This window comes from Nicotiana sylvestris, chromosome 3, assembly GCF_000393655.2.
Source record: "Nicotiana sylvestris chromosome 3, ASM39365v2, whole genome shotgun sequence".
Classification (NCBI taxonomy): domain Eukaryota; kingdom Viridiplantae; phylum Streptophyta; class Magnoliopsida; order Solanales; family Solanaceae; genus Nicotiana; species Nicotiana sylvestris.
In genome coordinates, this window is record NC_091059.1 from 116,507,467 (window position 1) to 116,651,645 (window position 144,179).

Below are 144,179 nucleotides of genomic sequence, written 5' to 3' on the forward strand. Positions count from 1 at the left end.
AAATTAATCCGAAGTTAATGGGCGAGTCTTAGGGTTAGATAATCCCTTAGAAAACATTAAAGAACAAGAATAATTAAAGAAATAATAACTTACTTCATAATAAATAAAAATCATTCAATACATAAGCACAACAAGATATTTAATCCACACTTTAAATATGAATATTTCCATAAACAAGATTCAAGTGTTGGAATAAATACTACACACTTAGATATACAATAAAAAGCAAAAAAAATGAAGAAATGAACATAAATGGGTAAGAAATTCTCAACCAAAAGCTTCAAATCTTTAAGACACAAGTGTGTGTGCAAGAACCCTAGCTCCAAAACTTGTCTTCTCTAGTCTAAGGATGAAAATAAGCCAAAGATGTGTTTCTAATAAGCTAGGTCATGTATTTGTGGGTTTGGAGTTGAGAAGATGTGAATTGTCAATCCTGTCCAGTCTGAAGCCCATTGACTGCACTTGCGGAAGGATCCTCGCATGTGCGGCTCCGCAGATGCGGATAGCCTATCATAGAAGCGATAGTTGAAGGGAAACTCTGACTCCGTAGAAGCAGACTTGCATGCGTAGATGCGCAATTGTAGATGTATATTTTATGCGCAGATGTGCTACCGCAGAAGTGGTTATTCTCTCGCATATGTGGTCCTAGGGAAGAAAGCTTAATTTCGCAGATGCGGCCTTCCATCCCGCATATGCGAACAGTGTTCCACAAATGCGGAATCACTAAAGGATTTTGCACTTTTGTACTCTATTTTGCTCAATTCCACTTCAATTGAATTCAACTCTCTTCATTGCATCATTTACCAAAAAATCTAGTAATACACACCATAAAGAACCTTATATTATAATTAAAGGAAACAAAATCTCAAGAAAAGAGACTAAAATAAGTGGTAAAATCACCACTCATCACCATGTCGGTTTCTCTTTCGTTTATACCTACCCTTTCACTCTAAGGTTCAAACCCCCTACTGATCCGATGATCCTTGAGTTTTGTCGTTATTTCAGTGCGTGTCTTGGCTAGATTGCCCCCATAGTATGGAGGGTTGTTGCATGCCTTCGTTATTTGGCAGAACTGGTTTTCGTGCCTTTTACTTTTCGGCACTTGCTTCAGTTATACTCCCCTAAGTTATTTCGTGAAGGTTTCTTTTCTCTCGTGGCTATAAGTAAGAGAGTTTTGGTTAGCCCCGAAGATGATCGAGATCGTGGCTGGTATGCTCGTTTTTTTGTTTCTCCTACTAGTGGGTGAAGAAAACATGTCTTTCCCAGAGAAATAGAATTTTGCATGTAAGTTTTTTCTCTTTTATTTTTGTAATATCCAAAAGACTTTATTATAATAAAATATCCAACCTTTCAACATCCATGGAAGTTTTTGATAAAATTCCCAACTTCCGTGCTTGGGTAAAAAAGATATTGACTGTTGCACCTATGGAGAAAAGGTCCTGGAAATACCTTTCTCAAAAATTTGGTTATAAAGTGAAGATACACAGTAATTTTTACCTTTACTGTTTCTTCATTTCTCTCTCTTGTTTATTCAAGTTTTCACATCTTTCTCCTTTTTACTAGGGTTTCCCATTCGTGGTATTAGTCCCGCGTCTGTTCCCTCAACTAGGCTTTCCGTGAATCTTGCTCAAGAAAGAATTTTAAGTGCTTATTCTTCTAAAAGGAAAACTGATGGATTCTGTGGATCTGTGAGTGAATAAGAGCCAAAGGAGGGTTCTTTAGTGCGAAGACCTCGAGTCAGGAGACGCATAATTTCTGATGATGAAGCCACTCCTTCTCATGACCCTCCATCAAGCTCAGTCCCCTTTAGACTTTTGGATAAGCCAGAAAGTGCACCTTTAATGGTTTCTGATGATGATGTTGTTGACCTTCTCCCAAGTTTTTTGATATTTTGTTTGCTCATGGCTTCAAGGGTAATGAAGCTCCCGGGCCTGTTTCCAAGGAATTGCCTCTTGCTACTCTTCCAGCTTCGGTTTCCATTACCCCTCCCGTGTCTTTACCTATTGCTCCTCCTACTGCTCCTCCCGTAGTTGCATCCACCTCATCTGCTATTCCCGTGGCTTCTTCTCATGCAGAAACTGGACCCTCTAGCAGCAGGTTGACAATGAAAAGAGTTGTTATGGAAGTCCCTGAAAGTGGGAGTTTACTATAGAAATCGGGTCAAGTTCATGTGTGGTTAAAGCCCTTGATTGGACCCGCAGAGAAGAAGAAGTTAGAAAGTCATAGCTCCTTGACTTGGATGAATTGTATCATTCATTCTTCCTTAAAGGTACAGTCTTAATTATACTTCCTTTCCTTTCTCTTTCTTATTCATGAACCTTTCTGTTTTTTTGCAGATCAACTTGATTGGCACTGAACTTATGAAAAGGATTTCTCAAGCGGAGCAGAAAGAGGTAGACTTTCGCACTGAGGCTGATAATTGGAAAGGTCAATTCGAAGGTATTCAATTGGAGAAAGAGGTTCTTGCGGAAGAAAAGAACGCCTTAGATCAACAAATGAAAATGGTTGTTGCTGAATTAGCAGTTGAAAAAGCTTCTTCTAGCCAAGTTGGAAAAGAAAAGGATATACTTGAGTCCTATTTTGTTGAACAACTTTCCAAGGCGACTGAAGAGATACGGAGTTTAAGGAAACTCCTTAATCAAAAAGAGGTGTACGCGGGAGAATTAGTTCAAACACTTACTCAAGGTCAAGAAAATCTCCGTGCCTCTACTGATAAGATTCAATTCTTGGAAAGTTCTCTTACTCCTTTGAAGACAGCTTGTGATGCCTCTAAAGCAGAAAAACAAGAGCTGAGAGCTGAAATTGATCAATAGAAGAAGGACTATGAGATTCTCGAGGACAAGTTATCATTAGATGTGAGCTGGGCCTTTTAAACACTAGCCTCGAGACTCTAATGGAAGCCAACTAGGAGGGTTTTGACCTTAATGATGAGATTGTTAAAGCTAAAGAAGCAATTGATAAAACTCAGCAACGTCAAAGCTTTTCTTCACCTATAGACGAAGGTCCCGAAGGTGATGGAAATGGAATTATTCCTGTGAAGCTAATGTCCAAGCCTCTTCTTCTCAAACTGATCCTTCTACTCCCGTTAATAATTCTCCCGCGAATGATGCACCTTATAGTTTTTCTTGATTTCATGTTTCTTCAACTTTTGGGAAGTTTATTTTGTTTTTTGGAAGGTTGTTTATTGGTTACCCTTATCTGTTTTTATGGTTTAATGAAAAACAAACACCTTTATTTTTCCCCAAAGTTTAATATATGTGTTTCGATTACTTTCACCGTTATTTTGATATATGAGCTTTTGTTTTGATCTTTGATATTTGAACTTGCATTTAAATACTTTAATAATCTGTGATTTTGATAAACACAAATTTTTATAAAAGAGGGCCCTTTTATATAAGAGGCATGTGATGAAGATGACGTCTCATCTTCATTTTGGTGTAAATATATGAAAGATGAAATAGACAAAAAGGAAACAATTTGAAGAAGTTTCATGCTTTGAACTTTTATTTAAATTTCGTATATGATTTTCTCTATTATTCGTACATTACTTTCACAACTGCTTTCTTTGTAGCAGATTTTCAGATACAAAATCGGGTTTGTTATCCCGTGACTAATAGAAAATCGGGTTTGTTATCCCGTGACTAATTTTTGGCCTTAACCTAAAAACTCATAGGAACTTGGAGCATATCTTGTGTCCTTCTTGAGAGTTCACACCTTCTCAAGGTTTCTTCAAGGTTTTTGATTCAGGCTTGATTTTTGACTTTTAAGCTTGAGTTTTGACTCTTAGCTTCTTTGTCTATATGTATAGTCCCCCCATTGTTAGAGCTTTGAAGTATGAAATCTCGAACACTAGATTGTTCTTTCCTTTTGGTCCATTTCCTAAAAAGGAAAATACACACGGGACTCGGAGGTATATATTTAGATGATGACTGCTTAACCCCTTTTTTCCATCAGAAAGGTTGTAACCTAGACCAGGAATAATTCAGTATTTCGCGTGCCTTTTGGTCTAATATCATCATTTGGTATGTGCTAGCTTTTTGTCTATCATCTAAAATTGTTAGTAAAATTCAAAAGAACGAAATAAAATTATATCTGAGTGATACCTGACCATGGGTACTTCCTTTTCCTAGAAGTAATACTTCTTCAAATGAACAGTGTTCCAATGTGATGGTAGTATGCTGCCATCCATAGTCTCCAACTCATACACCCCTTTTCCAAAACACTATAAGGGCCTTCCTAATTTGGACTTAACTTACGCACATTAGCCGTTTTTGTTGACCGAAACACCTTTTTGAGGACGAAGTCCCCAATCTTGATGTACCTTAGATTCACTTTCATATTGTAGTATCGTTCAATTGTCTGCTTTTGAGTCGTCATCCTTATTAGCTCAGCTTCCCTCCTTTCCTCTAATAAATCCAAACTCGCCTGCATTTCTTCTTCATTTGCTTCCTCAGTAGCATGTGTGTATCTCATACTTGGTTCAACTATTTCAACTAGAATTAGGGCTTCAGTGCCATATACGAGTGATAATGGAGTCTCACATGTACTTGTTTTTGTTGTTGTTTGACTAGCCCATAATACTCCTAGTAACACTTCTGGCCAATTGCCTTTTGACTCCTCTAATCTTTTCTTCAAACTATCAATAATAACTTTGTTTGTTGACTCAGCTTGCCCATTAGCTATGGTATGGTAAGGCGCAAATGTAATCCGTTTAATCTGCAAACTTTGAAAGAACTCTGTGATTTTCGTGCCTATGAATTGTGGGCCGTATCACACACGATTTCCTTTGGATCCAAAATGACAGATAATGTTTTGCCAAATAAAGTCCCAAAATGACAGATAATGTTTGAAAAACAATCTGTTAAAATCGATAGAAAGTGTACCTTTCCTTTGGCTTGAGGTAACTGACCTACGATATCAATGCCCCGCTTCATGAAAGGCTATGGCGAGATAACTGAATTTAAGTATTCTGCGGGGCGATGCATGTTATTGGCATATTGTTGACATTTATCGCTCTTGGCTATAAAGTTTTCTGCTTCTTCTTCCTTTTTTGGCCAATAGTATCCCGCTCTTATTAAAGTATTCACCAATGATCTTCCCCCAGCATGATTGCCACAGTGCCCTTCGTGTACTTCCCTTATTACATATTCTGTTTGTGAAGGACCAAGGCACCGTGCTAAAGGTCCGCCGAATATCTTTCGGTTTAAGTTTCCACAAATTAGGCAATGCCGGTAGCTTTTTGGCGAAGTACATGTGACTGCTTCTTCTCTTCGGGCAAGATTCCGTACTGCAAAAAATTGGCAAACTTGTTCCTCCAATCCCAAGTTAAATTATTAAAATTTACCTCATTTTTGTCTTGATCGAGTGCCAAATGAAACAAATATATTATAATAGCATTTTTTGCATTTGTGTTACATCTCGCATTTCGTATGTTAAAAGTTTCATCTTCAGTTAATTGACATAGACTCAGGGATGAGATTATCTTGAGGTTAACGTATTTATGCTATTTATAACAAGCGATAAATAAGTGTCATGAAGGATAAAGGGTACACAAATTAAAGAAAATGAGTTTCGTTGAAAGTAGCCAATTTGGGATAAAATACGGGTTGAACGATAATACCCGATAATTATGAACTAATACCATGCAAGGTACCATATGAACATGGTAGTATAATGTATAAAGTATATTAAAAATAAGTAGAATTTTAAGTAATTTGAGATAATTTTTAAATTATGCGGGTAATCATCAGTACGCCCCCTAGGCAAGGTCCACAAGCACCAATGAGTCGTGGTAGAGGCAGAGGCAGAGCATCTAGCTCGAGAAATCCTCAGAACCACATTTATGCTTGGCAGAACGACAGGACCAGGAGTCATTTCCTGATATTGTTACATGTATATTATCAGTCTCTTCATATGATGTATATGAACTGATTGACCCAGGTTCCACCTAATCATGCATTACTCCGTTGGTTGCTAGCAAGTTTGAAATAAAACCTGAATTGGTTAAACCTTTTGAGGTGTCTACACCTGTTGGGGACTCAGTTATAGCTAAGCAAGTATATATGGGTTGTATAATAGTAGTTCATGGTCGATCTACCGTAGCAAACTTAATCGAGTTAGATATGGTAGAATTTGATGTTATAATGGGTATGGATTGGTTGGCCTCTTGTCATGCCAACGTTGATTGTAGATCAAAGATAGTCCAATTTCAATTTCCAGGGGAGCATGTTTTGGAGTGGAAAGGTAATACAGCGTCGCTGAGAGGAAGATTCATTTCTTATCTCAAGGAAAGGAAGATGATCAGAAAGGGCTGTATTTATCACTTAGTTCGGGTTCAGGATATGGAAGTGGAGTCACCAACCATTCAATCCATTCATGTGGTTAATGAGTTTCTTGATGAACTTCCAGGTCTTCCACTAGAGCGAGAAATTGAGTTTGCTAGATACTCATCCAATATCTATTCCTCCTTATAGAATGGCCCCTGCAGAGCTGAAAGAGTTGAAAGAACAACTAAAGGACTTACTTGAAAAAGGATTTATCAGACCTAGTACATCATCGTGGGGAGCACCTGTGTTATTTGTAAGGAAAAAGATGATTCCTTACGGATGTGTCTTGATTATAGACAGTTGAATAAGGTAACGATCAAGAATAAGTACCCGCTCCCGAGGATTGATGATTTATTTGATCAGTTGCAAGGTGCAAAGTGTTTTTCAACAATAGACTTGAGGTCCGGGTACCATAAGGTAAGGGTTAAGGATGAAGATATTCCGAAGGCAGCATTCAGGACTAGACATGGGCACTTTGAGTTTTGTGTTATGTCGTTCGGTTTGACCAATGCCCCAGCAGTATCCATGGATTTGATGAACCGTGTGTTCAGGCCCTTTTTAGATCTGTTCGTAACTGTATTTATCGATGATATATTGGTGTATTCTCGTTCAGAGGCTGAACATGCAGATCATTTGCGTACTATGCTCAGAACTCTACAAAAAGGGAAGTTGTATGCAAAATTCTCTAAATGTGAATTTTGGTTGAATTCTGTAGCTTTCCTTGGGCATATCATTTCGGGTGAAGGCATCCGGGTGGATACACAAAAGATTGAAGCAGTAAAGACTTGGCCTAGACCCACAACACCGACGGAGGTTTGTAGCTTTCTTAGTTTGGCAGGTTGTTACAGGAGATTTGTGGAAGGATTTTCTTCCCTTTTGACACCTTTAACAAAGTTGACCCAGAAGGGAGCAAAGATTCAATGTACTGACGCTTGCGAACGGAGTTTCCAGGCCTTAAAGGACATATTAACTTCAGCACCGGTTCTAATGCTCCCAGAACAGACCGATGGCTATGTGATCTATTGTGATGCTTCAGGAGTTGGATTGGGTTGTGTGCTGATGCAGCATGGTAAGGTTGTAGCCTATGCTTCTAGACAACTAAGAAAGCACGAGAAGAACTACCCGACCCACGATATAGAGTTAGCCATGGTGATTCATGCACTAAAGATGTGGAGGAACTACTTGTATGGCATTCATGTTGATATCTATATGGATCATAAGAGCCTTCAGTACATCTTCAAGAAAAAGGAATTGAATCTACGTCAAAGGAGATGGTTGGAGCTACTTAAAGACTATGACGTTGATATTTTATATCATCCGAGGAAGGCGAACGTAGTAGCCGATGCCCTCAGCCATAGATCCATGGGTATCCTGTCATATCTACAGCCAGAAAAGAGGGGAATAGCCCATTAGGTTCATCAGCTAGCTAGTCTTGGAGTTCGGTTACTGGACTTAGGTGATATTGGAATTACTATCCAGGATACGGCAACATCCTCTTTAGTAACTGAAGTAAAGGAACGCCAGTACGAGGATCCTATGTTAGTTCATTATAGGGATACCACCCCTCAGAAGGAGAAAACACCATTTGAAATTACAGAAGATGGGGTTCCAGATATCAAGGACAATTATGTGTCCCTAATGTTGCAGGACTGCATCGGCATGTTATGGGAGAAACTCGCTATTCTCGTTATTCTGTCCATCCAGGAGCGACAAAGATGTATCATGATATAGGGGAAGTGTATTGGTGGGACGGAATGAAAAAGGATATAGCGGAGTTTATTGCTCAGTGTCCTAACTGTCAGCAGGTTAAGATTGAGCATCAGAAACCTGGTGGGTTATTGCAGGCTATGGAGATTCCGACTTGGAAATGGGAAGTAATCAATATGGATTTCATCATAGGCTTACCTCGTACGCAGCATAAGTTCGATTCGATATGGGTGATTATTGATAGGATTACAAAGTTAGCCCATTTTCTGCCCATTAGAACTACATATTCCTCATATGATTATACAAGGCTTTATATTAAGGAGATAGTATGACTGCATGGTATCCCTGTATCTATTATCTCGGATAAAGGAGCTCAATTTACAACTAACTTCTGTAGGTCTTTCCAAAAGGGATTGGGGACTCAAGTAAGTCTTAGTACAACATTTCATCCTCAGACAGACGGACAGGCTGAGCGTACTATTCAGACACTTGAGGATATATTACGAGCTTGTGTGATAGACTTCAAAGGTAGCTGGAATGATTATATGTTGCTTATTGAGTTCGCATATAATAATAGCTACCATTCCAGTATTCAGATAGCTCCATATGAAGCTCTCTACGGATGGAAGTGTAGGTCACCTATATGGTGGTTTGATATTGGAGAATATGGGTTACATAGGCCAGACCTGGTTCAGCAAGCCATAGAAAAAGTGAAGCTTATCCAAGATCGACTATTGACAGCTCAGAGTCGTCAGAAGTCATATTCTGACGTGCGGCGTCAAAATTTAGAGTTTGGGGTTGATGACTGAGTATTCTTAAAGGTGTCACTTATGTAGGAGTGGCAAACGGGCGGGTCGGATCGGATATGGTTCGGGTTAAAAATGAGTAATGAAAAAACGGGTAAATTATCCGACCCGACCCATATTTAATACGGATAAAAAATGGGTTAACCGGCAAATAATATGGATAATCATATTATCCATGACTTCTTACATATGATCACTTTTGGGAGAATTCTTAGTCTCCCTAACTTGAGGAACTTCCAATTTGAGGCTTTATAAATGTAAAAGTTAGACTCATTGGTTATCCATTGGTTATCCATTTTCTAAATGGCTAATATGGTTCTTATCCATATTTGACCCATTTTTAAATAGTTCATTATCCAACCCATTTTTTAATGGATAATATGGGTGGTTAACTATTTTCTTTGATCCATTTTGTCACCCCTACACCTATGAAGGGTGTGATGAGGTTTGGCAAGAAATGCAAACTTATCCCACGATATATTGGGCCTTATAGGATCATTCGGAGAGTAGGCCAAGTAGCTTATGAGTTAGAATTTCCCTCGGAGTTGGAGTCTGTCCATCCGATTTTTCACGTATCTATGTTACAGAAGTGAATTGGAGATCCTACCTGAGTGGTGCCCACGGATGATGTACAGATTATAGAGGACTTGTCATATGAGGAAATTCCGGTTGCCATCCTAGACCGACAAATCCGCAAGCTACGGAATAAGGAGGTAGCCTTCGTGAAAGTACTTTGGAGGAACAACAATATGGAAGAAATGACTTGGGAGGCCGAGGAAGACATGAAGTCTAGATATCCCTACTTATTTCCTCCTCCAGAGAAGGGTAAGAGTGAGACGTCATAACCATAAGGTATGTGTATAAATTCTTATATTGGTTATTGTCGTTGGTCATGTGAGGCCATTGTCGTTATTCATAATTGTGGTCATGTGCGGCGTTGGGTTATTAAGCTTCTACGGGGAGAGTTGGTAGTAGTGTTGTTACAAAAGCGACCCTGCCAAAGTTATATAGATCACGGGGAGTTGAACATTCGAGGACAAATGTTTCTAAGGGGGGAAAGATGTTACATCTTGCATTTTTGTACGTTAAAAGTTTCGTCTTAAATTAATTGACATAGACTCGGGGATGAGATTATCTTGAGGTTAACGTATTAACGCTATTTATAACAAGCTATAAATAAGTGTCATGAAGGATAAAGGGTACACGAATTAAAGAAAATGAGTTTCGTTGAAAGTAGCCAATTTGGGATAAAATACGGGTTGAGCGATAATACCTGATAATTATGAACTAGTACCATGCAAGGTACCATATGACCACGGTAATATAATATATAAAGTATATTAAAATAAGTAGAATTTTAAGTAATTTGAGACAATTTTTAAATTATGCGGGTAATTGATTAATTACCAAGTAACAAACATTACCCAGTTAACTAATAAGTGGATAAAAAAATTAATAAGATCAACCCCCGCAAAACAATAACGTGGCAACAATGCCACCTTCCTAAAGATGACTCTTAAGTCACCTTTAATTAGATGGCAACAAAAAGTGAATTGATAATAAGAAGCTATGTCTTATATACCAATCAAGATAATTAATTAGCCATCATCATCCCCACAAATCTGTCACGTTCAAAAGCTTTTAACAAAGCTTCATAAAAAGAATGTTAGCCATTCTTGACATAAAAGAGAGGTTAGATGTTTCAAGCTTTCAAAAAAAAAGCTTCAGAACGTTAGAAATAAATATTATCACTTTCAGAATATATGTTAGCACTTTTCTTGTCTTGAAAACAAGGAGCAATTTAGAAACGTTACGTTCAAGCCTACAATATGTTAAGCAACAAGACTTTTGCAATCAAATTCTCCTAAAAGAATATTATACGGAGTTTTCCCTGCTCCAGGTATGTTAAGGCCATTCCTTTTTTCTTTTTGGCATGATCCAAGTTATACAGAATAAACGAGCAAACGCACAGTCTTCATAAACGACTCTATTCATAAAAATACTAGGGGTCTCTTTGTTCTTGATTCCCCATGTGACATATTGTTATATCTTCTGTTCATGGGTCTCAAAATAGTACGTAGTTGAAAAAGTTTATCCGGAAAGAATATTGAGATTATTACATATTTTTTTATGCATTTCACCCATTTATGCATGTGCATTGACCCATGACCAGATGGCGTTACATACGTGTATATATATATATAAATATATGTAGATGGGATATGGGAAAAGGTTACGGTGTTATATACGCACCACCACCTGATCAGCTGGTATATGTTGATGATGTTATCCACAGTGGCCGAGACGATATGATGGGATTCCCTCAAAGGCTTGATGATATTATGTACATCTATACCTATGCATGACACGACATTTATATACACGTGCATGACATTATAAATGTTTCAGAATTTATAAAGTTATTCAGATTTAAAGACAGCTTTCTTTATTCTATATTTCATCTATGTCTCTTATTTACTGATTTTCATATCTTACATACTCAGTATATTATTCGTACTGACGCCCTATTTCACGAGGCTTGCGTTTCATGCCAGCAGGTGCAGGTAGGCAAGCTGACGGTTCCCCTTCTTAGGATCCTTGATCAGCGAGAGTTGGCGTGCTCCACTTGATCCGGAGCTGCTTTTGATTTTGGTACGATATGTTTGTATATATATATATATAGGTATGACGTGGCTTAGTCCCATCTTTGTACAGTTATATTTTTATTAGAGGTCTGTAGACAGTATGTCTAGTTGGGTTGTATGTGGCCTTGTCGGCTTTCAGTTTTGGGTGTATAGTTGTTTATAGCAGCTTTGCCGGCTCGCCCACTATATTCTGCATGTATACGTACATATGCCTTTTTGGCAGGTTTCCTTCATGTATGTTATTCTTGTAATTCAGCAGATGTTATTTAGGTTTATATCTTAGACGCATGCTCAGGGGTGTTTGATAAGTAGGACTCGGGCACCCGTTGCGGCCTATCAGTTTGGGTCGTGACAATTTGTTACTTCCGTAACAGATGCAAGATTGGCCAACGCATCTGCCTCTGCGTTCTCCTCCCTGGGTATTTGAACAACCTTCCACGATTGAAATTGTCTGACTAATTCTCGTACCTTTTCCAGGTATTGTTGCATTTGTGCCTCTTTTGCTATGTAATTCCCCTGCATTTGGTCAACTACTAGCTGCGAATCACTTTTGATTACAATCTGTTCTATGCCAAGTTCTCGGGCTAATCTAGACCTGCAATCACAGCTTCGTACTCTGCTTCATTATTAGTGATAGGATAAAATTTTATTGCTTATCTTATGACTTCTTCTGATGGTGGAATTAGGACAAAACATAAGCCCTCTCCTTTAACATTCGAGGAACTGTCAGTAAATAAAGTCCAAGTCCCCGGATTAAATCCAGTAAATACCTGTAATTCTTTTTCTGCTTCTGGAACTAAATTCATGCTAAAACCTGTGATTTTATTACAGTTCTTGGCTAGTATATGATATCATACTCACTGAGTTCTATTGCCCACTTAGCTAACCTACCGAATAGTTCTTGCTTATGCAATATATTCCTCAGGCAGAAAGCAGTTATTACAGAGAAAGGATGACATTGAAAATAAGGTCTCAATTTTCTAGATGCCATAATTAGTGCTCAAGCAAGTTTTTCTTGATGAGGGTATCGTGTCCTAGCATCTAACAAAGATTTACTAACATAATATATTGGAGATTGTTTACCTTTATCCTCTCGTACATGTACCGCACTTACCGCCACTTCTGACACAATAAGGTAGATAAGCAGTCTTTCCCCGTCTTTCGGTTTGGCTAGCAAAGGCGGATTTTGACAGATACGATTTTAAGTCCTTGAGGGTCTTTTGGCATTCATCAGTCCATTCAAATTAATTCTGCTTTTTCAATACTGAAAAGAATTTAAAACTCTTTTTTGATGATTTCCAGTGCTGATATTCTTCTTGTTAATCTCTGCACTTACTTTTTGCTTGTGAGTACATCGGGTATTTCCGCGATTGCTTTGATTTGAGCAGGATTTACTTCAATTCCCCTTTTAGAAACAAGAAAACCTAAAAACTTACCTGAAGATACGCCAAAAGCACATTTTTCTGGATTTAGCTTCATATTGTACTTGCAGAGAATCTGAAAAGTGTCCGATAAATGCTAGAAATGATCTCCCGGCTGTGCCTATTTGACTAGCATATAATCAATTTAGACTTCCATAGTCTTTCCCAGATGTTCTTGAAACATTTTATTTACCAATCTTTGGTATGCGGCTCTAGCATTTTTTAGACCAAAAGGCATGACTTTGCAACAGTAAGTCCCCCTATCTGTGATAAAAGAAGTTTCTTCTTCATCTATAGGGTCCATCTTTATCTGGTTATATCCTAAATATGCATCTAAAAAACTTAACAACTCATGTCCTGCGGTAGAATCAATTAGTTGATCTATGTGCGGCAAAGGGAATGAATCTTTAGGACAAGCTTTATTTAAGTTAGTACAATCTACACAAACTCGCAATTTCCCTTTTTTTGTACTACCACAGTATTAGCTAGCCAATTAGGATATTTTACCTCTCGTATTGACCCAATTTTTTTAAAAAAATTGAACCTCATCTTGGATCACCTGATTATTGAAGGATCCCTGCTTCCTTATCTTCTGCTTGACAGGTAGATATAATGGGTCCTCGTTCAGTTTATGAGTCATCACCTCTGGTAGAATACCTGTCATATCTGAATGCGACCAAGCAAAGCAATATGAGTTAGCTTTTAAAAATTCAATTAACTTACCTTTCATTTATGTGCTCAGGTTTACTCCGATGTAAACTTTTATGTCCGGCCAGTGTTTAAATAGCACCATCGCTTCGAGTTCTTCGGTATTTGTTTTAATATTTTCATTTTCTTTTGGATCTTGAATAACACCAGGTCTCAAATCAATGTCAATTTGTGCTAGAATGCCTTCAGTTGAGGTTTGTATTGCAACATCCTCAACTAAACTATGTAACTACTATTTCTTAACTTCCACCTCATTTACCGTGTTGGTAGCAACTACTAAATCGATACTCCTCGAAGCTTGTTGATCTCTACGGATTTGACAAATCCCCCACTGTGAAGGAAATTTGATAACTTGATGTAATGTGGATGGTACAACATCCATATCGTGAATCAATGGTCTACCCAGGATTATATTATAAGTCATGTCTACATCTATCACTTGAAACTGGGTATGCTTGATAACCCTTTTTGCAAATGTAGTTAGCACTACTTCTCATTTTATGATAACACTTGAATTATCAAACCTAGACAGAGTCCGTGCCATTGGTATCACCTTGTCGTTAGCTTGCATCTCATCCACCATTTTTAGTAAAATGATAATCATGGAGCTATTTGGGTCAATCAAAACTCATTTTACATTAGTATCGTGTACAAGTAAGGATATTACCAGTGCGTCATTGTGAGGAATTATCAAGACGTCCGCATCTTCATCATCAAATATTATAATGTCTCCTTTCAAGGTGTCACGTATTCGCTTCCCATGAGTGACTGTGACTTTTGACGTCTTCTTTGCTGCGATATAAGTCATACCATTGACCTCATCCCCCCCCCCCCCTATTACGTTAATTGTTCTTTTTGGAGATGGGGTTTAGGGGGTTCTTGTCTATTCTTCATATATGATTGCCTACCTTTCTCACTGAACAGGTCGGTTAGATAACCTTGCTTCAACAAATGCTCAACCTCTCCTTGTAGTAACCTACAATTTGTTGTTCTATGGCCGTGATCGTTGTGAAATTCTATCACGCTCCAAACCTGGGACGTGACAAAGTGGTATCATAGCAGTTCATATCCTAGGGAGTCTACAAAGCCGTGCCTAGTAAAGTCTCACTTATGGGTGTGTTGCGCGCCACATTTATAATTGAGAGGCTATAGGGCATTTAGGAAATGTTACCCTTCTTTTGTTTCCAGATCGTGCCATAGAGCTAAGTCGTAAGAAGTCAGTATAATGCTTTCACCGAATTTTGTATGCACCAGAGGTGCTATCACAATAGAACTTTAAGGCGTAGATGTAATTTCTATCTATGTGGAAGGGAGGTTAAGAAAAAATAGAAGATACGATGCAAGATTAAAAGATAAGTTAGATAAAGGTGAAGAAGATACGAGATACTCAACTACAAAAGGTTGTGAATAGTCGAGACTTCAGATATAGTTTGGGTATTAGTCTAATTTACACATGAGACCCTAGTAAAAATTTTGTAAATCTCTAAGAGGTAACATTCGAGGACGAATGTTCTAAAAGGGGGAAGGATGTTACACCCCGTGCTTTAGTACTAGGATAAGTCGTAGTAACCCATATGAGCTTGAAGGGATTAAGACCCTTCATAAGATTTTACGGGATATGTGATTATGTTATTATAAGACCCCGAAAGTTTAACAATCTTTCAAAAATAAGTAAAGAAAAATAACATTTGGCTAGCATTATCCTTATGAACGTTTAAAACATAACTACTAAGTTTATTTATTAGAAATGCAAACTTTCTTAGTTACACTTTTACTGAAAGATAAATTGTCCTTTGCCACCCCATATTTCTTGAAAATTCATATTCACCTATCTTCTCAGGCATGATATTTGTAGTTACATTTTAAGAGTTCTAATATTGGAGTTGGACATAATTTTAAGCAGCATATTAGTGTGCTCCTATCCTTATCACATATATAAAAAAAATCTATGAGACAACGAGCCTAACTCTTCAATTTGCACCCGTGTATGTATTAATTTTATATGATACCGTTATACACATCTGATATGAGATTTTGAGTGAAATATTTTTGTAAAAGTTTAAAAATTATAATTTTATATAGTTATTAATATTATTACTTTCGAAAATGCTTTAAGTTATACACATAAAATAAGAAAGTTTATGAGATTTTCTTCATTGTATAGATAGAAATTATTTTCTCACAAGAAAAAAAAGTTATCTTTTTGCCATTTTAAGAATTAAGTGTATGAGAATTTTTATTCTTTATATGAGATTAGAAAAACTATAAGTTGAGAATATATATATATATATATATATATATATATATATATATATATATATATATATATAATAGAATAATAGTGCATGTATTTTATGTGGTATCATATGACCATGATAGTAGGATGTATAAAGTGTATTAAAAATAAGTAGAATTTTAAGTAATTTGAAATAATTTTTAATTATGCAGGTAATTGATTAATTACCGAATAGCGGGATATTACCTAATTAACTAATTATTAAATAAGATTAAAAAAATATTCCACGTGGCATCCCCTCTCTTTCATTTAGTGACTAAGCCTTTAGATCCTTGAATTAAGAAGACACTTGGACATGACTCTGTTTCAATCTGATTCTTTTACCTCCCACCGACTGTTACAAAGTAACATATATAACAAATGGTTCGGTACCATCACTACATACAAGAGAGGATAGTTGTCATAGAAGTTTGATTGATATTCGACAGAAAATGGACAAGTATAACAAGCAATTATAGATGTAGAATATGGAACATTATTACCTTGAAAAGCAACTGAAAGAACTATTCAGTTCCATGCTTAGGATTCAGATTCAATTGAACTTCTTGGTTATTGTATTTTACAACAGCAACGTGAGTTCTTGGTTAGCAAAGGAACTCCTACGAAATTATACTGTGTAATCATAGCGGAATTTTGTGATTCTAAGAGAGCACGGTATAATTTTTTTCAAGAATATGATACGAATTTTTCCCTTCAGGTATATTAAGGTTATCCCTTCTTTTTTTTTGGCATGATCCAAATAATACAAAAGAAACGAGCAAACGCACAGCTTTCATAAATGATTTTATTCATAAAAATACTTGGGGTCTTTATGTTCTTGATTCCCCATCTGACATATTATAGAGATGTTATCAATGCATACTAGGGGTCTCTATATTTAAATTTTATATATGTATGTTCATTTTGCTGATGATATAAATGGAGCATGTCAAATAATGAATTCACTTACCATGAACCCACCAGATTTGAACTTGAATCACATCATATAACTAGTTCCCTTGTGAGAAAATACCACTACTCCACCTTTTTTTAGTGCTACCTGGCGTTTATTATTATTTTGATGAAATTGGTAATTTTATTGATTTAATGAGAAATCCCCTCATACAAGGTGTATAGGAAAGTGGAGAATCTCACACAAAAACATGATTCTTTACAGGGAGCTATCTAGATTTTATATAAAAAAAAAAAAGATGAAAGACAAATGAAATCCTAGGAAAAAAGAACACGTGACTGCCAAACCAGTCATTCATGTCTTTTCTCTATGCAAAACTATAACTAGCCATTAATGGTATGCAAAGAAGAGGACGAATCAAATTTGCAGTAAAGGTCAATTTGTGAAACCAGAATAGATATCTGAAGAAGATGAATAGGAGGAAGAAAGAAGGCCACCTTCCATCTTCTTTCTAATTTTAATTGATTTACTCGTAAAAGAAAATAAAGAAGAAGACAGATCCTAGTAGTTTTTTTTGGAGGATTCAGTCTCCAACTTTTTGAAATTTTTACTAATCCATCTGAGATCGGGAATGATTCTGTTTTAGAATCTTTATTTGTTATGTGAATACATCTGCCATTCTGCTTTTCTTTCTATCAAGAATAGTTCATGAGCCCCAAGCCATTATTATGCTTTCACGGATGCATTTGTGTTGTTTTGATTTCAAATTAATTTTGGTTACTGATATTGATATGTTTCTAGCATATTTGGTTTCCCTTTGTGTTCTCAGATAGTTATGCATTTCTATTATATTGCAAATTCTTCATATGATTGTGATATTTCCTTTAGTTGTCTGCGTATTGTATCTTGAGATTATTAATATATTTCCATGCATTTCATTCATTTATACATGTACATTGACCTATGACCAGATGGCGTTATATACGCGTATTTATATGTATATATATGTATATGGGATATGGGAAAAGGTTACGGCGTTATATACACACCACCACCTGATCAGCTAGTATACGTTGAATTTTGCCCACAGTGGCCGAGATGATATGATGGGATGCCCTCAGAGGCCTGATGATGTTATGAAATATGTACTTATGCACGACATGATATTCATACGCATATGCATCACACTATAATTATTTTCGAAAGGTATAATAAAATTTTTAATAGTAACAAATAATCCTGTCTTATGTTCATGTTACTAATTTTACTTTTACGATTACCTTAAGGTATCTTTAAGTGATTAATTTATTTTAATGTAAAAGAAAATTCAATTCAAGTTTGACTTTAGAAAAGAGTTTGTTTAGCTGATGAGGTACGTTTTTACTTGATGTGGAAATCACTTTCCATAAAGATGGGGTTGAAAAAAAAAAGTTTTAAATTTTCGTTGGAAAAAAAAATTTTAATTTTCTCATAGCATATGGTTATCTCATTTTTGTTTTAATTATATGGTGAAAGAAATAAAGGGACATAGCTATTAATGTTTGCTGAAATATTGGACTATATACAATGTCATTATTTGGACAGGCTGAGTCATTTATTCTATATTCCTCACATGACTGTTATGTATTTATTTATGTGCCTTATATACTCAGTATATTATTCGTACTGATGTCCTTTTGCTGGGGACGCTGCATTCATGCCTGCAGGTATAGATAATCGGTTTGACGAGCTCTCATAGTTGATGAGATTTGCTTCAACGAAGGATCGGTAAGACTCCACCTCATTCGGAGTGCAGCCGAGTTTATGAGTCATCGCATCAGAATTTTGCTACAGACTTATGGGTGGGCTGGTACCCTGTCCCATTTGATATCAACTAATCTTAGAGGCTTTGTAGACAGAGGTTCATTTTGTATAGTATGTTAGAGGTCATGACGGCCCATATGTATCTATGTTTTAAGAAAAAATGGTTCAGTGATATAGTGTTGCCCAATTACAGTTATGCACTACGAGTTATTTCCATGTTGGTCCACGATGGTCACAGAAAGAATGAGTTACCGAGCGGTTCGCTCGGGCCAGGGCGGCGCCGGGTGCCAACCACGCCTCCCCATGTTGGGGTCGTGACAAATTCATATCGATAATTTGGGTTACTTTTGCTCGGGTCTTACCTCATTTCTTTAGGACACCCTACCTTATCTCCCATACCTCTTAAAATAGCCACCAACTCGGAGGTACTGACATTAAAACTGTAATCTCTGATTCTCGCATGTGTGTTGGAATTGTCTCCTCGCACATCCCGTTTCTTTCTGAATCTAGATGAGTAACCCGCATCTTTTTACCTTGACCTCGGTTCAGATTGTAAGTTTTCTTGTTTGGACCGAGAATCTCAACCTGCAGGACCCATATAAGGCCCGTACCTATTTTTCTCGGTCCTTTTTTTATTCTGAGCTTCTTGACCCTGCTCTTTCATCAACCCTTGGTTGTGCAACCGTGTCTTCATCTATCCGCAGCTTCGTGTTGTATCTAGTATACACGTCATTCCAATTTGTTGCTGGAAATTCTCGCAAGCTTTCCTTCAGTCTCCTCGTGGATTCTGAACTTTTCTCGTTTAGATTGCTTGCAAACGTCATAGCTTCCCAATTGTCAGGTACTCATGGTAACATCATCCTCTCACGCTGGAATCTTTCCACAAACTCTCTAAGCAGTTCTGTGTTTCCTTGTTTTACCTTAAAGATGTCTTCCATCTTTTTTTAAAATTTTTGATCTCCCAAATGTGCTTTTATCAATGAATCTACAAGCTCAACGAAAGAATCAATAGAGTTTTCAGGTAAGAGAAAATATCACATTAATGCTCATATCGTGAGTGTTTCACCAAATTTTTTGACCAAAACTGATTCGATTTCTTGCTTGGTTAAATTGTTGCCTTTTACGCTAGTTGTAAACGCGGTTACGTGGTCTCACGGGTCAGTTCTTCCATCATATTTTGGAATATCAGGCATTTTAAACTTCTTAGAAATCGGCAAAGGTTCTGCACTTGGCTTCTAGGGTTGTTGTGAATAATTATCAGTATCTACTCCTTTAATCACAGGTGGTACGCCAGGTATTTGCTCTATGCGATCATTTTGCTCTTTCAGCTGTTTCTACAAAGTTAGTACCAAACTTTGTAAATCAGAATTATTTGGTGTACCTGACCTTCCATCATAAGATTCACTGGGAGTTCCTCCGCTTCCTAAATTGGCAAGCCCTGAGCATGGATTTTCTATGGTTGCAGTACTGTTTGGAGGAGGAGTTGGCGGTGTAGTTCGCAATCCCCTAACAAAGGGTTGCAGAGCGCCATTCACATGTTCTGCGATCAATTGTTTTAAAGCGTCTTGTTCGACAGTTTACTCGTCCCCTTGATGATCATTCGTATGTGATGTTGTTCTTTCATGTACCCTCTCGGGACTGTTGAGGAGATTCCTATGGTGAAGGGATTGGTAGAGTTCCTCCCTCTTGTGGATTTAGCTGGTTATTTTCATTGACAATAGACATGATTGGTTGTCAGAAAGAGAATTTGAAAAGTGAAATGATTATCAGTTTTTCCGGTAACGGAACCAATTTGTTTAACCAAAAAATAGGTTTCTTGATCAAAATCTAAATTTAGAAGAAAGCGGGTTACTGATAACCAAGTTTTACTTCACTTTCATAATGATATTTAAAGAAAATAATAAGAATGTCAAAGGAACTAATTGATGGTCAAATTGTAAAATCTAAGACAGAGAATTTCGAGAAAGCAAAAAAAATAAAGAGTATATTTCGATAGTACTTGAGATCTATCCTTACAAATAAAATTCTGCATCCTTATATAGGAGTGTAAAATTGTAATGGTTTTCCCACATAATTTGAGTTTATTATGGGTATTAATGGTATTGATTGTACATTACCTCAGATATCTATAACTGACATATTTATTGCTATAAATATCCTATAGCTATTCCGATTCTCCTTCCTTATTTACTTATAGTTCATGTATCTTTCCTTCTTTTTGTTCTTTATTCATTCCGTCTTCGTCTCTTCTTTGTCAACTGTTAGGCCCGGTTCTCTTATCTGTACCGTCTAGTGAGTGTTTCTCCCTGTGCCTTCCTCTCCCAATTAATTCTTTCAATTGAGAATGACACTTGTCGCTATATTACTGTTCCACGTATCATGCTATGTCAGCATTCCAACATCCTACGTGTAACGCCATTTTACCACCAAAAAATTTACCATAACTAAAACTTAAGAGGAAAGCCAACTTTGCCGAAGTATACTTGGTTAATAACAAGTTACCTTGATTTCTTTCTTCAAGCATAAGATATATCCACCGGATTTTGAGCCTGCCATGTATATGTATAAACCTTTTTGCAAGACCATAGCATTATTAAATTTTTTTATTGTTTGTTTGGAATATAATCTACTGTGCATCTCTACCAGGTGAATTCTCATGTAGGCTCTTTAAGCTTCCCTTTATATTTTCTTCTTTTTGCTTCTTGTTTCTTGCTTAAGATATAAATCATGTGGTTTATCATTTGCTTTGCTTTTTTGGGCTGTTTGATCTTTCAAAGGAACATATGCCTTTAGAGTTTTGTTTCAACAAGTTCGCAAGTTGTTTCGTCTGATTATTTTTAAATGAGATTTTTATGTTTTCTCTTGGCAACATGCCAATTATGCTGTGACAAAGAAGTTATAATCCTGTGTTAGAATTTTTTTTTACGTTTTAGAAATGTCTAACATTAGGACTTTGAAGTCAATTAATAATAAAATTTTATTAAATTCATTATTGAATATGAAATTCTTTTATCATACTAATGTTAAACTTCTACAGATATTAACAGAAAAAAGGAAGGAAAATGAGCTTGTCTAAAGGACAAATGGAAGAATTGCCCTTGAACAGCTTATTCGATGCAGAACTCGATTGAGTTCTGGAAACAGAGATGAACTGAGAAAGAAAGAGAGAGATTATTCTATTCCAAAATCAACTGATGAAAAATTACAAATTGAAGAAAATATCAACTATATAGGAAGAGGTGGGAAAGTTAGTTATAACTAACTTTTGGATTCCCCCTTTCCAGTTATTCCTGCGCTCGTGCTAGTCACGTGAGGTTCAACTAACCTAACAACCTAACAACTATTGCAACTGAATTGGACTAGTTGTTTTAGAATTGGAAAGTGCTTTATTAGGATCATATCAAATACTCCCCTCTTCAAATAATCCTTGTCCTCAAGGATTGAAATAAGGAAATCTCTGCTTAAGGTCGTGGTATTCTTCACATGTACTATCCTCAGGTGCGGTGTTGAATCATTTGACTAGAACTTGAGATACATCTCCCCCTGCTTCTGAATCATCCATCTATAAAGTATTGCTTCAAGTTCTAGCAGAACATGACCAGCTTCTGAGAGCACCACAGGCAAGGTGACTACAGCTGAGTGAGACCCTATGTTCGTTTTTAGCTATGAAATGTGGAATGTAGGATGGATCTTGGTACCAGCAGGTAGGTCCAAGGTGTATGCTACTGATCCCACTATAGCAAGGATCTTGAAGGGCCCAAAGTATTTGGATGATAGCTTCTAAAATCATGTTGCTTAAGAAAGAGTTGTCTGTAGGGTTGTAGCTTGACATAGACCCAATCTCATGTTGCATAAGTCATGTCAGTCCTATGTTTATCAGCTTGCACCTTCATTCTATTTTGAGATTACCCCAATTGGAACCTCAATAATCTCATAGTAGTTTCTCTAGCTTGGAGACTTCTATCGACCACATCCAATTGGGAATCAAAACTCATGTAGGGAAGTAAGGGAGGTTGTTTCTGACCATACACTGCCTCATATGGTATCATGTTGGTGCTGGAATAGAAAGTGGTATTGTACCACCACTCAGCCAAGGGAAACCACTGTGGTCATGCCTTAGGTTTCTCAAAGGTCATGCACCTAAGGTAGCATTACAAACATCTGTTAACAACCTCTGTTTGACCATCTGTTTGAGGATGGTATGCAGTGGGAGTCAGAAGTGATACCTTCTGTAATCGGAATAAATCTTTCCAAAAATTGCTTGTAAAGACATCATCTCTATTTGATACTTTGAAATGGGCAACTTTGCTTAAGTGTTAACCACCACAAAGATCACCTCCTTCCCAGTAGCCTTAGGAAGCCCTTCGATAAAGTACATTGAGATGTCTTGCCACACCTTATCAGGTATAGGGAGGGGTTGGAGTAGACCAGGATAGGCTACATTCTCACTTTTGCATTTTTGACAAATGGCACAGGCTCTTATATGAGTATAAACATCCTGCTTCATCTTCTTCTAATAGAAGTCTTGTTAGAGCCTTTTTAAGGTGGTTGTAATGCTAGAGTTGCCACCCATATGACTATCATGGTAAAAGGAGATAAGTTTAGTTTTGACTGTGGCATGAGCTCCTACCATTAGCTTGCCCTTCCCGCTCAAGATCCCATTTTGGAATTTGTAATAAGATTTGTTGACATGCCCATCTTGTATGGACTGAATAAGATGTTAAAATGTAGGGTCTTGACTCCATATGGCTTTAACTGTTTCTAAAAGGTCTGAGTTGACACCAGAGATTGTAAAGCTGAATGGATTCTTCCTTCCTGGACAAGGCACCGGCTACAATGTTCTCTTTCCCCTTCTTGTAGGCTATAAAATAATTATAACCAAGTAATTTGACCAGCCATTTTTGTTGACTTGGAGTGGTAATCCTCTGTTCTAGCAAGTATTTAAGACTGTGGTGGTTAGTTTTGATGATAAATGGCCTCCCTAGTAGATAAGGTCTCCACTTTTGTACAGCAGAAACCAATGCCAACGGCTCTGTTTCATAGACAAACAATGCCTTGTTCTTGTTTGATAATCCCTTGCTAAAGAAGGCAATTGAGTTGTTATTTTGTGCTAGAACGGCTCTAATTTCCCCTCCAGAAACATCAGTTTCTACTATGAATTCTTTTGAAAAATCTGGAAGAGCTAAGACAGGAGATAATGTGATAGCTAGTTTCAGATCTTCAAATGCAACAGTTGCTACAGGATTCCACTGAAAATTGCCCTTTTTTAGTAGATCATTGAGGGGCCTTGCAATGATCATAGCATTTGATAAATCTCCTATAGTAGCCAGTCAACCCTAAGAATTCCCTCAGCCCTTTTATGGTGGTGGGTAGTGGCCAGTCCAGCACACTCTGTATCTTTTGCTTATCCATAACTACACCTTGCTTAGAAATGATGTGGCCTAAGTAGTCAATCTATGTGACTCCAAAAGCACATTTGCTTTGTTTTATGAACAATGATTGGGATCTAAGGACCTTAAAAGCTTCCTCTAAATGCAACAGATGGTCATCCCAGCTTTGGCTATATATTAAGATGTCATCAAAAAAACTAAGATGAATTTTCTGAGATAGTTGTGAAAAATCTGGTTCATTAGGCTTTGGAAGGTAGAAGGGGAATTTGTTAAACCAAACGGCATAACCATGAATTCATAATGTCCATGATGGGTTCTAAATGCAGTTTTAGGTATGTCTGGTTCAAACATCCTAATTTGATGATATCCTGACCTTAAATCCAGCTTAGAGAAGTATTTGGCACCATGAAGCTCATCCAACAATTCTTCAATCACAGGGATGGGGAACTTGTCCTTCACTGTGCAGCTGTTCAACTCCCTGTAATCCACACACAATTGCCATGATCCATACTTCTTTTTTACCATTACAATAGGAGATGAATAGGGGATGGTGTTGTGCCTGATAACTCCAAAAGCTAGCATCTCATTCACCATCATTTCAATCTCATTTTTTTGAACATTAGAATATTTGTAAGGCCTGATGTTGATGGGAGAGACACCTTCTTTCAAGATGATCTTGTGGTCATGTATCTTGAGGGAGGGAGTTGTGTTGTCTCCTCAAACAAATCACTTTACTTCTGCAAGATAGACTGCAGATCCCAGCTCATACTTGGTTCTTTTGGCATGCATTCCAGTGTGAAAAGGCTGACTTTAACTCCTTGCTATTGATTCTCAAGAAATAAACCCACAGATATCATGCACAACTCTGCAGGCTTGGCTAATAGTTTGTCCATGCTGGCCTGTTGAATCATCTTGGTTGCAGGAGGTTGAACTCCTCTCAATGACACCTTATGTCTCATGATACTGAACTTCATTCTAAGTTTCTTAAAGTTCCACGTAATGTCACCCAGTGTGATTAACCACTGAATTCCCAAAACCATACTACAACCTCCAATTGGCAGCACTAGCATATCAAAATCAAAAGAAACACCTTGCATTTTCCAAACCAACCTTTTACTTTTATAGTTTCTCTGCATCTTCCTTCCATCAACAGATATATCAAAAAGGGGGTGTAGCTGTCAAAACACATCCTAACTTATTGGCAGTGTTTAAATCCAAGAAATTGTGAGTGCTCCTAGTGTCAATTAGAACTTGCACAGCATTGCCCTTGACTGACACAGTTACCCTCATAGTTCTAAAATCATGCAGTCCATTCATGGCATGGACTGATATATGAGGTAGAATGGACCCCTCGGCATCAGTCTCCAACCCATGACCTAACATGGTTAACAATTCTTCCGGATCTATCATCATTTCCTCTTCCAACTCAACTTCCTTTATTCCCTCCTCTACCTCCATAGAAAACAATTGTCTCATGTTCTTACATACATGCTCAAAGCTATACGTATCATCACAATTGTAACATAGTCCCTTACTCCTTCTTTCCTCCATTTCAGCTGGAGATAATTTCTTGGCATTCGGGTAGGTTGGCTTTGTGGATATGGTAGGAACAATTAGAGGTCTACTGTAAAGTTGGCTAAATTTGGAGGGCATTGAAGCAGGGTGTTGAGGGAACTGAGAGTTAGCATAAGAGAATTTTGGGGTGTTTTTGGTTGAGTAAAATGGAGTTGGGTGGCCATGAAGACTTGCTTCTGTACTATCAAGGTTTATTCCTGAATATTAGCTAGACTAATTGCATTAGCTAAAGTTCTGGGTGTCAACATTTTGACAGGTAAACAAATTTCTGGTTTCAATCCACTAACAAAACAACTAACAACATACTCCTCTGATAATTCTACTCTAGTAAGCAATTCATCAAACATGTCAACATAGTCTTGCACAAAATTTACCTGCCTCAAATTCTTGAAATCTCCTATGGGGTCGTCAAACAACTCAGATCCAAAATCTGGCATACAAACAAGCTACATACTCACCCCTGCGAGGCCAGTCTCTAGTCACTCGATGTTTCATGTAGGATTGGTGCCATTGTAGTGCCTTTACTTCCAACTTGCACGAAGCCAGTTTCACCTTAGAATCCTCAGGAGTGCCATCTGCAGCGAAGAACTATTTGCATTTATACAACTAGTCCTTCAACCCTAGGCCATCAAAGGCTGGAAACTCCACATGATAATCGCGAGTTGGTAATTGGTAACCTCTAGGTCGAGCAACCACCACCTCTGGACCTTCATTCTCAGCAGGAACCATCATGATGATGGTTCCCAGTAGTAGTCAAATTATTCATCAACAACTTCCCGATTTCCTCCATAGCTTGTGCCACCTTATGATCCACAGAACTTCTCAATTCAGAAACAGAAGTTGTGGATGCACTCATCGAACCCTTGAGATTGTCAACTTCCTTGCGCAGCTCTTGCATACGAGTATTATGATCACCCATTTCCACAGATCCAAGGAGCAAAAAGCTCTGATACCAATGTTACAACTTCTACAGATATTAACAGAAAAAGGAAGGAAGAATGAGCTCGCCTAAAGGACAAATGGAAGAATTGTCCTTGAACAGCTTACTCGATGTAGAATTCGATTGAGTTCTGGAAAGAGAGATGAAGTAAGAGAGAAAGAGAGAGAAGAGAGAGATTCTTTTATTCCAAAATCAACTGATGAAAAATTACAAGTTGAAGAAAATATCAACTATATAGGAAGAGGTAACTAACTTTTGGATTCCCCCTTTCCAGTTATTCCTGCGCTCGTGCTAGTCACGTGAGGTTCAACTAACCTAACAACTACTGCAACTGAATTGGACTGGTTGTTTTAGAATTAGAAATGCTTTATTAGGATCGTATCAACTAATTCTACATGGAAAAAATACCAGGTAACAAAAGTGACACTTATGTAATTTGTTTATACTATTGGGACGTTATATTCAACTAATAATGAAATCTCTTTATATTCATAATTGAATATGAAATTCCAATGTCGTCGTAATATGACAATTACACTGGATAAATAAAGTGAGACACAGATCCTAATTACACAATTACTTGGATAAATAATGAGACTAGAATCCTAATTGGACAATTACACAGGATAAAAAAATGAGACTCAGATTTTTAACACGACGGCAAACGTAAAAAGCATAGAAATTAGAATTCGCTTTATTCAGAAATTAAGAAATACGAAGGAACAGTGAAAAAATAAACAAACATTAAATGCACTCTTTCTCTGTCCATTTGGCATTGTAAAAAAACTCACTCTTGCTAATTTTAATTTTTGAAAGCAATATGACCAACTCATGAATGACTGAATGAGCATCTTTTTCAAATGACGTTCATTATCTATTTTAGGAAAACATTACGTAATAAAACTCAAGAGAAATTTTTTGTAAGGATTTACTGAAAAATAAAGATAGATAAAATATGGCATGAAATAATAGGTAGAGTCAAATTTTGAGTCCACGTTTTGTACTATTAAAAATCTTGCACAACTCTGTTCGTTTAAAGGTAAATAGTCTAGAGTCCTCGAATTTATCTACTTTACACTCTGTTTGGATCATTGTTCCCGTCGTTTTATAATGTATTGTATCGTATCGTATCGTTTTATAAATGCAATGTTTGGATAGATTGTATTGTTCGTTATTGTTAAATAAGATTTTGCTGTTTGATTTGACTGTATCGCACTGTACTGTAACTGATAAGTTTACTAAAATACCCTCAATTATTTAAATATTAAATTTATCAAAAATTATGCATAAAAATAATTTACAAAAACAACAGAAGAAGGCAAAACACCTTAAGAAAACAGAACAAAGGAGCGAGACAAAAAGAAGGCAAAACAAAGGAGCACAACTAATTAGAATTGAGTTAAAAGCAAATTAGGAGAAAAAATAAAACAGAAGGCGGCAAAACACTTTTAACGTTGGCGGCAGAAATTTTGGAAAAAAACAAAGTAGGTTATATGTTGGAGATTTGGAATTAAAATAGAAAAAAAAAAAGGTAAAGGGTAAAATAAAATTGTGGAGTAATATGTTAGGGCATAATTAAAAAGAAAAATAGGAAATAATCCCACCACACCAAATCGGTTGTTTAAAAAAGGGGAACTTTTTATTGTTCTGAAACAATAAATTTAACAATATAATACAATCAATTTTAATAAAACAATTAAAACAAACATTGCTTTAGAATAATAATATAATTCGATACAACGGGAACAATCATCCCAACAAGCTGTTAGTTTTAGATAGTTTGGGTGATGGGAGAACACAGAAACGTGATGTGTTGTTTGTATTTCATTCCAATCGAGTTAGGACTCTAATCTCCCATATATGGAAGGCATGCTAAAACGTAGTCCCGCTCAGATTTTAATTCCCAAGACAATTCATATTTATATGAAGTTTAAATTCAGATGTAACTTTTGGACTCTTAAAAGAATTAATCTAAATAGTTGCCCACTCATTTTTTATAAATTAAAAATCAAAGAATTAATTATAATATATGTATACTATTTGTAATCAATGTATATAATCAACATATATTGGCTAAAAAGGTAAACAATAAATTCGGTTGGTTATGTATAAAACTTTTTATATATTTTAATTTTCATATGAAAACTCAAACAAATGTATTTTCTAATAGGAATGTTTACCTCCTATAGCAAAGGTTAACACCTTATTTATTTTAAATAAATACCATTTAAATAAATTATATTCTATAGATACCTTTTAAGATTTATAGCAAAATATTTAATTTTGGTTACCTCCTAGCCCTAAGCCACTAAATACGCTAATCAGTTACAATATTTTCTTTCTCTCTCTACTTTGAGACATCGCATTCTCTTCCCCCGTCCCATTAAAAGTTCTGATTCTCTTCAGTAAACCAAATTTTTGACAGATGGAATATGGAGAACCCAATGGCGATACACGGAGAACCTCCCCCTGGAGAAAGAAAGTGAGGTTTGTGGGCCCACGGCTTGACTTTGAAGGATCACTATATGATGATTATGACTTAATTGAGCCTCCTACCAACTTTGATTTGGATGATGATGTTGCTAAGAAGACAGAAGAGCTCATACGTGATATGTACGGGAAGACCGTTGCTCTACTTAGGCAGCACGATGCGACAGTGACGGCGGGGATTATAACCCTAAAGAAGATATGCAGATGCTTATCATGAATTTGAAGTATTTGAAACGCAAGACCCATCCCCTCCACCAGATTGTTATCTAAAAAAATTCATTTTTTATTCATCATTTTCTTTCTTCTACTGTTCAAAATCATGCTCTAAGATTTATTTTTTTTCATTGTAATTCAATGTATCTTGTTGTATTCCATGTATTTCATTGTATTCACTGTCTTTTTTCTCATTGTATTTCAATGTATCCCGATGTATTCTATGTATTTCATTGTATTCACTGTCTCGCTATATGCCATAAATGTATTCATAAGTTTTTTTTAATTAATATAATTTATGTATTCAGATGTATTATATAATTTCTCTGAAGATTGCTATATTTTTGGGGTATTTTTTCGGTTGAGAATCTTTTTTATAACTGAAAAAACAAATTTTATGTATTATAATTGAGTTTGTTGAGTTATATTAGGAGTCTATTATAATTGATTCACTTTCCCTTTTAAAAACAATGTAATCCCCTATTTCACGCCGTGAATACAGTCGAATACAATAATTTGTCTAGCTGTAATCTCATGTTTCACTCCATTAATACAGTCGAATACACTCGAATACAACAACTCATTAGATGGACTTCCCTAATTCACGCCTAGTTTTGTTATTGTATTCATGAATATAATAGTTTAAATACATCAAATACATCTTATAACCACATAAAAGGTATTTATAATCCGTAATTTAGCAAATGACATCTATAGATGGCTAATTACTACTAAAAGATAGTGCTAATCGAGGGAAAGAAGAACCTAGATCATTTGATCCTTTAAATCGAGAAAAATAAAATAAAAAAACTTAAGTAATTTATTATTTTAATATAAGTTTTATAATCATTGATAGGGACATACGTGCGTTATAGAAACTAGCGACTTGAAGTTACCATTCCCAAGAAACCCAAATTGCCATCTAAACCATGCTTTTTAAAAAAACGTCATTTTCATAAATAATTATTTTAGAGCCGCAAGTTTCAGCATGTCAGTTTTTGTCGCTGATCACGCCCAACTATGCCTTATAAAAAGGATCTTGCGGACGTTGCAAATATAACTTGAGTATTCTGCCCAGAGTCGAATCCACAGAGAGTTAACCTATTAATCACTATCTTTAGACCCACTAAACTCTTGAGAACCAATTTCCCCAAACGTTTGAATCACAGTTGATGGTGTCTTCAATAACTAAAATTGCAAGTAAATAAACAACTGTAAACTAAGGATGCTAAGGTTGTAAACAATAATGAGAAAACGCTAAGGTAATGACTTCCCCTATTGATGGAATCCCTTCTGTTTATGCTTCATACAAATTGACCAACACCTCTCTATCAATCATGAACGCTCATCTTACCGTAAATCTCTCCCGAGTAATCACAGTAATATACTCAATGCACTCTCCCGAGATACACTAGCTAGCTCTAATTAACACGGTTCACTTTAGATTGCACTCAAGGCTTCGTTATCCCTAATCCCGCCTTTAAACCCGCAGTTATAGATCCCTCTTATACTTTGGGAGTGGTGTTGTTCAACAATAACCTAAATATGCACTCTCTCCCGAGTTATGCACACTAAATAGGCACAGCTAATTGAGGATCCTGTCAATTAACTACAACATGCACAAAGTTGAACAAATAAAGATTGAGACTAGCAATTTGTATTCACATAAACAAGAAGTTCATCCCCCAATAGGTTCCATCAAAACCTTAGACAAAGGATTTAGCTACTCATAACTATGGGTAAACAAACTAAAACAATATTCATCATAAAACTTGCAAGAAAAATCAAAGAAAAGAAGAAAGATGTTTTGGGTGATCTCTCACAATTGTTTTTTTCTTGCCAAAATACTCTCCAAATCAATACATGCCTCTCTTGGGCGAAGTCTAATATTTAAAATAGGGTTTTGGGCTAAAAATCTCATGTTTTGCACTTTAGTCCCTGAAGTTCTCCGCCTCCGCCGCAGTTCTGCCGCGGTCGCGGTCAAACCGCGGCCAAACATGCTCTCTGATTCTCACTTTGTCTGCAGCCATCTTCTACCGCGGTCGCGGTGGAACCGCGCAGTCCTCTTTCAGTTCTGACTTGAGTTGTTTCGCGTGGTTTACTTGACGGAATTTTACGATCGGCCTCTTTTTCTCCATATTTGATCTCAAAAGTACTCTATAGCCTTCTCTGGTCATATATAACCTGCAAAGCATGAAAAACACTAATAAGAGCATTTTGTTATCACTTTTATCATCCAAACTATACAAGAAGGTGGTTATTTAGGGCCTAATTATAGTTAAATTCACCTATTATCAACACCCCACACTTAAACCCTTGCTCGTCCTCGAGCAAGTTAAACCACACTTCTAGGCCTAATCGTTCGATGCATTACCCAATTTTTTTTATGCCACACCTGCCATTATGAAGGAACAACCTAAGCAGTGCAACAGTCACGCCTCAGATGAAGACTCTAACACCATGACACACTCATGCTCACTCTAGTTACTCTAACAGAGGTGAAAACTCACTTTTTCTTCCTGAGTCACATGCCCTCACATCATAATTCTGAGAGAAGTTCCACACACATAAAATTCAAGCAACAAGGAACCAAAGATAGGAAGAATTCACTCACTCTCAGCAAAGAACATTCACATGCCACACAGACACACCATAAGCTTGCCCCTAGTGTAGTACTCTACTAATCGAGTTATTCAGTCAAAGATCAAGAGGTCTTTATTTGGTTGTAATGTAGGCTAAGGGACGGGTAGGATATATTTGGATATAGTGACTAACCTCCCTAAGCACTTTTACTACACACTTCTTTTTATTTCAATTTTCATGCTCAGCCCATTCGTTCTTCCACATTTTAGTTCATAGGTGACCCCCACTTTTCTTTAGGTGCAACTATTTTTTTTTTCTTTTTTTTTTTGAGACTTTTACAAATCCATTGCACCATTCAAGAATTTCTTTCCTGATTCCCCTTTTTCCTACTTCCTTACCACCCCACACTTTGACTTTTGTATGTTCTTTAGTAATTCAAGTGCTTCTAGGAGGTACAGGTTCAAACAGTCAAACTATTCAAACACAGGGATATAGGTCATTATAGGGTTATCAAAGAATAGGCTTCAGGATCAAAGAGGTTAACTATGGCAATATATACAGGTGGATTCACAAATATACAGGCTACACAAAGAAATGTCTCAATCATCTCTAAAACCAAACAGCTTCTATTTCGCTTTGCAAATACACAGGGCAAGTTCTAGGTATCACATGCAAGCACAGAATATAAGTAATAGCTCACACACACTTGGCATGTAACTCATTCCGAATCAGTTTATCAACACACTCATACGAGCGTTCAAGCAAGACAGGATGTGCAAAATTAAGGCATAGATTTACGAGTCTACAAACGAGCCTAGACGTCGCAACCTCATGTTCATTTTTGTTATTCTCAGGTGTGTACATCAAGGGTTGCATTCTAGCATTCACCCATTTTGGTCCTAAAACTACAAACGAAAAATCTACCTAACCCGGTTCAAGAAAAGCCCTTGGAAAAGAACCGTGGTCAAAAGAAAAACCAAGGGAAAATTACTAAACTACATAAAAAAGAAAAAAGAAAATAAAGTAAAGAAACTACATGGACTACTTCCCTCAAGAGTACTGTCCAAGTGCTCCGTCCTTAGGAAGAGTCCTCTACATTTTTTTTTTCATATAATGTGTTACACTTACAACAATTTCGTGGGTTGCCTCCCACGCATCGCCAGATTTAACGTCACGGCATGACGCAGGATGAGCGCATTTAAGGCTCGCTCGACCTCTGTGGTTCAGTCAGGTGCAGCTTAGACACTTCCTTTTTCTCGCTCATGCCCACATATGGCTTCAATCTTTGACCATTGACTCTGAATGTATGAGAGTCATTCTCTGTGGCAATCTCAACAGCTCCTGAAGGGAAAACTTCAACTACTCGAAATGGTCCAGACCATCATGACTTAAGTTTACCTGGGAACAAACGTAGTCTTGAGTTGTATAGCAATACCATGTCCCCGGGTTTGAAATTTCTCTCAACAATGTTCTGGTCGTGCAGCCTCTTCATTCTATCCTTATACAATTTTGTGCTATCAAAAGCAAAATATCTGAACTCCTCGAGCTCATGCAATTCAGTGACTATTGACGTGCCCGCAGCTTCCATGTCTAAGTTCAGCTGTTTCAATGCCCACCACGCTTTATGTTCAAGTTCCACTAGCAGGTCGCAGGCCTTCCCAAACACCAACTTGTATGGTGACATACCAATTGGAGTTTTGAAGGCAGTTCTGTAAGCCCAGAGTGCATCATCTAGCTTCCTCACCCAATTAGTTCTTGTGGCGTTCACAGTTTTGGTTAACACACTCTTGATTTCTCTGTTGGACACTTCAACCTGTCCACTAGTTTGCGGGTGGTAAGGAGTAGCCACCTTGTGGCGCACATCGTACTTAGCAAGCAACTTTTCAAAGGCCCTATTGCAGAAATGAGTGCCTCCATCACTGATAATTGATCGTGGTGTCCCAAAGCGGGTTAATATGTACTTCTTTAGAAATCCCACCACCACTTTTGCATCATTGGTGGGTAACGACGCAGCTTCCACCCATTTGGACACATAGTCTACAGCAACAATAATGTACTTATTGTCATAGGAGCTGACGAAGGGACCCATGAGGTAATTAGCACTGGCCAGGTAATTAGCAAAGTCTGCATACCATGGCGCTTCCTGATGAGTGGTGGCAAGCAGCTGCTCGTCTGGAAAAGTTTGCAGTATTTCCTCAACCTCAACTACATTTTCAGCTCCCTCAAGTCGTGATAGATGATCAGCGACTTGATTCTCAGTGCCCTTACGGTCACGAATCTCAAGATCGAACTCTTGTAATAGCAACACCCAACAAATCAGGCGTGGCTTAGATTCTTTCTTTTCTATAAGTACCTAAGAGCTGCATGGTCAGTATATACAATTACCTTGGACCCTATCAGGTAGGATCGGAACTTGTCATATGCGAACACTACAGCCAACATCTCCTTTTAAGTCACAGTGTAGTTCAACTGGGCTCCACTCAGCGTTCTACTAGCATAGTAGATTGGGTGCATCCGTTTGTCTTTCCGCTGGCCCAGCACTGCTCCCACTGCATAGTCACTGGCATCACACATTAGTTCCAACGGTTACTCCCAGTTGGGGGCAACAATGATGGGTGTTGTGACCAGTCTCTTTTTCAACTCCTCAAATGCTACCCTGCAATCATCAGAAAACAAAAACGGGTGATTTTTTCTAACAACTTACAGAGAGGGTTGGCGATTTTGGAGAAGTCTTTTATGAACCTCTGGTAAAAACCGGCATGTCCAAGGAAGCTTCTGATGGCTTTGACTGAAGTTGGTGGAGGCAGTTTTGCTATTACATCAACTTTCATGCGATCCACCTCTATTCCCTTGCTTGACACCTGGTGCCCCAAGACTATGCCTTCTTGTACCATGAAATGTCACTTCTCCTAGTTCAGAACCAAATTAGTCTCGATGCACCGTTTCAGCACACGCGTCAGATTTATCAGACACTCATCAAATGATTTCCCCACCACTGAGAAGTCATCCATGAACACCTCCATTATGTCCTCAACCATGTCAGTGAATATGGCCATCATGCACCGTTGGAATGTGGCAGGTGCGTTGCATAGGCCAAAGGGCATCCGTCTAAAGGCGTAAATGTCATACGGGCATGTGAAGGAGGTCTTCTCTCTATCCTCCGGTGCAATGGAGATTTGATTGTACCCTGAGTACCCATCTAGAAAACAGAATTATGACCTCCCTGCCAATCTGTCCAACATCTGATCAATGAAGGGAAGTGGGAAGTGGTCTTTCCGGGTGGCTAGATTCAACTTTCGATAGTCCATACAAATTCTCCAGCCTGTGACGGTTCTTGTTGAGATCAATTCATTGTTGTTATTTGTCACAACCATCATGCCACCCTTTTTAGGAACACATTGCACTGGGCTCACCCAGCTGCTGTCATAGATTGGGAAAATAATTCCCGCATCCAACCACTTTATCACCTCCTTCTTCACCACTTCCTTCATGTTGGGGTTTGTGCCCCTCTTCCAGCATAATCTTGTGCATGCACTAGGCGGGGCTGATCCCCCTGATATCTGTCATGGTCCACCCCATGGCAGTTTTGCACCCTTTAGTACCTGTAAAAGTTTTTAAACCTGCATATCTAACAAACTAGATGAGATAATAACAGGTAATGTGGAGTCAGGTCCCAGAAATTCATACCTGAGGTGGGCTGGCAATGGCTTTAACTCCAGCTTTGGTGGTTCTTCAATGGATGGCTTAGCTGGAGGAGTTTCTCTCTTTTCTAAGTCCAAGGGCTCAAACTCTAGATTTCTCTCCCAGAACCCTCTACCTTCCAATGCCAACACCCATTCCGCCAAATCCTCACCATTCACTTCATCTAAGTTCATCAAATATACAGCAAGGTGGTCCTCAATTGTCTACACCTCATCATCAGACTCTACAATTACATCTACGGCATCAATAAGAGAGCAATTGGCGAACTCGCTTGGTCGCCTCATAGACTTCTGCACATTGAATGTTATTTCCTCATCATTGAGTCTCATTTTGAGCTCCCCAGTTTCACAGTCAATCAGAGCTCTCCCCATGGCCAAGAATGGTCTTCCTAAGATTATAGGAATCTCTTCATCCACTTTGCAATCCAAGATCACAAAATCTGCAGGGAACACAAATTTCCCCACCTAAATAAGCACATCATCAAGGATACCGAATGGACGTTTCACAGTCCTGTCGGCCAGCTGCAAGAACATGGAGGTGGGTCTAGCTCTCCCAATGCCCAACCTCTTATAGATAGTCAAGGGCATAAGATTAATGTTGGCCCCTAAATCACAGATCGCCTTAGCAAAGGCGAAATTCCCAATAGTACATGGAATTGTAAAGCTACCTGGATCAGACAGCTTTTCAGCAATAGGTCTCGTCACCACTGCACTACAGATCTGAGTAAGTGTAACTGTAGCCAAGTCTTGAAAATCAAATTTCCAAGACATCAAGTCCTTCATCATTTTTGTGTACCCAGGCATCTCCTTTAAAGCTTCAATCAGTGGAATATTTTCCTGGATTTGTTTGAGCATTTCAAAGAATTTTTTATACTGCTCCTCCTTTTGATGCTTGGCCAGCCTCTGTGGAAAGGGTGCAGGAGGTCTCTTCTTCCCAATCACTTGGGACTTCTCTTTATCAGCTACTATTTCAACTACTGGCTCTTCAACTGGCTCAGCTACTTTCTCGGTCTCCTGCTGAATGTTCTTTTCTTCCTGAGCAGGCTGGACTATCACCTCTGTCAGTATCGTAGACTCATCCAGCTCAATGGGCAATGGAATGAATGTCTCATCCTGTATATTTTCTCAAGCTCTCTCTTGTTCTACATCTAGATCCCTGCCATTACGGAGACTCACCGCCATCAGCTGCTTTGGGCCCTGATCTTTTGGATTAATCTGGGTGTCTGCAGGTAATGTCCCCTGAGGACGATTGTTCAAAGACAATGAAATTTGGCCCAATTGCACTTCAATATTTTTGATTGTTGCGTTATGTGCATATACTCTTTCATTTATTTTTGCATTGGACCCAATAACCTGCTGCATCATTGCTTCAAGTCTAGTGAACCCATCTTCTTGCCTTCCACCATGCTGTTGTTGAGGTGGGGGATACCCTTGCTGCTGATTGTTGTACCCCTGTGGACTTGGATAAGGTGACATATTATTGGGAGGTCTCATACCTCCCATGCTTCTAGCGTTGTACTGTGGCTGAGGTGGTCTGTATGGCTGCTGAGTTTGCTGACCCTAGTTCTGATTGCCCTGTCTCTGGCCTCCATAGTTTGACACATAGTTCATGTCTTCAGGGTGCTGATGATGATGATCATGTTCTGCATTCCAAGGATTACCAACTGGCTGACTAATACAAGATGTGCACAAGCCCCCATTGGTAGTATCTACAATGTGCACTTGTTGTTTCTGCCTTGATTCCTCCACCTTTTTGGTGAGTATGCTCATCTGCGTCAAGATGGTCGCTACATTTTCAGCCATGGAATTTGATGGGTCAAAAGGCACTGAGTGCACCACTGGAGTGATAGCTGCATTCCTCGTCGTCCACCCCGAATTCTGAGCCATTTTGTCAAGCAGACTCTGACCTTCTCTCCAAGTTTTGCTCAAAAATGCCCCACCAGCTGAGGCATCTACAATGTTCTTCATGCTATCTGACAGTCCCATGTAAAACCGTTGTCCCAACATCTGATCTGGAATACCATGGTGTGGACATATAACCAACATTCCTTTAAACCGGCTCCATGTCTCATGCAGTGTCTCCATTGGTTTCTGTTTAAAGCTCACGATCTCATCAATTTGTTGAGCTGTTTTGTTGGGCGGGTGGAACTTGATGTGAAATTGCTTGACTAACTCATCCCAAGTTTCTATAGAGTTTATGGGGAGTGAGTTTAGCCAGACCTGAGCATCTCCTGTCACCGAGAATGGAAATAATAATAGCCTGATTGCTTCCGGAGTTACGTTGGGTTGCCTTTGAGTTTTGCAAATCGATAGGAAGTTCTTCAAGTGTTGCTGAGGATCTTCGGCTGGTGTCCCAGAAAATAGTCCCTTGTTTTGCAGCAAGTGCAGTATGTTGTTCGTGATCTGGAACGATTCAGCTTGTATCGGGGCACAACAATGGCAGTGGCTAGATTATCAGCTGTGGGTTGTGCCCAGTCATATAGTGCAGCCTCAGGCACAGGAGGTGCCATATCTCTGACGTTTCCGTTGACGTTGTCTATGTCACCCATGTCAATTTCGAGTTTGTGTGTTTGATGAGGTTGTTGAAGTCTTTTGTTGGCACGGTTCAATATCCGAAATGTTTTCTCGGGGTTTGAGAGTCCTTCAGGTAGTTCTCCAGTCCTCGTAGAGTTTCTAGGCATGCACCTGTGCAACCACGTCAACAACCATCAAAACTTTCAATCAAAAATTTGGTGTAGAGAAAACTGACTACACTAAGAATTTTTGTATTTCTATCAATGGTAATTGATAATTTCGTTAACTCCCCGGCAACGGCGCCAAAATTTGATCACACCTAACTATGCCTTATAAAAAGGACCCTGCGGACGTTGCAAATATAACCTGAGTATTCTTCCCAGAGTCGAATCCACAGAGAGTTAACCTATCAATCACTATCTTTAGACTCACTAAACTCTTGAGAACCAATTTCCCCAAACATTTGAATCACAGTTGATGGTGTCTTCAATAACTAAAATTGCAAGTAAATAAACAGCTGTAAACTAAGGATGCTAAGGTTGTAAACAATAATGAGAAAACGCTAAGGTAATGACTTCCCCTATTGATGGAATCCCTTCTGTTTATGCTTCATAAAAATTGACCAATACCTCTCTATCAATCATGAATGCTCATCTTACCGTAAATCTCTCCCGAGTAATCACAGTAATATACTCAATGCACTCTCTCGAGATACACTAGCTAGCTCTAATTAACACGGTTCACTTTAGATTGCACTCAAGGCTTTGTTATCCCTAATCCCGCCTTTAAACCCGCAGTTATAGATCCCTCTTATACTTTGGGAGTGGTGTTGTTCAACAATAACCTAAATATGCACTCTCTCCCGAGTTATGCACACTAAATAGGCACAGCTAATTGAGGATCCTGTCAATTAACTACAACATACACAAAGTTGAACAAATAAAGATTGAGACTAGCAATTTGTATTCACATAAACAAGAAGTTCATCCCCCAATAGGTTCCATCAAAACCTTAGACAAAGGATTTAGCTACTCATAACTATGGGTAAACAAACTAAAACAATATTCATCATAAAACTTGCAAGAAAAATCAAAGAAAAGAAGAAATATGTTTTGGGTGATCTCTCACAATTGTTTTTTTCTTGCCAAAATACTCTCCAAATCAATACATGCCTCTCTTGGGCGAAGTCTAATATTTAAAATAGGGTTTTGGGCTAAAAATCTCGTGTTTTGCACTTTAGTCCCTGAAGTTCTCTGCCTCCGCCGCGGTTCTGCCGCGGTCGCGGTCAAACCGCGGCCAAACATGCTCTCTGATTCTCACTTTGTCTGCAGCCATCTTCTACCGCAGTTCTGCCGCGGTTGCGGTGGAACCGCGGCAGTCCTCTTTTAGTTCTGATTTGAGCTGTTTCGCGTGGTTTACTCGACGAAATTTTACGATCGGCCTCTTTTTCTCCATATTTGATCTCAAAAGTACTCCATAGCCTTCTCTGGTCATATATAACCTGCAAAGTATGAAAAACACTAATAAGAGCATTTTGTTATCACTTTTATCATCCAAACTATACAAGAAGGTGGTTATTTAGGGCCTAATTATAGTTAAATTCACCTATTATCAGTCGCTATAATGTACTCCTTCGTTCCGTTTTTACTTTTCTATTGTATACTAAAAATATATTTTTACTTTTATTTATTTATTTTTGTAAGTCAAGCGAAAAATAAATTTTTTTTCTTGTTTTATCTTTATCATTAACTGCTTATTCTCCAAATTATTTTTCAAGATCTTTTGAAATATTATCATTATTATGTGTAAAATTGTAAATACATACTTCAATTATTGTTGTTTCCCTCCTTTTACCTTTCCTGAGTCGAGGTCTACCGGAAGCCGCCTCTCTGCCTTCTTGAAAGTAGTGGTAAGGTCTGGGTACACTTTACCCTTCCCAAACCCACTTGTGAGATTACACTGAGTTTGTTATTGTTGTATACTTCAATTATTTTTTCTTAAAAGGAGTACAAACCCAAGTTGATAACTAGAAGTGGATGGAGGAAGTCCAATCTAAGATCATTTTATCTCTTAGGTATAGAAGGTGTACTTGCGTGTCTAAATATGTATAGCCACTATCATTACGACGATGCGGATAAGTATTTACCCTTATTTGCATAGTGTTGTACGTAATTCTTTTTTCCCCTTCCTCTTCGTCTCCTAATTTTTTACCTCTTTGCTCTCTCTTCTTTGACACATTTACTTTCATTTTGTTGAAGAGCTCAGCCATGGAAGGGAGAGAAGAGAAGAGTTAGTGGAGAAGAAGCTCCATTCGTATATTGAAAAGCAATAATAAAAAAATGAATGTTACTATTTACAAGGCTAACCACCTACACTATTTATAACAGCTAACCAACTAACTAACTCAACTATCTCTACTAATTACAGTTATATTAATTTAACAACTGGATCCCACACTTATTCTTTCTACACTCCCCCTTAAGCTGAAGGATGAAAACAAATTTTTTATTCCCAACTTGCCTACTATGTAATCGTGTTGTGGATTGCACAAGCTCTTAGTGAAGATGTCTGACAGTTTTCCCTTGTGCCAACATGTTGTGTTTTGATCATTCCCTTTTGAATTTTCTCTCTTACAAAGTGGCAATCAATGTTTATATGCTTAGTTCTCTCGTGAAATATAGGGTGAGCTGCAAGCAATTTTACTATCACAATGGAGCTGAATTGGAAGTTCAACTGCAGTTCCCAGCTCCTTAAGCAGACCAACTAACCATTTGATTTCTACAACGGTAGTAGTCATGCTCTTAAATTCTGCCTCAACTGAACTTCTTGATATTGTCGCTTGCCTTTTTGGATTTCCAGAAAATCAATGCATCACCAAATTTAATAGCATAGCCAATAACTAACTTTCTTGTTTCCACACATGCATCCCAGTTTGAGTCACAGAATACAACTAGCTTCTGAGTGCCACCTGCTGGCAAGAACAGTCCAAGTCTAGGATTCCCTATAATGTATTTGATCACTCTCATAGCAGCATCTAGATGTGATTGCTTAGGAGCATGCATGAATTGACTTAGAACATGTATCACAAAGGCAATGTCAGGTCTAGTCATAGTCAAATATAGCAGTCTTCCAACTATTATTTGAAAACCACTTCTATCCTCGAGTAATATGTCATCATCCAATTTATCTTAGTTGAACATCTTTTCAAACTTTACAGAGGTAAGTTTATGATTAAACTCCAGTGGAGTGGATACTGGCTTGACTCATGATAATCCTGTTTCAGATATCATCTCAAGGGCATACTTTCTTTGGCACATATGAACTCCTTTCTATGATCTTGAAAACTTTATGTCTAGAAAGTATTTCAACTCTCTTAAGTCTTTTATCTTAATCCTGGTCTGTAAGTCTTTTCTGTCCTTCTCAATTAGTTTTAGGTTGTTGTTAGTAACCAACAAATCATCTACATACACAAGCACAATCACCAAGTCTTTTCTCTTTCTATGTGTGAATAGAGAATAATCATAGTGTGGTTGTACAAATTCCAGGTCTTTCAATGCCTCTGTTAACTTCAAATTTCACTGCTTGGAAGCTTGTTTGAGTCCATACAAGGACTTATATAGCTTATACTCCTTTTGATACCCCTTGGCTTGAAAAGCCATCGGGGATTTGCATATACACTTCTTCACACATATCACCCTGAAGAAATATATTATGCACATCCATTTGAAAAACATACCAGGGTGATGCAGCAAGTGCTACTACAGACCTTACTGTAATCATTTTGGCTACGGAGAAAAAGTTTCAATATAGTCCAGGCCTTCCTGCTCACTGTAGCCCTTAACTACAATTATAGCTTTGTACCTTTACCCTTCCCCTATAGATTTGTACTTCACCTTGAACACCCATTTACATCCTGTGGGGATCTTATTTGGAGGAAGATCCACAATTTTCCAAAGTGTTGTTACTTTCAAGTGCTGAGATTTCAGAGTTCATAGTAGCCACCCAAAGTGGATTGGTACTAGATTCTGAATAGGTCCTTGGCTCTATAATAGCTAAGTAAGCTGCTAGGGATGCCCTGTATGTAGGAGAAAGATGATCACACACTACATAGTTGGATATTGGATAGGAATAAGAAGATGACTTCTGCTGAACAACATAATCTTCCATCCAGATTGGTAGTCTAGATTCTCTTGAAGATCTTCTGAGTTGTAATGGATAAGGTGGTGGAGTAGGCTCTCTGGTGATGGAATTTGGAGAAGCATGTGAGATGTTGTCTAAGACTGGAGGAAGAGGTGTAGTGACATCAGGAGAATCAGGCTCTAGTAGTTTCAATACTAGTAACAAAGGAGAGGAACCAGTTCTTATATTCTTGAAAGGAAAAATGTCTTCCTGAAACACAGGGTTTCTGCTCATAAAAAAACTCCTTGGAGTTCAAATCATAGAGATGGTAGCCATTTTGAGTAGTTGATATCCAAGATGAACAGCTGGGATTTCCCTTGGACTGAATTTGTCAATTTTCTTCACATTTGTAGCATAACACATATAACCAAACACCTTGAGATTCTGCAATGAGGGAACTCTATGAAACAGCCTTTGAAAGGGTGACTGACCTTTCAACAAGACAATGGACAGCCTGCTAAGAAGGTATGCAGCAGTGGATACACATTCACCCTAAAACCTTAAAGGAACAAATGCCTAAAACCTTAGTACTAGAGCCATGTCCAAGATATATCTATGACTCCTTTCAACTACACCATTCTGTTGTAGTGTATATACACATGAGCTTTGATGCGCAATGTCATGATCTTTTAACAGTTTGTTCACCTTATCATTAAAGAATTCTGAAAACATTGTCTGTTCTAATACACTTCACACCATAGTTAAACTGGTTCTTAACAAACAGAAAATTTCTCATTAATACAATAGAGTCTACCTTGGTATTCATCAAGAAAATCCAAGTGTATCTAGAGTAGTCATCTATTGAAGTCATGAAGTATCTTTTACCATCATAAGTAGGGACTCTGTAGGGACCCCAAACTTCAGCATGAAAAAGATCAAAATGACAAGTAGAACAAGTAGTGCTTAGCGAAAAAGGCAGTCTTGATTGTTTACCGATCGGACATACAGTGCATATGTGATCTTTCAACTGAATCTAACTCAAACCATCCATGCTTCTCAATACTTATAAAGGGGCGTGCCCTAATCTTTTATGTCAACGAGAAGTATCATCAGTCTATTCTTAGAACTACTCTTGTAGTTACCAGTAGAACTAGAAATGGTAACTATAGATGAATGATTAAGAAGTGTATCCTTGTCAGTTGCTTGCCTTGAATTTGTATCACCTCCATATTTTAGAATATAGAGGTCATCCTCTTCTCTACCAATCCATATCACCTTCCCATTTGAGAGTTCCTAAAATAAACAAAAATCAGGAAAAAATATTGCACAACATTGTAACTCCTTAGTGATCTTTGAAAGTTGTATTTGAATTCCGGGACATATAGTACATCTCCAATTTTTTATCCTGAAATATATGATATTCTCTTGTCTTATTTATAGCCACTTGTTCTCCAGTAGGCAAGTGAACTGTATTCTTACTCATTTGTGATAATTCTTTAAACATGTTAAGTAGGCTCAGCTTATGTACCGTATGATTGATTGCTCTTGTGTCTACTATCCAGTTATTGTCAACTAGATTAGATATTAGAGCAGTATTAATGCCTGTTATTCCCATATGTGATGCATTAGTCATAGATTCTATTTCCTTCCCTTTGTTTAACATCTGCAGAATCTGATTATATTGTTCTGGAGTGAAGAACTGAACTGGAATTGGTGGTGTAGAGCTTGATGTTGTATGTTGAGAAGAGTATTGTGCATCTGATAGTTGATTTCCTATGTTAGCCACATTTTTTAGCATACGTGTTAGGTGGTCCTCCTTTCTTTTGTACTTGAAATCTGCTGGATATCCATGTAACTTGTAGCAGTTGTCCTTTGTGTGACCTTTGAGCTTGCAATAGTCACACTGAATCACAGGCCCTCCATTGTTGAAGTTGTTTCTACCTTTGTAGTTGTTATTGCCACCACTGTTGTTACCACCACTATTATTCACCTTACTACTTAGCAGAGCAGTAGTTTCACTGCCATCAATGCCAACACTAGTGTTGGTTCCACAGCCACTCTTCCTTTGACTTTCTACATTCACTATCATAGCATAAGCTTGATTTATATTGGCAATGGGCGTGTCATAAGGATTTGATCCTTCGGATTTTTATAAGATTCATTCAAACCAGTTAAGAACTGTATAGCTTTTGTAACAGGTAGTGTTCAGCATGTCTAGAGGATTCTAGACATCCACAAGAAGGAGGGGGAGCAAGTGTCTCACACGCATCTCATAACTCCCTGAGTTTTGTAAAATACATAGATACAGATGAAATTCCCTGAGTGATGGCAGCAATATCCTTGTGCAGATAGCATGGTCTAGAGGCATTTACTTTATGAAACCTCTCTTTGAGATCTTCCCACACCTTATGAGCATCAGATGCATATATCACAGTACTAATTAGACTTTGAGACACGATGTTCATTATCCAAGCTAAGACAATAGCATTGCATCTGTCCCAGAGTTCATGTAAACTAGGATCATACATGTCTTTTCTACAAGTTCCTAGAACAAATCCTAGTTTGTTTTTACCATGAAGTATAATTTACATCGACTTACTCCAAATTGAGTAATTTTCGGAACCTTGAAGCTAAATTAAAATAAGTATAGAACCTTGTATATATGAAGGATAATGTATAGAGGAAGATTGTGATGTACCAAATCTAGATGTTGAGTATTCAACGCCTAAGTCGCAGTTGGTACTTAAGGAGCTGGAGTAGAGATTTCTTCGTCGTTTAACATCATAATTTGTTGATTTTACACTAAATTATGTCAAATTGCACAATTTAGGTAGATCGAAATCAAAATCACATAAAATAGAAGTGAATTTTCTGAGCTTGTGGACAAATCGCGTCAGAAATTGAACTAGAACAAAAATAATCCCTAATTGTAGGGATTTAGTTGAAATAGCAAAATAGTGGACAAATGGAAAGTTGAATTGTGTAGCCCTTTCTCTTATGATGTTGTTGAGCTAACTGGTCTAGCTTGGGTGCTCTGATATCATGTTAAAGAGCTTAGCCATGGCAGGGAGAGAAGAGAAGAGTTAGTGGAGAAGAAGCTCCATTCGTATAGTTAGTGGAGAAGAAACTTCATTCGTATATTGAGAATATAACAAATAACCAACTAACTAACTCAACTATATCTACTAATTATAATAATTTAACTACTGGACCCCACACTTATTCTTTCTACACATTTCAACAAAGTTTCTTTATTTTGGTTCGAATTAAACGTTGGCCTTCACTTTATTTTTGAGCTATGCTGAGTGTTGCTCTATTATTTTTATTCTTTGAATCTCTTGCTTGGTTTAAAGCCTCTGTATGCGCTGTGGTGATAATGTATATCCTTCTTTCTCTTTTTTCCTATTTATTTTGTGTTATTTCAGGAAAAGTTGTAATCCTTTTTTCTTCTTTAAAACATGGGAAATTTGTTTTAGCGAAGAATATAGAAACTTTTGTTGGTTCATTTACTTTTGTGGAGATTATTATTTGCTCTGTGTTTGCTATAAAAATTTAGAATTTTGATGAGATGTTATGTCTCTCTTTTTTGGGGTTATTCCGAGAAAGGAGAAAGAGTGCTAAAGTTTTTTTCTTCTTGAATTTTTTTATGGTGCATTATAACTCCCCTCTCCTTATTCTGCTAGAACTATTTGGGTGAAAAAGCTATTGGGTTTTTGGGTTTTTGGTGCTTGTATTAGTTTTGTATGGAATTATCAATCAGGATGCTACTCTTTGTCTAAGGGTCTGGTTTTGCGCCATTCTATCTCTCCATATGCATATTTCTACCTATGTTCATCTTAAGATGTATTCTCTACTTAATACATATAGGCAAGCTTTTCCGTTGAAAGTAAAACAGACTCAGTTTTGATCCTAAGGTTCTTTTTATTTCGGCGACTATATATCTCACAGATATAGTTGAACAAACAACTAAAGTTACTTCACTCGATGGGAATTTGTTCATCAAATGGTTGAATCTGATAATAGTTAATAGCCACTACTATCTTCTCAAAATCAGCTTGTATGTTCAAACTAATAAATATCTCTATCATATAATTGTGGACACATGCTTTTTTAGAAGTACTGCATGCACCTCTCCTTCACAATTGTTTATGTCGAAAATAATCTATTTTTGGCATTCCTCAATTCACTTTTATTTAGTTGATTGGTGTTTAATTCAAAACTTCTCCTCATGCTTTGGTTTTTCGAAGGGCAAAGGTTGGCTATTAAACCGATGACTACAATTCCTACAAATGATGAATTCTGCTTTTCCATGTATTTGCATATGCAAATATTTTCTAGATTCTTGGTTGTATGTATTGAGATGAAGGAGCTAATAGCTGGTTACAACTGTGAATTTCACAGCATAGTGGGTGAGCAAGGTGTAGGATAACAATTGTGTATGTTAGCATTAGTTAGTTATGTTAGTTAGTGAGTGATTGGACAATAGACTAAGTTAATTAGCTTAACAATGTGTAGTATATATAGATTAGCACTGTAAATGTTTCTTTTACTTCTTCAATACAATTGTTAGCTTCTCTCCAGAACCGACTTTCATTCTCTCTTCTTTGATGTTCTCTGAGCTCAAATATCACGCATCAATGGCGTGATTTAATATGGTATCAGAGCTTGAGTGAATCGATCAGAGCTCAGTTTGATTGTTACTCCTTGAATCTAGAGAGGCTGTCTTCGTTCAAATTGGAGAAACTTAGCTATTTTTCATAAGCTTTGAAGCTCAACAATGGAAACATTAGACATTGATAATCCTAGGCATCCTTTGTTTCTACAGCCTTCAGACAATCCTAGTAATGTAATCATCTTGATTCAGCTGAAAGGAACTGAGAACTATTCAGTTTGGAGCAAAGCGATGGTGATAGCATTGCGAGCAAAGCGGAAGCTAGGGTTCATTGATGGAACTTGTACGAAATGTCAATTCATTGAGGATCTAGGAGAAGATTGGGAGCGAGTCAATGCAACAGTCCTAACATGGATAATGAACATTGTTTCACCGGATCTAATTACTGGAATTGTCTATGCTGATAATGCTCATGAAGTTTGGCTAGATTTGGAGGATCGTTTCAACAAGGTTAATGGATCTAGAGTCTACAACCTTCAGCAAGAAATAGCCACAATTTCTCAAGGTACTTCAAACATTTTTGTTTATCATTCTAGACTGAAATCTCTATGGGATGAATATGGATCCTTAATTCCCTGTCTCCCTATCACTGCTGGAAAAAGGGACTTTATTGAACATTTAGATCAAAAAAAACTTTTTAAATTTTTAATGGGACTAAACGAGTCGTATTGAGCCATTAGAAGTCAGATTTTGTTGCAATCTCCATCACTCTCAGTAAATCGTGCATTTGCAATGTTGTTCAATGAGGAAAACTAGAGGAAGGTATGTTTGTCTAATTCACAGGTCAATCTAGCAAGTGATATGAATGATTCCACAACATTCATGAGTACTAAGGATAGTCCAGCAAAATTTAGAAAATTTAACAATTTGTATTGTGAATATTGTCGTTTCAAAGGACATACCAAAGATACTTGTTATAAACTTCATGGTTATCCACCGGGCTTTAAGGGAAAAGGAACCAGCAGTACAGACAAGCAAATGCAGTGGTAAATGATGACAATCATGAGCAGGAAAATGCTAAGTACAAGGGAAAAATTGAGGGACATCAAGGAATGGCTAATTTCTTCACTGAAAAGCAATATGGGCAGATAATGAGGTTGTTAAACAAGGAAAAGTCAGATGATCACATGACTAACATGGCAGGTAATGATGCTTCACATTTATTTAAAAATTGCAAAGATCCTTTGATTATAGATACTGGAGCAACTAATCACATGACTTCAAACCATAACTTGCTGCATAATGTGACTAATTTACAAGAACATATGAGAGATAGTGTGCATCTTCCAAATGGTAAGTCTGTCCCTATTACATATGTAGTTACAATCTCACAAGAAATGATACCGTCCATGATGTATTGTGTGTGCCTGAGTTTAAGTATAACTTGTTATCAGTTTCTAAATTAACAAGGGAGTTGCAGTGCTCAGTGAATTTTTTTCCAACATTCTGTGTGTTCCAGGACCTGTAAACTAGGAGGGTGAAGGGGATTGGTAAGGAGAAAGGTGGCCTTTTTCTCTTGATCCCAAGGAAGAATGACAGGAATAAGGAAGCACAAAGAATTAAGAGTTGTCTTGCTGCAGAAATGAAGACTGATATATTCACATGGCACAGAAGGCTTGGACACATACCTGTGGTCATAAAGAAGCTAGATTTCTTGAAAAGTAAGGAGATTTCAAGTTGTAGTTTTGAAAGATGTACTATCTGTCCATTAGCTAAACAAACAAGAAAGCATTTTGCTCTTAGTAACAGTAGAGCTGCAGAGATTTTTCATTTAGTATATGTAGACATTTGGGGACCATATAGAGTTCCTATATATGATGGAAATAGATATTTTCTAACACTTGTAGATGATCACTCAAAGATGATTTGGGTATTTCTGATGAAATTGAAGAGTGACACCATTGTACTATTGAAATCATTCTTTAGACTAGTGCATGTGCAATTTGGTGCAATTTGGGAAGGATGTTAAGATGTTGAGAACAGATAATGGTGCAGAATTTTTTAGCACAGAATATAAAGATTTCTTGGCAGGTTGTGGTGTTGTTTATCAAAGCAGCTGTCCACACACTCCACAACAAAATGGAGTGGTGGATAGGAGACATAGACATATCTTAGAAGTTGCAAGGGCCTTAAGGTTTCAGGGGAGTATTCCATTGCATTTGTGGAGAGATTATGTACTCATAGCAGTCTATCTCATCAACAAAGCATCCTCCTCAGTCTTAGGGGGAAAATCTCCATATGAAGTTTTCCATAAGGCCAAGCCAAGTTTGTTGCATCTAAGAACAATGGGTTGCATGTGTTATGCTACAATCACAGATAAGGTTGACAAATTTTCACCAAGAGCAATAGCTGCAGTTTATATGTGATACTCAGAATCACATAAGGTTTATAAGCTCTATGATCTCAAGGGAAAGAAGTTCTTTGTGAACAGAGATGTGACCTTCAGGGAAGACATCTTCCCTTTTCAATCTATGAAAAGAACTACATATTCTCCTTTGTTTCTAGAATTGCAGGATGATCAGCCATTCCATCAGACTAGTCTTACTCATATGGAGAATCAGTATGCAGAGGAGTTGACATGTACATCCAACACACCTGCAGTACTTCATGAAAGCCATGTGCCACAGGTTGAGCAACCTAATAAGAATGAGGCAGTACCATATACTGATCAGGCCCCTGAAGTCCAACAACTCACTGCAGAGTCTGAATTGCAGCCCAGAAGGTCTTAAGAGATTCCAAACCTTCAATGTGGTTGAAAGATTACATTAGCCCAGGAACAAGAAACTCTTCCTCAAACTGTGCATATCCCTTAACCAACTACCTGAATTACATTTCTCTTTCACAAGGGTACAAATCATTCCTAGTTGCCATATCAGATAAAGAACTTTCATCCTATGCGGAGGCTATAAAGGATCCTAGATGGGTTGAGGCTATGAAGGCAGAGGTTGATGCACTTTTTCTGAACAATACCTGGGAGGTAATTGACATACCTAGAGGGAAGGTTCCCATTGGGTGTAGATGGGTGTACAAGATAAAGTACAAGTCAAATGGGGAGGTTGAAAGGTTTAAAACTAGGCTAGTTGCCAAAGGCTATAGTCAACAGGAAGGTTTAGATTATCAGGAAACCTTTTTCCCAGTGGTCAAAATGGTTACAGTGAGGGCAATCATCGCATTAACTGCCATTCATCAGTGGAATCTTTACCAAATGGATGTCTACAATGTATTTCTTTAGGGTGACTTAGAAGAAGAAGTCCACATGCAACTTCTACCTGGTTTTGGTAGTTAAGGGGGGAACAAGGGTTGTAGACTACTCAAATCCCTTTATGGGCTTAAACAAGCATCAAGACATTGGAACTTGAAGCTTACAGAAGCTCTTTCACAGGCAGGATTTTTTCAAAGCAGACATGATCATTCTCTTTTCACCCTAAGAAAAAACAATAGACTTGTTATCATCCTTGTTTATGTTGATGATCTTTTGATCACAGGAGATGATGAGACTCTAATACAAGAAGTAAAAACCATATTGCACAAAGCTTTTAAGATCAAAAACTTAGGGTCATTGAAGTATTTTTTGGGAATAGAAGTAAGCAGGTTTCAAAAGGGGATATTACTGTGCCAGAGGAAATATGCAGTTGAGCTCATAGCAGAACTAGGACTAATAGGTTCTAAGCCAGCTATGACACCAATGGAGCAAAACAGGAAATTAACAACTGTGGAATATGATGCACATTGTGATCTAAGTGATGATCCACAACTTACAGATGTGAAGGGGTACCAAAGGCTCATAGGAAAACTCATTTACCTAACATTGACAAGACCTAATATTGCATATACAGTGCAAACTTTGAGTCAATTCATGTAGGCACCTAAAAGATCTTATCTAGAAGCAGCACACAGATTGGTGAGGTACATTAAGAATGAACCAGGCTGGGCATTCTAATGAGTGTAAAAGGTGACATGACCTTGAAGGCATGTAGTGATGCAGACTGGGCCAGCTGTCCAAACTCAAGGAAGTCTGTCACAGGGTATTTGGTGAAATTTGGTGATTCTTTGATATTCTGGAAATCAAAGAAACAGAATACAGTTGCAAGAACTCAGCAGAGTCAGAGTATAGAAGTATGGCATTGACAGTTTCTGAACTGATTTGGTTGTTAGGAGTGTTCAAAGAATTGGGAGTTGTAGTTGTTACTCCCATTCAGCTACTTACGGATAGCATGGCAGCAATGCAAATAGCCAACAATCCAGTATTTCACTAGCGCACCAAGCATATAGAGATAGACTATCATTTTATAAGGGAGAAGGTGCAGGAAGGACTAATCCATCTTGTTTATGTTCCAACAGAAGATCAAGAAGCAGATATATTGACCAAAGGACTTGGCAGCGTGCAACACTATCATCTACTGTCCAAGATAGGTGTTTTGAACATCTTTACAACACCTAGCTTGAAGGGGGTGTTGAGATGAAGGAGCTAATAGCCGGTTACAGCTGTGAATGTCACAGCATAGTAGGTGAGCAAGGTGTAGGAAAACAGTTGTGTATGTTAGCATTAGTTATGTTAGTTAGTGAGTGATTGGACAATAGGCTAAGTTAATTAGCTTACCAATGTGTAGTATATATGGATTAGCACTGTAAATATTTCTTTTACTTCTTCAATACAATTGTTAGCTTCTCTCCAGAACCAACTTTCATTCTCTCTTCTTCGATGTTCTCTGAGCTCAAATATTGCGCATCAATGGCGTGATTTAATAGTATGTTTCTAAGTTAGAATATGTTCTATGAGACAATGTAGTATGTACCACGTCATTAATTTTGCACAATTTGTAGATGAAAGTATCTTAAATTGTCAAGTATCTCATGTTTTATTTTAATTAATGTTTTAATCTTTTCTTTGTACATTTTGGTGTCAAATATACATAAATGTATTCCAACGTTGGGCCGGTGCTGTGTGCGGGCCATCACTTATCTAGTAAAAAAAATTATTTATATTAGCATCACTTATAAAATGTTACTAAATTTAGTCCTAAATCCTATTTTACTATAAATTGGCGTGTGCTTAGCTGCTTCTAAGTGCACGTATAAGATTACAGCTTCTCTGGAATCTTAATCGTGAGTATTGAAGTGAGTGTCTAGCTTAATCGTGATTGATATATTCTTAGCCTCATATTCGCTGAAGACATAATCAATTTTTTATCATATAGAATTCTTCTGCATCTGACACATATGTAAAATTAGATCAGCTTTGCAAATTTGATGTATACTATAGGGAACATATCTAATATGTTTCCTAAATTTAAAAGCTCCCCTGCGTGGCTGCTTTTATTTGGGGTCTTATCACTTTTAGCTCTCGCCATAAACTATTTACATTCAGTAGTTAAAAAGTATATAAAATTTGTATAATTTTTGTATATAATACAGAATATATATATACCAAAAAATATATATATTTTCGACTATTATTTTGAGAACAGCTATACAGTGTCATTTTCCCGAATTTTGACTTCAAACCAGTTGAATTCACTTCCAATCTTCCTCAATTTTTGTATATTGCCCCGTGTGAGCATGTGATTTTTGTATTATTAGAAATACTCATACAAAATTAAAAAAATAGATTTTGTCCAAATTATTTTAAATTTTATAGGACTTTTGTAGGATTTTTTATTAATTGTCTGCATTTTTGTACACGTTCAATTTTGTTAAAATCATTAAAAATGCCCCAAAAATGTCAAAGTTTCATGCATTGCATATTAGGTTTTTTAATCATATTTTAGGATTAATTAGTTAATTAATTATTTTATTAAAATAAAAATTACAAAAAATATTGTTCATTTTTACCTTTTAGCTTTTAATATTAGATTAGCAATTTCCTCCTCATTAATTTAGGATTAAATAATTTTGTAAATATTATAAATAGATAATTAGTCTAATTGTATAGGTTAGATCAAATTAGGATTTAATTTAGGACTTAAATAATTTAATTAGGTTTTTAATTAAAGAAAAGAAAAAGAAAGAAAAAGAAAGAAAAAGAACAAAAGAAAATGGGCAGGTCTTGTTCTAATTTGGAAATTGGGCCAAATTTGATTTCAGAAGCCCAATTTCCCTTCCCAATCCGCCAAGCCCAAGTACCCTCACACGGTCCAGTCCCCACCTAAAACCCCAAATGACGTCGTTTCGTTCAACCTAAATCTGAGCCTTTGATTTCGTTTAATTGGACGGCTCAGAACTAAACCGCACCTCCCTTATATTTGTCCGAAGGACACCCCCCCCCCCAAACCCTAGAAGACTCTCACATAACTCACCTCCGTCGTCTCTCTCTCTCACCCCAGTCGTTGCCGCCACCGGAAATCGCCCCACGGCAGCGGCCCGTCTCCAGACGTTCCCAATTTTCACCCTACACTCCTCATACCCCCCTAAGCACCAATCTTCCATTAGTTTTCCCAAAATCCCCACCTATTCTCTTTAATCTCAAATCTGAAATTCAAAAAAAAACCTAAGCCGCTCATAATTCCGATTTTATGCTTCTAAGGCTCGATTTGACTCAAGACTTGCGTTAAGCAATTGTTCTTGTTAAGAATAATTGATTAACGCTAGTCTTGGTTCATTTCAAAAGTCGCCGGCTTCTGACCAAACTACTGATGTCCGGCCAAGTTCGTCGCCTTCATCGTTCGTTGAGTCGATTCATTCCGGCCAAAACCAATACCCTTCCTCTTTCTTTTTCTTTCTTCGTTTCTGTTTTTCTGATTTTGTTTTATTATTTATTTGTTTGAATTAGTTTTTAGTTTGTTTAAAGTTAGTGATTCTAATTGGTCAGTTGCGTAGGTTTTAGGTTAATCGAGCCAAATTAACTAGTTATTAACTGAATTGTATATCTCTTAGGTTTATTGCTGATAATTGGATTCAATTGTTAATCACGTATTAATTAGTTTCAGATGCTTAAGATGAATTGTTTAACAGTAATTTATCCCATTTGTTAATCTGGATGCTTGGTTTTGGGTTGGACAGTGAAAGCCCAATTAGTCAGGGCCTGAGTTATTTGAAATTATGGGACATGGGCCTTTTTTGGGCCATTTGGCCATGACATTTGGCCCAGATCCAAGAAGAAGGTTCTAGAAAACACCAGCTTTGATTGTAAAAAATATGTGAAAATATCTGGAATAGTCAGCTGTCCAACAACTGTCCATATTCAGTTTTGAAAGATGCTTTTTTTCCTGAAATTTAGGGTTGGCTGCAGAGATTTTATTCCAAAATATTCCTTAGCAACACATGGCAGAGTGAGAACCTATATATAGGACCCCTTCTCTCTTGAATTTTTCTGGATTTGGATACTTGAAAAAACCCTGATAATTTAGAAACTTGCTGGACCCTTAGTCTTTTTCCTGATTTCTTTTCTCCTTTAGGCTTAAAGTTAGAAAGAAAATTCTGACTCTCTTCGAAAGAAAGGAATCAGCTCTCCTATCTTCTGTTTTCACTTGAAGTTTGGAGCAGTGTTCATTGGATTTTTGGGTTTAAAGCTGAAGTTTATTTTGAATCACTCTTGATGTTTCTGTTTGGCTGTTGCACCTTCTCATTCTTAGAAGTTTATTTCTATTTTTGGTTGATTTTGCTGTAAACAGGTATGTAGCAGAACATTTGCTTTGCTCATGAATCATATACATGAAGTTGAACTATCTGCTACCTCACTTTCGATGTTGTGTGACCATGAGTTCCAAACACTTATTGTCTGTCTTCTAATAATTAAAGTTGTTGTCTATCCAATGAACATGTTAAATTTGCTTGAAATGAGATCTATGCTTAGAGTTTGGTGTTATAGTTCAATAAAAAAGAAGATTTAAACCATTTAACTTCATGGCAATTTTATTTGTTTGTTTGGGTCTCTGAAATAAAAAGGAGAAAAGAACTCCTTGCTTTAGGTTTTGCTCTTCTGAATTCGTTGATTGTGGTGTAGTGTATCTACTGCTCATACGTCTTTGAACTTGGACGGTGTTAGAGTATTATTGAAATGTTAATAGGCACGGAGATATGAGTTTGATTTCGCTTTTGAAATTTGTAAATCTTTGATAATCGTTGGCTTTGCAATGCTCCTTTAATTCTTTCCATTTAGTGGTCAAATGTGTATAATACATTTGCTGTCCAGAAATTTATAAACATTGAAGTTAAAGGTGAAGCTCTAGACTATTTGTGGTTTATTGTTAAATGATTGTGTATGGATATAAAGCTTATACAGTTGCTTGTAAATTGCAGTGAGCGTAGCTTTCTTTTTAATTCACTGTGGCTCATTCCTTATATAAGAATGCAAGTTTGACTAGTGTTGTAGATGTTGGTTTTTTTTACTTGATAAAACTTTTAGTTGTTCATGACATCAAATATTTGTTTTATTTTATAAAGCTTGTAAGTATAAAATGACCTTGAGATTGATAACATCTTTAAGATGAAATGCCAAAATGAAGTAATCACGTCTTTCTGTTAGCAAAATATGTTCAGAAATTTGGTTTGAATAATTCGCACCTCACGCTCCTTTAATGTTGTATTCCATAGCCTTTTGATCCTTTACAATAATCTCCAATTTAGGAATTTAGTAATTCAAGAACATCATAGTTTGTTTTAGGCACGATTTATATTAAATCATCATGACTATGGGTACGGTTCCCGTGGCATAGTCGTGATACCTAATTCCCAAATTCGGGTGTGCATTTTATGTGACCGATCATAACAACTTCGAACAATAATAAAATAAACACGTCGCGAATCGCGGGTGCATTTCATGTAGCATGGTTTGCGGTGTGTTCCAAAACGGTAAGTGTACGACAATCGTAACTTGTTCAAAAAATAATTCCATAAAACCTAAAAAGGGTTTAAAATAATTAAAAGCGGTAATAAAGTTAAAAATGCACAATAGGTTTAAAACAAGTAATGAATCAAATAATTAGGCCAATTATTAATAGTTAAGCGACCATGCTAGAACCAAAAAACCCGGGAATGCCTAACACCTTCTCCCGGGTTAACAGAATTCCTTACCTAGTTTTTCAGGTTTCGCAGACTTTTAAATAAAGTCGATTTTCCTCAATTTGGGATTTAAAATAAACCGGTAACTTGGGACACCATAATAAATATCTCAAGTGGCGACTCTAACTAAATAAAATAATCTCATTTCGATTTATGTCACTTTAATTGAAAAAACTACCTTATATCCCCCTGCGGGTAAAAACGAAGGTGTGACAGCTCTGGCGACTCTGCTGGGGATAAAACTCAGAACTTTTGGTTCAGGGTTCAAGAATTCGAGCTTAGAATAACTGTTATACTTGGCTTTTGTTTAATATCTGATTTTTACGCATTTGAACCTAATGTGCTAAATGCCGCTTTTTACTACTTTGATATTGTTTGAACTATATATAAACTATTACGAAACCCTTCTTCCTTCTGAGTCTTCTAAATCTTCTGGGAAGTGCACGCTGGCGTGACATCTTTTCTGTTAGAGTCACACCCTAATTTAGAAGGAGGATCGGATCAGTTACAAAGCCGGATGGCCTTTTGGTTACCGGTACGTTGCCCCTCCTCCCCCTCACCCGGCTTGAGTTGTCCGCTCGGGTAAGCCAGGTCTAGAACAATACACTCAGGTTTAACCCTAGAATAACATAGCCTCAGGTCGGATCCCTAGTAGGAACGCTTGTTTGCATCACGTGCATTTGACTTTGGGGACTCAACACAAGGGTTGGGTTCGTCTAGGACACGTGTACCCAAAAATTAAAAGACTGTCCTGATGCATTTTTACGTGCTACTTGTACAATTATTTGCTTCGGTTTGCATGTTGACCGGTTTCTAGAATAAGTGAAGGAAAATCAAGAAAAACCAAAATTGAGGTGAGAGAGGAAATCATCTGTTTCTGAAAAACATGGTGTTCAAAATATCACGAAACTCTGCCGAAATCTTTTTTAAAGAAGAGGAAAAGCCATTTCGAAATGAGTCATATTTTTCAATTATGTAAAAAAGTGATCGAACTACGCGGGTTTGATTTTCATCGGATGTGGGATACGTAGGCAACCCTCATCGGGTTCAGCCCCACTTTTGCAAAAAACAACCAAAATATTGAAATGTCGTCATTTTTGTCATAAATAAAGTGGGTGATGCCGTTTTTATCTAAAATAGCAACAAATGTCCCCACAGGACGCCGGAAGGCCGTTTTTGCGGGAATAGCCACCGACGGTCTCTTTGTTAATTTTTGGCCACCTAGCAAGCACAACCCTAAAATCTTCCTTTCTTAAATGCTGAAGGACTGTATTTGCAAAAGTAGCCATGATTTATCCGAATTTTGCAAAGATAAACCTTTTTTTATTTTATTAGCTTTTAAATAAAACTCATTTTTGTTTTAAACTAATCACCCTAATCTAAATGTGCAGAATGAGCACGATTGAAAATTTGCCGGTGAAGGTTATGACGCAGATTCTGTCGGACCTCCACATGTGGTGGGAGGATTTGGGAAAACAGGGGCGAGACAAGGTCAACCACTACCTGGGGGCGCTCACTGGATTATTGAAGATTAAGCCTAGGAGTGATGTAATAGGAGCATTAGTAACATTCTGGAACCCCGCTCAGAACATTCTGCATTTCTCGGATTTTGAGCTTACACCTACCTTGGAGGAAATGGCGAGTTATATTGGGAGTACACAGGGTTTAAGACACAAATACTTGATAGCTCCAAAGGCCGTTACTCCCCACAAATTTTTGGACTTATTGCAAATAACCACGCAAGTCCAGAATGCAGATCTGACAGAGGGATTTTCCACTTTACACTTTCTGTACCAGCGGTATGGGCATTTAAGAGGATTGGATGACCTCAAAAGGTGGACTTTGCAGTAACGGAAACAGATCAAAGTGGGAAATACATAGATGCTTTGCTTTCATGGTGGCATTTCTAGGCCTCTTAGTATTTCCAAGGGAGGATGGGAATATTGATTTGCGAGTAGCTGGAGTCGTCAAATTTTTGATCACCAATGCCAAGAGCACCCTCGCGCCCATGATCGTAGCGGAAATATTTCGAGCTCTTATAGCTTGTAAGGCCGAAATAGAGTTTTTTGAGGAGTGCAATCTGTTATTACAAATGTGGATGATTGAACACCTCTGCCACAGCCCCCGATAAATGAACTACGGGAAAAAGCTGCATTGAAGAGTTTGGTACTCGGATAACTGGATTTGAAATACCAGAAGGAGTCAACGATTAGATATCTCACCTCCGTTCCATAACCGTGGATCAGATAGAGTAGACACTGGGTTGGCTTCCCGTTGATGAGATTGTATACATGCTTGCTACCTGTCCTTACGTCCTACTAATGGATCTCTGAAGCATCCAACCATATGCCCCATGTCAGGTTCTGAGACAACTTGGAAGATGCCAGATAGTCCCAAAAGACGAAGATCTTAGTATTCATGTGGTTGAAATATACTCCGTAGCTCAATTTCCTAAAGAAGTGGTTCGCCAGATTTGGAGCGAATGCCAGTATCTGGGGATAAAAACCCGAGTGCGTGATTTATCCAGGGGTGAGGTTTCACCAGGTTATCTTGCTTGGTATGGGAAGAGAATCGCGGCCAATGATGAATATGAAAGGCCAACCAAAAGGCCCCACATCCAAGAGTTTGTTGACGAGTCACAAGAACACTAGGCTTGTTTGACCAAAGAGAATGACTATAGGGCTACCATAAGCAAGCTAGAAGGGCAAATCAGAGACATTAAATTTGATAGTAGTTTGCAGGTCGTTGCTGATGAAGGAGAGAAGAAAAAGTTGGCCCGAGAAAACGAAGCCCTCCGAGCCCAAATTCATAGGATGAAGATAGTTGCTGAAACCCTGGGAAGGAGCGGAATAGATGAAAAACTTATAAACGGTCTTAGGTGGAAAGTGTGAGATTATGAGGCTGATTTGGAAAAAGCCGAAGATGAATTAGCAAAAGCCCGGGCAAAGTTGTTAAAGAACGCAGAAGGACGGGCGGGGTTTGTTCAATAGCTAAAAGGGAAATATGACAAAGAAGTCACAATTTTAAAGAGGAAACTAACTACCCTTGAGAATGAAATGGCTCAACAAACAAAGAACTTCAAAGCAGAAAGAGAGCATTGTTATGCATTGATGTCTCGACTAGAAGAGGACATGCAACAGTTGCAGGAGAAAAGCCATACGGACACCCAAGTTGTGGAAGCTAGATCTCAACAAATTGGACGCCTACTCTAAGAGAAGGGCATCATTAGAGAAAGGATTAGAGGAATTGCTGATTTTATCGTCATGAAATGCCATGAGTGCGAGGATATGACTAGATCTACTTTCTTCGCCGCTGTGATAACCTTTGTTCTCCAGATAATGGACGACCTAGATCTCCTCCAATAAGACATTGCACGTAGGCTCGCGTCGAGACCGACTGATGTCCCGCAGGCCCTTGGAGTAGTATTGGAGGCACTTATGTATTCCTGATTTTTTTTTCGAGTCTGTATTTCAGTTTTCTTTTAGAGTTTGTTAGTCTACTTTGAGTCTGTTTTTTGTTTTTTAGTTCTAAAGTCTGTATGATGGAGTCTTTGTAATAGAGCAAAAGCGGAAGTTTTTATTTAATGAAAGTTTGAATATAAAAAAAACAAAAAATTTCTTCCTTTTATTTCGCGTTTATCCCCTAAACTACGTAATGATCTGATTCACGCGGCGTCGTGATACGTAGGAAATCCTCATCAAATTCGGTCATAGCTTTAGATAACTCAAATAAGAGAGAAAATGATGAAAAGAGGGCACAAGAAAAAGAGAGAAAACAATGCAAAAGAGAGAGCGCAAAGAAAAGAGAGAAAATAATGAAAATGTGTAAAGAAAAGGTATTGCAATTAGTTAAGAGGAGCGGGGCGGAAAAGAAGAACTCTTGATGGCTTACTTCGGGGAGAGTTTAGCCGGAATTGCATCCAAATGGTATATGGATCAAGACATCTCCCACTGGCACATATGGGATGACTTGGCCCGAGACTTTGTTAGACAGTTCCAGTACAATGTGGACATAGCTCCAGACAGAAACTCTTTGTCTAATCTCAAAAAGAAATCTTCAGAAAGCTTCCGAGAATACGCTATCAAATGGTGTGAATAAGCGGCCAAGGTAAAAACCCCAATGGATGAGGCCGAGATGGTTAGTGTCTTCTTACAATCCCAAGAGGCCGATTTTTTTCCAAAACATGATGTCTGCCATAGGCAAGCCATTTGCAGAAGCCATAAAGATTGGAGAAATGGTGGAAAATGGTTTAAAAACGGGTCGCATCATGAGTCAATCGGCTATAATATCCACTTCTCAAGCAATCCAGAATGGGTCAGGGGGTGAATCAAACCAGAAAAAGAAAGAAGAGGTAGCAATGATGGCTTCAAGTTTGAGAAATCCTCGTCAACCCCAAGGTTACTTTGGTTCCCCTTCCAGCACCCCGCAACATTACTACCCCTACCAAGATATGGCATATTCCATGACTCCTCATCCTTATGCAGTAATGAACGCCCAGTCATATGCTCGGCCGCAACAACATTATAATCAGAACCAAGCTCCACCCCCAAGAAACAACCCTCATCACCAAGTCCTGTATAATCCACGTCCACCACGGAACAATTATCCATGTAATGCCCATCCCCGTGAACCACCCAGAAAAACTAACTTCACACCCATTGGTGAATCATATTCTAGCCTCTTCCCAAAGTTGGTCCAAATGGGCCTGTTGCAGCTCGTACCTCCAAACAGACAAAACCTAGAGTCACCGTCCTACCGGCCAAGTACCATATGTGCTTACCACTTAGGGGCAGAAGGGCACGACACTGAAGATTGTTGGACCCTTAAAAACGCAGTTGAGAATCTAATTGAGCAGAAGCGGGTGGTGTTGAGGAATGAAGAAGTCCAAAATGTAACTAATAACCCATTACTGGCTCACAACAACGGGCTAGTCATGGGGATGATATGTGAGGACAAAGAATTTGACCCGGTCTTGAAGGTTATCGTTGCTATTGTCGTCGTAGAAAAAAAACCCAAAGCAGTAGTAAAGCAAGCCAAGGATGAGAAGAAGATCAACTCCAATCCCCAAAGCACAGAAAAGGCTGTGGAAACCAAGGCATGGGCAGCACCCCCAAAAGAGGCCATTCTCTATATTCCCAGGTCCCCAAGAAAAGAACAGTTTGTGTTGAGTCCTCCCAAAAGGTTTGAGCAAAACAAGGTTACGCTTAAGGTACCAGCGATGTACGTACCAAAGGGAACTTATGTGGCGCGGGGGCCTATAATTTCACCCAAGTTGACTGAACCCGTGGTTATCAGTCGTGCACCACAGAATCCCATGAAAGACCCCACTACCATCCCCTAGAACTACAATAAAGCAAGTGGTGACGTACAAAGGAAAATAAATCATGGGGGAAGTGAATGAGATGAACCGGTCTGGGAAGTACCTCAACTTGGAAGAATTGAACAAGACCAAGCATAAGCATTTTTGGTTAAAAACCCAGTCAGTGCTGAGGAGGCAGAGGAATTCTTCCGAAAGATGAAAACCTCGGACTACACTGTAATTGATCAACTCAGGAAGCCCCCCTCTCAGGTTTCGCTTTTGTCCCTGTTGATAAGTTCGAATGAGCATCAGAAAGTGTTGCTAAAGACGCTTAATGAGGTATATGTTCTGGTCGAGACCACGGTTGAACAATTGGAAAGAATGGCGGAACGATTTTTTGAAGTTAACCGAATCTCATTCAGCCAAAATGACTTGCCTCCAGAAGGGGCTTCCCTTAACAAAGCTCTTCATTTGACCGTCAAGTGTGAAGGATACTACGTGAAAAGAGTTATGTTGGATGGAGGATCTGGGGTTAACATCTACCCTCTCTCAGCCTCACAGAGGATGGAAACTGGGACTGAAAGGATTAGACCTAACAATGTTTATGTGCGTGCTTTCGATGGCATCAAGAAGGATATGATAGGGGAGATTGATTTGGTCCTAACCATCGACCTTGTGGTTTTTGAAGTGACATTTCAGGTTTTGGACATGGACACCTCCTACAACTTTCTCTTAAGAAGGCCTTGATCCATGCTGCAGGAGACGTACCCTCTACTCTCCACAAAATGGTTAAATTCGAACATGAAAACCAAGAAATAGTGATCCACAGAGAAGATGAACAATCAATCTACAGGGACCCATCAGTCCTATGTCTGGAGGTTAAAGAGGGTAGTGAACACATTGTCTACCAAGATTTTGAGGTCGTGGTCGCAGACCAGTGTGAGGAAGAAACCCCATGTCCTCAACCCTTCTTATCAAACGCATCAATCATAGTCGCCAGTGAAATGATCAAACACGGGTACAAGCCCGGGAAAGGGCTTGGGGTATTTTTGCAAGGCATTACAGAGCCCATCACTTTGACTGCCAGCGAGAAGTTCTTTGGCGTAGGCTTACAAGCTATAGAAGCCGACGTAAAATGGTCTAATAAACGTAAAAACAATGGGTGGGTCCTGCCTCAGCCGGTCCTGAATCTTGCCAGAACGTTTGTTAAGCCAAGGTACATAGAAGAAGAAGAGGCCTTCACGGCCGAAGAAATTGAGGACATTTGTGGGGCAATGAGGCAAATGTTATATGAGGTTCACATGGTCCAGTCGGGTGAAGGCTCAAGCACTGCTGAGGTACAATATATGGGGCCAAATGCCAAACTTCAAAATAGGAAGGCTACTCCGTTCCCAGTCAGGCGGGAATCCCGATAGTTTAGTCTTGCCATCTTTTTTGCATTCCGAGTTATTTCGGGGTGTAACTCCAATGTTTTTAGTTTATTGTCTTCTAAATTCCGATGTAAACCCTTGTATCTTCAAATTCAATGAAATGAAATCAATATTTCATCGTCTATGAATCTTTTTCTTTATTCTTTCTGATTTTTGTTATTTTTTCTTATCTCTCTTTCGGTTCTAATAATGCGGACTTAAATAACATGACATGCTTGTGGACTTCATGCCCAGAACTTAATACGCTGTCTAACTATGAAATAATGAGTCAAGAACCGGAATATGATGAAGATGAGGTTTTTAGGGAAATAAACCGAGAACTGGAACAATTTGAGAATAAGCCTAAGCCAAACTTAAATGAAACTGAACTAGTTAATTTGGGTAGTTCGAAAGAGGTCTAGGAAACCATGATAAGCATTCACGCTGATGAAAGAACTAGAGATGTATTGATCCAACTTTTGTTCGAATTCAAAGACGTGTTTGCTTGGTCCTATGATGATATGCCAGGAATAAGTGTTGATTTAGTGGTGCACAAATTGCCAACTTACCCCGGTTATCCCCCTATCCAACCAAAATAGAGAAAGTTTAAAACAGACAACAATGACAAGATCAAAGAAGAAGCCACCAAATAGTTGAAAGCAGGTGTGATCCAAGTGGTCCGATACACCACATGGTTGGCTAATGTGGTCCTAGTGCCAAAGAAAGATGGGAAAACCCGAGTGTGTGTTGATTATCGGGATTTGAACAAAGCAAGCCCCAAGGACAACTTTTCATTACCAAACATCCACATCCTTGTTGACAACTGTACCAAACATGAGATACAGTCTTTTGTGGATTGTTATGCTGGGTATCATCAGGTTCTGATGGATGAAGAAGACGCAGAAAAGATGGCTTTCACCACACCTTGGGGTACTTACTGTTACAGGGTCATGCCATTTGGTTTAAAGAACGCCGGGGCAACTTACATGAGAGCTATGACTGTCATCTTTCACGACATGATGCACTAGGAAATTGAGGTGTATGTGGATGATGTGATCATTAAATCCAGAACGCAGGACGACCATGTACGGGATCTGAGAAAGTTCTTTGAGCGTTTGTGTAAGTATGACTTGAAGTTAAATCCAGCTAAATGTGCATTCGGAGTTCCATATGGGAAACCTTTGGGGTTTATCATCAGTCGAAGGGGCATCGAGCTAGATCCAACAAAGATAAAGTTTATTTGGGAATTGCCCCCTCCGAGAACCAAGAAAGAGGTTATGAGTCTGTTGGGCATGTTGAATTACATCAGTAGGTTCATTGCTTAGTTGACTTCCACGTGTGAGTCCATATTTAATCTATTAAAGAAAGATGTGGCGATTAGATGGACGGAGGAGTGTCAAGAAGCTTTCGACAAAATCAAAGAATATCTGTCGAATGCGCCAGTATTGGTCCCAACCGAACCTGGAAGGCCTTTGTTTATTTGATAGTGTTGGAGAATTCTTTTGGATGTGTTCTCGGGCAACATGATGTGATCGGGAAGAAAGAACAAGCCATATACTATTTGAGCAAGAAGTTCACTAGTTATGAAGCCAAGTACACTTTGGTGGAAAGAACTTGTTGCGCCCTAACTTGGGTCGCTCAGAAGCTTAGGCATTACTTATTGACTTATACCACCTATATCATAACCAGATTGGATCCTTTGAAGTACATATTCCAAAACCGATGCCCACAGAAAGGTTAGCAAAATGGAAAATCTTGCTCACTGAGTTTGACATTGTCTATGTCACCCGCACGGCAATGAAAGCTCAAGCTTTGGCGGATCACCTAGCTGAGAATCCTGTTGATGATGAATATCAGCCTTTGAGTACTTACTTTTCGGACGAGGAAGTAAATTCAGTTGAGGTAATTCCAGAAGATACCAATGCTTTAAAAATGTTCTTCAACGGAGTTGTGAATGCAAAAGGTGTCGGGATTGGGGCAATTTTGATTTCGCCCACTGGTCAGCACTATCCAGCCACAGCTCGGCTTTGGTTTTTCTGTATGAACAACATTGCCGAGTATGAAGCCTGCATTATGGGCATGAACATGGCAGTCGATTAGGACGTGGAAGAATTGTTAATCATGGGAGATTTTGACCTGATTATTCGACAAGCTTAAGGTGAATGGGAAACCCGAGATATCAAGCTTATCCCATACAGGCAATATGTAGAAGATCTTATCAAGCGGTTCAAATCCATCGAGTTCAGGTACATTCCTCAGTTTCACAATGAGTTAGCCGATGACTAGCTATTTTGGCCTCGATGCGGCTGTCCAGGCAATGTCCACATTGACCCGCTGGATATCTAAATTCGAGAAAGACATGGTTATTGCAATACAGGTGAGATGGAACTAGATGTTCAGCCATGGTATCATGATATCAAAAGATTCTTGAAACTAAAGGAATATCCCGAGCAAGCCAGTGGAGACCAAAAGAGAACCATTAGAAGGCTCGCCAGTAGTTTCTTCTTGAGCGGAGAAGTCTTGTATAAAAGAATTCCAGACTTGAAACTTTTAAGATGCGTGGATGCCCAAGAGGCTTGAAAATCATGAGTGAAGTGCATGCGGGGGTGTGTGGACCCCATATGAACGGATACGTCCATGCAAAGAAAATCCTTCGGGCAGGTTATTACTGGATAACCATGGAAAAGGATTGCTTCAATTTCGTTTGAAAGTGTCATCAGTGTTAGGTACACGGTGACCTGATTCATGCATCGCCTTCAGAATTGCATCCTATGGCAGCACCGTGGTCGTTAGTTGCTTGGGGTATGGATGTCATTGGGCCAATCGAGCCGAAAGCTTCAAATGGGTAAAGATTCTCTTAGTTGCCATTGACTATTTCACAAAGTGGGTTGAAGCAGTCACTCTCAAAGTCGTCACCAAGAAAGCGGTGGTAGACTTCATGCATTCCAATATTATCTGTCGTTTTGGTATTCCTAAGACTATCATTATGGACAATGCTGCAAATTTGAACAGTCATTTGATAAGGGAGGTAAGCGAACAATTTAAGATCACACATTGGAATTCCACCCCTTATCGGCCCAAAGCTAATGGTGTTGTTGAAGCAGCGAACAAAAATGTCAAGAAGATCCTTAGGAAAATGATTCAGAGTTCTAGACAATGGCATGAAAAGTTGCCTTTTGCATAGTTGGGATATCGTACAACCGTGCGCACATCAGTTGGGGCAACACCCTATCTATTGGTTTATGGCACCGAAGCCATAATACCTGCAGGAGTTGAAATTTCGTCTCTTCGAATCATCGTTGAAGCTGAGATTGAGGATAATGAATGGGTCAAGACCCGTCTAGAACAATTAACCATGATTGATGAAAAGCGGATGGCTGCAATTTGCCACAGGCAGTTGTATCAACAAAGAATGGCCCGCGCCTACAACAAGAAAGTGCGGCCCAGAAACTTTGAAGTGGGGCAACTCGTCTAGAGGCGTATTCTCCCGCATCATAAGGAAGCAAAAGGAAAATTCGCTCCAAATTGGAAGGGTCCGTACATTATAAGGAAATTGTTGTCGAAAAGGACATTGTACTTGGGAGATATTGAAGGAAATGACCCCGAAACGGCTATCAATAAGGACCCGGTCAAAAGGTATTATGTTTAACCCCCTTTGCGGTACAAATATTCTCCGATTGGGATGACGAAGGATTTTATTCTCACTATCCAAACACATTCAACCCTTTGCAAACCCTTTGAGCCAGTCACTTTTCTTTGATTACCCTCTTTGGAACCCGAAAATATTGTTAAAAAAAATAAAAAATCAAAAGAAAAGAAAATCAAAAACAAAGTTCTATGAAGTACGTTCGACTTGATTCTGAAAGGATACATAGGCAGCCTCTCTCAGGGGTTCAGTCACACCAAAACAAAAATCCACATTTCCCCAAAAGTTGAAACTGGGGCAGAAGTTATAATGGTTCGCCTGAAAGATTCCAAAGTTATAATTCAATCCAAACTCTTTTTACCCCAAAATCCCGTTCAAGTCCTCCCGATCAATCGGTAAAGATGTTCAAAATTGGAGGATGTGGTTACTTGGATCTGATACAATCAAATGAGAGAAATAAAATGAGAGAGTCTTATTGGTGAAAACCCACACGGGCACCATAGGGCGATGGTAAGCAGAGAAATTGAAAATGAGAGAGTCTTGTTAGTGAAAACTCGCAAAGAGCACTATAAGACGACGGTGAGAAGAGAAATGAGAGAGGTCAGTTGGTGAAAACCCGCAAAGGGCGCCACTGATCGGAAAAGGGATCCCTTACAACCATCGGTACTGATAGAGTCCTGGCAAGATTTCTCGGTTTTGAGGTATGGGTTATGATGGGTTTATGAGAGTTGGATAGTTTGCACAGATCGGGTATCCAGTCCAAGAAGCATGTCATGTCTATTGAAGTTTGCATGCACTTCAGATAAGTCCTTCTTTCCTTTCCCTGAAAGGGACAATTCTCGTTTAAATTCATTATCATGTCCGTTGTTTACTTTTCTTTGAATCCCTTTCGATCTAATTCTCTTCCAAAACTAATACAAAGAAAAGATGACAAGATTGATTTTACAGGATTTTGTTTGACAAAAAGTTAATATTCAAGAAAGCACCCAGCCTTAGCAGGTGCATCAAGTCGGCCTCGACTGGCCATAATGGCCGATGCTCAAGAGTCAAAAATTCTTGAAAAGAAAGGAAATCAAAGTCAAGTGCCAATAAAGGCAAAATAAGATGGAAAAAGGCCAAGCTCCACACGGGTTAATCATCATGTGGAATTTGGGAAAGTCAAGATCCCCGGGTTTAGAAATGAAACCAATTTCCAGAGAGCCAGCGAGCAATGGCGATTTTTATTGAAAGAGTTGGCCAAGATCAAGTGATTGAAACAATCAAGGCCACAAAACCAACCACCGTTTCAAACTGATAAATTATTCTTTGATTTGAAAACAGAAAAATAGATGCAATCCAAAACAACCTCACAAGAAGTAGGTGCGATAAAAGCAAAGTACACAGAGACCAAAATGGTTCTACAGCAAAAGTTAACCCAAAAAAGGGAAGTCCCCTCCAAACTCTTTATTCATTCTCCTAAATAAAATGAAAAGTGAAATGAAAAGAAAAAAGAAGAAAAATTCAAAATCATGGTAGTATAGGGCCTCCAATCCCTAGCTGCATCTTTTCCAACATAGGGTCCCACTCTCTAGTTGATGCTGGCATAACTTGATGACTTTTCCAACCTAGGGTCCCACTCCCTAGTTGATGCCGGTATAACCCGATGACTTTTCCAACATAGGGTCTCATTCCCTAGTTGATGTCGGCATAGCCCGATGACTTTTCTAATATAGGGTCCCACTCCTTAGTTGATGTCAGCATAACCCGATGACTTTTCCAACATAGGGTCCCACTCCCTAGTTGATGCCGGCATAACCCGTTGACTTTTCTAACATAGGGTCCCCCTCCCTAGTTGATGTCGGCATAACCCGATGACTTTTCTAACATAGGGTCTCACTCCCTAGTTGATGCCGGCATAACCCGATGACTTTTCCAACATAGGGTCTCACCCCCTAATTGATGCCGGCATAACCCGATGACTTTTCAACAAAGGGTCTCACTCCCTAGTTGATGCCGTCATAACCTGATAACTTTTTCAACATAGGGTCTCAATCCCTAGTTGATGCCGGCATAACCTGATGACTTTTCCAACATAGGGTCTCACTCCCTAGTTGATGCCGGCATAACCTGATGCCAACATAGGGTCACCATCTCCCTAGTTGATGATTTTCCAACAATAGGGTCTTCAATCCCTAGTTGAATTCATTTTAGATATAGGGTCTCCACTCCCTAATCTCTTTTTTCCAAGGATACACAATCCTAATTTTATTGCTTTCAATAGTGAAGTAGTCTAGAATTTTGTTACAATAACTCACGAAATTTTCCTAGTGAAAATTGGGGCAGAAAAATTTTGTTCGTTTGTTTGTTTTGGTGTCTGAGAAGGTTAATCCTCGAGACACAGGGTTCGAGACGACAAAAATAAGAAGTCTCAATCCAAAATAAAAGGAAAGAAGAACAAGAAAAGAAGTGAACTCTAAGTGTAGAAGTGGAGAAAAGATGTGGACTGCTCAAGATATGATTGAAGTCACAAGCTTTGCATGTCCCGCCTTGATCTGAAAAGCTGAAGAAAAAATGAACCAGCGTTTTTAGCTAACGAGCATAAAGATTCAGATCAGAGTTCGCATGAAGAACCAGCCAAGACTCAAGATCAAGCTTTAGAAGGTTTATAGATAGGAATCTTGTAACTCGTAGTTGATAGACTTAGTTAGTTTAGTTTTTCATTTTTCATTTTGGTGTAATAAGGAGCTCAGCAAGCAGAAACAGTAGCAACAACAGTGAAATCACATTTTCTCGGTAATCCTAGCTACCAAAACTTCCAGAACTACACTAACCCGATTCCTTTATAGCCAAGGATATGTAGGCAACCTCCGAAGCAAGATTCGGTCAGACTTTTCCCAAAAAATGCTTCCCAAAGAGTATCCAGACGGGCAGAAATCGCTCGTAATTGCTCATTTTATCTTTTTCCGAAAACTCTTCATGTTTCCGAGCAAAGAGGGGCAGCTGTGAGCATGTGATTTTTGCCTTATTATACATACTCCTACAAAATTAAAGAAATAGATTTTGTCGAAATTTTTTCTAATTTTATAGGATTTTTTATTAATTGTTTGTGTTTTTGTGCACATTTAATTTTGTTAAAATCATGAAAAATGCTCCAAAAATGTCAAAGTTTCATGCATTGCATATTAGGTTTTGTGTTCATATTTTAGGATTAATTAGTTAATTAATTGCTTTATTATAATGAAAATTACAAAAAATATGGTCCATTTTTACATTTTAGCTTTTAATATTAGATTAGTAATTTCCTCCTCATTAATTTAGAATTAACTAATTTTGTAAATATTATAAATAGATAATTAGTCTAATTATATAGGTTAGATCAACTTAGGACTTAATTAATTTAATTGGGTTTTTAATTAAAGAAAAGAAAAAGAAAGAAAGAGAACAAAAGAAAATGGGCAGGTCTTGTTCTAATTTGGAAATTGGGCCAAATTTGGTCTAAGAAGCCCAATTTCCCTTCCCAAATCCGCCAAAGCCCAAGTACCCACACTCGGTCCAGTCCCCACCTAAAACCCTAAATGATGTCGTTTCGTTCAACCTAAATCTGAGCCTTTGATTTCGTTTAATCGGACGTCTTAGAACTAAACCCCACCTCCCTTATATCTGTCCGAAGGACCCCCCCCCCCCAAACCCTAGAAGACTCTCCCATAACTCACCTCCCTCATCTCTCTCACACCCCAGCCGTCGCCGCTACCAAAAATCGTCCCACGGCGGTGGCCCGTCCCCAAACGTTCCTAAATTTTCACCCTACACTCCTCATATCCCCCCCCCCCCCCCACTAATCTTCCATTAGCTTCCCCAAAATCCCCACCTATTATCTTTAATCTCAAATCTGAAATTCAAAAAAAAAACTAAGCTGCTCCTAATTTCGATTTTTATGTTTCCAAGGCTCGATTTGACTCGAAACTTGCGTTAAGAAATTGTTCTTGTAAAGAATAATTGATTAATGCTAGTCTTGGTTCATTTCGAGAGTCACCGGCTTCTGACCAGGCCACTGATGCCCGGCCAAGTTCGTTGCCTTCATCGTTCGTTGAGTCACTTCATTCGTCGATTCATTCCGGCCAAAACCAATACCCTTCCTCTTTCTTTTTCTTTCTTCGTTTCTGTTTTTCTTATTTTGTTTTATTATTTATTTGTTTGAATTAGTTTTTAGTTTATTTAAGGTCAGTGATTCTAATTGGTTAGTTGCGTAGGTTTTAGGTTAATCGAGCCAAATTAACTAGTTATTAATTGATTTGCACATCTCTTAGGTTTATTGCTGATAATTGGATTTAATTGTTAATCGCGTATTAATTAGTTTCAGATGCTTAAGATGAATTGTTTAATAGCATTTTATCCCATTTGTTATTTTGGATGCTTGGTTTTGGGTTAGACAGTAAAGGCCCAATTAGTCAGGGCCTGAGTTATTTGAAATTACGGGACTTGGGCCTTTTTTGGGCCATCTGGCCATGACATTTGGCCCAGACCCAAGAAGAAGGTTCTAGAAAACACCAGCTGTCCAGATTTGATTGTAAAAAACATGTGAAAATATCTGGAATAGACAGTTGTCCATGTTCAGTTTTGAAATATGCTTTTTTCCCTGAAATTTAGGGTTGGCTGTAGAGATTTTATTCCAAAAAATTCCTTAGCAGCACATGGCAGAGTGAGCACCTATATATAGGACCCCTTCTCTCTTGAATTTTTCTGGATTTAGACACTTGAAAAAACCCTGATAATTTAGAAACTTGTTGGACCCTTAGTCTTTTTCCTGATTTCTTTTCTCCTTTAGGTTTAAAGTTAGAAAGAAAAATCTGACTCTCTTCGAAAGAAAGGAATCAGCTCTTCTATCTTCTGTTTTCACTTGAAGTTTGGAGCAGTGTTCTTTGGATTTCTGGGTTTAAAGCTAAAGTTTATTTTTAATCACTCTTGTTGTTTCTGTTTGGCTGCTGCACCTTTTCATTCTCATAAGTTTATTTCTATTTTTGGTTGATTTTGCTGTAAACAGGTATGTAGCTGAACATTTGCTTGGCCCATGAATCATATACATGAAGTTGAACTATCTGTTGCCTCACTTTCGATGTTCTGTGACCATGAGTTCCAAATGCTGATTGTCTGTCTTCTGTTGATTAAAGCTGTTGTTTATCCAATGAACATGTTAAATTTGCTTGAAATGAGATCTATGCTTGGAGTTTGGTGTTATAGTTCAAAAAAAAAAGATTTAAACCATTTAACTTCATGGCAATTTTTTTTGTTTGTTTGGGTCTCTGAAATAAAAAAGAGTAAAGAATTCCTTGCTTTAGGTTTTGCTCTTCTGAATTCGTTGATTGTGTAGTGTATCTACTGCTCATACGTCTCTGAACTTGGACGGTGTTAGAGTATTATTGAAATGTTAATAGGCACGGAGATATGAGTTTGATTTCGTTTTTAAAATTTGTAAATCTTTGATAATCGTTGGCTCTGCAGTGCTTCTTTAATTCTTTCCATTTAGTGGTCAAATATGTATAATACATTTGTTGTCCAGAAATTTATAAACATTGAAGTTAAAGGTGAAGATCTAGACTATTTGTGGTTTATTGTTAAATGATTGTGTATGGATATAAAGCTTATACAGTTGCTTGTAAATTGCAGTGAGCGTAGCTTTCTTTTTAATTCACTGTGGCCCATTCCATATATAAGAATGCAAATCTGACTAGTGGTGTAGATGTTGGGGTTTTTTTTACTTGATAAAACTTTTAGTTGTTCATGGCATCAAATATTTGTTTTATTTTACAAAGCTTGTAAGTATAAAATGACCTTGAGATTGATAACATCTTTAAGATGAGATGCCAAGATGAAGTAATCACGTCTTTCTGTTAGCAAAATGCGTTCAGAAATTTGGTTTGAATAATTCGCACCTCACGCTCCTTTAATGTTGTATTTCATAGCCTTTTGATCCTTTACAATAATCTCCAATTTAGGAATTTAGTAATTCAAGAACATCGTAGTTTGCTTTATGCGTGATTAATATTAAATCATCATGACTATGGGTATGGTTTCCGTGGCATAGTCGTGATACCTAATTTCCAAATTCGGGTGTACATTTCACGTGACCCGATCATAACAACTTCGAACAATAATAAAATAAACATGTCGCGAATCGCGGGTGCATTTCATGTAGCGTGGTTTGCTATGTGTTCAAAAACGGCAAGTGTACGACAATCGTAACTTGTTCAAGAAATAATTTCATAAAACCTAAAAAGTGGGTTAAAATAATTAGAAGCGGTAATAAAGTTAAAAATACACAATAGGTTTAAAACAAGTAATGAATCAGATAATAAGGTCAATTATTAATAGTTAAGCGACCGTTCTAGAATCACGGAACCCGGGAATGCCTAACACCTTCTCCCGGGTTAACAGAATTTCTTACCTAGTTTTCCTGGTTTCGCAGATTTTTAAATAAAGTCGATTTTCCTCGATTTGGGATTTAAAATAAACCGGTGACTTGAGATACCATAATAAATTTCCCAAGTGGCGACTAACTAAATAAAATAATCCCATTTCGATTTATGTCACTTTAATTAAAAAAAAACTCCCTTATATCTCCCTGCGGGTAAAAAAGGATGTGTGACACCCGTATATGTGTTTTTAACAAATTTTAATCATACTCGTTGACAATAATTTTTTTCCAATGGTTTCTTGAATGTCGTATATCATTGATAACTTTTGTAGCTTAAAATGATTAAAATGACTAAAAGACAGTAAACTTTTTTTTTTTTTTTTGGTATATTTCAGTAGTTAGACCTTAGAGATTTACTTATTAAATTTTTTCTTATTTTGAATTATGTATGAATTTCTAATATTAAGGAGTTCAAATTCAGAATTTTACCTATATAAATTTTTTTCCTATTTGAACGATGTAACACAGTTATAATTCTTTTCACGTGAAGTTAAGGGGAAGGCAAAAGTTTTTTTTTCAACCAAAACAAAAATGCTTATTTTGAAAAATTGGAGTGTTTGGTCGGGGTTTTAGGAGAAAAAAGAGCTTTTGAAAAGAAGCATAAGTTATTTTTTTCCAAAGTTAACATGTTTGGCTCAGCTTTTAGAAGAAGAAAAAAAAGCTTCTGAATAGAAATAGAAAGCAGTTTTTGAGAAGTAGAAAAAATAATTTATCCCAAAAAGTATTTTTTTTGAAAAATATTCTTGAAAACAATACACTTATAGTTTTTAAAAGTTTGGTCAAATACTAATCGTTGCTCAAAAGTGCTTTTCAAATTAAGTAGTCAAACACAAACTACTTATCACCAAAGGTACTTTTTGCAAAATAATTTTGAGAAAAATACGTCTCAAAATAAGCTTATTTTAGAAGCTTGGACAAGCTTCAGAGGGAGATTTGTATCTATACCCGCTTTTTGGGTCACGTTTTAATTTGTGTCCGCTTTGCAAAAAAAATTGCAAGTGTACCCGCTTTTTCGCGTAACTTTAGCATACGGGGCTGAAGTAGCAAAGGCAATCACGCAAAACTTCAGCATTCTAGTAGACGGACCTGAAGTAGCAAGTGTGCTGAACCAAGTGTGCTGAAGATTTTGTTTGTAATTGCTGAACTTAAGCATAGTAGCTGAAGTTTTGTTCTCTATTTGCTGAAGTTTTTGTTTGTAATTGCACTAAATAAGCTGAAGTTTTTTTTGTCCTGGATTCATTAGTTTTGTCATTAAGCTTTTTCAAAAACTTCAGCAGAAGATGCTGAAGTTATTTAGTACATTTATAAAAACTTCAGCACTAAATAAGCTGAAATTTTTGTGTCCTGGATAAGCTTTTTCAAAAACTTAAGCAGAGATGCTGAAGTTATTTAGTTCATTTGTAAAAACTTCAGTACTAAATAAGCTGAAATTTTTTTGTCCTGGATTCATTAGTTTTGTCATAAAGCTTGAAGCCAAACAACAAGAAGATGGTTAATGGTAACTACACTGCATTTATACGACAAAAATGCACTAAAAATGGGAACTCCGATAAAGAACTGTGACTATACATTTGATAGGTGAGCTCTCGGATTGCTGGGTATAAAGTCATCACAGTACCAACCATTTCGACGAAACTGACAAGAAAGAAAGAGGACAGATGATAAAATTCTTCAACCGGTTCTTTTTCTTCATTAATGTGGGATCACTTGGTGCAGTTACAGTACTAGTGTATATTCAAGATAATTTGGGACGAGAATATAGTTATGGAATATGTGCTTGTGCTATTATTTAACGATACAAAAACTTCAGCTTATTTGTGCAATGTTGGATTCTAATCAGAAAACTGCAGGGGTCCCTAATTTCTATCTCTCTACTTGGGCTCATTTAAACCTTCTTAGAGGAAACACAAAACGGAGGAGGAAGAGAAGGAGGAGGAGGAGGAGGAGAAAGGGGTTGAAATTGTTTAAAAAGTGGGTACAAGTTAAAACTTTTTAAAAAAATGGGTATAGGTTAAATAGGGGCGACCAGATAGGATGCCCCGTGCAATTTCTACGGCTTCAGATGTTTTATAAGTTGAAAAACAAATGTATTTAATGGGCTAAGATCTGGACCGTTCATATTCAAATCCTCATTAAGTCCAAATAAATGAAGCATTCCACTAAAGGGGGGAAAAGGAAACTACCAACTATCTGCCGATAATCAACTTATTACAAAAATTGGTCAATTCATAAAATATTACTAATATTAGCCAAATGCTTACCAATACTAACCAATTAGCTATCTGTAGCCGAAAAAAGGTTAAATTTTTGCTTTCTTTTGAGTAGGTGCTGTTGGAATAGATTAGATACATCTTAAGGAGTTTGAATTTCAATTTTGGCATGATTTGGTGGAGTTTTAAGGTGGTTTGAATTGAAAATTCGAAGTAGGAGATGAACATGAAAAAAGAAGATATGTGTATCACATATGTATCATTTGTGTATCAAATATGTATCACATGTATATCCATGGATATCTGTGTGTGAGATACATGCGTGATACATGCATGATACATGTGTCACAGAAGAATTTTTTTAAACTCGATTTTAACTACAAATTTTGATACCAAATCACCTCCAGCTTGCTCAAATTTTGTATCTTGCCTCATCTATATGTTTTCAACCATGCCCGTTGAAAAAAAGAAATCCTTTTGCCTAATTTATTAAATATTGTATATCATTGGTAATGAATTTTGACTCCAAACTAGTCTAATTCACCTTCAAACTTCGTCAAAGTTTGTATATTGCCCCATCTATGTGATCTCAATGAATCGCAACAATACTCATTGGAAAAAAAATTGCCTATATTTTTTTTAACCTTGTATATCATTGGTAAATTTTGTGGCTATCTTTGGTAGCATGATTAAAATAGTTAGTTGTTGGTAAATAGTGTCTTTTTGATACATTTTCGTAAGATTCCTCACACACACACACCCCAAACAAAAGGGATATTCTTGTACAGCAAATTCTTGCGATGTTCGAGATCCGGGATTGAATCAGATCACATCAACTCTATTATTATTCACATATAAATTTGTAAAAATGATAAACTTGTAGATTTTCATTACTTGAGAAAAAAAAAATCACTGCGAAAAAATTATCGGATCTTTACGCAAATACCGGCCGAATTTACTATTTACTATTCCTAGTTGGTATGCATAGATTATACATGGATTATGCATATATTATAGGAATTTTTACCTTTTATAGCAAAGGTTAAGACCTTATTTATTTTAAATAAATACCATTTAAAAAAATTATATTCTATAGATACCTTTTAAGGTTTATAGAAAATTATTTAATTTTGGTTACCTCCTAGCCCTAAGCCACTAAATACGCTAATCAGTTACATTATTTTCTTTCTCTCTCTACTTTGATACATCTCATTCTCTTCCCCCATCTCATTAAAATTTCCGATCTCCTCCTCCTTCCATCAAATTTGTGCAAAACCCACCTCAAATATTGCTCCGACTTCCACATCCGACGACTGCAACGGCATATTCCTAATGGTTAATCAATTATTCTTAGTGAAAGAATAATTACTTTCTGCACACGATAGATTGGTAATTTGGTATTTGAACTTAAAGGACAACTCCACAAACAGGGAATAGATTTTTGTTTTTTCTTGCTTCAATAGCATAGTTTGGGGTTGCAGTCGTTTTTTTCTTCTACAGGAGACGACTCCAACGGATTTGGATCTTTCTCGTTGTCTTCTTTTTTTTCTTCTTTCTCTCAACACTGCTTATGGAATCATGGTCGGAATTCGATGGGTCGTCGGAAATTGTCGACTAAAATTGATCGTCTGAAGTTTGGGGTTGAGCAATTTGAAGATTCTGTTACCTTTTTTTTAAAGAGCATTTCAATGTATCTCGCTGTATTTCTATGTATTTCATTGTATTCAATATCTTTTTTTCTTTGTAAATCAATGTATCTCGTTGTATTCCATATATTTCATTGTATTCAGTGTCTTTTTTTCTTATTGTATTTCAATGTATCCCTCTGTATTCTGTCTATTTTATTGTATTCATTGCCTCGCTATATGTATGAATGTATTCGATTGTATTTTTTAAATTAATATAATTTATGTATTCAGATGTATTATATAATTTCTCTGAAGATTGCTATATTTTTGGGGTATTTTGCGGTTGAGAATCTTTTTTATAAGTGAAAAATACAAAATTTGTGTGTTATAATTGAGTTTGAGTTATATTAGGAGTCCATTATGTTAATTGGTTCACTTTCTGTTTTAAAAATAGTGTAATCCCCTATTTCACGCAGTGAATACAGTCAAATACAGTCGAATAATTTATCCAGCTGTAATCCCATATTTCACTCCATGAATATAGTCGAATACACTCGAATACAACAACTGATTAGCTGAACTTCCCTAATTCACGCCTATTTTTGCTACTGTATTCATGAATACAATAGCTTAAATACATCAAATACATCTTATAACCACAGAAAAAGTATCTATATTCCGTAATATAGCAAATGGTATCTATAAATGGCTAATTACTACTAAAAGATAGTGTTTTATGAAAATTTCTCTATATTATACATCCACCAATTATTTTTAGTTTAAGTGATTACGTGGACAACTATTTAAGTTACTTCTTAAAATAAAAAAAATAAAAATAAAAAAATAAAAAAATAAAAAAAAGTTCTCCACCAGTCTTAAAGCCCAATTCAAGTAGCTGGGTAAAATCAGAAAGGCAATAATAGAAGTCTAATAAGATATTCTCAGACGCTCTTAGAACTCGCTGTACCAATCTAGACATTTATTGGTTTGATAATAAGTGTTCATAAACATAACATGGAAGTGATTATCTCTTTAACATATCCACAAGAAAGTACTCATATGGCACTATGGAAAATAAAGAAATCTATATCTATATATCTAAATAATTCTGGGAATGAGAAAGTTGATGTAGCTTGCCTCAAATGCCAGCATCTCTATTTATCTTTTTCCTTGATTTTTTGGTTTTTTTCCCTTATTTAAATACAATTACTCAATTATTAGAATTCTTCCCCTATATATCATTATGAGTCTTAAATAAGGGAAGAGAAATATAATTATGTGTTAATATTAAGCATGATTTGTTTCACTTCTCCAACCGTTAAAAGTAATTACTATACAATTATGAGTATTAAATTGTATCTAATTTATTATTTTACTGTTTGGCCTTTCAATTCCTTACCTGACATACAGCTAATTTCCAATCAATCTCTCTTTCTCTATATATATCGTGGCCATTGGTTTCATCCCAACTACATTGTAGTAAGTTTCTAAATTATTTTTTTGTTACTATATATGTTGTTGAAATACCAAATAGCTTCAACAAATGTTCATGTAAGCACACGTATACTAAGACGATAATGATAATATCATAAATATCTCTATCAAATTTCAAGAGTAGGTGGGCAAGTTTGGCAAGCTTTTGTTTGATGGAGTTGATCCAATATTTTAGCTTTTGTTTGATGGAGTTGATCCAATATTTTACTGTGTTGTATACAACTTTTACTTCAAGGTAATGTTTCTTGCTTTCTTTTTTGAGCGGTTGTCTATGGATTATGGTATTGCAATGGTGATAGTGGTGACACAAGTATTTTTCTAATCTCTATTATTATTATTATTATTATTATTATTATTATTATTATTATTATTATTATTATTATTATTATTATTATTATATTTACAAAGTAGAAAATATGTTCTAAAGTTATTTTATTTTGCTGAGTTTTACTAGAAGATTCCTTGGTCATCGTGTGAAAAATACGACTTGTATCAGATTTATAGAAAAATCACGTTACACTACTCTAAAACCAAATAGATGTTACTATGTCATTTTTTATGTTTCCTCTCATTTTACCCAATTAAAAGGTGTGTGGCATCTCTTATTGGCCAACATTTATATTTAGAGGTGTATACAATGTGACTACGAAAAATAGATCAAATGATGTAAGAATATTTTTTCCTCTTTAATAATTTTTTTATAGAGCAATTGCATGTTACAATACATAAAGGCCATCTGATAGTATAACTTTTTTTAGGTTGCCGATTCATGTAACTTAAACGCAAGAAAGAAATTTATAAAGGAAGTAAGGTAGGAATAAGTAGAAAAAGGGATGAAAGTAACTAAAGAGATCAAGGAATTGAAGGGAAAAAAAAAAAGATAAAACAGTAAAAGAAAAAAACTGAGGAAAAATAATAGGCAAAAAGTTACATGATTGTTGTAACTCAATAGTAATGATTGTTGTTGTAGTATTCTTACTTTTCATTCCATGTTCTTTTAATTTAAAATGTTTAGAAAATCAAATACTACTATTAAAGAAAGGACGAAGACAAATATCTCATACATTCGTGTATTATGTATTAAACTAAGAATTATGTATTAAAAGCACATCACCAAGTACAAATTCCCTTGAACTTCTTTTTTTTCTTTTACAAAAAAATTCTGCCAATGAAAAATGCAATTCACTAAGCTCAAATTCTAATAAGAATTAGTATATATTTGTGGCTTGATCAATATATAGAAATATTTCATTTATGTTTATTAATAAATAAAAATTATTATTCTATTTGGATTGAATTTATAAATAAGATTATTAAATCCAATAGAATTTTGGGCGGGCAAATTCTCTAGTTACTACAATAGAAGCGGTATGCTAAAGAAGTCACCAATGGCAGTCACAGTTTCAGGGGTGAACAGTAAATACCTCCGCGTCTTTCATCCCAGGATTTCTGACAGAGTACTGAAAAGTCCAACCATGGGATGCACCTGCATGAATACCACTTTTGTTGACTGCAAATAGAGCCCCAATGAAGCCGGGATATTTCCTTGCAATTCGCGATATAGCATCTTTTGCAGCTAATTTGGGTTCCATTCCTAATCTCATACTCTCCACAACCTGATAACTGGCATCAGGCAAACAACATAGAAAGATGTTTATCTCCATATGAATGAATGATGCTGACCTCTAAAAATTGGAAATAAGCTTAGAAAAATGTATGACGTCCAGCTAGAAACTTCTCTAATGCCCTATACTTGTGTAAGAGGAAAAAAATAGAGTATTTCCAGACATTAACTAATCAGGGAAGTAAAATCTAAAGCTTTATCATAAGTTCTGTCCCAGCAAGAGAGATCTGGAGAGCAAGCAAAATCAACTACAACCTAAGTACTGCCCATAACTCAGACACTTCTAGCACATATTTGCTATTCCTATCTCTTATAGGAAGAGAAGTTGGGTGGTTGATGCAACTCATGAGTTAATCCTGATAAGCAAATTTTCAAAGAGCTTAGCTTCTTACCTTCAGGACTCAGGATAACTAATCAGAAATTAAACAAGAACCTTAAAACGTTTGTTTGATGCATGCTCGATCTTTTCTATATGCCATAAGACAATATGCTACTAATCAATATAAGCTAAACTCTTTTAATTTGTAGGAGTACCATCTGTGTGCGTGTGTGTGTGCGCGCGTGAAAGAACGAGGAACCAAGCTTCACTACTTTATTCTCCTGAAAAAGAGTTCTTAATCAAAATTCCCAACCTTCATACTGGATTTTCACCTGGTCAGCTATTATAAACATTCTGTTCATCTTACGTATTTAATTCAAAAGCAAAATTTACTTGGTTTCTAGACATATATAATTCTGCTGTACATGATGGCACAGAAAAATTAAAGGAAGTTCCTTTGAAGTACCATGGAAGGAAGCGCATCATAATATCACCATCCCCAGTGGCTCCACAGGCACCAACTTCAGAATCTGCATACGCTGAAGACCCTGCTATAGGTCCATCACCAACCCTAGTGTTGCGTTTAAAAGGGGTAAAGGAGAAATAAAAGGAAATTGTTAAAGATAGAAAACCAAAAGCAAAGCTAAAAACCAGTTTGATATAATGTTGCGGTTGAATTACTACAGTAATGACTTTATTCTGTTAGAGAAGTAAATTTCTACTACGGAGGCAAGCATACTAAATGTAATATCTTACAAAGATCAGATACTAATGCAAGTTGACATTCTACAAATTGATTTTCGAGAAATGAGATTCAGAAAATCTAATCTAAGCATAACAAATTGCTCCTTCCTTTAATTAAATTTCCACTTTCCCTTCACTTAACACAAAAAACATGTCCATGCTTCCCTTTAGTGAGAACTTAAAGCTCTATTGTATTTATGAGCCACTTTTAACTTCCTGATTCTATTATAAGAAATGTCACCACCTGTCAACCTTGCGTAGTGGAAAGGGGAAAAGAGGAGAGAAGTCAAACATAGACATTCAGCTCAGGACTAAAGAGATGACTATTATGAATCCATATTTTTGTGAATTAGCATCATCTCTCTAGAATACATTCACGCATTAACAAAGTTCTAAATATACAAATGTAGACAGATAGGACTTGAGAAGCCGACAATGTGTAAATGTTAATCTTCTGATACCTCCGTGACCACCTCTAAAGATTACTTTTTTCTTTTCCACTCCAGAATAGATAAATCAAGCAGTAAACTTTTCGTTGAGATTTATGAAACATTTATAAACTGTTTCACCTTATATTGAGCACCCTAAAGGGCATGTCCCTCCAAACATAACATGTCTTTTCTTCTTCCCTTTAAGACGAGCATGGTCCCTTTAGGCAAGGGACAGTAAGCTTGATAACCACATAAATAAATGTGTGTGGCCTGTGGCCTGAGCACAACAACTCTAAAAAGGTCATTGACTCTTTTCTATCAGCCTCATGGTAAAGTGTTGAAAGGACACATAAATTGTTCTCATAACACAAACAAGTGAAGAATCACCTTCCGGGAATCTTAAATGTGGCTCCGTTAGTTGACGTACCAACAGCAATCCGTCCAACCTAAAAAGGAGGAATAAAGAATTCTGGTGAAAGAAGCTAACAAGCCAGAAATAAAGGAAGGCTGACACACCAACAACTTACCTGGTCAATGACAGCCATGGATATTGTATCATGGCTATGTAAACCAACATTAACTGATCCAAATTCGTTAGGCTGGAGCTCGTTCGCCATCAGACATCTTCCTATTGAAGGACCATTTGGATGGTATGGACCACAATTATCCCCGGGGGTGACATTTTTCCAAAAATTAGGTTGGCAATAATTTTCTTTCCATTTCATCCACTTCTCTGTTGACTCGACTGAGCTTAGGTTTATAGGCCCTGGAAGGCCCATTGAAATGGCAAAAGCTGAGGCTTGATCCCCAACAAGCATAGTATGTTTGGTATACTCCAGCACTAGCTTCGCAGCTTTAATGCCCTCTGGCACATACCTCATAGCAGCAACAGCGCCGACCTCCATTGTTACCTATGCATGTCTTAGCAAGTCCAAAATAAATTGCAAATTACATTTGCCTTGGTCAAAGGGATCATGAAGCAATATACAAGAACAAATAGCAACACTTATTACCCCCATCCATCACCATGGCATCAATACACAAGAATAAACAGAAATGCTATTACCCCATTCATCACCATGGCATCAATAGTAGTTTCTCCATTTTCATCTGGACTTCCACCTGGCCCAACTGCCATGAAAATAATACTTATGAACTGAATATCTAGCAATGCAAGTATAATATTGCATAAACCATCAGATAGACGCTCAACTGCGTCATTTCTTACCTTACAACTTGCTGCCTTTTCTGTCAAGAACATTCTTCGTTTGCACAAACATTTGTATCAATTTCTCATATGTATTTCTTGATATATAATTTTTACTTTCAACAACAGACTATCAATGGACTGAGGACTTATCTTGTCAACTGAATCAACCCTCTTACATTGATGAGGTAGATGTAGTGATATGACTGAAATTCCAGAGAATCTTTAGTTATATTGTACACAATATGCTTAATGATTATGTTATTGTTGAAAGTCAAGAGAATACTCAAATGATTATGTCATTTGGAATCCCAGAAATTAGGTAGATTTCCCTATTTCGCGTAACTAAAAATCCTATATGAGAAACCCTTCTTGTATCTTGCTAAACCAACTCTTTCAAGAAGAATTTGTTTATCATTTCTAATGGTATTAGTATTTCAATGATATCGGCGAAGACTTCAAGTAGTTTCTACTAATCGGCAGCCTTACACTATTTTACTAATCTTTCTTCTTTCTGGTAACCGTTCTGGCAGCAGAATCTTTTACTAATGATCATTCTGGTGACACCATTTTTTGGTGACCCTTTTCGTGGTAGCTTTCCTCTTTCGGTGACCGCTCCAGCAGCATTGCGTCTCTTCTGGTGATTGCTCTTACTTCAGTCAACATCTGGCCATTCTTCAAGCATTAACTCTGGTGATCCTTTTAATGGTACTATGCCTCTTTTAGGTTTGTTCGGGCACCACATCTCTTTCTGGTGTCATTTTGTGAGCACTCAGCAGTCAGCACTGCCCCATCCTGCTGCACACCAGCCATTCTTCCAACTACTATTCAGGCCATTCTTCCAGCGACATGTCTAGCAACTTCTTTGTTAGCTGTTCAGCTTACTCAATCTACATCAGTGATGTGTTGGAGATTTCATCACGATACCTCTTTTCAACAACTGAGAGCAGACGTTTCTGTGTTTGTTGTAAGAAGCACTTCCTTTCAATTAACAATTACCAACCATGTATGTTAACAGAAAAGAGTTCCATCATTGCTTTCCTTTGCAGTAACTATTCACCACTTTCGCGACAATATTCAGGCGACTGTTTACTATTCCATAGACTTTTTAGTATTTCTTCTTTTTAAAATAAACAAACTCAAATTAGTTCCCTTTGAGTTTGACGGGTGTAACACTCCTCAAATTTATAAAAGTTTCGGGACACGCAAATTATAGAATTGAATTATTATTTTTTTTTTCTTGCCTATAGTGTAAATATATATATATATATATATACACATAGTTAAATAATTGGATATACAAGTAGTGAAATATTTATAATTTTAATATTATTAATTATTAAAAATGGGTATCATTAATTATTAGTTAAATGAAAACAAAACAAACAAACAAAAAAATAAAAGAAAAAAATAAAAGCAAAAAAACAAAAAAAAGAAACAGGGGGGCAAACTAAAGCCCATAAAGGGATTTTAGAACCAAAAGGATTGAAATCCTTTATACGAGAAAACAGAGAAACATTCTGTTCCTTCGCACGAACAGAACCAGAGAAACAGAGGCTTTTTATCACGCAAGCAACGAAAATCTAGGGTTCTTTACAAATCACTAATTCGTGAACTCAGGTATATAAAATTCCCTATTGTCAATTACCCTAAAGTAGTAGTAGGTAAGAATTGGATAGTTAATTCCCTTCTTCCTCTATATCAATAATAAATTTCATGTTTAGGTGTGAAACTTTAAAATTGATTAAAACGCACTGGTTATTGTAGAATCGATTGTTTGACTGGTGTCAATTGGACTGGGGCCTACGTATTGGCTCGAAAAGTTTTGAGGTGAGTTGATATAATCATTTACTAAAGTGGTTTAACTCACAAAAACACGCATACAAGGTGTTTGATGAATTGCTTAAAAGAGTTTATATTTACTTAATCAGAGCGAGTGAATACCTATTAACTTAGAATTGTTCTAGCAAAAGTTTAGATGATTTATTATGATATAAGTGCCTAAATTTTCAGATCTTTGTGTTATTCTTATATGTTATTTTCATGTTGAAAATTTATGAAGAAGCAAGAATCTTAGAAATACTTTTTCATATTTATTTCATTCTTATGTCATGCTTTACATTTAAGGATACCAGCATAAGCATGTACATGAGGTTCTGTAAAGAAAAGATTTAGACAAGAAAAGTCACAAGAAGAAGTTGTAGAAAGAAAAGATTTTTGGGAGTATCCCTTATTCTGAGAAGGGGTCATCGTCCAGGCCGAGGGTCCTGACCAAGGCGTTGACTTTCTGAAACTACTTATGCCAAAGTAGGGAGCACACGAGCCGAGGGTCTCGTTGCTGAGAATTTACTTAGTCATGCTAAGGTATGATACATGAGCGCTGAGAACCATGAAGTGAGTGGCACCTCGTGGATTGGGCCTATTCGATCAGGTTGGGATCGAACCCGTGCCGATCACACGGTGACTGAAACAGAATTAAGTCAGGATAGTTGGAACTCTCAAAGTATAAAGTGAAGTATTTTTTTTATAAGAAAGAAAAAGAAAAGAATTTCTTTTAGAATATTCATAAATTGCTATTATGTAATTATTTTAGAATTATTCTTATAAGCTTTATGTTTTACATGCATTTAGAACTTTTGCTCGTAATGTATATGTTATTAAAGTTTCGCCCCCTGTTGTTGAGACTCACTGAGTATAATGGATGGTACTGACGTTCTCTTTTGGGAACCTACGTTGGTGTGCGGTACAACGTAGGAATCGGTTTTGCAGGCGAGCAGGCTACTAGTTAGGACTTTCTTCTCTTCCAGTGCTATTGGTGAGCTCCGCTTTTGTTCATTGAGTTTTCCTTAGAGTTATCTTTATTTAGTTATTTCTTTGTTTTCTTAGAGAACTGGCCAGGAAATCTCATGTCCTGAGCAGTGCGTCAGTTTATTAGTAGAGGCTTCATAGACATAGTCGTTGGGTTAAGATTCAGATGTTTTTGATAATAACTTAGCAATAATTCAGTAGTTACTACAATTAAAGTTTTGGAGTTGATTTATTTAAATATTTAAATTAATCAAAAGTATTTGGTTAGAGTATTGCCTTGTTGCATATAAAGTTTGGAGTTATAATAGATTTGATAAGCAGAGATGGTTCGCTCGGTCATTTTTAGTGATCGAGTGCCGGTCCCGGCTTGTTCAGAAAATGGGTCGTGAATAACTTGGTATCAGAGCCTCAGGTTTATGGAGTCCTAGGGGTCTATGAAGTCGTGTTAGTAGAGTCTTGTTTATGGGTATGAAGCGCGTCATACTTATAAACAGGAGGCTACAAGCATTTAGGAAAAAAAATCTCATTTTTTCATACTTTAGATCGTGCAGTAGATCCTACCTCTAAGAAATTATCTAATGTATTCGTTTCTCCAAAACTCACAGAAATGGCTCGTACTCGCAACTCTGACACCGACACTCAGGATGTTGCTCAAGAAACTATTGCTACTATTGTGGCTCAAGGCAGAACTAAGAAGGCTTTAACTCAGAATAGGAAGGGTAGATCCACAAAAGGGGTCCAAGTACCCCGAGTTGAACGTGAAAAAGGGGTGTATAATGATGAGCAAGTACCTCAGGATCCAGTGCCGCCCCCAACAGCAGCTCCGGCTCAGACAGCTATATCCCCATAGGTGGGTCAGATGTTTAATGCAGTCAACAGCGCTATGGAGATGTTTAAAACCTTCATGGCCAACGAGAACGAGAGAAGAGATGAAATTCCACCTCAATCAAATAGACAGAACAATTCTGAGTCTTCAACAGTGAATGAATTTTTAAAGTTGAATCCTCCGGTGTTCCATGGTTCTATAGTTGATGAAGATCCAATGTTGTGGCTGGAGGGTGTCAAGAAAGCCCTCCGAGTGATGAAAGCATTTGATGATGAAGCTGTGGAGCTGGCTGCTTACCAGCTTAAAGATGTGGTTGGTGCTTGGTTTGAGACGTGGGAAAAGGAAAGAGATGAAGATGATGGTCCGCCTACTTGGGAAGAATTTGAAGAGGCCTTTTTATCCCAGAAGAGGATAGAGAAGCTAAGGCTACAGAGTTCGAACAGCTCAAGCAAGGGAATAAAAGTGTGCAAAAGTACTACATGGAATTCATAAGGCCACTTAAGCATGCTCCTCACATGGTTAAGACATAAAAAGCAAAGATTCGCAGGTTTGTTGGCGGTTTGGCTTACCACATTAAGGATATGACATCAGCTGCAACGGTAGGAATAATAGCTTTCTCCTCTGTTGTGGGGTTCGCCAAACACTTAGAAAAAGACAGACAACAAAGGAGAGAAGAAAAAGAGCATAACAAGAAAGCCCGGACAGCAGGCAGGTTAATGGTACATCCATCGGAGGTGGAAGGGATTCCTCTAATAAGGAGTCATTAGCACCAGCTCAGTCCAGTCATCAGTCACGTGGTGGGTCTTCCTTCAGACGTACTCAGAGTTATGAAAATTAGTCTCGCCAGAATCAGAATTTTAGGACATCATCCTCACATAGCCAGAGTCAGGCTGAGCAACATTCACACCAACAAGGTCTTTGTGGAACATGTAAGAGGCAACATTCAGGTCAGTGCAAGCGTGGGTTTCGTGGTTGCTATCATTGTGGAGACATTGGTTATATAAAGGCCAACTGCACAAAGTTGCGACATAATTTTAGTGTAGGATCAACTCGTCCTTCTAGTTCCTCAGCTACTGCAGTTGCACCACCCAGGCTTGTGGTTCTCATAATCAGGCCGGGCATGGGGCAAGCAGGGGTGCGGATCGAGTTACTCAAGGAGGGGGGCAACCCCGTTTGTTTGCTACACTTGATCGTTAGAGTGCAGAGGCATCTACAGAAGTTATTACAAGTATACTTTTAGTCTGCTCACATAATGCTTATGCCATAATGGATCCAGGTTCAACGTTTTCATATGTGACTCCATACTTTGCAATTAACCTCGGACTAGAACCTGAACAACTTAGTGAGCCATTCCTAGTATCTACTCCAGTTGGCGAGTCAGTGAAAGTCACCAAGAGTCTATAGAGGTTGTATAGTTTCAGTCTATGGTCGCAACACCAAAGCCGATCTCATAGAGTTAGAAATGGTGGATTTCGATATGATCATGGGTATGAATTGGTTATCTTCCTGCTATGCCATGTTAGATTATCATGCCAAGATAGTCAGGTTCCCATTTTCAAATGAAGAAGTCTTAGAGTGGAAGGGTAGTTCAACATCGCTTGTAGGTAAGTTTATTTCTTACCTTAAGGCACAACGAATGATCGGTAAGGGGTGTCTCGTCTATTTGGCTCACATCATTAATCCAGAATTAGAACCACCAGCTCTTCAGTCTGTGCCAGTTGTTAGAGTATTTTCAGAAGTTTTCCCAGATGACCTTCCCGGACTTCCTCCCGAAAGAATCATAGACTTTGGCATTGATCTCATGCCAGGCACTCAGTCCATATCTATACCTCCTTATAGGATGGCTCCAGTAGAACTTAATGAGTTGAGAGAGTAGTTGAAAGACCTTCTTGACAAGGGCTTCATCAGGCCGAGTGTTTCACCGTGGGGTGCCCCAGTCCTGTTTGTCAAAAAGAAAGATGGGCCTCTCAAAATGTGCGTCGACTATCGGTAGTTGAATAAAGTTACCATTAAGAACAAGTACTCACTGCCAAGAATTGATGATTTATTTGATCAACTTCAGGGTGCCAAGTACTTTTCAAAATAGACTTGAGGTCGGGGTACCATCAGTTGAGAATCAGAGAAGAGGATATATCTAAAATAGCCTTTAGAACTCACTACAGGCACTATGAATTTCTAGTGATGTCCTTCGGGTTGACAAATGCTCCAGCTGCATTCATGGACCTTATGAACAGAGTTTTCAAGTCATTCCTTGATACCTTTATTATTGCGTTTATAGACGATATTTTGGTGTACTCTAAGAGCAAGGAAGATCATGCAGAACACCTCAGAATAGCGTTGCAGACCTTGAAGGAGAATGAGCTTTATGCCAAGTTTTAAAAATGTGAGTTCTGGTTGCAGTCAGTGGCATTCTTAGGCCATGTGGTATCTAGTGAAGGAATAAAAGTAGACCCTCAGAAGACAGAAGCAGTCAAGAACTGGCATAGGCCGACAACGCCAACCAAAATCAGGAGTTTCTTGGGGTTAGCTGGCTACTATAGAAGGTTTGTAGAGGGGTTTTCTTCACTTGCAGCTCCATTAACTAAGTTGACCCAGAAAGCAGTTAAGTTCCAGTGGTTAGACGCTTGTGAGCAGAGTTTTCAAGAGTTAAATAAGAGGTTGACCACTGCACCTGTATTAACCTTGCCGACAGGTTCAGGTGGTTTCACGGTGTATTGTGATGCCTCCAGAGTTGGTCTCGCTTGTGTTCTTATGCAAAATACAAAAGTTATTGCTTAGGCAGTTAAAGAATCATGAAAAGAACTACCCTACACACGACTTAGAGCTTGCAGCAGTGGTGTTTGCATTAAAGATATGGCGACATTACCTTTATGGCGAGCATTCTGAAGTGTTTACAGATCACAAAAGCCTCCAGTACATTTTCAAACAAAAAGAATTAAATTTGAGACAGAGAAGGTGGCTCGAGCTATTGAAAGATTATGACATCAATATCTTTTATCACCCGGGCAAAGCTAATGTGGTAGCAGATGCACTTAGTAGGAAGTCAATGAGTGTCTTGGCCCATCTTGCAGTACAAAGGCGATCTTTGGGTCGAGAAATTCCAAAACTAGCAAATGATGGAATTAGATTGGATGAGACCGAAGAAGGAGGTATAACTGCTTATGCCTTAGCACAATCCTCCCTTGTTGCGCATGTTAAGGCTAAGCAAAACGAAGATCCGTACTTAGTGAAATTAAAAGAAGGAGTCAGAAACAAAGAAATCACTGCTTTCACTCTAGGAAGTGACGGGGTTTTGAAGTTGAATGATCGGTTATGTGTGCCTGATGTAGATGGTCTTAGGAAGGCCATAATGGAGGAAGCTCACATTTCGAGGTACTCTATCCACCCAATTGCTACCAAAATGTATCTAGATTTTTAAGAGTTGTATTGGTGGAAAGGCATGAAGAAACAAGTAACAGATCATGTGGCTAAATATTTAAATTGCCAGCAAGTCAAAGCCGAGCATCAGAGGCCTAGTGGCCTAGCTCAAGATATAGAGATACCACAGTGCAAGTGGGAGATGATTAATATGGATTTCGTAGTAGGTCTACCTCGCACGTACCGTAAACATGATTCAATTTGGGTTATTGTAGACCGACTGATAAAGTCCGCGCAACCAATAAAGACGACAGATTCCGCAGAGTAGTATGCGCAGTTGTACATCAAAGAAATAGTCTGATTGCATGGTACTCCAGTTTCAATCATATCCGACAGAGGCCCTCAGTTCACAGCGCATTTTTGGCAGGCATTTCAGAAAAGATTAGGTACCAAGGTCAATTTAAACACCGTTTTCCATCCACAGACCGATGGCCAGGCAGAAAGGACCATTCAGACTCTCGAAGATATGTTGCGTGCGTGTGTTATAGATTTTGGAGGTAATTGGGATGATCACTTGCCACTTATAGAATTTGCTTACAATAACAGCTATCAGGCCAGCATTGGTATGGCTCTTTATGAAGCGTTGTATAGGCGGAGATGTAGGTCTCCAGTGGGTTGGTTTGAACCAGCAGAAGTGTCGTTGATTGGTCCAGAGTTTGTTTGTGAGACCTTGGAGAAAGTTCAGCTAATTAGAGAAAGATTTAAAGCGGCTCAGAGTCGTCAAAAATCTTATTCTGATAAGAAGCATCGTGAGTTAGAGTTCATGGTTGGTGATAAGGTGTTTTTGAAAGTTTCACCAATGAAAGGAGTTATGAGGTTTGGTAAGAAAGGGAAACTTAGCCCTAGATTTATCGGACCTTATGAAATTCTAGAAAAGAAAGGAAACGTGGCTTATAAGCTAGCGCTACCCGTTGAGTTGTCCTCTGTTCATCCTGTCTTTCATGTGTCTATGCTTAGAAAGTACATTCATGATGAGTCGCATATAATACCTACCGATACCATAGAAATTAAAGAAGGCTTGACTTATGAAGAGGTACCTATAGAAATTCTCGATAGGCAAGTAAGAAAGTTGAGAACAAAGGATATAGCATCGGTAAAAGTTTTGTGGAGTAATCATGATTCAAAAGAGGCTACGTGGGAGGTCGAGGAAGATATGAGGAAGAAATATTCATATTTATTTGAGTAACAAGGTATGTGAACCTAGGTTTGGCTTGACATTTATATTTCATTTATTAAATACAAGTTAGCAAGTGCTTATGTCCTTCCTAAATTATACTTAGTTGTTGTAGTAATTTAGTTTATGCCAGAGTATATTTAATTCATTAAAGTGATTTACTTTTGCTAAAGTGTTGTACTTTAGATTCTTGTTAGTTATTGTGTTACCTCCTTGCCGGAGTGTGAGTAATTAGTTTATGAGCTGTGTACAGTGCCTATGAATGGCCTGTTATGGTATATTTGGTTGTTGTTGGTGTAGTTGTGGTATTTGAGACAGGGATATTTTTTTGGATAGTCCAAGTTACAAGGGAAACTCTGCCAAAATTTTTCAAAATTTAGGGAGTTAGCCAAAATTTTGAGTCCCTTGGAAGAGTGACTAGTGCTAAGAAAACTTAATAGGTTCAAGGGCCTAAGGAATGATTGATAGCTTAAGAATAAGGCCCTAGCAACATTCGAGGACGAATGTTTTTAAAGAAGGAAGATTGTAACACTCCTCAAATTTATAAAAGTTTCGGGACACGCAAATTATAGAATTGAATTATTATTATTTATTTTTTCTTGCCTATAGTGTAAATATATATATATATACACACACACACTTAAATAATTGGATATACAAGTAGTAAAATATTAATAATTTTAATATTATTAATTATTAAAAGTGGGTATCATTAATTATTAGTTAAATGAAAACAAAACAAACAAACAAAAAAATAAAAGCAATAAAACAAAAAAAGAAACAGGGGGGCAAACTAAAGCCCATAAAGGGATTTTAGAACCAAAAGGATTGAAATCCTTTATACGAGAAAACAGAGAAACATTCTGTTCTTTCGCACGAACAGAACCAGCGAAACAGAGGCTTTTTATCACGCAAGCAACGGAAAATCTAGGGTTCTTTACAAATCACTAATTCGTGAACTCAGGTATATAAAATTCCCTATTGTCAATTACCCTAAAGTAGTAGTAGGTAAGAATTGGATAGTTAATTCCCTTCTTCCTCTATATCAATAATAAATTTCATGTTTAGGTGTGAAACTTTAAAATTGATTAAAACGCACTGGTTGTTGTATAATCGATTGTTTGACTGGTGTCAATTGGACTGGGGCCTACGTATTGGCTCGAAAAGTTTTGAGGTGAGTTGATATAACCCTTTACTAAAGTGGTTTGACTCACAAAAGCACGCATACAAGGTGTTTGATGAATTGCTTAAAAGAGTTTATATTTACTTAATCGGAGCGAGTGAATACCTATTAACTTAGAATTGTTCTAGCAAAAGTTTAGATGATTTATTATGATATATGTGCATAAATTTTCAGATCTTTGTGTTATTCTTATATGCTATTTTCATGTTGAAAATTTATGAAGAAGCAAGAATCTTAGAAATACTTTTACATATTTATTTCATTCTTATGTCATGCTTTACATTTAAGGATACCAGCATGAGCATGTACATGAGGTTCTGTAAAGAAAAGATTTAGACTTGAAAAATCACAAGAAGTTGTAGAAAGAAAAGATTTTTGGGAGTATCATTTATTCTGAGAAGGGATCATCGTCCAGGCCGAGGGTCCTAACCAAGGCGTTGACTTCCTGAAACTACTTGTGCCAAAGTAGGGAGCACAGGAGCCGAGGGTCTCGTTGCTGAGAATTTACTTAGTCATGCTAAGGTATGATACATGAGCGCTGAGAACCATGAAGCGAGTGGCACCTCGTGGATTGGGCCTATTCGATCAGGTTGGGATCGAACCCGTGCCGATCACACGGTGACTGAAACAGAATTAAGTCAAGATAGTTGGAACTCCCAAAGTATAAAGTGAAGTATTTTTTTATAAGAAAGAAAAAGAAAAGAATTTCTTTTAGAATATTCATAAACTGCTATTATGTAATTATTTTAGAATTATTCTTATAAGCTTTATGTTTTACATGCATTCAGAACCTTTGCTCGTAATGTATATGTTATTAAAGTTTCGGCCCCTGTTGTTGAGACTCGCTGAGTACAATGGATGGTACTGACGTTCTCTTTTAAGAACCTACGTTGGTCTGCGGTACAACGTAGGAACCGGTTTTGCAGGCGAGCAGGCTACTAGTTAGGACTTTCTTCTCTTTCAGTGCTATTGGTGAGCTCCGCTTTTGTTCATGGAGTATTCCTTAGAGTTATCTTTATTTAGTTATTTTTTTTGTTTACTTAGAGAACTGGCCAAGAAATCTCATGTCCTGAGCAGTGCGTCAGTTTATTAGTAGAGGCTTCATAGACATAGTCGGGTTAAGATTCAGATGTTTTTGATGATAACTTAGCAATAATTCAATAGTTACTACGATTAAAGTTTTGGAGTTGATTTATTTAAATATTTAAATTAATCAAAAGTATTTGGTTAGAGTATTGCCTTGTTGCATATAAAGTTTGGAGTTATAATAGATTTGATAAGCAGAGATGGTTCGCTCGGTCATGTTTAGTGATCGAATGCCGGTCCAGGCTTGTTCAGAAAATGGGTCGTGACACGGGGCATGTGTAAAGTCAAGGGAAATATTAAGAATATTGTATAAAATATTCTCAGTATTTTTATGAATGACAAAAGTCAAGAGAATGATTATATTATGCATGATAATCTTAATGTTTATGGCCACATTAATTCACAATCACAAGAACTAGAAACTTTCCCTATCATTGTAGCTTGTGGTGTAGACATTGCATAGATCATTGTTGGACATTGTATTCACTTGGAGATTTCACTGAGTTTTCTAATTTAGCTGCTATTTCAAAACTTAGTATGAGAGGTGGCATTGCAATTTCCACGAAGAAGACTTGACTTTGAAATTGTCCAAGTCAAGACACAAGTCAGTCCGAACTATATGCTTGGATACTATCAATTCAAGGACTAAGGATGACCACTATGATTATTGCCGTCAAATCCTTGGTATGGGAACCACATTAGTTGCAGAAATTCAACCATTTTAAGAATTACCAAAAATCTTTTTGTTCATTACATTGGCTTTAAATTTGCATTCTTCATAGCAACCAATTCGATGTAAGTGAAGATCTTCTCAGGAGAGTTTTTATTAGGATAATTTTGCAAGAGTAATTCAATTTTCAAAGCTATAAACACTCAAATGGAGGAGAGTTGCTTGGTTCTAACTCAACTCTACTAGCTGCAGTTGCCAAGGCATCTGGTACTAATTACTGGACTTAGATGGTATGACCTCGTATACACCTGTTGAAAAAATTCAAAAAATTATACCAACAAAAATCTCAGAGATATTTTTGTCACTTTTTCTAAAGCGACCAGAATCCTAGGGTTTAAGTGGATAATGGGAATGCCCCTCTACCTTTTTTCCACTTAAATACCAGGTTTTTGACATCAAAAGTGTATTTAACGTATTTAATTTCAACATCCAATATAATAAGACACATTTTTATTTCGTTTTTCAATTAATCATTCGTGTATACCTGTACCATCACATCTTAGTTTCTCACAAGCAGAACAACCTTCCACAACCGCATCTACTGCAGAAAACCCACTGTCCACAGCCCTCCACGCAGCTCTAACAGCTTCCAAGAAGGGCCACGTGCTTATTACCACAGGATATTCCAAAGTGCTCCCAATTTCACTCGCCAGTACCTATACACATCAAATTTATCAATATTCAATAATATAAAATTGTAAAAAATCCGACAAGATTAGGAACAAGGGGAACGTTGGGTATACCATGGAGAAGAGCAAAAGATGAGGGACTTGTAGTTGCTTCTTCATGCTAGACGCCTCTCTGCCTTCTTTTTCACTCTGCAACACTCAACACTCTACGCTTTAGACTATACTTTCTTATTTTGTTAATAAAAATAAATAATTCACCCAATCCAGAAAAAAATAATTCATCCCACGCAACCTTCAACAACCAACATTATATTTTTCTTCATATTTCATTTTAGTTTCTAGTGAATTCATTTATTTATAAGCTAGCGTTAGATTTGGTTGAAACTTAACAAAAAGAGTTTTTGAAGTTAATATTGTGTTTGAACATGCATTTTACTTAAAAAAATGCTGAAGCTTTTTGAGGGGAAGAAAAAATTTCACCCAAAAACTAGCTCAAACCTTTTTTTTGGAACTTGAAATTTTTTCTTCAAATTATTATCAAAAACTGATTAAATTCCATGAATAAGAAAGTTTTCCAAATTTATATCCAAACAGGAGCTTAGTTTTCACAATGAGAATAAGGCCAAAGACATTAAAGATAAAGGAATTTTTACATACATATACACTATTGGAAACTGTATTACCCTCCCTACTCAAGTTTCAATTTAATTACATCCTATATACAAATTTACCAATTATATACACTTTAGGAATTAAATGAGTATCCATTTATATTAAGAATAAATTATTTCTCATCATTATTCTCTCTCCCTCATGCGCTCTCTCTCTCCGTCTCTCTCTCTGTGCGTCTCTCTCTATCTCTCAATCCTTAATTTCAGTAATGTAGAGCAAAGAAAAAGATAGCAGCAATTCCACCATTGACAACAATTAAAAAGCTTTGAAGCTTTGAATTCGTATTTGAATTTTTAAAAAACATTATTTGTTTGAATTGAGTGTTGTTACAAACAATTGGGAATTCTCTCTACGTCTCTCTCTATCTCTCAATCCCTAATTCTTGTCATGTAAAGCAAAGGAAAAGAGAGTAGCAATTCCACTATTGACAACCATTAAAAAGTTTTAAAGCTTTGAATTCGAATTTGGGTTTTCAAATACCATTATTTGTTTGGGTTGGGTGTTGTTGCAAACAATTGGGAATATGGTTTGGAGTTCATATCTCAATTTTGAGGGTGTTTTGGTGAAGATTAGACTTGATTTTGGCTGAATTTCATATTGAAACTCGAAAGAAGACATGACATATATTATACTTACGAAATTGTAGTAAAATTGTAGAAAAATTGTATTATGTTGTTTATATATATATATATATATATTATTTTATTTTTATTTAACTATTTTATGAAAGTTGAACAATATTGTTTAAAAATTGTATTTAAGTTGTATGATATTGTAATTGTATATAACTGAGTAGAAATAATGTATAAAAATTGTAGATAAGTTGTAGATAGGTTGTATAATATATAATAAGTTGTATGAAATTTATTTTTACTATGTATAAATCAGATACAAAATATACAAAAGACATATTGTATAAAAATTGTATTTATGTGGTATGATATTATAGTTGTATATAACTGGGTAGAAAAAATATATGAAAGTTGTAGATAAGTTGTATAATATATAATTAGTTGTATGAAATTTATTTTTACTATGTATAAATTGGATAAAATATACAAAAGACATATTGTATAAAATTTGTATCTAAGTTGTATGATATTGTAATTAAATTTAATTGGGTAGAAATAATGTATGAAAGTTGTAGATAAGTTATAGTGTCACAGGCAATTCAAAGCACCACCCATGGCTTTCTGCTAGCAACTTGAATCACTTCCATTTGAAGAGATTTTACTGGCTAATGTGCATACTCAGTGCATTGAATTTCATACGCTATCTGTATCGAAAATATTTAGGGAGGAAGAGCCACTTTTTATTTGTAGAGTTGTTAGTAATAGATATTATAATAAGAAGCAAGAGGTATAAAGTGGACCTGAGAAGTTGGAATATATACGGAGAAAGATAGGATGAGGTGAGTGGAATAATTAAAGTTTTGATTTTTTGATAGTATTTGGTTTGGTTGATAAAGGGAAGCCTCCAAATTTGTGAGGTAACGTGGCTGACTGGCTAAGCCCATCCCTTTGCTCCTTTCCAAAATTTCAGATTTCGATCACCACTGAAATATTAGGAAATAAAATACTGAATACACGTAGGAAAAAAAATCTAAATTGCATTTGTTTGGAGAGAAGAGGGGTGAGAGGAGAGAAAAAAGGAAAAGGGTGTAACTAAATCCTTTGATTGAAGGCACAAATAATGGATTGAGAGCCTTTTAAGGTAGATTGTATATATTTTATAACTAAAATGTGTTTAGGTCGATAAATACCAAAATATAGACATTTTTCATAATAAGGTTTCAAATAGTGTATAGGAATGAAAAAATCTCAAAGATAAATATAGTGATGAAGTTCAATTAGGAGAGAAACTTTATGGCTTTTTACGATGTTGAAATTAAGAAAGTGTCTTTTTTAAAAAATTTATGTGTAAAAGATAGATGTTTTATGTGTAAAAGCAAATCTCTCAATGTGTAAAAAAGAGATAGAGTCATCAAATTAAAAACAAGTTTTGTAATGACCTACAAAACCACTTGACACGTTCAAGTAGCGATTGTCCTATCCTCTGCAAATATTTTTTATAAGCATTTTCCATGTTATTATTTTCCAAATATAGAAAAAATGACAGATGCCATGTTGCTATTTTTTCATTCTTTTTTCTTTTTCTTTCTTTTTCCATTTTTGTGTTTTGTGTCCTACATCCATAAGTTCACATGAAGTAACATAACCCGAGGTTGAAGGCTGACTCACTTGGTTAACTCTCTATCTTTCACAAACATATCCCCTAATGTAATAAAAAAACAAAAGTAACATAGCGCAAGGAAAACCAAATTCGCCAAAACACGGCATGATAGTTGGCTCTTCAAATTCATCAAACCTGTCATAGCCCATGTTCTTTTAATAACCTACCTTTCAATGTCATAGACCAAGTTGAAACAACTTTTGCCAGTTCCTGAAGAACAGAAAATCGTTAATCCTCAAGAAAAAGACATGAAGATATTCAGAAAACGACGAGCATTTTAGAACTTTTGCAACCTAGAGGATGAAGCAAACATAATATTTTTGCTTTAAAACACTGTAAACAAACCGAAAATAAATGCAATAACTGTAAAGATCTATGTTTATTATTTGATACTTGCAATGCTCCAGTACAAATACAAACCCTTCAATAGAACATAAGATCATTTATGCTTTATACCGTCACTAACAACCCAACAACCATCCCATAACAAAAAAGCGATCTATAAACACAAGTTCTGAACCTATGCCTATCCCAATCAAAATTTACAAAGCCACGGATACAAACTCCTAAACGTTAAGAGAAAATCAAATATGATGAAAGAGTTCCACATTTTGTGTGATGTTCAGCATGGATAAAATCATTATACATGTGCAATATATCCACCAATCTGAGAGTCCAATTGCTTACTCAGCGCCAAACAGTCTCATTTGCATCGGTAAATATGGTATTGTGATGCTCGATTAAGCACTGAATGGCATCAATGGCACCCAAGTCAATTGGTAGCCCATCATCCAAGGGGATGGGAGAAGATGCATCAACATTTTCACCTTCATCTGGATGCAAAACAATCACAAGTGAAAAATAATAAGTTTCATAGCAGTTGTTTTAAGTTGCAAATAGCAATCTCAAAATGCAATGTTTTTCCACTAAGTAACTAATATAAAATAAAACTTACTCCCAGATATTAGCGGCAAGAGAAAAATATGTCTTAATAACATAACAAAATGATTAGATTGAAAATGTACTGATTTTTCCAATCTGCACAACGACCTTCCACTCAAAAAACTAGTTCAAGCTGTTAGCATTTCTGGCTTAAATTTGTTCCGAAAAAACTTAGGGATTAAAAATCTATTCTTTACCTACGCTTAATGTAAAATAAGGAATTGTAAGTGGAGCCTCCCCCAGCCCAAAATCCGTCCAAAAGAGAAATAAGAAAGGAACATAAATCTACGTATTCTGCCCTGGGTTTCTTCAGAAATCAAAAACCTTTGGAAAAAAAGGCCGTTCAAAGGGCTACACATATTTCAATAGGGAATGTATGTAAAAATCATAGCTCTCCGTTGCAGTTGCAGAAGTAGTTCTCTGAAACAAGCTAAATAGCACACAGCTTAAGTCAATCTCTTTGCATAGCAACAACAACGGTTGTGTAATCCCTCAAGTGGGGTCTGGGGAGGGTACTATGTACGCAGTCTTACCCCTACCCTAGACGGGCAGAGAGACTCAATCTCTTTGCATAGCCTCTTCCACAATTCATTTTAGCAGGCAGTTTATGATACTCCTGATATAAATCTAATGATACACATGTTCCGATATTAACTTTCCTAACTTTTAGAAATTTCTTCCATTTATTTCTTCAAAATTCTGAGCAATATATAGCCTATTTGAAGTACCTAATGTATATCTACAGTAGTAAATATCTATTTTGCAACTGGTCCCCTTATATAACTCATTACTGATAGGACGGAAATTGTTTTCCATCACTAGCAATCTTCAGGTGCGGAAGTAGATGCATGCAGTTCCGCTTTTGGACTTCATACATGGTACTTTAATTGCCAACTGGTTTCTTGCCAAAGTAAACTGGGTCACTAGTCACGAGACATCATTATTAAAAAGTCTAAGCCTGTCCGTAACATAAAGAAATTCAACTCGCTAATGTTCAGCATGTTGTTTGGATGCGTGGTTTCAACCCCTCATTTAATATGACAAACTGTAATAAAGTATAAAGATGAATGAAATATTAAACTACATCACTAAGAGAACAGAATGGAATAAAACAAAAACAAAAACAAACCTGCAAGCATCTCCCATGCACTAGAGTTCGAGTTGGAGTCAATATATTTCTTTGAAGAAGGTTTTGCTGAATGGTTCCAGAACTGGTTATAATGGTCTGGCCTCTGGCCTCTTTGCCAAATAAGAATTGGAGCCATTTCCGTTGCAAGGCTTCTAGCATCCATCTGCCAGGAAGAAAGTATGAGAAGCAGATAAACAGCAGTCAAGAGAACTCACAAATTGTACAAGATAAAGGCTCATCAGGAACAAGATTTTGGATCTCAATCATCTGGAAAAAAAAAAGGGGGGGGGGGGGGAACTTGACACATTTGTACAGATGAAGGCTCATTCATAACAAGTTTGTTGGATCTCAATCATGTGGGCAAAAAGCAATAAAATAAAATTCAAAATATACAGGCTTATCCTAGCAACTAGGCTCCTCAATTAGCAAGTTCAAAACCCAAAGGGTTAAAAATTGTATCACATTTTACAATCCTCTACCACACAATTCTTCATCTTAAAAGGAATAGAGGTGTGAATATCACCGAAAACCATGAGGAAGACAAGGGCACTAAGACAAATTCAAATCCACAGATCTGCACATATCCAGATCGACACAGGGAGAGGTGGACGTTATTTTTGTTCATTCAGGAAGGGAATAAACTTGCCTTGTTAACCAGAGATTTCTGGCTTATGCGGAGTAGCAGCGCAGTGATCAATTCCAGTGTCATGTAGTTGACAGTTGGAAGCTTCTTTAAGATATTCTTCATTGTGTGTATGCTTGAGCGTGCACCTCTTATTTCATTATAAAGCTCGAAGGTTGTCAATGGCTCAGGTAGACTTGCAAGGTAGCACTTCATCAGAGCTGCAATGACTACCGGATTTACCCCTTCAGGTATTGGTGCATCTTGATCTGTGACACAAAGTTGCAAACTAAAGAGTACATAGATTGATCCCTTGACAAATAATATCTGTATGAGATTAAAAATCAATACCTTGATTGTATAAAGAAACCAATTGATGTATAACCTTTTTATCTCCTTCAGCCTTGAACAACTCAGGTGAATTCAGCCCTAGACCAAAAGTAGACTCCCATAACATCGGCATTCAGATGTGTCTTTGAAAAATTACATGACAGTAATGACAATTTGTTGTATGGATTATTACATCTCTCACCTGATAAGACAAGATAATCTGCACATTTCACCATGATATAAGGAACAGGTCTAGTTGATTGTTGCCTCTGCACCAGGATATCAATGGGGACGCCAAACACTGGATAAACCAAGATATGTCACTATGTCCAGAAAAAACATCTCCTGAGAACTTTATGGAAGCAAATAATCATAATAGAACTAGAAATGAAGTTATTCGGGACAAGGTGGGTGTGGCCCCTGTGGAGGACAAGATGCGGGAGGCAAAACTTAGATGGTTCGGGCATGTGAAGAGGAGATGTACGGATGCACCGGTGAGGAGGTGTGAGAGGTTGGCCCTGGAGGGCCTAAGGAGAGGTAGAAGTAGGCCGAAGAAGTATAGGCAAGATATAGCGTTGCTCCAGCTCACTGAGGACATGACTATGAATAGGAAGGTGTGGAGGTTGAGAATAAAGATAAAGGGTTAGGTAGGTAGCCTAGCGTTGTCCTTGTCTGTAACAGTAAATTTAGTACATGAGTTAGCATTATTTTGTGTATTTTCGTATTCCTTGACTTCTGTGATTACTTGTCGTTGCCTTCGTTCCGGCCTTCTGATTGCAATACTCAGTTTAGTTTTGTATCTTTATATTTTTGCCTCCTTTTATCTTTCCTAAGCCAAGGGTCTTTCGAAAACAGTCTCTCTGTCTTCTTGAAGGTAGGGGTAAGGTCAATGTACATACTACCCTTCCCCGACCCCACTTGTGGGATTACACTGGGTCTTTTGTTGTTGTAAATAATCATATGGCTCATTCCCGCATTCATAACTGTTTAACTGATTTCTACATCTCAAGGATAACTTCCAAGGTATAAAAGTGCTAAAAAGTGTGACCAAGTATAACAGGCATCTCCTGTTGCAGCGCTCTTTAACTCTTGAATGAATCCAAAAAAATTTAGTAATAGAGTGGCAAAGACAAATTAAGCAGAAGAAGTTTATGAGTAGATGGGTACCAATGCAAGCCATCCCACTCCCCATCCGCACCCGCAAAAAAAGAGGATCATTAAAATCCTTATAAACATGTTATACAAAGATCAAGAGAGTAGAAACCTTACCATCAGTGCTCGCAACTCCCTGCAATTTCAAATAGAAAAGTTAAGATTCTTTTAACTCCAATTCACTGAGGAACTTTGAGAGACAAAAAGAAAAAATTAGCACAAATTGCTATTCACCTTCTGCCACCGCTCAATATCAGTCAGCAAAGTCTTGCTTTTCTGTGCAGTTTTCTTTGCCACCTGAAAAATAAAAATGATTGCATGTGTCAAGTTCAGAAATTATAACTCCTTTGCATATAAGATTCAAAGATATCGTATCATGTGTAGTTTAGGTTTTTAAGTAGAGCAAAATATCATAAGATCTACATCCCTCATCCATTTCTCCTTCACATCCCTCAGAGATATACAAGACTAAATTCCATAGAAGTGCCAAACATGGCATCTATGCCTGTATAATTTTGACACCAAAATTGTTATCTGAATAAAATATTTGATGGTGTGGTTTCATATAAGTCTGTGTGCATTGGAGAACATTGCCATCCCTTAATGATCACTGTAAAAACTGTAGCTGCATGACTTCTTCATTAAAACAAAGGAGCACACCAATGAAAGATACCTAACTTCTACAAACACACAAACTTGACCTGCCATCAAACGATCCAAACCTACATTTAAAACCAAGGTTAATACCTTTCACAACCTAAATAGAAGTTATTGCCCAATAAAACAAAAGCAGATACTTCCCTACATCCCAATTTCCAGCTCCAACAAAATAAATTGTATATAAGATTTTATTGGTATATAATAGGTTTTACTTTGCACTCCTACAAGGACAGAATTACTAGAGAGCTTTGCATAAAGCATCAAGGAGTTACTTCCCTTGGCTTAATTACTAACCTCTAATTTCAAAATCCACAATCCCATGCTCTCCTAAGCGCAAATCTCTCCAGTTCTTTTTTGGTGGGGGTGGGGCGGGCGGGGTCAATAGTACTCGTTAAAACGTAAATCTCGTAGCATCAAAATCTGCTAGTAAATGGATGAGCTTTGAGTGGAAGTCACATAGTAAAAGCTTCATCATTCTGTGTCTAATAAGAAGGGTTAAAGACAATTTTCTTTTGTGCTTTGAGACAGAAAACCTTCTGCTATTTAAAGGATAAGCTCATGAACCCCATCAGTATCTAACTAAAGTACATCAGTCAATTCTGTACCCAAGAAAATTAAAAGATTCCAGATGGTCCAGAACCTCGTGACTCACAACTCTAGTGGTCATAGCGAGTGATAATAGTACATTGGCATCACCTTGGGTTCTATAAAAAGGTAATGGCTTCAAAAACCACAATGGTCTTTTAATGGGCATGGCTCTATCGGGAAAAGAAGGAACAAACAATGAGAGCATCACACATTGATCCTCTGTTGATTATTCACAATTGGAAAACATTCCACAGAATTGTTTATGCTTGTAGTACCTCTTCAACTTTTATCTTTCCAACAGCAACCTTATCTTTTGTCTCCAAAAACCCTTTCCTCAAGAAGAAGCTGGTTGTAGCAGCTGCAGTAATAAAGCGCTCCTGCATAGCATGTCTTGTTGATGGCTGCTGTAGGAGCGACCATCGACTTTTGACTGCTGATCCAACTTTCTCAGCAACCTCGCCCACATTTCCCTTTGCATCTTTGGCAACCTCACCAACAAATGATCCTGCAGACTGCCTGGCTTCTTTCAACTTCACCCCTGCATCAAGACTCAATTATTAAACATTCAAAAGCAAAATAAAAGTAGAAACCTGAAGTTTCCAAATGAATTACCCGAAGATTGAAAGAATCCATTAGCTTTCTCTTGCCACTGAGGCGAAATTACTGAAGGCATTGACGTTGAGCCAATTACCTGTTATCGACTGTGACAGTATCAAATCACCTAAAAGTTAAGACAATTAGTGGTGTTGATGAAGTTTGTATATCACCAAATGCTTTAGCTCCACTTTTACAACTATACAAATTTTCTAACAATTCTAGCCAACAATTTTGTTGCCAAAAACAACAAATTGACCAGAAAAAACCAGTGAAAGCCCCAAAATCAAAATATTTTCTAACCAAAGAGGAGTTAGATTTACAAAATAGAACTATCATAAGAATCAATGAGAAAAATAAGCAATTAATTCTAAAATCCAGTTATAAAAAGAAGAAGAAGAATGAGTGCAGTCTCAATTCTCAGAAATCAGAACATGATAGCTCCAATAAATTGCCAAATCATAAAGATAACAAAGTTTCAGAATAGAAAAGAAATAAATGCAGTTTTCAATAAAGCAAAGTTCAAGTTGACCTTCGTTCATCAGTTTCAATTACAAGACCCACACCTGAACTTAACGATAATTAACTCAATTCCAATAATTAACAGGCGATAACATAAAAACCAACCAAAAGAACTTATAAGTTATAATCAATGATCAAAAAATCCAAAACCCTGATTTGAAGATAATAAGCGTTAGGGTTTTACCTTTTATGAAATTCTTCGACGAATTGAGAACTTTGGAAAGGAACGTTGAAGGAGAAAATTAGAAAAAAAGAACGGCAGAAGGAGAAAATATAGTAATGCCAATAATAAATTTATTTTGAAGACTTTTTAGAGGATGTGATGATTAATGAGGTAAAAGACTGGCGGGTCAACTTTTCTATGCTTTCGATACAACCAATAAACTTACGTGGAATTTTTTCGAAAAAGAGAAGAAAAACGACGGTAGATAAGTATAACTCCTGCTTCTTCTGGACGCTTCCAACGGACATAACGGCTATGCGCCTCTTCAGCTGATTTCAAATACGATTCACCTTAAAAGCTCACTCCTATTATTAAGGAAATATTTTTAAAATATTATACAAATACTATTCAATATTTTATAATTTTGTATTTACGTTTAAAAATCAAAATTTATTTTCCTAAAGATAATGAATGTTCATCTTTATAAAGCTAAGTCAATAAAGGAAAAAGTTGCCCATATACGTTCTCACTGGTTAGTCAATATATTCACAACTTAAAATTTGTTCTAGCATTATAATTTCATCACTTCAATCTAAGTTATCATGGTTTCTTTTCAATTTCAGCAAAAACGCATAACTGTTGAAGGTTTTAGAGTTCTTAAACTTTTTTCCCATAAAGTTATTCTCTAGCTCATTTTAGAAAGCACAAACAAGATCGGTGAGCAAACAAAAGACAATCAAAGTCTAAAATCTCATTGAATTTTAGTACTGTTTACCTCGAAAAATGTGAGTAACAATTAAAGTGATTTGTGGTTTTAAAAATATGTGATTTATTTCAATACTAGTAAATATGCAAGTAATATTAGGTTTAAGTAAGAAGAATTGATAAACCAAACCAGTGTTGTTAGAGCAACGGGGACCTCGAGCTCAATTATCTCGGGGGCCTTGAGGTGAGTTAAGAGCAAATAAAGTAAGAACAATAAAGTAAAACAATAAAGCTGAAGAACAATTGTGGAGCACGAGAAAAGCAAAGTAGAATGTTCTATTGCCGTGAATAATGTATTTTTTACAAATGATTGGAGTCCCCTTTATATAGGAAGAAAAAACCCCAATATAGTACATTCCTTATTGTGGTAAAGAATTCTATTGGTACAGGTGTATAACAACCTAATACGGACCTGTACCGACTCGTACAAATCTTATCCTTTAATTTATGCCTTGATCCACGTATCCTTGAGAAATTTTCGCTCTTTCTTAAGTATCATCGAAATTATACTGCACTCGATGTAGGTCGTGTCAGGCCTTCGATTTGCTCCCTCGAGGTGTGTGCTTCATAGTCTGACCCGACCCCCACTTCGAATCGCCCGGACATTTATAGCCCAATTTAGGACTTTGAATTTGGGCTCCTTAATTTTGACCGTATACAAAGTAAAAATTGCACGGGCCGCCCTATTTGGTCGCCCCCATTTAACCTATACCCATTTTTTTTTTAAACTTTTAACTTGTACCCACTTTTTAAATAACTCCAACCCCCTTTCTCCTCCTCCTTGCTTTGCAACTCTCTCGAATCATATACAGGAGAATCTCAACTAAGCAGAAAATATATTGGATCCATTGCAACTGGATATCCTTCTAAATGGAACAGCATTGTCCGTTTCTCTATTAAAGTAGTATAACATGAACTTAAACTCTTTGTTGATACTTGTCAAGTACGGAGGATTATTTAAAACTAGCATACTTGGACAACCAGTGGTGATATCAACTGACCCATAAATCAATTACTATGTCTTCCAACAAGAAAATAATCTCTTCCAATGCTGGTACACAAAGAGTGCTTCTGCTCTCCTTGAAAAGAAAGGCTTGAATGTCCACGGCGGAGCTGAAGACAGTAATCATCAACACGAAGGTTAATCAAAGGAGTTATTAGTATCTAGGTTAACTAAATAACTTCAGCTCTAGAGTTGAAGTTTGCTAGTTACAAAACAAAAACTTCAGCTCTAGAGCTAAAGTTCGCCAGTTACAAAAACAAAAACTTACAAACAAAAACTTCAGCTCTAGAGCTGAAGTTCGCCAGTTACAAAACAAAAATTTCAGCTCTAGAGCTGAACTTCAGGCCCGGCTACTAGAATGCTTAAGTTTTGCGTGATTGTCTTTGCTACTTCAGTCCCGTATGCTGAAGTTTACGAAAAAGCGGGTACGCTTGCAAAAATTTTTGCAAAGCGGGCACAAATAAAACGTAACACAAAAAGCGAGTATAGATACAAATGTCTCGTATACAAGTACCTTCCATGTTGCTTAGGTCTAACGTCCATTCAATTTTAAATTCTTTTAAGTATAAATCATATTGATGTATTCTAATTTCATTAGTGGAACTTGTCAGTATAATTCTATTCAACCTAAGTAATTTACAAAAACTAAAGGAATATCAAACTAATGTAAAATTTTCATATCAAATCTTAAAAGTCCTAAATTTAGTTCTACCAAAAATAAGTTATTCATTATAATCATAATTGTATATGGCCAGTAACAATTTTATATTCAAAAGAGTCATCAAAAGAACTTTTAATATTCATGTTCTTTGTTCGATCCTTCATTTATTTCATATAGAAATTTTAATTTTAAACTAATTTATTCTTAATCGCTCCTTTAGATAGCCATTGAGAGGCATAATCTATTCATTCTTCAAAAAGAGGAAGGAATCGATTTGTGTTCCTAAATAAGTAAATAGCGGAAAGGAAAAAAGAAAAGAAATAGAAAGAAAACCTAATCTTTCAAGAAGTAAACTCTAATGTTGAAGAATCCTAGTTTAATTTAGAGAAATTTTCAGAAATGACTATTGTTTAGTGGCTATTAACTTCATATAGCTGTCATATACATAATTACTTTCCGTAGCTATCTTTTAGTTGTTATGGTAATGTATTCTATGTATTCGAGCTACTGTATTCATGAATACAGTAGCAAAAATCGGCTAAAAAATAGGGAAGTCTAGCTGCCAACTGTTGTATTCACATGTATTCATAACATGTATTCATGAATACAACGTAATAATAGGTCTCTCCAGTTGTTTAATAATGAAAAGCTGCTAATTACTGGGACACACTCCTAATATAACTCACATAAATCAATTATAACACACAACATTATCAATCCAATTAATGAGAAGATTTATCAGACGCTAAACACCAAAAAACATAGTTCAGAGTTTCGGTCCCTCTCTTTTTTTCTGATACAGTTCGAGTTTTTTTTCTTCTGATATTGTTCGAGGTTCATAATAAACCTAGTATTTGTATTCAATTTTCTTTATATGAATACTTCATGTATTTATGCCAGATACAACCCGTAATAGTAACCTACTGCCTACATATTTCATAATAAACCTAGTGCTTGTATTCTGTTGTATCTAACAGTTGTGATCGATGTATTCAAGTTTATTTTTGTATTCACAATATTTTATTTATTCCTAATACATAATATTACTGCTTTGTTGAGTATATTTCATTGGTTGTATTCATTGATTTTCTATTTGTATTAAGAGTATTTTACTGTATTTCACTGTATTGTTGTTTTAAATATAGATGGATACAGTTAGGTTGAAAATACAAATGAATACAGTTAGATTGAATGCATAACTAATTGATGAATAACATCAAAATGATAGAACTAGCAATGTATTTAAAAATGTTGTTGTATGAACTCAAATACATATATATATATCTAAATACAACAGTCAAAAATCACCGTACAAAATAAAAATCAGTGTATGCCTTATTGAATACATATAAATACATCTAAATATAAGAAGAGAAAACCACTATACAAACTAAAAATCAATGTATTCAGACTCGATTACATATAAATACATCTATAATTAGGGTCATTGTGTATTTTTGTTCTCCTTTCGACTTCAATAGTTGCTGATGAACTTGCAAATACAGGTCCCTCTCGACTGATTTGCAAATCGAAAGATGGCCCTTTGAAATTGAGTGCTTTAGTGGGTATTCTGCAGAAAACCTAACAAAGCTTTTATAGTATCGAAGATGGCCCTTCGAAATTAAGTGCTTTAGTGGGTATTCTGCAGAAAACCTAATAATGGTAAATATTTTTAAAAAAATTGTTGAAGAGAAAAAGAAGAAGCTTTAATCGGTCAAAAACCCAAAAACTTTAACACTTACCATAACTTCTTGGAGCAAAAAATATTAAAAATTGAGGGAGACAATGGCACTGATAAAGGAGAGAGTCGGGCAGAGAAATTTGGAGCAAAAAATATTGAAAACGGCCATGGCAGCTGCTAGGTTTCCATTTCGCCTAGAGAGAGGAGAGAGGAGAGAGAAATAAGATACTATGCGGTAATTTTGGGAGAGAATAAACTGAAATAATGAGAGAGAGAAATATTAGACAGCGTATTTGATGGCTTAATGGTAGGAAGTGACCATGAATACATATTTTGCCATAAAATCTAAAAGGTAGCTATAAAAAATAATAATTTAAAAAGGTTTTTATTTATAATAAATAGGGTATAAAGCTTTGTTATAGAAGGTAAAATTTCCTTTAATTTAAAATAATAGTAGTTATTATGATGTCCTACGTAGCTAGTTGAAATAGGAAAGGATTTACATGAAATTTATAGAAAGAAAAGATTAAATTCCTAAATATTAGGAATTTCTACATAAATGGCTATTCCTAAATATTAAGAAATATGCTCAAATGACAATTTTGTCTAGTGTGAATTTTATATTTAAAAGGGTAAAAAAGACAAACGATATTTGGCAAAGGGCCTTCGTACTTTTAATATAATATATAGATATAGATAGATAGATATAGATATTGGTACCAAAAAATCTATATTTATATCAATTCAAAATTTCAAATAACTACATCATTTGAATCTTTTAAATAAATTAATGAGTATAATTTTTGGTTTGTTCAAACACTTTTATCATGTTTACCTTAAATTGTATTTTGACTTGTACGATCATTAACTTAATACTAGTTCTAGCGGGTTGTTCCGGCGCAATTGCTTATATCATACTTTTATTCAGTAAAAAAATTCTTGTTATGATTTTAATACTTTTTAAAATTTTAATTATAAATTAGTAATTTATATAGCTTTTAAAAATGTTATTTCAAAAATATCAATCAATGTCCGAGTTTTTAACGAGGAAATGGGGCATCATGCCTTTACAACAACAATAACCACCCAGTAAAATCTCACAAAGTGGGGCTTGGGGAGAATAGTGTGTACGCAGACCTTACCCCTACCCCGATGGGACAGAGAGGCTGTTTCCGATATATCATCATGCTCCTTTACAATTTTAAAATTAAGAAAATGACCTTTTTAGATCTCTTATGTATAAAGAACAGATCTCTTACGTGTAAAAGTAAAGGGATTTTTACCTAGTTATACTATATTAGAAACTTATTAACCACTTTTCTTTAGGTTCCTTAAAAATTACATTTTGTGTCTATGCTTACTATTTATGTACAAAATCATGATAAAAGAAGGATCCCTTAAATATAGGAATTAATTTGTAACTGTATCTCCCATCCCCATCTATCAGCTTAATTAGCTTCCTACAATCACGATTTTCTTTCCAATTTCAAATTTTTTAAAGTCATTCTCTCTTTCATACAAATCAACCAATCTCTCTCTCTCTCCCCCCCCCCCCCCCTCTTTCTCTCTCTCATACAAATCAAACTATTATCTCTCATAAATTGTAGCATCATATATCAATTTATTAGTATTGTATCAGGTATTATTTTGAATATTAATGTATCATCTACAAGTTAGATACAAGTATGATACAATTATATTTTACGCATTAATGTATCTGATACAATTCAAATACAATTATGTTACAGTTATCATACAATTCCTGAATATTTCTTCATTTTCAGTGTTGTTTTGTCTCCCGACAAAAGAACGATGCAATTGATGATTTAATAATATAAAGTTATCGGCAATGGTGGGAAGAGAGAAGATGGAGATTCTGATCGTAGATTAAGGGATTTTGATGTGAAAAAACGGAGAGAGAAGAGGAGATGGGAAAAAAAGGAAAGGATATAATTGAATCCCTTAATTGAAGGCACTGATAATAGGGTGAGAGCCTTTTAAGAAGCAATCTACACAATTTGTAAGAAAAACCTAGATTATTATTAAAAACTACAAAACATAGAGAATATTGGTAAATAAGTTTCTAATATAGTATAGCTAGATAAAAAACCCAAAAGTAAATCTCATAAAACTAAAAATAAGTTTGTAAAGACCCACAAAACCATTTGACCCGTTTTAAACTCTTATACTTCCAGATAGATATTTATTGTGAATATGGTTGATCATTTTTTTTAATTTTTTTTGCAAGATAGAGAAAAAACCTTAAGAAAAGTAACAGTAAGTTATACATGACTTTTTTAGGACAAGTATAAAATGTCAACATATTCTTTGATAAAAAGGGAGCCTTAATTATGAGGAAAACAAAAAGAATAACCAGTCATTTTTGTTTGGGGTACAGTGAGAATTAAAAAAACGGCTCGTGACGCAAACAAAAAAGTACTTAAACTTGTTTTATCTAATGTAGTAATGTTATGTTACATCAGAAGTTCTTTTATAATGCTCCTAAAGGCTATCAGACTTACTTTTAATAGTGAGGTGTGGATAATCAAAGATACACATAATAATGCCACAAAATTACTTACTAATTTTTAAAAAAAAGTACAATTCAAAACTTTATGACTGCAGCGAGTAGGACATAGGAAAGATTGGTATTCTTACATCCAAGGGTAAACTAGTAAAATAAATTAGGAGGAGAAGTGTGAGGTCTCAAGTTTAAATTTCAGTTGAGGCAAAACATATTAGGTGATTTCTATGCAATATTTGATGGGCAGAATTACCTGATACATATGCTGGTGGGCGGTAGCATGTAGGAGTGTCAATGGATCTTTGAAAACCGGCTAAACTAATAGAATCGAATCGTACTGAACTGATTATTATATTTTTTTTAATAAAATCGTCGTAGGTTCTTATATAAATCTATAAATGTGTCGGTCAATAGATTTTAAATTTTATAAAAACACAACCTCTACTAAATAAATTTATATAAAAAAATTTATTATATATATGAAGTTTTAAAAAAGCATTAAACTTTTTCTTTGCGCATTAGGATTATGAAAACGGTTACAAGCCAACAAATAATTAAAATAAAAAATCTTAACTCCCAAATCTATTATGCTACTTATTAGTTTCAGTATCTTGAGTAGCAAGCGACAAATTATTCCAGTGATCTTGAGTAACAAGCCACAAGGTACTGGATATCTTCTCTTGATTTAAATTTCTCTTATAGAATACTTAATCTTCTAATAGACTCTATTCTTGAGTCTTAGTTTGATTGATATCTTTCCACTCGTATGATTTATATTTTCTTTTTAATTACATAAGGTAAGAGGGAAGGGAGGGGATAACAAGGTGGGGAATCAAATTCTCACCAATAACGTGAAAGTTAAGGTAGCCAAGCAACTAAACTACTAAGATTTCCCTTATATTTCTCTTGTTTTTGCTTAATTTCTTTTATGCTGTTGTATAGTGGAACAGATTTCTATTATGGATATCTTTCATATTACCTTGATTTATCGTCTTTAAACAGCAAAAAAAAGTCTACAAAGTTTTCTTGAAGTCCTAAGTATGTATCATATTGCGCTCTAACTTCTATTAGTGACTTATATAATATTTTAAGAAAAATATCAAAAATTAATCGAACACGATATCAAAGAGAAACCGAGATAATTGAAACGGTTTTGAAAAGTCTAATAATGGTTATATAAAATAGAATAATTAAAAAATTGGTATGATACAAGTTTTATAACATAATCGGCTGAACCAAACCATTGATACCCTTAGTAGCAGACACCCATTGGAATAGTCGAGTTGCGAATAAACTATCTCGGACACCACCCTCGTTAAAAAAGAAAGATTGATATTCTTAATTAGGTTCTAATAGCATGTTTGGCCAAGCTTTCGGGAGGTTAAAATTTTTTTACTTTATTTTTTTTAAAAGTGCTTATTGTTGAGGTTTGACCAAGTTTTTAAGGAAAAAATAATTATTTTTGAGTAGAAGCAAAAATATTTTTTCAAAAACTAAAAAAAGTAACTTTTTTCATAAGTAGAATTTTTTTTAAAAATTTTCTCTTGACAAAAATACCATTAACAAAGAAATTTATATACCAAAATAACTTTACTTAATTTTACCGAATATTTATGTTATTCTAAGCATTTATCCTCTGAGTTCGAGACCTGAGTATGGAAAACTCCTTGGTAAGGAGCGTTTTCCCCCTCCCTCTCCCCCTCCACGTTACGTGCCGCAAATCCGAATATAGTCGGGCTCCAATACGGATATCGAACACTGGATAGGAAACAAAAAAAAAGAAGCATTTCTCCTCTGGAGAGTTTTATTCGATGGCTCCATCACAATTCAACAACAAGCCAATAACGTTGATCAAAGTCAAAAAAATTCGAATCAAATTACAGTTTTTCATATTTTACTTGACTGGAATTGAAAAGGCTAATTATAGTCTTTCGTAACAAATATTTAAAATCATTTATATACTTACATAAAATTAAGTATAAAATTTCATATTCTTATTCATAATTTGACACGCATAAGTATTTTTTAAAATCTTAGTCAAAAATACTTTTCAAATTAATTAATCAAATACAAACCGTTTCTTTCTGAAATTACATTTCAAAATAAGCAAAATTTAAAAGTTTAGCAAAACCGACTATACCTCATAATTTGACTAAACCACAATTGTTCCTTGTATTTATTAATTATAATTTTTTTTTTAAAAGGTGAATACACTGTACAAGACACAACTCAACAAGCAATAACCAATTTCTCAACAATGAAAACACAAAACAAACTTAAGATGCCGTAGATGTATTAAATCAGTACTAGGGATAAAGTGGATCTTAGGGTAATCATGGGAACATGTTTTATTTTGCTTTTGACCAATAATTCCGCAGATGCTCATTGATGATGTGTGCTAGTATCTTTAACAAAGTACTAAAAGATTTTATATGTGCCAGCACCTATTTATTAAGTATTTCTTTTTATCCGTATGCTCTATTGAAGTTGAAGGAAAGAGTAAAAGAGAACTTTGGAATTGGATTAACAACTATTCATCACATTTTTCATTTGCAGGTAAATTGTTCAGAAAGTGTTGAAACAGTTGTAGCTAAAGAAAAATTACTGCCGACTCTTCAAATAATGTGTTAAATAATTGGAACTAAGGGTATCTAACGGGCCGGGTTAGCCCGTTTCTGGACCGGCCCAGACCAGTTGAAACCGGAACCGGCCCGGACCGGTACAAGGGGGCCGGGTAGGGCTGGGTTAAAGGGGTAGGGGGTTTGGTTCGTTCATGTTTTGACAACCGGTTAACCGGACCGGTCAAACCTGGTCAACGCAAATCACTGTTAATCCGGTTAACCGGCCCGGACCGAACCGGCCCAGACCGGTATAACGGTAATAGTAATTTTATTATTATTTTTTAATTTTTTTTACTTGTGGGCCTAAATCTGACCGTGGCAACGGTCCATTTCCCATTATGGCCGTTGCCCAACGACTGAATTGCACAAATAGCTTTTTTTTTAAAAAAATTAACACCCCTTTGAAAAACTATAAATACATCCCCCCTTCTTCATTTCTTCACTCATCTCTCATTTCTCAATCTCAAATTCTCAATTCAAGTTAAATCATGCCTCATACTTCTAAAGTGCGCTCATATGTTTGGGAACACTTTGAGGTGGTAGAAGAAAATGAAGAAGTTCAGAAAGTAAAGTGCAAGAACTGTGGTCGAGTCTTAAATCTTCGTCCAAAGTGTGGCACATGCAGTTTAAGGAGGCATATGAAGAGTTGTCTTGAGCGTCCTCCGGAAATTCGTATTTAAGTTGATTTGAGACAATTTGTGTTATTTTAAAATTATTAGACGTATTTATGCTTAATGTTTTAGTTTGTTAGATTAATTTGAAGTATTATTAATTTATATGCATGAAAATTTAGTTTTACTAATTTTTTTTGTTAATTTACTTGTTAAATGTAAACTTCAATTTTGTAATTTTAAAATAAATGTAACACTTGCAATTTATAAGTGCAATTTTTTCCCATATTCATTGTATTATTTATATTTTTACTTTATATTAATATAACTTACAATATACAAAATACAAAAAAAAAAATTACACTAACCCGGCCTGACCCGGCCCCTTGTACCCGTAACCCTTATGGTTTATTTTTTATCCGGATGAATCCGAACCCGTTAAACCCGGTAAGCCCCAACCCGTAACCGGCCCGGACAACAATCCGTACGGTTCCTAAATTTCCCTGCTCGGCCCGGCCCACCCGTTAGACACCCATAATTGGAACAGAGACAATCTGTTATAGTTGTGTCACGACCCAATTCCACTACAGATCATGATGGCGCCCAACACCCTTGTGAGGCAAGCCAACGCGGAAGTATTAATAAGTTCTCATTTTCACTTTACTAAAACAAATACAGAAATTTCTAAATTTGAAGTTGAAAACATATGATAATTAGTAATGTACGAAAATAGTTATACAATTCCCAAAAGAATAGTCTACTAATGTGTGTATCAAAACCTAGTGTCACAAGTTTACGGGCAACTAGTAGAATATACAAAAGAATAAATCTATCCTACTGTCTGAAATAGAATAGACAGCCAAAATAAAGAGAGACTCCATCATGCTGCTGAGCGGTACAGGAAGGGAGCAGCTCACCGTGGAAGTCTCGGACACTGATCAAGAATGCGCACCAGACTGGTAACCAGATATACCTGCCTCAAATCCTCGCTCCAAAGCGCACTTCCAACACCAAGAACGTGCCCAAACCCTCAATTTGAAGCCGAAAGATCCGGAACTCACAATGCTAGGTTGAAATCCTCTCTTTGAAAGCTCCTAAATCGCCAAGTGTAGAAGTGAAATAAAATAAATGGCCTAAGTCCCATTTTTAAAAACTGTGTCTAGGCCTCTGATGTTGCATTTGAGACATCAGGCTCGCAAATATGAAGTCGCAATTGCGACAATATGTTCGAAAATGCAAACTGGGCCTCCATATGCCTTAAACAAAACAACCTCCTCGAACTCCCAGGTCGCCTCCTCGACTGGTTGGGCCTTCCACTGGACCTTCACCGCTGAAATCCTCTTGGATCTTAACTGGCGATCCTATCTATCAATAATGGCAACTGGTTCCTCCTCATAACTCAGACTCTCATCCAGCTGAATAGTACTGAAGTCTAACATATGGGACAAGTCGACATGATATCTCCGAAGCATAGACACATGAAAAACTGGGTGAACTCCCGATAAACTGGGGGTAAGGCATGCTCGTAAGCGACCTCCCCAACTCGCCCTTAACACCTCAAATGGGCCAATAAACCTTGGGCTCAGCTTGCCCTTCTTCCCGAACCTCATAATACCCTTTATTGGCGAGACTTTCAAGAGGACCTTCTCGCCAACCATGAATGATACATCACGCGCCTTCTGATCCGCGTAACTCTTCTGTTTGGACTGAGCTGTGCGAAGCCTCTCATCAATTAACTTTACCTTGTCCAAGGCATCTTGTACCAAATCTATACCGTATAACTTAACCTCACCAGGCTTAAACCACCCGATAGGAGAACGACACCGCCGACCGTATAAAGCCTCAAATAGAGCCATCTCGATGCTGAACTGATAACTGCTATTGTAAGCAAACTCCTCCAAAGGCAAGAACTGATCCCACTACACATATGCTCTAAGCATGTCCTCCAAAATCTGAACTGTCCGCTCTGACTGCCCGTCGGTCTGAGGATGGAATGTTGTGCTAAGCTCGACACGGGTCCCCAACTCACTCTGAACGGCTCTCTAGAAATGGTAAGTGAACTGAGGGCCTCTATCTGATACGATGGAAACAGGCACACCGTGCAACCTGACTATCTCCCGAATGTAAATCTGAGCCAATCTCTCTGAAGTGTAAGTAGTCACAACCGGAATAAAGTGCGCCGACTTGGTCAACCTGTCAACAATGACCCATACTACATCAAACTTCCGCAAAGTCCGGGGCAACCCAACTACGAAGTCCATAGTAATGCGCCCCCACTTCCACTCTGGTATAGGCATCTGCTGAAGTAGGCCACCCGGCCTCTGGTGCTCATACTTAACTTGCTGGCAATTCAAACGCTTAGCCACATACTCCACTATGTCCTTCTTTATTCTCTGCTACCAATAATGTTATCTCAAGTCACGATACATTTTTGTCGCACCCGGATGAATGAAGTACCGCGAACTGTGTGCCTCCTCTAGTATCCTCTCCCTCAGACCATCAACATTAGGAACACATAGGCAACCCTAGAGTCGCAAAATACCATCTTCGCCAATAGAAACCTCCCTAGCACTACCCTAAATCACTATCTCTCTGAGAATCGCCAAATATGGATCATCGAACTTTCGGGCCTTGATCTGCCCCAATAATAAAGACTGAGCAACAACGCACGCAAGAAATTGGCTGGGCTCTGAAATATCCAACCTCACAAGTTTGTTAGCCAAGTACTGAATGTCCAAAGCTAGTGGCCTCTCCTCTACTAGAATGAATGCCAAGCTACCCATACTCTCTGTTTTCTTGCTTAAGGCATCCGCGACCTCATTTGCCTTGCCCGGATGATAAAGAATGGTGATGTCATAATCCTTCAGTAACTCAAGCCATCTACGCTGCCTCAAATTGAGATCTCTCTGCTTGAACAAATGTTGTAAGCTGCAATGATCAGTATAAACCTCACATGACACTCCATACAGATAATGCCTCCATATCTTAAGAGCATGAACAATCGCAGCCGACTCCAAATCGCGCACATGATAATTCTTCTCATGGATCTTCAGCTGACGTGAAGCATATGCAATAACTCGCCCCTCCTACATCAATACACACCCCAATCCAACGCACGAAGCGTCGCAATATGTAGTATACAACCCTGAACCGGAAGGCAATACAAGAACATGTGCTGTAGTCAAAGCTGTCTTAAGCTTCTAAAATCTCGCCTCACAATCATCGGACCAATGGAAGGGAGCACCCTTCTGGGTCAATCTAGTTAGAGGTGATGCAATAGATGAAAAACCCTGCACAAATCATCTATAATAGCTTGTTAACCCCAGGAAACTCCTGATCTCGGTCACTGAAGTAGGACGTGGCCAACTCTGAACTGCCTCAATCTTCTTGGGATCCACCTTAGTACCCTCTCCTAACACCACATGCCCCAAGAATGCCACCAACTCTAGCCAAAACTCACACTTGGAGAACTTAGCATATAGCTTTTGCTCTCGTAAGGTCTGAAGCACTACTCTCAAATGCTGCTCGTGCTCCCCATGCTACGTGAGTATATCAAGATGTCGTCAATGAAAACGATGACAAAGGAATCAATATAAGGCCTGAACACCCGGTTCATCAAGTCCATAAATGCTGCTAGGGCATTAGTCAAACCAAAGGACATCACTAGAAATGCATAATGGCCATATCTAGTCCGGAATGTAGTCTTCAGAACATCCGAGTCCCGAATCTTCAACTGATGGTACCCTAACCTCAAGTTGATCTTATAGAACACCCTAGCACCCTGCAACTGGTCAAAAAATCATCGATATGAGGCAGCGGATACTTGTTCTTGATGGTGAAGTTGTTCAACTGACGGTAATCAATGCACATCCGCATAGTCCCGTCTTTCTTCTTCACAAATAACACTGGTGCACCCCAAGGCGATACACTGGGTCTAACAAACCCCTTTGCTAACAACTCCTCAAGCTTCTCCTTCAACTCCTTCGGAGCCATATGGTACGGTGGAATAGATATAGGCTGGGTGCTTGGAGCCAAATCAATACAAAAATCAATATCATGATCCGGGCATGCCAGGAAGATCAGAAGGAAACACATAGGCGAACTCCCGAACTACTGGAACTGAATCAATCATCGGAGACTCTGCGCTGGTGTCCCAAACATAAGCTAGATAAGCCACACACCCCTTCTCGACCATATACCGAGCCTTCAGGAAAGAGATAACCCGACTAGATGTATCAACTGTTGAATCCTTCCACTCCAACCTTGGCAACCCTAGCATTACTAATGTAACAGTCTTGGCATGGCAATCTAGGATGGCGTGATATGGAGATAACCAATCCATGCCCAGAATGATCTCAAAGTCGATCATATCAAGCAACAGGAGATCCTCTCTCATCTCGAAACCACAGAATGTGACCATACAGGACCGGTAGATCCGATCCACAACCACAAAATCACCTACAGGAATGGACACATGAATAGGAGTGTCCAAAGGCGCAGGAGGAATAACCGGGAAACGAGCAAACAGAGATGATACATACGAATAGGTAGACCTTGGATCATATAATACCGAAGCATCTCTACCGTAGATGGAAATAATACCTTTGATGATGACATCTGAGGCCAATGCATCTGGCCTAGCCGGAAGGGCATAGAATCTGGTTGGGGCGCCAGTTGGCTGTCTTCCACCTAACTGAGCAGTAGCTGGCTGAACTCTCCCTACTTGGCCTCCACCTCTGGGACGACCTCTACCTGTCTGTCCCCGCCTTTGAGAGGCTGAGCAACCAGTGCTGAAATCATAGGCTGTTGACCCTGCTGTACTACCTTGCCCCGAAGTCTGGGGCAGGTCCTCTTCATGTGACCCGGATCTCCACACTCATAGCAACCCCTCAGCACTATTGCCTGCTGCCCTGAAGTCTAAGCCTGTTGACCCGAATATCCACTAGAAGAACCCTGAATGGCTGGTGGGCGATATGAACTCTCTGGCATGACACTAAAGTAAGCATTAGAAGAACCCTGATGACCAGAATACCCACCGGAGGAACCCTGAATAGCTGGTGGACGGTAAGAACTCTCCGGCATCGCGCTGAAATAAGGTCTCACTAGAGCACCTCGGGGAGGTAGTGGTGGTGCTGAATACGGGGGCATGTTGGGCTGACCCCTCCCGGTGTTCCCCCTACCCCTAGTTGGGGCACCTATGAACCCTCCAGAATACCGAGCCCTCTTGTCCTGTTGAAACTGCTCTCTACCCCTCTGGCGATAACCGTCAATCCTGCGAGTAATCTCCACCACTAGCTGATACTCAGTACCCATCTCCACCTCTCGGGCCATGCTAGCTCGAATATCGGGGTGCAACCCCGCAACAAATCTCCGCACTCTCTCTACATCCATGGAAAGTATCATGAGTGCATGGCGAGACAACTCAGAAAATCCCGCCTCATAATCGGTCACAGACATCTGACCCTGCTCAAGATGCTCAAACTGATACCGCATCTCTTCCCTCTCAGAGAGTGGAATATACCTATCTAAGAATAACTATGTGAATTGACCCCAAGTGAGGGGAGAAGAACCTGTTGGCCTGCCAAGAACATAAAACTGCCACCATCTACGGGCCTTGCCCTCCAGCTGAAAAGTAGTGAAGTCAACCACATGCGACTCCAATATCCTCATGTTGTGCAGTCTGTCCCTACACCTATCTATGAAGTCCTAGGCATCCACATGACGCTCACCCCTGAAGACAGGAGGGTGAAGTCAGTCCATCTGTCCAATAACTTGTGTGGGTCACCATCCGTAGCTGGTCTGGGCTAAGGCACCACTGCAGCAACTGGCTGAGCCCCATCTGCGGGTAGTGCACCCGAAGACTGATACACTGCAGCTGCATGACCAGGAGCCTGAGCATTAGGGGTCTATACTCCCCCTCCTGCCTGTGATGTAGCTGGATCTGCTGGAAATAAACCAGCCCAAGTCATGGTATCCATGAACCGCAACATACAACCTATGATCTCCTAGAAACCTGGTGCTGTCATAAAGTCTGTCGGGGTAGGCTCGGCTACGGGCAACTCGCCCTTCTCTTCAACGATAGGATCTCCCATAGGATCTGCTCGTAGTGCTAATAGGATAGCTCTGGGACGCCCTCATCCCCTACCTCAGGCCGATGCCCTTTCCCGGCCTCTGCCCTTGGCCTTTAGCAATGGGGGGAGCAGCTCCTCCCGGGTCGGGAACATCAATCGTGCGTGTCCTCACCATCTGTGAGAGAATAAAAGAGGGGAATTTAGTATACCAACCACTACACGATAGGAAATGAATAAAGAGTAGTTTTCCTAACACCCTATAGCATGTCGAAGATAAATACAAACGTCTCTGTACCGATCCGCAAGACTCTATTAGGTTTGCCCATGACTTGTGAGACCTACGTGAACCTAGTGCTCTGATACCATGTTGTCACAACCCAATTCCACTATAGGTCATGATGGCGCCCAACACCCTTGTCAGACAAGCCAACACGAAAGTATTAATAAGTGTCACGACCCAAAATCTAACCATGGTCGTGATGGTGCCTATCGTGTTACAAGGCAAGCCTATTCCCAAAATATTACTACTTATTTGATTATAAGAATTTAATAAAACATTTCCAATAATTTAATTCCTGATAAACTAAACCAACTCTAAATACAATTAATATAAAATACGAAAACGAGTCCCAAACATTGGGGTGTCACTAAGTCATGAGTGTCTAAAACTATGAACTAAGAAATATAACTGTCTAACTGTCCAAAATAAGAAATAACAAAAGGAGTAACAAGGTCTTGCGGATGCTGGCAGCTACCATGCAATCTCCACAGATAGCCGGCCTAAAATCAACGATCGCCGCTCTCTAACTCACCTGGATATGCACATAAAGTGGAGGGTGTAGTATGAGTACAACCAACTCAGTAGTAACAGAAATAACTAAGAGCAATAGTGACGAGCTAAGCAAAATAGTCCAATTATTTATTTTCACAATTTTTTAAAAAATAAACATGGATAAACAGGTAAATTCCATAACTTAGTAAATACCACAAAGAAATTTAATAGAAAAATGCAGCAACAACAAAAGTAAATGCAACTTCACAACAATGTCACTCTATCACTCAGCACTCAACACTCAATACACTCAACACTCTGTGATCACTGGGGGTGTATACAGACTCCAGAGGGGCTCCCAAAGCCCAAGCGCTAAGCACGGACAACTCACGTGCTACCATATCAATACCTGGATTCACACGGTCAACTCACATGCTACGCGGACAACTCACGCGCTATGGTATAAATACCTGGACCCGCACGGTCAACTCACGCGCTATGGTATTAATATCCTCACACCCAGGCCATCATATCGATACCTGAATCTGTATGGTCAACTCACGTGCTATGCGGACAACTCACGTGCTATGGTATTAATATCCTCACAACCAGGCCCTCGGCCTCACTCAGTAATGTACCTCACTAGCCTCACCATCGTCAACAAATAAGGGAACACAACCCACATCAAGTATCACATCATATTAACAAATAATAGAGACTGAGGTAAACATGTACAATAATTTCTATGACTGAGTACAAATAATGTGAGCAAGAATAAAGCCTAAGCATGATCTCTAACATGAAGGCAAACAAGTTCAACAACAAGTAAACACATAACCACAAATAATAGCTATTAGGCCTTGCAGTCTCACGGGACGGACCGAGTCTCAATCCCTCGAGGTATACACTCACACGCTCGTCACCTAGTATGGGTATCACCTCCAAACAATCACATGATATCAAATTCTCCGGATTTATACCCTCAAAGTCAGAGTTAAAACTGTTACTTACCTCAACCGCATAAAATCCTACTTCGGGATGCCCTCGTCTCTGGAATCGATCTCCAAAAGCTCCAAATCTAACCATAATCAGATTAATACCATCACCATGTGCTAAAAAATTGAATTCCACAATACAAACTACAAAATATGCCAGAAATCGGCCAAAATTCGGCCCCGAGCCCACATCTCGGAATCAATAAAAAATGGTAGAATAATAAACCTCGTTCTTTCGCGAGTCTAATCATATAAAATTTATCAAAATTGGACTCCGTTTGGTCCCTCAAATCCTCACTTAAAACTCTCCAAAACTCAAACCCAACTCCCTTAATTTCGCTTTGAAATCATCAATCAAATCCCAAAAATGATGATGAATTCATGAAATATAACCAAAACCGAGTAGAGAACACTTACCCCAATCTATATGGTGAAAATCGCCTCCAAAATCGTCCAAATCCGAGCTCCCCAACTCAAAATATGATCGAATGAACAAACCCTTATTTTATATATTTTTCTGCCAGTTATTCTGCCTCGTTTCTCATGCCAAATGATCTCAAAACTCACTTTTTATGCCTCTAATGGATTCTTTGTGAAATTCTAGTTAAGTTAGACTTTTGAATCACACCATTTGACCTTATAATGAATGAGATATGTTGGCTTCAATATTTGCAAATAGTGTAGATTTTTAAATACGCCGTCAGTGACAATTTCGTAATTACTCTGAAAAATCTGGCAACCTAATTCTTAGTAAAATGACCATAAAATTCTCATACGATGTCCAAATTCGACGATTCTTTTTGCTACGAGTCCGTAATTACGATACAGATCTAATGCTTCAATAAAAAAAAAGAAATCGGAGCTCATTTATTCAATATGATATCATTTATGCTTGAAGAAACGACATCGAAACATAAGAAAAACGAGCGCAACACAACCCAAACCTATCCGAAACTCACTCGTGACCCACGGGACCTCAACCAATAATTCCAACAAGTCATATATCACTACCTGAACTTAGTCGAACCTCCGTAACACCCAAAATAACACCAAATCAACCTCGAATTCAAGCCTAAGAATTTCTAAATTTTCAACTTTCGCCAATTCAAGCCTAATTCTACCACGGACCTCCAAATTTTATTCCAGACACACTCCTAAGTCTAAAATCACCCAAAGAACCTAACCGAATCATAAAAATCCAAATTCGAATTCAATTACTCATAAGTCAACTTCCGATTGACTTTTCTAACTTAACTTTCTAACTAAGAGACTAAGTGATCAATTCACTCCACTTCTCCGAATCCAAACCTACCAACTCGATACAACTTAACATAGCTGAACAACACATAAATAAGCATATGGGGAAAATGGGGCTATAACTCTCAGAACGAATGACAGGGTCGTTACAATAAGTTCTCATTTTAAATTTACTAAAACAAATACAGAAATTTTTAAATTTGAAGTTGAAAACATATGATAATTAGCAATGTACGAAAATAGTTATACAATTCCCAAAAGAATAGTCTACTAATGTGTGTGCCAGGACCTGGTGTCACAAGTTTACGGGCAACTAGTAGAATATACAAAAGAATAAATCTATCCTACTGTCTGAAATAGAATAGACAGCCAAAATAAAGAGAGACTCCATCATGTTGCTGAACGACACAGGAAGGGAGCATCTCACCATGGAAGTCTAGGACACTGCTCAAGAATGCACACCAGACTGGTAACCAGATGTACATGCCTCAGATCCTCGCTCCAAAGTGCACTTCCAACACCAAGAACGTACCCAAACCCTCAATTTGAAACCGAAAGATCCGGAACTCACAATGCTAGGTTGAAATCCTCTCTTTAAAAACTCCCAAATCGCCCAAGTGTAGAAGTGAAATGAAATAAATGGCCTAAGTCCCGTTTTTAAAAGCTGTGTCCAGGCCTCTAATGTCGCATTTGCAACATCAGGCTCGCAAATGCGAAGTCACAATTGCGACAATATGTTCGCAAATGTGAACTGGGCCTCCCTCTGCCTTGATCGCAATTGCGATAGAGGGGTCGCAAATGCGGACCCTGCTGGGTTCGCAAATGCGACCACTACTCCCAGCCGACCTCATCGAAAATGCGATGTTCACCTCATAATTGCGAGTTCACAATTGCGACCAATATCTCGCAATTGCAAGATCTGCAGCAGCAACAAAAACACCAGAAAACTGGTGTGCTTTTCTACTCCCAACCTATGCCCGAAACCTATCCGAGCCCTCGGGACTCCACTCCGAACACTCACACAAGTCCAACAACATTGTACAAATTTTCTCAAGCGATCAAATCGCCGAAATAACACCTAAAACCATGGATTCAACACCAAAACACATGAAATCCTTAAGAACATTCAAATTCCTATCTTTACAACCGGACTTCTGAATCATGTCAAATCAGTCTCGTTTCTCACTAAATTTTACAGACAAGACTAAAATATTATATTGGACCTGTATCGGGCTCCGAAACTAATATACGGGCCCGATACCAACATGATCAAGCATTATTTCTTTTCATTAAATCCTTAGAATATCAGTTTAACAATTTCTAACAAAAATTCACTACTCGGGCTAGGGACCTCGGAATTTGATTCCGGGCATACGCCTAGGTCCCATATTTTTCTACGGACTCTCCGGGACCGTTAAAATACCAATCCGGATCTGTTTGCTAAAAATGTTGACCAAAGTCAAACTTAGCTTTTTAAGAAAATCTTAAGGAATCAAGTGAGCCTATTTCAACCCAAACTCTTCAAAATCCCGAACCAACAATCCTCGCAGGTCATAAATTAGTTAAAGCAAGCGCGAAAAATTTTATTTAGGGGAACGGAGTTCTAAAAAGCAAAACGACCAGTCGGGTCGTTACAAACTGATTTTATTTTCTTTATTACTTATGCTTCTACTTGTTTTGAGCAGCTTTTGTCCAAGGTCAACCCAAATAATAATAGAAGGACTTTCCTCGTTCATTTTATTTGTGACTAGTCAATTGTAAGCGCATGATCTTGCCTAAATGAGTAAAACAAAATTCAAAACTAATTATATAAATAGTTTATTTATAATTATATTTGAGTTATAAAATAAAAATGTGAGTCTTGAAGATGAAGAACATTCATTCTATATAGCTAATACAATAAGGGGGAAAACTGCCACATAGAAGTCCTCAAGCATGGTCAATATATTAAAACAAACATCAGTCAATATACAAAGACTTTTATTAGGGGTGTCAATGGTTCGGTTCGGCCGGTTATTTCATAAAATTTGTACCATATCAATTTTTTGGTTATTCTATTATATATAACCAAAATTAGACTTCTCGAAACCGTCCCAATCATGTCGGTTTCTCTTCGGTACCGATACGGTTCGGTTAATTTTCAATCTTTTTAATATTATGTAAAATTCACCAGTAGAAGTAGAATGCAATAACATACGTTCTTTTATAGGACTTAGCAAAACTCTCTAGACATTTTTATTGTTTAAAGGGTGATGAATTAAAAAAAAAGAAAAAAAGAAAGAAAGATGGCTATAGTATAGATCCATCAACTATTCTACAACAATGTAAAAGAAATCAAACAAAGTCAAAGAAAATATAAATCACACGAGTTGAAGATATACCAAGTTGGGACTCAAGAATGAAGTCTATAGAAGATTAAATATTCAAAAAGATAAATCTAAATTTTATGAAAGGAAACATATTCAATACATTGTAGTTTGCTACTCATAATCGCTATAATACTTTGTGTCTTGCTAATAAAGATACTTGAAATAACTTAGTTTAAGTAGAAGTAACATAATAGGTTTTAAGAATTATTATTTTGAGTTTAATTACTTATTGACTTGTAATAGTTTTCATAATTCCAAGGCCCAAAGAAAATTTAATGCATTATTATTTTTAAACTTACTAAATAAATATATTTTTCACATTTAAAATTTATTCGGTACGGTTCGGTATTTTTCGGTTTATTTTTATAAAATAAAAAACCTACCCTAATTATCGGTGCGGTTATAAATTTATATAAAAACCTACGGTTTCCTAAAAAGAAACCTAAAAATCGGTTCGGTGCGTTACGGTTCGGTCGGTTTAGTCGGTTTTAGAGTATCCATTGACACCCCTAACTTTTACTATACTAATTCTTAATTAAATGATAAATTAAAGTAAAAATATATATATTAATTAACTATAATATGGTAATAATCTATATATATTCTATATATATATATTAAAGCAAGAAAGCTACCATATATAATTGTATTGTGGTTAAGCCAAGTGGCAAGCTAATAAATGCAAATAGTATATGGTAACTTTTTTCTATATTTCATATTTGACTATATATATATATATATGTGATGACTCGGCCAGTCGTCTCATGAGTTACCGCTTTGTTTTCCCCATTTCTGCTTCTTTATGCTTTGTTTATCCGTATTATGTGGTATCGGGTTAGTCGAATCGAGTTCGGAAAGGATTTGGTAAAGTTTGAGACACTTAGTCTCTTTAGAGTGAGTTTAAGTTGGAAAAGTCAATCGGATATTGACTTATGTGTTAGAGGGCTCGGATGTGAGTTCCGATGGTTTGGTTAGCTTTGGGAGGTGATTAGGGACTTAGGAGCGCGATCGGAATGAGTTTTGGAGGTTCGGAGTAGATTTAGGCTTGAATTGGCGAAGTTGATATTTTGGCAATTTCCGGTTGATAGGCGAGATTTTGATATAGAGGTCAGAATGGAATTCCGAGAGTTACAGTAGTTCTGTTGTGTCATTTGGGACGTGTGTGCAAAATTTTAGGTCATTCGGACGTGGTTTGGTCGGGTTTTTTATCAAAAGCGGAATTTAGAAGTTGTTGGAAGCTTAGGCTTGAATCCGATGTGTTTTGGTCGATTTGATGTTGTTTGAGGTGTTTTGAAAATTGTAATAAGTTTGAATAAGGTTTTAGGATATGTTGGTACTTTTGGTTGAGGTCCCGGGGGGCCTCGGGGTAATTTCGGATGGTTGACGAAAAGTTTGAGAAATTGTTGCAGCTGCAGATTTTTGCTGCTTCTGATATGTCAGAACCTGCGGATTGGGGACCACAAGTGCGGCACCGCATATGCGGAAGAGGAGTCGCAGAAGCGGAAGGAACCACAGAAGCGGTTGTGGGACCACATCTGCGAAGGCGCAGGTGCGGTATAGTTCATCGCATATGCAAAACCTAGGGACTTAAGTGATTTCCATAGAAGCGGTTCGAGGACCGCAAATGCGGTACCGCAGAAGCGGTAGAAAGGGCCATAGATGCGAAAATGCCTAGGTAGAAGGTATAAATTGTGTCCTTCGCGATTTTGAGCTATTTTCACTATTTCTAATTCGACTTGGGAGCTTTTTGGACGATTTTGAAGAGGGATTTCAAGGGAACTTCATTGAGGTAAGGAATTTGAACCTAAGACTCGTTCCTATGCTATTATTTCACGGATTAGAGCTATGATTAATGGAATTTAAGGGATAAAATTGGGGAAACTAGGGCTTGAAAACTTAGACCTTTGTTTGAGGAGTGGAAGGACCATTTGAGGTCGGATTTCAGAACTTTTGATATGTATGAACTCGTGGGGAGATAAGGAATCTATTGATGTAAAAATTATCGAATTCTGAGACGTGGACACAGGGCTCGGGTTTTGGTAATTTCGGGATTTATGTCATATATTGATTATTTTCGCTTGGCTTCGTTCCCTTAGCATATTTTGACGCCGTGATTCTGATTTTTGGATAGATTCGACACGAGTGGAGGCCGATTCGAGGGGCAAAGGCGTCGCGGAGTAGTATTTCCACCGGTTTGAGGTAAGTAACCATTGTAAATCTAGAACTGAGGGTACAAACCCCGGTATTTGACTTGTTTTGATAAAGGCGGTGACGCACATGCTAGGTGACGAGCGTGTGGGCATGCACCGATAGGGATTGTGACTTGGTCCATCCTGTAGCGACTATTGAGCCACGTATTTGATTTGAAACCTTATGATATTCCGTACTCTAGTCATTTGTACTGTATGATGGGCTGTATGCCATGTCTAGGGCCTTGTGCCGACCTGTTGAGATCCTTAGGGGCATTTTTACTGTTTTTCCTCACTTTACTTGTTGAAAGCATATCCTCAGTCATGTTTTACCTGTTTAAATATTTAAAACTGATTTTATCACTCCACTTCTAATCGTGAGGACTGTTTGGGCTGAGTTCCCTATTTTCTATTGTTGTGCCCGAGAGGCTGTGAGGTTAATGACTGAGAGAGGTTGAGAACCTAATAGTGAGAGTATTATATGTATATATTATGGATCGGACTGCACGCCGCAGCGATACTTATATGGATCGGGCTGCACGCCGCAACGATACTTATATGGATCGGGATGCACGCCGCAGCGATATATATTGGATCGGATTGCACACCGCAGCGATATATATATATATTAGATCGGGCTGCGCGCCGCAACGATACGATGTTTGGGTTGTAGGAGCCCCTCTAGAGTCTGTACACCCCTAGTGAGCGTAGTCGACTATAAATTATGGATCGGGCTGCACGCCACAGCGGTTACTATGATTTATATTATTATGAGATATTAATGAGCCTAAGTGCTGAGAGTGAGTACTGAGTGATGAGAGCGAGTCACGAGTGACTGAGAGGCTGCCCGAGAGGCCATATTCTGAGTGATACCTTGCCCGAAGGGCCGAGTTATAATATTTTTATTGATTTCACTCTTCTTTTTAAATAAGCCTCTGTTGAAAAATTGCTAAGTATATGATTTCAAGTGTTTAAACTGAAATTGATGATTTTACAACGAAACTGGTTTTAAACTGTGAAGTTGACCTGTTATCCTGTTGTTTATTCAGTTATATGATTTTTAACTGCTCGTCACTGCTTTCAGACCTTATTTACTTTAGTTACTTACTGAGTTGGCGTACTCACGTTACTCCCTGCACCTTGTGTGCCGATCCAGGTGCCCGAGAGGTAGAGTGAGGGTCTTCAGCTGATCCAGAGGTTGCTGGAGATTTCAAAGTAGCTGCATGGCGTCCGCAACCCTGTTTTCTCCTTCTTATCTTGTTCTTTTCCGCATTTTTCTAGACTTATGTTGTATCAGACAGTCAGTTATGTAGTAGAGGCTCTAGACTCGTGATACCAAATATTTGGGGTTGTGTAGTTCATCATTATTTGACTTCCGCTTATATTTTATTTTTAAACACTTATTATGGAAATTTGGTATTTAAACCTGTGTTATAAAAATGGTTTTACAAATGGAATTTGTTGTGGTTAACGGTTTGGGTTGGCTTGCCTAGTAATGTGATAGGCGCCATCACGATCGGGTATTTAGGGTCGTGACAATATATATATATATATATATATATATATATACTGAATTTGAATTAAAGAATAATTTTGAATTTATAGATAAAAATTTTAAATTTGAATTAAAATAAAAAAGAAATTTATCTTTTTTTGGGTCAAGTTATCATACTTAATTCAGTTAATGATCATATGCAATCATACTAGGAACTTTTGTTATCTCTTCTGATTATTTAATTACTATTGTGCCTGTGGAACAAAAAAACTATTCCATATAACTATAAAACTTTTTCACATTTAAAACCCTATAATTATAGTTCTTTAAAACAATATAGCTAGATCTGAATAAATTGAATATCTTTTAAAATAAATGTAACATATAGGGTACACATCTATGGTTATCCGAATAACAAAAAAGAGTTTGAAAATGGAATAAAAATTTACTTACATATATAATGAAGTAAACCTACATGCTGGAGAAAGAAACATCATAAAAATCAGTTATTCAAAAAAATTATTTTTTTCCTTTTTGAAAAACGTTTGTGTAACGATCCGACCACTCGTTTTGAGCTCTAGTGCGTCATTCAGCAGTTTGTGGCCATGAGCAGCTTCACTTCAGGTATTATGACTTGTGCGCATGGTCGGAATTGAATTCCAGGAAGTTCGGAGTTAATTTGGAAAGAGAATTCTCATTTCGGAAGCTTTAAGTTGAAATAATTAGCTAAGATTGGATTTCTAAGTAAATGATCTCGGAATCGGGATTCGAAGGTTCCAGCAGGTTTGTATGATGATTTCGGACTTGGGCGTATGTCCGGATCGGATTTTGGAAGACCTAGAAACGTTTTGGCGCCTATTGTGGAAGTTAGCATTTTGGAGGAATTTCATAAGTTTGGGTTGAAGTGCATTTCAGGGTTATCAATGTCCGTTTGGGATTTCGATTCTGGGAATAGCTCCGTATGGTGATTCTGGAGTTGGGAGCGCGATGGGAAGTGAGTTCAGAGGTCCGTAGGTCATTTTGGAGTCATTTGGCTAAAGATAGAAATTTGCAGGTTTTTGAGAAAATTGACTGGAAGTGGTCTTTTTGATATCGGGGTCAGAATCCAATTCCGGAAGTTGGAGTAGATCTGTAATGTCAAATATGACTTGTGTGCAAAATTTGAGGTCAATCAGACATGAATTGATAGATTTTGACATTGAATGTAGAAGTTTGAAGCTCTAAAGTTCATTAAGCTTGAATTGGGGTGCGTTTCATGATTTCGATGTTGTTTGATGTGATTTGAGGCCTCGAGCAAGTGTGTGTTAAGTTATGGGACTGGTTTGTGCGATTGGACGGGGTCCTGGGGGCCTCAGGTGTGTTTCGAGGTGGTTTTGGATCGAATTTGGATAAAAAGCTGTTGCTGATTGCCGGTATCTGGTTTCCTTCTTTGCGAACGCGAAGGGAGTCCCGCGTTCGCTTAGAGGAAAGTGGGAGGCTGCTGGATTTGGCCTTCGCGAACGCGAAGGGGTGGGCTGAGTTGACTACGCGAACGCGTATGGGAGATCGTGAACGCGTAGAAGGAAAGGGGGAGAGGGACCTGAGGCCGTCGGGCTACGAGAACGCGAGGCCTGGAATGCGAACATGTAGGGTCCGGGGAGCTGGCCTTCGTGAACGCGAGCGTCGGGTGGCGAACACGATGAAGCAATTTTGGGGCTGAAGCAGGTTGTGCTTCGCGAACTCAAGGGCATTTCTGCGTTCGCGAATAAGGGCAGTGCTGGGCAGTGACTTATTTTAAGACGGGATTTGGCCCATTTCTTTCATTTTTCTCTTGGCTTGGGCGATTCTTGGAGGATTTCAAGAGGGGATTTCATCATTCAATGGCAAGGTAAGTTATCCCCACTTACTAGGAGTTAAATACATTGATTATGTATGGATTTTAACATGGAAATTAGTGGAATTTTGGGGTTTTTGAGGAAGACCTAGAAAATTGATATCTTTGGATTTTGACCACGATTTTGGATATGAAATTAAGAGAAAATCATATATTTGAGTCAGTGCGCAGCTACTATCATGTGTAAGTCCGGTCTAGGACCCAAAAGCATGCTATACCTAGAATATCTGTAATCTTGTTGGTAGTTGAATTGCTTAAATCTTATTGAATTGGTAAATGAATTTTTAAAAGGTATTAAACTTCATTTTCTTAAATCGCTAAAAGAGAATTGGCTTTTATTTGGATAGACGTTCCCCAATAAATTCTTAATTTGCTGTTTGAGCATGTATTTTTTATGTGTACCTGCATCACATGTATGATTCGCGAGCAGGGTGTTTGTTTATTTATGTTGACCGCGTCGCATGTATGATTCGCGAGCGGGGTAATAAATATATCTATGGTTAGCGCTGTTTGACCCTCGGTAGTGCACATTGTATATTTATGTTGCATCGGGTCGTACGACCTCGGCATGATATGTGCATGCTTGTATTGCTTTCCTGAGAATTTTAAATGTTGATAATTGCCCTTCCTGGCCAGAGATAAATTGATAAAGATAATGAAAAGTAAATCTTTGGAAATCCTTTATTATTTGAGAAGTTGTTTACCTTCTTTCCGGCTTTATGAGTTAAATTTTGGCTTTATGAAATCCTTGAATTTCTCACACTCTTACTATATTATCATTGGACCATTAGTAAGTGTCGAAGTCAACCTCTCGTCTCTACTTCTTCGAGATTAGATGGGATACTCATTGGGTACACATTTTCGTACTCATACTACACTTGATGTGCATTTTTGTTGCACATGTTCATATGTGGCTAGTAGCTTAGTGGCATGGTTGATACGGAGACTTAGGTGAGCTGCATTTATCGAGACGACCCGCAACCAGCAGAGTCCCCTTTAGAGTATTTTACTGTGCTTTTCATTTCTATCCACTTTGTATTCCGGACAGTTACTGTATTTTATTTCATTCCCTAATAAATGTTATTGCACTTATGACACTCGGTTCTGGGATGATTATGGGGTATCTTATATTAACTTCTTAACATTCATATTTGATTTGAAACGATTATCTTTTACTAGTAAAATTGAAGGAAAATCATAGTTTTCAAAATTATTAAAACGAGAATTTAATTAAGTATTTTGGTTGGCTTGCCTGACAGCAGTGTCCGGCGCCATCACGACCCTTAGTGGATTTTGGGTCGTGACAACATGGTATCAGAGCACTAGGTTCCCTTAGGACTCACAAGTCATGAGCGAGTCTAGTAGAGTCTTGCAGATCGGTACGGAAACGTCTATACTTATCTTCTAGAGGCTACATGACTGTTAGGAGTACTTCCCTTCTTGATTCCTCATCGTGCGATTTGATTCCTTGGGGCTTATGCCCTTGTTTCCTTCCTACTCAACCTTACGCAACGCGAATCACTTGTTATAAATCGAGAATTGAGGAATTGTAATGGTACTACGGACGTGGTACGGGATGTTTCTCCCGGTATAGTTGATTGGGCTATTGTCGTCGCCTTGCGGAAGGATTTTTCTATCGTTTCGGCTTGGTAGTTGTGCTTCTAAGAGCTTCGAGGCTATGCACAGGTTGCTATGATGCTCACGATTGGTTATCGCCCAATAATGACTTGATAGCAGGATACTTGCCTATGTGTTGGGGCAGTGAATGATTTGAAAGGAAGCCTACTCAGTACATGATTCAGAGATCTGATATTTCATTTCCTGCAGAGGAAAATCAATTGGCCTAGGGACGTCCAGATTTGGAGTGATGGAGTAACAAGACTTGGTGATTTCAAGCGTGATGGGATTTTCATCTGCGATGTGGTGTCGTCGTCCGCGATTGAATGTGTTAAGTTCGCTAGTGTTATGGTCTTCTGCAATTCGCCTTTGTTGTAAGATATTGTGAAATAATATTGGAGAAACTACTGTTAGATATCGCGGGGTGCGGTGGTTCTGGATTGAATCGGTGTTTCTAATGCTGATGGCTCGAGAAAAATGATATTCAGAGAGATTTAAAGTTAGTAGCGATTTGTGGGTTCAAGTTTTACGAAGATAGATTTTATTTAAGGCAGCAACTGAGCGGCAAAAGATGAGGAAGGACATGTGGGGAGTGTCAGGCGGTGGTTAAAATTTCTAGAAGGCCAAGTATAAGAAGCAAAGGTCGAGTAGTCGATTAAAGGAGTGAGTTCCGCCAAAGTGGAAGAGTGGCGGAGTTGCATAGGGGTTTGGTGGTAGGATAACCGCGCACCTTGAGGAGAGTTTGGAATGATTTGGGAATTTTAGAGATTGGTGATTGGGGCCTACGGATTTAATTTGGAGAGTGGCCTATTATGCAGCAGGAGATTTGATATAACGAAAAGGAGCTGCTTGAAATGAAGAAGGATACAACATAACTTTGAATTGGAAGGATGTTGCCGCACATCTAATTGATGTCCACGAGGGGTGAATGTACTTGTGCAACTAGAGAGTGAGCTCGAACTCATGATGGGTTATTGATGTCGTAGTGATTGTACACCGTGCAGCAGCGTTGGAAGATGTTGGAAAGTGATTTCCACAGGTGGATTATTCCCTGTGAGCAGGCTAGCGGTCGCGTGGTTGGCGAAGCTTTTGCGGAGGATTTTACTAGCCATTCCGGTAAGAGGTCGAATATGTGAATGTTGATGGAAATTCAGGGTGTTTATGAAGTGCTAATGGAAGGATTTCGAGGAATCTGGCAGTATAATTTCATAAGGTCATGTCAGTAAGAAATAAAGAATCTTGGTGGGTTTCAGAGATGTGTAATAGTGGCTTCAAGCTAAGTGGGAGAGTCCCACCGCCAACGGTTGGATTGCATGGTCATTTATTTGTAAAATTTAGGATTACCAGCATATTGGTGAGTTATTTCAGCTAAGGGAAAGAACATAAGTAGTAATATAAGTGAAGGAATTGTTAAAGGTGTGCTATAGTTGGCCTTATTGGCTCATGTTCGGGCTTTGGGAAGATTCGGGATTTATGCTTCATACAGAGGTGATTTACAAGGGAAGCGATTCAGTCAGGTGCTTCGTAGAGATGGGTGTTCATGTGAATAACGGTCCTAGTGGATTCAAAGGTTAAAGTGTGGTGCTTAAGGATTTCGAGTCCATAAGTATGGATAAGAATCGAGTTTTTGTAGAAGATTATGATAAGAGGTTTGGAATGTTCGATGATATTTTCAACTTGCAGTGTAGCATTGGGAGGAAAATGAGAAAAAGACTTCGAATTCATAGAGGAATTATCAGAATGGGTGTATCAGTTGAAGATGCGAATGTGCGTGCAAGGAGGGTGTGAAACAGTTCATGGGTTTGGAGACAATATGGTCTCGTGGAATGGGGTTACTCAAGATGAGTGCGGATTTAGGTTGGTGATGTAAGGAATGGAGCTATTATTATCTCTAAGGCAAGGTAAGGATGAATTAGAAGAAGTTAGATTGATTAGCCATGGTTGAATTGGCATAATGGTGGCGATGATCAGTTCCTTCAGCGTGATTAAGTTATGCATGTGATTTGTGGCGGTACATGCGAAGCTTGACGGTCGCTGTAATTTATTTTATTTGGAAGTATTCAAGTATTATGGCCTTGTTATGTGTAGGAAGATCTTGGAAAGTCATGGTGGTTTAGACCACTACTTGAGAATTTGAATGTTCTATGGTTATGAGAATTCACTCGCGTGTAGCTATGGTTCTCTTGTAATGAGTTAAGTAAAAAGTTTCTATGTGATGAAGTGTTTACCCTAATAGTGGTTCAGGAGTTATGATGAAATTCTTGTACTATCGCATATTGGCTTGTTAGGTGCAGTGAGCGGTATGAAATTTGAAAGTGAGGATCAAGGTTGCGGTTCGGTGTTTGACGAGGATGTCACGAGCTCGGATGAGCAAGAATGGGATTTGGATATTTGGAGTAAGCTGTTATTGTCTTCATCTTCACCAAAGATCGGCATTTTGTGTCAGAGGCTTTGCATCTTGGTTACGGATTCTTGATATGCTTTACAACATTAGTATGACCGGTGGTATAGATGTGCATACTCGTTATCTAGTGCAGAAGGTCGTGGGAGCGTATCTCATGGGAAGATTGTATAAGTGTGACATGTAGTCATTTGATTGATTAAAGATTTAAACCAATTATGAAGATCGTGGTAATATCACTAATTTGAGAATTTATGCCCGGAGGGCACTCGACTTATTGGGTTGTGGACCGTGGAGGATTGCCCCGGTTATGATGGTAGTTCTCGTGTGTTATGAGAAAAAAGGAGTTATTATGAACCTTTGAAAGGTTATTAGCCTAGTTCAGTGTGATCAGAATCAGCTTGAGGTCTGTGGATGGATCTAAATGTGAATATGGGCTCTATATCAAGCCAGATGTGTTTATTTTAGCAATGCGCTCCTTATGGAAGTGTAGTCGAGGTACTATTTCATCGTCAGCTATTTCATGTAATGATATATCGCGCCATATGGGTTGTGAGATGGCTTGGTGAATTTCTTATGTGTTGAGGTCCCGTGTAGAGATGATGTTATATGAGCAGAATGGCTCTTGAGATTCAGATCGTATATTGCGCCCCAGTTGTGCTTGAGTTTGTAGCTTATAGCGCTATATGTCTCCCCAGGGAATGATATTATGCACCCAGCATGCTTGTGACTGATATTTAACATTTTGTTGTAATGAGCAATCTAGCTCGGTGTGTATCTCCTTATGTGAATTTTATGTGTGGATCGGGTGGTACGCCGCCATGGGTATGTTGTTTGGATCGGGTTGCGCGCCGCAACAGTGTGATATTGAGTACAGTTCCCTATATCTGTTTTAGGTGTTTTGTTTCCCATTTTCCTAAGGAAAACTCCTATTTACTGTGTGCCCGCATTGCATGTATGATTCGCGAGCGGGGTGTCTGTTTAATCATGTTGACCGCGTCACATGTATGATTCGTGAGCGGGGTAATTGGATTTCCTTTTCAAGGTTTGTTTTCCTTTTGTATCGCATTCGAATAGGTAGCCTATTGACACATTGTGGCTTATTGCATGAGCAGTTCGTACTGGGTGAGACGAGATCATTGGATTTAGGATCATTGCAATCTGATTATATGAAGTATATTAAGGAGCAAATACCACTATTTGGTTCAGAATGAGGTGATGGTTCTTGTCAGGAGTATAGACCTAATGATTTGATGATTCGGCAGTTGGTTATGAAATTCTACACATCTCTTCTGCCGTGGCGGTATTGTAAGAGTTAGAGTAAGACCTATGTATGTCATGAGGTGCAGTGAGAGCATCAGATTCGTGGAATTTCGATTATTATGCTCAGAGAATATTATTGTGGTTCTATGAATAAAGCAGTGCAAGGTGTGAATTCAGCAAGGGTATGCAGTCATGTTCTGGTACATCGTGTGGTGATTGATACGGTCTTCGTATGTTGGAAACAGGCCTGGCAGAGAATTCCGGATGTTGGAATTGGGCTCTAAGGCTTATTTGCCTAAGTGAAAAAGAGTATCTTCAGATTGATCGAGCTAGGGTGCCCAGCTGAGTTGTGGTAGCACGGGTAGGTGCTCGAGGTGTTAAACAGTAATTTCGGGCAACCCCAGCGTAGTTCTTAGCACGTTCGAGGATGAACGTATGTTTAAGTGGGAGAGAATGTAATGACCCGACCGGTCGTTTTGAGCTCTAGCGCGTCGTTCAGCAGTTTGAGGCCATGAGCAACTTCACATCAGGTATTATGACTTATGCGCACGGTTGGAATTGAATTCCGGGAAGTTCGGAGTTGATTTGGAAAGAGAATTCTCATTTCGGAAGCTTTAAGTTGAAAGAATTAGCTAAGATTTGATTTCTGAGTAAACGACCTCGGAATCAGGATTCGAAGGTTCTAGCAGGTTCATATAATGATTTCGGACTTAGGCGTATGTCCGTATCGGGTTTTGGAAGACCCGGGAACGTTTTGGCGCCTATTGTGGAAGTTAGCATTTTGGAGGAATTTCATAAGTTTGGGTTGAAGTACATTTCAGGGTTATCAATGTTCGTTTGGGATTTCAAGTCTGGGAATAGCTCCGTATGGTGACTTTAGAGTTGGGAGCGCGATCGGAAGTGAGTTCGTAGGTCTGTAGGTCATTTTGGTGTCATTTGGCTAAAGATAGAAATTTGAAGGTTTTTGAGAAGTTTGACTGTAAATGGACTTTTTGATATCGAGGTCGGAATCCAATTCCGGAAGTTGGAGTAGGTCCGTAATGTCAAATATGACTTATGTGCAAAATTTGAGTTCAATCAGACGTGAATTGATAGATTTTGACATCGAATGTAGAATTTTAAAGTTCTAAAGTTCATTAAGCTTGAATTGGGGTGCGATTCATGATTTCGATGTTGTTTGATGTGAATTGAGGCCTCAAGCAGGTGCGTGTTAATTTATGGGACTGGTTTGTGTGATTGGACGGGGTCTCGGGGGCCTCAGATGTTTTTCGGGGTGGTTTCGGATCGAATTTGGATAAAATGCTGCTACTGATTGCTGGTATCTGATTTCCTTCTTCGCGAACGCGAAGGGAGTCCTGCGTTCGTGAAGAGGAAAGTGGGAGGCTGCTGGATTTGGCCTTCGCGAACACGAAGTGGAAATCACAAACGCGAAGGGGTGGGCTGAGTTGACTACGCGAACGCGTATGGGAGATCGCGAACGCGTAGAAGGAAATGGGGGAGAGGGGCCTGAGGCGTTGGCCTACGCGAACGCGAGGCCTGGAACGCGAACGCGTAGGGTCCGGGGAGCTGGCCTTCGCGAACACGATGAAGAAATTTTGGGGCTGAAGCAGGTTGTGCTTCGCGAACGCGAGGGCATTTCCGCGTTCGCGAAGAAGGGCAGTGACTTGTTTTAAGACGAGATTTGGCCCATTTCTTTCATTTTTCTCTTGGCTTGGGCGATTCTTGGAGGATTTCAAGAGGGGGTTTCATCATTCAATAGCAAGGTAAGTTATCCCCACTTACTAGGAGTTAAATACATTGATTATGTGTGGATTTTAACATGGAAATTAGTGGAATTTTGGGGTTTTTGAGGAAGACCTAGAAAATTGATATCTTTGGATTTTGACCACGATTTTGGATATGAAATTAAGAGAAAATCATATATTTGAGTCAGTGCATAGCTACTATTATGTGTAAGTCCGGTCTAGGTCCCAAAAGCATGCTATACCTGGAATATCTGTAATCTTGTTGGTAGTTGAATTGCTTAAATCTTATCAAATTGGTAAATGAATTTCTAAAAGGGATTAAACTTCATTTTCTTAAATCGCTAAAAGAGAATTGGCTTTTATTTGGATAGACGTTCCCTGATAAATTCTTAATTTGTTGTTTGAGCATGTGTTTCTATGTGTACCTACGTCGTATGTATGATTCGCGAACAGGGTGTTTGTTTATTTATGTTGACTGCGTCGCATGTATGATTCGTGAGCGGGGTAATAAATGCATCTATGGTTTGCGCTGTTCGACCCTCGGCAGTGCACATTTTATATTTATGTTGGATCGGGCCGTACGACCTCGGCATGATATGCGCATGCTTGTATTGCTTGCCTGAGAATTTTAAATGTTGATAATTGCCCTTCCTGGCTAGAGATAAATTGATAAAGATAATGAAAAGTAAATCTTTGAAAATCCTTTATTATTTGAGAAGTTGTTTACCTGTTTTCCGACTTTATGAGTTAAATTTTGGCTTTATGAAATCCATGAATTTCTCACACTCTTACTATATTATCATTGGACCATTAGGAAGTATCGAAGTCGACCTCTCGTCTCTACTTTTTCGAGAGTAGACAGGATACTCATTGGGTACACGTTGTTTTCGTACTCATTCTACACATGCTGTGCATTTTTGTTGCACAAGTTCATATGTGGCTAGTGGCTTATTGGCATAGCGGAATGGTTGATACAGAGACTTAGGTGAGTTGCATTTATCGAGACGACCCGCAGCCAGCAGAGTCCCCTTCAGAGTATTTTACTATGCTTTTCATTTCTCTTCACTTTGTATTCCGGACAGTTACTGTATTTTATATTATTCCCTAGTAAATGCTCATGCACTTGTGACACACGGTTCTGGGATGATTATGGGGTATCTTGTATTAACTTCTTAACATTCATATTTGATTTGAAACGTTTATCTTTTACTGGTAAAATTGAAGGAAAATCATAATTTTCAAAATTATTAAAACGAGAATTTAATTAAGTATTTTGGTTGGCTTGCCTGACAGCCAGTGTCCGGCGCCATCACAACCCTTAGTGGATTTTGGGTCATGACAGTCTGTTTGAAGAGCCAATTTGTATAAATGGACATCAAACAAATAACAAAATTTTGGCTATACATTTTCTATTATTAATTTTAATTTAGCACATATTAGGAATTGAAGGGTATAAGCTAAAACCTCTTCATTTAGCTGCAGTCAAGCCAATATTGCAAGGGTTTAATATTTTTTTTGTTGAAGAATATCAATTTTGAATCACTAGATTATGTGAAAAGTTATTCTTCTCAAATTCAACAAGAGGGACATTGACTTCTAATTGATAGTTTCTATAGCAATTTTCAAGTGTAACAAAAAGTATATTTAAAAAAAATGGTATGACATGAAATATTTTTTTTAAAGTGTAAACAAATTATTTCAAAATTGGATTATTTTTAAAAATATAATATAATTTTAAAAATAAAAGGATAAGATATTTTTGAATTTTAGTAGAGTTTTAAAATTATTATAATAGAAGTCATATCATGGATAAAATCAAGAAACTAAAATCTTATGGAATATTTACATAAATATCTTTCCAGATTTATTGTTCACTTTTTATAGCTAATATTCATAGATGATATACTGGAAATACACGATTATACACATATTATATATGGATTATATATAAATTAAATATTCTTCAATTTTTTTTAATTTAAGTGGTAAGGCGAGCACTTATTTAGGTTGATTAGATAAAGCCAAAAGAAAAATATGGAAGAATTTCAACTAAAGACTAAAAATATAGATAAAGTTCTTATGTAGACAATTTATATTTAAACTCATCTTTTATAGAAAAATAAATTAATTTTTTGTAATAAAAAAGGAAAAACATAAAAAATAAGATAAAAGAAATAAATATAGAAAAATTGTATGAAAAATCTAGAAACCAGAAATAAGAGATGACTACGAATTTCTTCTTCTGTTTCATCTATGTTAAGTATAAAAATTTTGGAAGTTGATATCATCGATTTTAAATATTTTTTATAACTCAAATGCATAGATTACAAGACAATGATATCTTAGAATATTTTTTTTAATTTACATTGTGTGTCGTTTGTAAAAAATCACTATTACTAACAAACTAATATGATACATGAATTTGAATATAAATGCAATTTGAGTAGTTTGCATTGAGGTTAAGCCAAGTATGATGTCGAGAAAAAAACTATTTGGCAATTTCAAGATAATATATGCAATGTTATATAATAACAGTCAACTAATCTAACATTTAATGATTCAAAGAACAAAAAATTTGTATATATATATATATATATATAGGCAGAGGAAGATGTAGAGTATTGACAACAGGTTCAATTGAACCCATAATTTTTCACGCTGAGCAAAAATTTATATGTAAAAAATTAAAAATAGTAGATATTAACCCATAACTCTAAAAATATAATGAGTTCAATGCTAAAACCTTAAAAATTAAATCCATAAAGTATAAATCCTAGATCCACCTCTATATATAGGGTATTCCAAATTCAAAATTTGTGGCTAGAGATATCGATAAACTCAAAATGACGTCATATTGAAATAAAATTTTACTGGCTAAAGAATCATTTAAATTCTTTGATAGCCGACTAAAGTGAATTTTAAATTAAGGATAATATCTTCACTTGCATCATTATATATATATATATATATATATATATATATATATATATATATATATAAAGTTTTAGAAATTGGAATGTCAAAATAGAAATATTTTTGGAAAGATAACAACATACCAAATAAGAGTTCAAGTAGCAGTAAAAGAGTCATATCGTAACCAAATAATCGTTCATATTGTGTCAACCTTTGTTCTTTGACATAAATACGAGTTATTATTTTACTTTTTGGCTATTTTTAGGTTCCAATGACACCAATGAGACTGGTGCAAAAATAAAATTATCACTACGAAATTTGAGAAAATGTTAGTCTTTTTTCATGTACTGTTTCGTTATTGATATCTAGCGATTATCTAGAAGGTTTAAATTTTAAGGTTATTTACATATCATTCAAATAACTCGAATATTTAATATGGTTAATGTCAAATATCAAAATGGAGTCATACTGGAAATAAAAATTACTCGCTAAATAATTTTTTAAATTTTTAGATAACAGACTAAAATGAGTTTTGAATTAAGGAAAATATTTTTACTTACATTATTATAAAATAAATTATTATTTAAAAATAATGTTTTAGAAATTAAAATTTTAAAATAGAAATAAATTTTGAAAGATATCAACACACAAAATAAGAGTTCAAGTAGTAGTGTGATGACCCAAAAGGTTATCACTTGATTTACGAGTAAATTCTATGTTCCGAGGCCTTAGAAGCCTTTTTTTTCCTCAGCTCGACTTGCGTGCGTGGTCCAGACATATATCCGAAATGTTTTTATGTGAAAATGTGATGAAAATGTTAATTTAGCCTTTAAAATTAAATTTAAGTGGACTTCGGTCAATATTTTAGGTAAATGGACCCGGACCTGTGATTTAACGGTCCCGGAGGCTCCGTAGGAAAATATGAGACTTGGGCGTATGCCCGCAATCGAATTCCGAGGTCCCAAGCCCGAGAAATGAATTTTTGAAAGAAATTGTTTTATTGAAAATATAAGAGTTTTTGGAAATTTGATTATATTTGAAATTTATGGTATCGGGGCCGTATTTTGTTTCCGGAGCCCGGTACAGGTTGAATATGACATTTCAGATGCATCTGTAAAATTTAGTAAGAAACGGAAGTCGTTTGATCACTTCTGGTTACTTAATTTATTCCGCTGTTAAATCACTTATTATTTTAAATTATTGAACATGTTTAATAAAAAGGGTAATAATTTTATAATATTCGGCTTGCCTAGCTTCCACGAATAGGTGTCATTACGACTCCCGAGGGTAAATATCCGGGTCGTGACAAGTCGTAAAAGAGTCAAGTCGTATCCAAAGAGTCCTTCATAGTCTCAACCTTTGATTGTTTTGTCATAAATATGAGTTATTATTTTGCTTCCCGACTAATTTTAGGATCCAATAACACCGGTGAGAATGGTATAAAAAAAGAAAAATAGAATTATATCTAGGAAATTTAAGAAATGGTTTATCTTTTTCATGTAGTGTTTCTTAATTAATATCCAATGATCATCTATATTTAATAGAGAAAGTTTAAGTTTTAAGATTATTTACATATAATCCAAATAACTCAAATATATTACATGGTTAGTGTCCGCGCGGGCGATAATACTAGTATTGAATATAAAGGCACGTGTCATAAATATGATATGTGTCGTATGATTGTTATGCTGTATTACCACAAGTATGTAGGTAGTTACGAAAAGGTATTATATCTTTTAGAGTTCTAGAATAATATGAAATAGTACCGTTTTAAAAAAGGGGATAAAATCTCAATTGAATTTAAACTCCTAAATCTTAGGACCTAATTCAATAAGGAAAGATTTAATAACCAAAATTCAGTTAATGTTAAAGTCCTAAATTTTAGAAAAATAACTTAAGTTACAATTTTATTCAATGTAAAATTTATTTTTAAAGGGTAAAAAAGATGACCGACATTTCGCTAAAGGCTTTCATACTATTAATATAATATATACTTTGATTACTTATTTATTTATTAATTTTTGAAGCACCTTAGTCTTTAAAATAAATAGTTTCTTATGCGAAAGCAAAACAAAATAATAATTTCACTCTAACACCCTCAAAGTAAACTCTTTGATTATGACACTCTAAGCGATCCCATAATGACAAAACACAAAAAAGATGCTAGATATAAGTAAATAAGTCTTAAATACTAGTGACGCATCTTAAAGGGAAAAATTACAACGGTACCCTATTTGGTCGTCCCCATTTAACCTGTACCTATTTTTAATTTTTTTTAAAGACCCACTGTTTAAACAACTTCAGGCCTTTTTTTCCTTTCTTCTTCTTCTTTTTTGGGTAACAATGATTTTATATGGTGTTTGTGAACATATTTTAAGGTAGTTTATGATATTTTACAGTGGTGAGCTGTTGTGGCGCTTTATTTTTTACTATTGTTTAGGGTTTCTTCTTTTTCTTTTTCTTAATTACAAAATGGGTTCGTTAGATTTATTGTTGTTTTGACAAATTGATGATTGAAGTTTGTTCTTGATGATGTTTGGAGGTTATGTTTCAAATTTGAGCTCATTTGGAGTAGATTTAGGTATCAAATCATATATTGGATTGTTAAAATTCAAAAAACAAATTTCTGTTTCTAGACAATTGGCACTTCAGGACTATTTGGCCTTAAGTGCATGAAAATGTTGGTTACACTTTAGACCTTTTGGCCTTATGTGCATCTGAAGTGCAATTTTTCACTTCACACTTATTAGCCTTAAGTGTAGGAAACATTTGTTGCACTTCAGATCTTTTGGCCTTAAGTGCATCTGAAGTACAATTCTTCACTTCTGACTTATTAGCCTTAGTGCATGAAACCATTGGGCACTTCAGGCCTATCTGGCCTTAAGTGCATATGAAATGTAATTCTTCACTTCAGACTTATTGGCCTTAAGTGTAGGAAAACGTTTGTTGCACTTCAAACCTTTTGGACTTAAGTGTATCTAGAGTGTGTTTGGTAATGTTTTCCAATTTTTCCATGTTTGGTTGGCTTAAATATTTTCCTTATGAACTCATTTTCCTCCAATTGGAGGAAAATATTTTTGTTATCAAGAGAAGGGAAAATATTTTTCAAAACTCGTCTTCAACCTTCCCACCCTATTCCCCACCCTCACCAACACAATTCCTTCTCAACCTTCCCCACCCTCACCAACCCACCCCACCTCCTCTCCAAAAAAGGCTTTTTTTTTTTTTAAATTTCAGTTTTTCCGTTACCACCCCACCCCCCACCGCAAAAAAAAGTTATTTTTTTTACCTTATTTTTTTTTTGTAATTTCAAATTTCTGTTTTTTCGTTTTTCTGCACCACTCACTCCAACCCCCCTGCAAAAAAAATTACTTTTTTTACCTTAATTTGTTTTTTACAATTTTAAATTTCTATTTTTTTGTTTTTCTGCACCACTCATCCCAACCTCCCCCACACTCCCCCTTTTTTTTACTTTATTTTTTTGTAATTTAAAATTTCTATTTTTTAGTTTTTCTGCAACCCCTCCCCCCCCCCCCCCCCCCCCCGAATTTTTTTTCCATATATTTTCAGTTTTAGTTTTTTCATCTTCCGGTTAATATGTTTTAAATTTTTACAAGTTCCAAAGTTGTGA

The 144,179-nt window shown here is 37.2% G+C and overlaps 6 protein-coding genes and 1 long non-coding RNA gene across 16 annotated transcripts; 2 read left to right on the forward strand and 5 right to left on the reverse strand.

The window, feature by feature from the left end:
• Nucleotides 1–35,700: 35,700 nt before the first annotated feature.
• Nucleotides 35,701–36,972, reverse strand: LOC138887892 (uncharacterized). Its single transcript, XM_070169682.1, has 3 exons — nucleotides 36,673–36,972; nucleotides 35,988–36,609; nucleotides 35,701–35,936 (listed from the first exon to the last, which is right to left on the reverse strand). The coding sequence occupies exons 1-3, from the start codon at nucleotides 36,970–36,972 to the stop codon at nucleotides 35,701–35,703; spliced, it is 1,158 nt and encodes a 385-aa protein (XP_070025783.1).
• A 4,962-nt stretch (nucleotides 36,973–41,934) lies between these two features.
• LOC138887893 (uncharacterized) lies at nucleotides 41,935–44,218 on the reverse strand. Its single transcript, XM_070169683.1, has 6 exons — nucleotides 43,658–44,218; nucleotides 43,272–43,422; nucleotides 42,944–43,047; nucleotides 42,713–42,834; nucleotides 42,493–42,643; nucleotides 41,935–42,399 (listed from the first exon to the last, which is right to left on the reverse strand). The coding sequence occupies exons 1-6, from the start codon at nucleotides 44,216–44,218 to the stop codon at nucleotides 41,935–41,937; spliced, it is 1,554 nt and encodes a 517-aa protein (XP_070025784.1).
• A 20,569-nt stretch (nucleotides 44,219–64,787) lies between these two features.
• On the forward strand, nucleotides 64,788–65,984 carry LOC104240437 (uncharacterized). The gene is made up of 3 exons (XM_070169684.1): nucleotides 64,788–64,886; nucleotides 65,394–65,537; nucleotides 65,694–65,984. The coding sequence occupies exons 1-3, from the start codon at nucleotides 64,788–64,790 to the stop codon at nucleotides 65,982–65,984; spliced, it is 534 nt and encodes a 177-aa protein (XP_070025785.1).
• A 4,771-nt stretch (nucleotides 65,985–70,755) lies between these two features.
• On the forward strand, nucleotides 70,756–71,721 carry LOC104240435 (uncharacterized). Its single transcript, XR_011405863.1, has 2 exons — nucleotides 70,756–71,078; nucleotides 71,176–71,721. It is a non-coding gene; the product is annotated as an uncharacterized lncRNA (long non-coding RNA).
• Nucleotides 71,722–79,174: 7,453 nt separating this feature from the next.
• LOC104240436 (probable isoaspartyl peptidase/L-asparaginase 3) lies at nucleotides 79,175–97,212 on the reverse strand. Of its 9 annotated transcripts, none has more exons than XM_070170964.1 (8): nucleotides 97,188–97,212; nucleotides 94,231–94,305; nucleotides 93,972–94,143; nucleotides 82,123–82,187; nucleotides 81,584–81,967; nucleotides 81,444–81,502; nucleotides 80,348–80,452; nucleotides 79,175–79,561 (listed from the first exon to the last, which is right to left on the reverse strand). In XM_070170964.1, exons 2-8 carry the CDS (start codon nucleotides 94,273–94,275, stop codon nucleotides 79,342–79,344), a joined length of 1,050 nt encoding a protein of 349 aa, XP_070027065.1. In that variant the 5' UTR covers nucleotides 94,276–94,305; nucleotides 97,188–97,212; the 3' UTR covers nucleotides 79,175–79,341. The 9 variants fall into 9 exon arrangements, with proteins under 9 accessions (XP_070027065.1, XP_070027066.1, XP_070027064.1 ...); XM_070170965.1 differs by lacking the exon at nucleotides 97,188–97,212 and adding an exon at nucleotides 94,615–94,674; XM_070170963.1 differs by lacking the exon at nucleotides 97,188–97,212 and having other exon boundaries at nucleotides 94,231–94,400.
• A 159-nt stretch (nucleotides 97,213–97,371) lies between these two features.
• Nucleotides 97,372–103,890, reverse strand: LOC104216851 (uncharacterized Rho GTPase-activating protein At5g61530). Of its 2 annotated transcripts, none has more exons than XM_009766987.2 (10): nucleotides 103,744–103,890; nucleotides 103,056–103,164; nucleotides 102,719–102,981; nucleotides 101,430–101,492; nucleotides 101,313–101,331; nucleotides 100,246–100,344; nucleotides 100,065–100,142; nucleotides 99,738–99,982; nucleotides 99,092–99,254; nucleotides 97,372–97,853 (listed from the first exon to the last, which is right to left on the reverse strand). In XM_009766987.2, exons 2-10 carry the CDS (start codon nucleotides 103,114–103,116, stop codon nucleotides 97,708–97,710), a joined length of 1,137 nt encoding a protein of 378 aa, XP_009765289.1. In that variant the 5' UTR covers nucleotides 103,117–103,164; nucleotides 103,744–103,890; the 3' UTR covers nucleotides 97,372–97,707. The 2 variants fall into 2 exon arrangements, with proteins under 2 accessions (XP_009765289.1, XP_009765290.1); XM_009766988.2 differs by having other exon boundaries at nucleotides 103,056–103,144; nucleotides 103,744–103,888.
• A 13,752-nt stretch (nucleotides 103,891–117,642) lies between these two features.
• On the reverse strand, nucleotides 117,643–119,081 carry LOC138887894 (uncharacterized). Its single transcript, XM_070169685.1, has 2 exons — nucleotides 118,520–119,081; nucleotides 117,643–118,364 (listed from the first exon to the last, which is right to left on the reverse strand). Exons 1-2 carry the CDS (start codon nucleotides 119,079–119,081, stop codon nucleotides 117,643–117,645), a joined length of 1,284 nt encoding a protein of 427 aa, XP_070025786.1.
• Between the last annotated feature and the right edge of the window lie 25,098 nt (nucleotides 119,082–144,179).

Bases quoted from the DNA above. Each gene is read 5' to 3' on its own strand.
- LOC138887892 (XM_070169682.1), bottom strand. From the start codon at position 36,972: ATGTCACCTTATCCAAGTCCACAGGGGTACAACAATCAGCAGCAAGGG. The intron at 36,610-36,672 runs GTGAGTCTCCGT...GAAAATATACAG, and splicing joins GCCCAAAGCAGCTGATGGCG to GATGAGACATTCATTCCATT. The intron at 35,937-35,987 runs GTATCCTTGATG...TGTTCCCTGCAG, and splicing joins GACTGTGAAACGTCCATTCG to ATTTTGTGATCTTGGATTGC.
- LOC138887893 (XM_070169683.1), bottom strand. From the start codon at position 44,218: ATGATAGTGAATGTAGAAAGTCAAAGGAAGAGTGGCTGTGGAACCAAC. The intron at 43,423-43,657 runs GTACATAAGCTG...TGTTTATTTTAG, and splicing joins CAAGAGCAATCAATCATACG to GAACTCTCAAATGGGAAGGT. The intron at 43,048-43,271 runs GTAACTACAAGA...TTCATGCTGAAG, and splicing joins TACCATTTCTAGTTCTACTG to TTTGGGGTCCCTACAGAGTC.
- LOC104240437 (XM_070169684.1), top strand. From the start codon at position 64,788: ATGACTAGCTATTTTGGCCTCGATGCGGCTGTCCAGGCAATGTCCACA. The intron at 64,887-65,393 runs GTGAGATGGAAC...TATTTCACAAAG, and splicing joins ACATGGTTATTGCAATACAG to TGGGTTGAAGCAGTCACTCT. The intron at 65,538-65,693 runs GTAAGCGAACAA...CCTTTTGCATAG, and splicing joins ACAGTCATTTGATAAGGGAG to TTGGGATATCGTACAACCGT.
- LOC104240436 (XM_070170964.1), bottom strand. From the start codon at position 94,275: ATGAAGAAGCAACTACAAGTCCCTCATCTTTTGCTCTTCTCCATG. The intron at 94,144-94,230 runs GTATACCCAACG...TGATGTGTATAG, and splicing joins ATCTTTTGCTCTTCTCCATG to GTACTGGCGAGTGAAATTGG. The intron at 82,188-93,971 runs GTATACACGAAT...TTTTCATGGCAG, and splicing joins ACTAAGATGTGATGGTACAG to TTGGGCCAGGTGGAAGTCCA.
- LOC104216851 (XM_009766987.2), bottom strand. From the start codon at position 103,116: ATGCCTTCAGTAATTTCGCCTCAGTGGCAAGAGAAAGCTAATGGATTC. The intron at 99,983-100,064 runs GTATTGATTTTT...TTTGTGTCACAG, and splicing joins GGTTTCTTTATACAATCAAG to ATCAAGATGCACCAATACCT. The intron at 99,255-99,737 runs GCAAGTTTATTC...TCTTCCTGGCAG, and splicing joins AGAAATCTCTGGTTAACAAG to ATGGATGCTAGAAGCCTTGC.
- LOC138887894 (XM_070169685.1), bottom strand. From the start codon at position 119,081: ATGCGGTATCAGTTTGAGCATCTTGAGCAGGGTCAGATGTCTGTGACC. The intron at 118,365-118,519 runs GTCAACAGGCTT...CTGGTTGCTCAG, and splicing joins TTCTTCTAGTGGATATTCGG to CCTCTCAAAGGCGGGGACAG.